Genomic DNA, 144,179 nt, shown 5'->3' on the forward strand with positions numbered 1-144,179 from the left:
AAAGGACTTTCTTTTTTAAAACTACCTCTTAGGTAAGTCATTTTTAGCCCTACTGTCTATACAAACATTTCTTTACATGAGGGACCATTATTCCAAACAAACTGTGGGGAAAATTGACTTAAAAATTATGCTGCCAAGTTATCTCAGTTCCCAAAAGATCAGTTACTAGACATTTGGATTTCTAGAAGATGAAATAACATGTGCTTTTCTTGGTTCCCTGATCTCCTCAGTCTGGTTTAAGTACCTCTTTGTAGCAGAGGCTGTGGATGCCTGGTCCATATCCCCAGCCCTTACCACATCAGGGCATTCAAGCCTACTTTCCAACTGCTGGTATCTGCATTTCTTTGCCCAAGGACACATGTCGCTTGCCTGTGGAGCAAGCCCAAATTGGACCAAAGGAATACTCTTGGGAGCAACTTCAACTAATGGAAGTTGAGGTATAAATATTCCAACTCCCTACCCGTTGGATAGAAAACAAGTCTGGGGCTTGTGCTTTATACTAACTCCCCCAAGCTCCCCAGTGGAGTTTGATTCTAGTCGTCCATAGTAGCTGGCTTGATAATGTCTTGCATTGTCCACTCTCCCTTTCCCATCTTTCTTAACTACCCTCCTACTGGCATTTCCTTTACTTACGGAAAGCACTACTTACATTTGAATCTTAGGGTCTGCTTCAGTAGAACCTCAACTAGGACATCCTTTCTGCTATCTTGCCAGTGCCCTGTGTATGTAATTTTACTACGTCAGTCATTTAAACCTGTAATTATCTTCCAATGCCAATATATGTCTTAAGATCAGGAATTGTATATAATTCTTCTTTGTTTCCCCACATCTAAAAAAAAATGCTTGACAATATTAGGCACTCTACAAATGCCTATGGAATAAATGAGTGAATGTTTAAAGAATGAATTCAAAAAAGGGAAGGAGGAGAGAATAATAAAGTTAGATTATGGTAAGTCACCAAATACAAAAGTAATTTGTGAGAAATATTTTTATTAAGTATAATTTATAAAAGCAAAATCCTACTTATGTTTCACTTAATCCATTGGCACATTAAATATCCCTCATTCAGAAATGTTTTGTCATTCTGAGATTAATACAACCTCCTGTAGTGTTTGAGAATTCTGGTTTCAAAATCTCATAGCTGTGTGATTTAGGGTAGTGTGTCTCTAACTTTAATGTCTATATGAATATCTAAGAATCTTGTTATATGCATATTCTGATGTTGTGGGTGTGGGGTGTGGGGTGCGGCTAGGGAGTCTGCGTTTCTAACAAGTTCCCAAGTGATGCAGGTGGGGTGTGGGGTGAGGCTTGGGAGTCTGCGTTTCTAACAAGTTCCCAAGTGATGCAGATGCTGCTGGTTCATGAATAGCTAGTCTCTAGGGCAAAAGACATCTATCTCTGTGCCTCTGTTTTCCTCAACTTAAAAACAAAAGAATAATAACTCTATTTTGCTGGGTTGAGAAGATAAATGAAGTAATACATGAAAAGCACTTTAAACAATATCTACCATCTAGAAAACTCTCTATACATGCTATCCATTATTATTATAAAACTCATGATATATACCGATGCTTTTTATGAATATTAAAGTGCAGGGTTAAAAAATAACTGCAAGTATTTTTATTGTTTATTGAATAATTTGCATATTATTAGTATCAGACCTCTGAGCCCAAGCTAAGCCATCATATCCCCAGTGCCCTGCATGTATACATCCAGATGGCCTGAAGCAACTGAAGATCCACAGAAGTGAAAATAGCCTTAACTGATGACTTTCCACCATTGTGATTTGTTTCTGCCCCACCCTAACTGATCAATGTACTCTGTAATCTCCCTCACCCTTAAGAAGTTTTTTAGTAGTTCTCCCCATCCTTGAGAATGTACTTTGTGAGATCCATCCCCTGCCCCCAAAACATTGCTCTTAACTCCACCACCTATCCCAAAACCTATAAGAACTCATGATAATCCCATCACCTTTGCTGGCTCCTTTTTCGGACTCAGCCCGCCTGCACCCACGTGAAATAAACAGCCATGTTGCTCACCCAAAGCCTGTTTGGTGATCTCTTCACACAGACACATGAAACAACTAGTATAATACTTATGAGAAAAATACAAAAGTCACTGTTGATTAGAAAAAGGCAAACTGCAAACTATTTGAAGAGGTTTATTCTGAGCCATCTGTGAGGACCACAATCTGTGACACAGTCTGAGGAGGTCCTAGGAACATGTACCCAAGGTGGTCGGGTTACATGTTGATTTTATACATTTTAGGGAGACAGAAGTTACAGGTAAAGACATAAATTCATACCCCTAAGGTGGTATGTATCTGTTTGGCCCAGAAAGGTGGGACGGAAGAGAGAGAGGATTCCAGGTCATAAGTAGATTCAAAGATTTTCTGATAGGCAATGGATTAAGAGAGTTAAACTTTTCCTAAATGGTTGAAGTCAGCAGAAAGAAATGCTTGAGGTTAGGATATGGGGGGTTGTGGAAGCCAAGGTTCTTGTTATGTAAATGAAGCTTCCAGGTAGCAGGCTTCAAAGAGAACAGATGGTAAATATAACTTATCAGACCTTAAAACATGTCAGACTCTTAGTTAAATCTCTCCTAGATCAGGGAAAGTCCTAGTAAGGAAAGAGGATTCTCTACAGAATGTAAATTTTTCTCCTAAAAGACAGCTCTGCAAGGCCACTCCAAAATATGCCAAAGACATATATTTTGTGCTAAAATACTTTGATTTACTTTAGGGCCTGTTATGTCATGTGATATTATACTAGAGTTAGGTTGGATTTGCTATCTTATTGCTGTAAAGAGTCTGTTCTGCCAGTCTTGGGATCTCTATTTTAATGTTAACGCTAGTCAGTTGTGTCTAAATTACAACAGGGAGAGGGTATAATGAGGCAAGACCTATCTCCTCCCTTTCACTCTCATGACATGAACTAGTTTTTCAGGTGTTTGTTTTGTTTTGTTTTGTTTTGTTTTGTTTTGTTTTGTTTTGTTTGAGATGGAGTCTCACTCTGTAGCCAGGCTGGAGTGCAGTGGTGTGACCTCAGCTCACTGCAACCTCTGCCTCCTGGGTCCTTTTTCAGGTATTTTTTGGAATCCCTTTGGTCAAGAGAGGAGTCCATTCAGTTGGTTGGGGGCTTAGAATTTTATTTTTGGTTTATACCACCTATGTACAAATCAAACATATATGTACATATAAATTGAATGTAAACAATAAATGATTTTCAATAACATAGGTATAAGTGCCAGTTCATGATTAGCTGTCAGATGGGAAAAGACAGAAATGATGAGGTCCTGCCCAAGGCTATGGGTTTTGGCACACGACAGGCTTAGAATCAAGCCCTATCTCTCCTTAAGCAAGTCAATTAACCTTTATTTTTTATTTTTTAATTATTATTATTATTTATTGTACTTTAAGTTCTAGGGTACATGTGCACAACGTGCAGGTTTGTTACATATGTATACTTGTGCCATGTTGGTGTGCTGCTCCCATTAAACTTTATAAGCCTCGTTTTCTCACCTGCTAAGGAGGGAATACTTTCAGCACTCCGACCTGAAAAGAGACAATATGTGTAAGACCTTAACTCAGTGCCTGACACAGAATAAGCATTCAATAAATATCAATTTGAGGCACTATTATTCATTATATGTCTATCAGGCACCAATTCAAAACTAGGAATTAGTTGTAAAAGCATAGGGTTATAAATACCCCAAGACCTAAGCTGAACTAAATTCTGCATCTGGCTACCTGATGGCATGGAACTGGCAAGACATTAGAAGCAGGGACAATTTGGAAAAGGTTCAATTCAGGAAAATCAATCCATGGTAAGCAAGCAGAGTGAAGGAGCATGCCCAGGGATTGTTCCAAGCATGCACTGGGCATTGCTTCAGTATCAGCAGACTTTTAACTTGATTTTCATCATAACAGCACACGTGATACTGAAGGTCACACTTTAGAACTTATAGGAAACATTGAGTAGTTGATAATCTAGATTTATTGTGATCAGCAAGAACTATCTCATTGGGGATATGAAAATCATGAAAATCCTAGGAGAGAAAAATAATACCACTTTAACCTTCATAAGAGCAAAAGATGGTCAACGTGGACACAGTAAATGATGCTCTCCAGATGACATGAAAGTATATTTCAAAATTCCAGAGCAAAGATATACAATTCCCTAAAAGGAGCACTAAGGGAGGAAGATGAGGCTGAGAAAGAAAATAAGTTGAGTCTTAATTCACATTAGCAAATATTTATTGAGAATCCTCAAGATGGAGGTGGAGAATCCTGTAAGACACTGTAGAAAAAGCCCAAGATTTGAAATCAGACAGACAAGGATCTTCTTGCTACTTTTTAAGATAACTTAAGCTCAAACAAATATACAAGAGCTTAAGTTATCTTAAAAAGTAGCAAGAAGATCCTTGTCTGTCTGATTTCAAATCTTGGGCTTTTTCTACAGTTTGGACTCGGAAAGGGGAACATCACACACTGGGGCCTATCATGGGGAGGGGGGAGGAGGGAGGGATTGCATTGGGGAGTTATACATGATATAAATGATGAATTGATGGGTGCTGACGAGTTGATGGGTGCAGCACACCAACATGGCATAAGTATACATATGTAACAAACCTGCACGTTATGCACATGTACCCTAGAACTTAAAGTATAATAAAAAAATTAAAAAAAAAGATAACTTAAGCTTAGCACATGATTTGACCTCTCTGCCTTGCCTACACCTCAATCTTATAAAAATGGGAATAAAAATAAAGCACAATTCTGAGTACTGTGAGAATATGAGAGTATGTAAGACATGCAACTGCCCCTCATGTTGGGCAAATGAATAGGAGTATAATTGCCTGGAATATAGGATAGAATATGAAAATAAAATATTGAGGTTATAGATCAACTTCTGTAGGAGTATTATGAAGGAAGATATTAATTCTGACTAATGAAATCAAGTCTTTAAGAAAGAGATGGCATTTGAGTTTGGCCTTGAATTAGAGGTAGGAGTTCTACCAGTGGAAATGAGCGAGAGAGAAAAAGAGCTAGTAAGTTTAGGGTAAATATTCCAGGCAGTTTTAGCAAACACACAGAAGCATGAATATATGAAAATATTTAGGGACTAGTTAGAAATGATAAGCATTTAAATGTTCAGAAAAGGATACAATGGCAAAAAGCAGAAAACAAGATTGGAAAGTAGATCAGGAAGAGAACATAAAAGACTTTCAACAGCATGAGAGGGGCTTGACATTCTCTGTATTATCAGAAACTTGCAGTTTTATAAGCCTTCACTTCCAACGTGCATTATCTTTTCTAACATGTACAAAACTTTGAAGTAGGTAGATGGATTATTTTTGTTTTCATTTTAATACAGTTAAGGAAATTGAGTCTGAGTGACTTTCTAAGTTAGCAAACAACAAGTATCAGAGTCAGACTAGAAACTACACCTGCTGCCTATTTGACAGATGCTCCTTCCACATTGCCATGCTTTCTCCATAAGCACTTTGAAGCCACTAAAGTGCCTTATTACACAGGATTTTGAATGTCAAGCCAAAATATTCATCTTACCTTGTTTTTTGGGCAGAGGACTTACATAAACAGAATGGAAATATCAAGTCTGGCGGCAGTCCATAAGGATGCACTGGAGAGAAGAGATGCTAAGACTAAATGTAGAAGACTTAAGAACAATCCTGGCAACATGAAATCCAAAAAAATGTATTTGTAAAACTATGCAATTGAGTTTCAAAATATGCACTTTACCAGCTTAAGTTGCACAAGAACCAAATTAATAGTTAATAAGAAATAGATCTGTGATTTAATTAAGATTAATGTAAGCATTAGTGTTAGGTAGCTGCTAAAAACCAATGTCCTGCTGGGTGTGTTACTGGAAAATTCATGTTCAGAATAAGAAAGGCATGAGATCAACATGTTGCTTGTATCACCCCCAGAAGTGTGTTCAGTTCCAGGAGTCAGACTTTAAGAAGGACACTCCTGATAAGCTGAAGGAGTATAAAACAAATCTATTAGAAGGATGGTTGACAGCCAAAAAAAAACTATGTGAGTTTTTTTTTGAGGGGGAAACTAGAAATTTTAGCAGAACAAAAGAGAGTGGAGAGGGAGGTTGATTCGAAGGGCAAGACAGATTTTACAGGGCAGAATGAAGACCAATTGTGGGATTGCATAGAATGTAGGACATTTACTGCCAAATTAAGAATCGTTTATAAAACACTAAGCTTGATGCTCCAAATGTATGTGCAATAGCTAAGGGGCTATGTTAAGCCGTGTTGCTGTGAATTGCTACAGTGGGAAACAGATTTGCCAAGAGGGTTTTAAGGAGGTCTCTAAACAAATTTTGAGTCTATAATTTTATACACACTCACACAATGGTTATTATAAACTTTCAGCAAATTCAGAAGAAAAGGGTAATATAAATCATAGCCACTAAGAAATAAAGTTGTAAATAAAGTTGTTGCCTTCTAAATAACTTATCGGTGTTACATTATTAAATGTAGAGTAATGCAATATCAAAGACTCATTATTCAAAGCTTCTTGTTCCTCATAATTTACATTTGCTTTAAAAAAGAAATAGCCAAGATATCAGACTTTTTAAAAAAGTTTTTCTGGAAATAAAACATTTTCTCTCACTCTCTGTTTAGTGCTATATTGCCTTTTTAAAAAAGTATAAAAGGGAAAAGTTTCTAGAAGTTGTTAACTTTTAAGTCACCCTGGTATTTTTATCAAAATACTCTCACAGAACATTTTATTAATATACATTTTTTCGGCCAGGTGCGGTGGCTCACGCATGTAATCCTAGCACTTTGGGAGGCTGAGGCGGGCGGATCACGAGGTCAGGAGATCGAGAGCATCTTGGCCAACACAGTGAAACCCTGTCTCTACTAAAAATACAAAAAAATTAGCAGGGCGTGGTGGCGTGTGCCTGTAGTCCCAGCTTCTCAGGAGGTTGAGGCAGGAGAATGGACTGAACCCGGGAGGCGGCGGAGCTTGCAGTGAGCAATCATGCCACTGCACTCCAGTCTGGGTGACAGAGCGAGACTCCGTCTAAAAAAAAAACAAACTTTTTTTCTAACTTGTTTCCTACTCATTTGCCTAATTTAATTCTCCTGTGATTTACTTCTTGTACTGTGATAAATTTGCCTATATAATAAAAGCTTATATATTAGTCATCAGTTTATGTACATGATAAAACCAATCTAATTTACTGTGCTGTTAATTTGAGCCTTTTATTAGCTAGTATGTGTGCATTTATGAAATAAAGTAACATCATTCTGTAGCGCCTAGATTAGGCTCTGAGGTATCTATTGAAATATGCTAAAAATAGACTTAGAGTATATTTTACTGTGTTCTTATTTTCTGTAAATTGCTAATCCAAGTAGTACATAAATCATATTTTTAGCCCCACATCTCCTTTCTTAATAAAAATGCAAAACACATTTATTAAGCACAGAACACATAAAAATTTCTTTTCTATGCATAAGATAAACGCAAAAAAGTAAAATTTTTGAAAAGCTTTCAATGAATTTATAAGCTAGTTGAGGAAATATTTGTGAAGACATAACTAAAATTACTACAAAATATTTTACCATGACAACTAAATTAATAATTATAATTAACATCAAAATTATTTTTTATAAAATCAGCTCATATTTTTCCATCTCCTTATGTCACCAATTCCTCTTTTTGATCAAATAAATTCAAAGAAAACAATATGTAAATTGTAAATCTATATGTTGGCCAGCTAATACTATTGTATCATTTATAGGAAGTGTCTTGAGTAACAGTAAGAATTTCCATATGATTTCATTGCTTCTGTTGTTAAACACTTTATACAATAGAGTAGGAATCCTGCTGAAATATGAAAAGGAATTTTTCGGTTGGCTGTGAATGACTGTGGTCAGTTCAGTTCTGTGGTTGTTGATATTTTATTCATTTATTTTTTGAGACAGGGTCTCACTCTGTCACCAAAGCTGGAGTGCAGTGATGCAATCACAACTTACTGTATCCTCAACTTCCGGGCTAAAGCAATCCTCCTGCCTCGGCCTCCTGGGTAACTGGGACTACAGGTGTGCACCACCATGCCTGGCTAATTTTTCATTTGTTGTAGAGACAGAGTCTCACTCTATTGCCCAGACTGGTCTCAAACTCCTGGGGTCATGTAGTTTTCCTGCCTCAGCCTCCCAAAGTGCTAGAATTGCAGGCATCTGGCTGTTCTTGTTGTTGTTGTTTCAATGAGCACATTCTGTTCTAGTGTTATTTATATTAGGAGGATTTTGTTTTACTGTAGCTCCTCAAAGATTTATTTTATTTATTTTGCTTCATTTGCCAATAATGCATAGTTTAGAGGAGGATCAGACTCAACTGTTTAAAACAGAATGACTTCTATTGTAACACAATGCCCCGTTGAAACAACAGCAATTAATGAATTTCTATATCAAATCTTGACATCTGAAAGATTTTCAAACAAATTTTCCTCTGGAACTAAAGAGCAAAGTAAGGGTTTCTTTTGATGTGATAAAAGTGTAGTTAGAGAAAAAAAATCATAAATTATTGAATACCAAAAAAAGTGGTCAACTTTTAACACTGACAAAGTTTAACACTGACAAGAGTTTCTCCCATCCCCCAACTTCTCTCCAACTATTTTTATTTATTGTTAGAGTTGCATATTTTAACTTGTCCCCTTATTATCAGTCACTATTAGAAATTATAAATCCTGGCTCATTTTTTAATAATAAATGTCACAATTCACATGCTCTAATAGCTGTTAAGAAGCAAGGATACAAACCAATTAGCTTTTAAAAGTCTTAAGTTTACTTTTTGTTAAAAAGGAAATATTATCAACAAATATGCACAAACCACTTTTAGAATATGGCATGTATATACCAGAAATTAGAGAAGGGTAAGGATAACACAAGCCTTCAGCCTGTAGAGTAGATTATCTGCATCATGAAGTCCGGTCCAGAAGGAACCGCTCTACAATGTGGTTAGTGATGAGCAAACCATCTGAAAAGTAATCCCTCAAAAGTGGCATGGTCTGGGATGGATGTGAGGCATACAAAAATAAACAAGACACAGTTCTGTCCTTAGGAAGGTCACAGTCACTTTGGGAAGATAAGATACATGAATAAAAACTTCACTAGCAAAGCAGTGCATGATGTCAAAGTAAAGGGATAAATCCGTGTAGACTAGGATGAGGGAACAAGGTATAATTTGAGCAGACATTAAAGGAAAGAAGTGGGAAAATAGGTTAGAAAAAAATATGAACTGGGTAAGAATCAAGGATGCACAAATTGGGGAAAATAAGTAGACACTTAGTCTTAAGTGGGGAGTTTATTTCAGATTCAATGGAGATAAAGTTAGAAAAGTAGGTTAGGTTAAGATTTTGAAAGGCATTGAGTGTAAAGATGTCAAATTCCGCCCTTATCCAACCTTGTCAAACTGTATTTGAGGACAGGAGCTGTATCTCTTTTATTCTTGTAGTTTCCTGCTAGTTTAGCCTACTGCCTTTTCCTATAAGAAAATATTGAGTAGGCACCCAGTGTGTGTGTATGTGTGTGTGTGTGTGTGTGTAAAACTGAGTTAGCATCTATTGGAAATGTTAAACAAGTAAAGGCTTTTAATAGTGACATAGCATGAGTAAACAATGTCTTAAGAAGATTTATCTACCTATACCAGATGATCAAGATAGGGGAAAAGGCTGATGGTAAAGAGCCTCTTATGAATAGGAAAGTTAATCCTACTCTATATTTGTTTTATTAGAAGTTAAGTACCACCTCTGTGGGTTTGTTTATTTATTTATTTATTTATTTATTTATTTATTTAGAGATGGAGTCTCGCTCTGTTGCCCAGGCTGGAGTGCAGTGGCACAATCTTGGCTCACTGCAGCCTCTGTCTCCCAGGTTCAAATGATTCTCCTCCTCAGCCTCCTAAGTAGCTGGATTACAGGTGCACACCACCACACCCGGCTAATTTTTGTATTTTTAGTAGAGATGGGGTTTCACTAGGTAGGCCAGGCTGGTCTTGAACTCCTGACCTCAGGTGATCCTCCCACCTTGGCCTCCCAAAGTGCTGGGATTACAGGCATGAGCCACTGCATCTGGCCAATTTTTAAAGGCAACCTGGTAGTGAAGTTTGCACTCACAAAGATGCTCACATACTAATTAGGTCACCACATGACCATGTGGACACAAGTTGCATAAATAAATGTTGTAATTATGATGTTTGTAATTATTATCAGCAGTAGTATCTAAGTTGCTACCAAATATTTCTACCACATTTAGAAAGTGTTAGGGCATGTATTCACTGGCTCTCAATTATAAGATTTTCCTGGAAGAGAAGCAAAAACACTTTCAAGTTTTCTGTGGAAGGTATGTTTTAAATTTTAGATTATTATTATCGATACATCATGAAATACTGAAACTTTTAAATAACGTTTTGGTGGGAGTTTAGGCTTAATCTAGTATGCAATATACATGAAAAACTGAGGGCAAACATGGCACTTCATGTCCAGACAGTTGGTTCATAAAAAGGACAAGTAAAGAAAAAGGAAGAAAGAAAAAGGAAGAAGTTGGTTTTATCGTTGTTGATCGTCATCACAATTGTACAAATCACTTTCACATATAGGCCTGGCTTTGGAATGAAAGTCACTAGGGAGGTTTTATATTTCATAGTGTTGTTCTGTTCCTAGGAGGATGCTGTGACCCCTCAATAGATATCCTAATCATCACATCAGAAGCACAACTAGCTTCAAATGGAAACCAGATTGCACTTGGTCACTGACCAAGCAGGAGATTCAACAAGCTACACTGTGTCTCTGGGAGAACAAAAAGCCAAAAGGCACATTTATCACCTCTGAATCACAGTAAGGCGTGTCTTTAAACAAGATTTTCTTCCCCATGCCCATTTTAAATAGTCAATTAGGAGGTGATGGGGAGGAGCCAAGAAAGGAGGGCCTGGGAGTATTTAAAGCCTTGTAATGAGGCATCCCATAATAATATAAATAAATTGCAATGTGTAGAATGATTTAAAGTTGAAACAAAATCTACCATAAATAAAGTTGGATTCTGGAAGTAGGTAGAGCTAGTTATATGCATAGAAGAAAGGGACAGTCACCTACCTAGGGGAATTTGACAGACATCAAAAAATTCAACACTTTTCTATCTATAATACAAATCACTCTACCAAAGGGAGCATTTGTCATTTCCACTAGGTTACTGTTAATAAGCAAAAGTTTAACCTAAGTAAAAAAACTTAGAAGTCAGTAGAATATCAAAATATTTACTAGTCCATTTACTGATTTAGCAAATATTTTTAATGCCTACTATTCTAAGGTCAAGGAGTAAAGAGGTGAATAGAATACAGTCCCTATTCTCGTGGAATTTACTAGTGACCATAAACAAATATATCATGTGTCAGTGGTTGATCAGTAAAATGAAGAAAAATAAACAGGTTAAAGATGATAATGATGGTGATGCGGGGAGTACAATTTCATACTGGGTGGTTAAAGAAGACCTCTCAGAAAGGAGACACTGGAGACTTGAAGAAGGTGAGGAATGAGCCATGTAAATGTATCTGGGGAAAAACAGATCCAGGCAGGGAACAACAATGCCAAACCCCTGGAGCAGGGCTACCCTTAGACTGCTCTATATATAGCAAGTTGGCTGTTGTGATTGGAGTTGAGTAAGGGAAAGGGGTAGGGGAATAGGTTCATAAAGGTACTGGGGCCAGGGAAGGGCAGAAAAATTCTATAGAACATTCAGGCCATCGTAAGTTATTTAGCTTTTACTCTCAATGGAAAGTGATTTGATGGTTTTGAGGAGAGGAATGAGGTGCCATTTGAAAAGGATTATTCTGCTAGCTGTATGGAAGATAGGAGGGGGAAGTTGGGAGACTAAAGTTACAGCTACTGCAGTAATCACATTCAGAAGTGATCCTGGCTCAGAGTAAGGAGAGCGCCCTTGAGGTGAAAAGAAGTAGTTGGATTCATGATATATTTTTGCAGATAGACCTGCAAGATTTGTTTATGGCCTAAGGCACATAGAAGAATCAAAGATGAGCATAAGGTTTTTGGTTCAAGCAACTGAAAAAGGATGGAGTCATCATACCAAGATGGGAAAACTGGGGAGTGGGTAAAATTGGGGGAGCGAGAGGAAGCTGGGATCAAGCCTACAGATTTGAACATGTTACATCTGAGATGCCTAATAGATACCCGAATGAAATAACCAAGTAGCCAATTGTATGTATGGAGTTCTAGAGAGGATGAACGTGAAAGTATAAACTTGCAAATCATCAGCTTTTGGGGGATATTTAAAGCTATGGCATTGGTTGAAGTTATGTAGAGACTAAAACAAAGAAGGTGAGAGTCCAATTTAGAAATTGGAAACGTGAGGAGGAACCAGCAAAGGCGAATCTAAGAAAAAGTAGGCAGAAGTTAAGCAGAAGAATAATCAGGAATGAATGGTGTCCTGAAAATCAAGTAAAAACATTACCAAAAAAAAAAAAAAAAAAAAAAAAGAGGAAGTAATTGTCAATGCTGCTGATCTGTCAGGTACATTAAGAACCCAGAATTTAACATTTGATTTGACAATTGTGTAAAGCTGTTAACCACCCTGACAAAGGAAGTTTCTGTGGAGAGATGGGAAGCTAGTATGATTGGAATGGCTTAAGGGAGAATTGGAGAGGAAGAACCAGAGACAGAGATGATAGACAACTCCTTTAAATAGTTTTATTGTAATAAAAAGAAGAGAAATGGGATGGCAATTGGAGACAGGATTAAGGTAAGGACTACTAAAATAAAATAAAAATTGTTTCAGCCAATTTATTTATTGGTGAGGATCCAGGAAAGAGATAGGAAAGAAAATGAAAAAAAGGCAGACGATTGCAAGAGCTTATGTCCTTTATTATGTGACAGGTTGGGGCCTGGTGGACAATTTAAAATGATGATTGCTTCAAACAAAAGCCCTGAGAATAGTTCTTAAGCATATTAATTGATTGGATCAGCAGCCTTTCTGAGTACCAATGATAATACGGCTTTATTGAGCACTCCCAGTGTACCAGGCACTGTCTTAATCACTTTATATATGTTTTGACTTGTCCTCAAAACAACTGTATGAATTAAATTGAGCCTACAACTTATTCATTTATTTAATCATTGAACAAATATTTAATAAGAGCCCACTGGGTTCCAAGCATTGGATTGACTGTTGGGGAATAAAAAGTGAACAGCAAAATTATTAGTTAAGAGTTGTGGAATGTTCATTATGTACCAAATCTTATACAAATAACTCTGCATTTATAGTCTCATTTACTTCTCACACCAACTCTAGGAGGTTTGTATTACTGTCCACATTTTAAAGATTAGAAAACTGAGGTTTAGAAAAGTTAAACAGCCAGGCGCAGTGGCTCACACCTGTAATCCCAGCACTTTGGGAGGCTGAGGCGGGTGGATCGCCTGAGGTCAGGAGTTCAAGACCCGTCTGGCCAACATGGTGAAACCCCATCTCTACTAAAACTACAAAAAATTAGCTGGGCATGGTGGTGCATGCCTGTAGTCTCAGCTACCCGAGAGGCTGAGGCAGGAGAACGGCTTGAACCCGTGAGGCAGAGGTTGCAGTGAGCCAAGATCGTGCCATTGCACTCCAGCCTGGGCAACAAGAGTGAAACTTCATCTAAGAAAGAAAGAGAAAGAAAGAAAGAAGAAAGTAAAAAAGAAAGAAAAGAAAAGAAAGAGGGAGGGAGGGAGGGAGGGAGGGAGAGAGGGAGGAAAGATAAACAACACCAAGGAGAACACATCAATAATTCAAACTCAGGCTGTGTGATTCCATTGTGTTACTGGCACATTCCCTGCCTTCTACACAAGGTCATCCTTTCTATTTGCATTGTATAGAGAGGCAAAAATCATGTTAACAAAAAAAGGAAAGAGAGAGAGAGAGAAGGGAAAGAATTACAAAATGTGTCAAATACAGAAAAACTCTTAACTAGATGCAAATGCTGATGAGAATTTAGAAAAATAAAACTGAGCATCTATTGGATTTGGCACACAGAACTCACTAACAAACACGGAAAAGTTCTTTAGGAAGTAATAGTAGAATACGGATTGGAGAAAATTCATCTAAATATGGTTTTCCTCCCTGCAGATAATTTCAAAAACAGTATTTTGGTTATTTTAGCTTATGCCTAATATTCACTATCAGGATCCTGGCTTATCCTTGGCCATTATCACTCATCTCTCATTTTGCTCTGTCAATTCCACCCACTCCTCATCATTCTCCTCAGCAATTCTGTCAAAAGTAATAGAATATGGATTGGAGGGGGTGGAAGAGTACATTAGAGGCGGGGAGAGGAAGGATGTGATTACAAAAGGGAGTTGTGAAACGAGGAGAGACGTGTTTGCAAGTGAGGTCTTTTTCAACATAGGAGATATGAAAGCCTGTCCTCATGCTGATAGAGAAGATCCTGTAGAGAGGAGCTGTGTCCATCATAGATAATATTGAAAGAACACTGTGCATTCCTAGGGAAAGCAAGAGAAAATAGGGTCTGTAACTCAATGCAGAGAATAGCCATTAACACAAGAGGAACACTGCCTCCGTATTGTAAGGAAAAGAAGTAGAAAACAGGTGCACATGTGCGTTGGTTTGTAAATTTGATAATGGGAAGGAAGATAAAGAAATTCGCTGATAAAAACAAAGCCAGAGTCTGAAGCCAGGTCTGTCTACAACAAAGCAGCATGGCCATTGAATTGACAAAACAGCCTTCTTAAAAACAGTTTTCTTAGCCTGGCCAACATGGCGAAACCCCGTCTCCACTAAAAATGCCAAAATTAGCCGGGCGTGGTGGTGATGCCTGTAATCTCAGCTGCTCAGGAGGCTGAGGCAGGAGAATCGCTTGAACCCGTGAGGATGTGGTTGCAGTGAGCCAAAATCGCGCCACTTCACTCCAGCCTGGGCGACAGAGTGAGACTCTGTCTCAAACAAAACAAAAAACAACTGTTCTCAGCTGCTGAGCAGGGTGTTTGCAGAAACTCATTATTTTCTGAGAGCAAAAATGGCCATAACTGCCTCAGCCTAGCTAGAGACATTTCTGCTTGTTCCTCCCTCCAAACAGGGTCACTGCTCAAATATTTCAGGAAAGAACAGAAAGAAGATAGCTTGCTTTATTCTGAGAAAAAGGGCAAGCAGGCAAATTCCTTCCCCACCATTTGTGGGAGAAGAACCTGTCCCACTTGGTTGTCTTTTTCTTGCCTATTTTATGTGATCACTTAAAATTTGAAATATTTACCCTTACTGGACTTTAAGCTGTCAGTGAACGTTGCTCCTGTCAAATTTAGAAACGGTTTCAGAGAACCGTTTCTCTGAAATGTCAGTTGTTACAATGTTTGTCTCCTTTCCAGCCTCCCTCCACCTAACTTCCCTTCTTATTTCTCTACCTTTATTCCTGACTGTTCCTCCCAGTCTTTACTGAAGCAAGATCAAAGCCTTTCTCTTCCACCTACTCTCCTTCCTTCTCTTTGCCACCTATATTTTCTAATCTTTCTCTATCAAGAAATAGCATTCTTCCCATCAAAATCTTCAGGTTAAAGTCCCATATCCTACATGGTAGTATTTGACATATGCCACATTTTGTTTTACACAATGGTTTCTATGACGATCACAGAAAAGTCTTAAATTTAATTGTTTGAAAATCCATCTACACATGGTTTTCCTCCCTCTAGACAATTTCAAAAACAGTTTTTTTGTTATTTTAGCTTATGCCCAACATTCACTATCAGGATCCTGGCTTATCCTTGACCGTTATCATTCATCTCTCATTTTGCTCAGTCAATTCCACCCACTCCTCATCATTCTCCTCAGTAATCCTGTCAAAAAATCAATTTGCTGCTTCCTCTGCTATTAAAGTGGATTATCCAGCAATTCTTTCCTTTTAAGGAAGAGAAACGAGGGTGGAAATAAGCTTGCCCCTGTTGATCCCTAACATAGGCATGACTGAATTTCTAATGCAGGTACTGTACCATTTTAGATAATTTGCAGAGACTGCTGCACTTTAGTGGAGCCTTATTAAAATGGAAATGCTTGTTATAATTCAAGAGCACTTGCTGAGTGGTACATTAATGTGTTCACTGAAAGCATTTACTTTCACGTAATATGTAATTACTAACATGACTCTAATAAATGCTATTGAAGGTGATGCCCAAGACTAGGCCAGGGACAAAGAAATCCAGTAATAAGTAAAGATTATAAGCCTGTAGGGAACACAAAATGTTAAATAATAAAGCAGTTTAGTTAGGGCTGCGGCTTCCATGGATTTAGTCCACCTAGGAGAAGAGAGGGTAAAGATATTATCCATATTTGGAAGTTATACTCTAAAACTTGAAAATCAGGACCGCCGCCTGAACAAAATTAAACTGAAATTAACACTGAGAGGTGGAAGTTGTTCCTAAAAATATCAGGCACTGCCCTAGGCAATGACTTGTAAATAGGAAGCTGAAATTGTCCTTGAATCAGAGTGCAGCTCTAGTAGGGATCCCTTGGTATTTAAAACTGTGGCATTGATAACCATATTAAGATATCTAAGGAAAAGAACAAAAAGAAAAGGAAAAATACAGCTGCCAGATCCTCATGCATTCTTCACACTAACTCCGGAGATTCACCCAAAGGACTTCAAGAGTTGCGTTTCTGGGTATAAGTTCTTTGTAGAGAGCATTGATTCACACTAGTGACTGTTTTCACATTTACATTTTGATATAACTTCCAACTGACAGAAAAGCTGCAAGAATAGTATAAAGAATTCTTGTTTACTCTTAACACAAATGTTAATGTTAGTATTTTACATTTGCTTTATCATCTTTCTCAGTATATGTGTGTAATTTTTTTTTTAACTATTTGATCGTAAGTTGCAGACATAATACCCTTTTACTTCTAAATACTTCAGAGTACATTTCTTATCTAGCCATGGCACAATTATCAAAATCAAAAAATTAACATTGGTTCAATACTGTCACCTTTTCCACAGACCTTATTCAGATTTCACTAATGTCCCATTAATGTCCTTTGTAACAGAAACACAAATCCCAGCTCAAGCATTGATTCCATTGTCATGTCTCTTTAGCTTCCTTTTATCTGAAACTGTTCCTCAGTTTTTCATGGCAGTGACATTTAAATCGTACACATCACTTGTTTCATGAATGGCCCACAATTTGGGTTTGTCTGGTGTTTGTGATTAAGTTACCTTTATGCATGTTTTGAGGAATATCACAGAGTGATGTTCCTATCTTTCTAGTGCATGATGTCAGGAGGTACTCATGTTGATTTGCCCTATTATTGGTGATGTCAACTTCAATCATTGTGTTAAAGTATTTTCTGCCAGGTTTCTCCACTGTAAAATGATTATTTTCTCCTTTGTAATTAATAAAAATTTGATGGGGAGCTAATTTCATAATATGGAACTATCCTATTATTTCTCAAACTTTTACCCATTAATGGTAGCATTTATCAGTGATTTCTGCCTGAATTAATCATTATTATCATGGCTGCCAAATGGTCATTTCCCCCATTCCACTGTCATTTGTGGTCAGGTTTCTACTATAAGGAAAACCTTTCCCTCCTCTCCTTTGATTTTATTTACTTACATATCAGTATCAACTCATTCAATTGATCATAATTCATACATATAAATACAATGGATAATAATTTTGCTATCATTACTTATTTCGATGGTCAAATTTGAAACAGATTTAACCATGCAATGATTTTTTCGAAATTCAGAGTTCCGACGTTTATTGAAAAGTCAGTGCTCTGGCAAAACTGGAGCAATAATGCTTTGGATCAGAGTGACCGAGAGAACCTTAAAGAAGCCTGACTTCTCCAGTTTCCAAATTCCCCTTCAGGTTGAATTTACCCATTTACATTACCTAACCTAGATTGATAATTCTTATTCTATATGACAGAGAGACCCTTCAGAAATTGATGGAAACTATTTTTATTTTGGCTTTAATCTCACCAGAAGAAATTTCTAATTATGATTCCTGTGTAGATTGACTACACGAAGAACATGAGCTGACTATGAGTTGTCAACTTCTCCCTTCTGCTGTTTCTTACAGTAAATTATTAAATAGGTATTTTGGAATCTACTTAAGTTTGTTTGGATTTTAGCTATTGTTACTTAGTCTCCCAAGACCCTTTTAGACCTGGACATCAACTAGAGTATGTCGTGGGCCTTCAAAGGACAGGCTAAGTTCCATAGCAGCTAGTCAAGATACTACCTGGCCTTCTCTGCTTTAGTCAGAATCTTGTTAGACCACTGGCACACTTTTATCCTCAAATGTTTACAGAGACTGAAGAGTAAATTACAAAGCAAGAGTAGTTGTTTGAGGAGGTGGGATGTTTATGGTGTGCTAACATAGATAGAAAAGATGGTACAAATGGAAGCTGGTGACCTTAAGCAAACAACTTGCTTAGGAAAGAGAAGAGAAAACAAGGACATTAGAGAAGAGAATCACAGAAGACTGACTAGAAGCAGTGAAATGATCAGAAAGCTCTGATCAAAAAAGTGGAAGAGGGGAAAAAAAGCATCTAAGGAGAGGTTAAGTTCCAAGCAAACTACCTAGGATGGTTTATGGTTCAATGTTGTTCTTTTTTTTTTTTTGAGACAGAGTCTCGCTCTGTTACCCAGGCTGGAGTAGCGTGGCGCGATCTCTGCTGCTCACCTCAAGCTCCGCCTCCCGGGTTCACCCCATTCTCCTGCCTCAGCCTCCCGAGTAGCTGGGACTACAGGCGCCTGCCACCTCGCCCGGCTAATTTTTTTTTTTTTTTTTTTTTTTTGTATTTTTAGTAGAGACAGGGTTTCACCGTGTTTGCCAGGATGGTCTGGATCTACTGACCTCGTGATCCACCCGCCTCAGCCTCCCAAAGTGCTGGAATTACAGGCGTGAGCCACCGCGCCCGGCCTAAACTCTCACTTTTAAGAGTTTAAGAATATGAGGAAATTTCAGGTTGAGCAACTGGTCACCACGTTTGTTTAATTTATAAAATGAAGTTGCTGGACAAGATTAGTAAAGGAACTCAAAGAAAAATGTCCAAGCACTAAGCATTTTCTGGTTTTAACTTGTGGTCTTTCTCTTGAACTATTTTCCGTTATCATACTTTAGGGCTTAGAAAAATGTATCATTAGTTATTATTTTCTAACATAGTAATTATTTTTCTGAATATTTTGTCAGTAAAGACAGTGAGACAGAATCCAATCATTTATCAATGACCCAAGTGATCTTTAAACATTCATAAGCCAAACATGTTCAATATTGCCTTGTATACTAAGTGATAAAATAACAAAGGTATCTGTAAACATTGGACTATGTCATTTTGTATCATAATTCCCTAGAGCCTGATACTGAATGTATTTTAAGCCTTTAAGCAATGTGACCTGAGACTGACAAGCAGTAGGTACTTAATACATTTTTAATAAATGAATAAATAAAATAACAAATGCTCTTAAAATTCAAAATTTTAAATGAATTTATGACCAAAGTATAGTATTACATTACAAATGCTCCAAGTTGGCCAGGCGCGGTGGCTCAGGCCTGGAATCCCAGCACTTTGAGATGCCGAAGCAGGCGGATCACTTGAGCTCAGAAGTTTGATACCAGCATGGGCAATGTGGCAAAACCCTGTCTCTACCAAAAATACAAAAAAAAAGAAAGAAAGAAAGAAAAAGAAAGAAAGAAAGAAGGAAAGGAAGGAAGGAAGGAAGGAAGGAAGGAAGGAAGGAAGGAAGGAAGGAAGGAAGGAAGGAAAGAAGGAAAGAAAGAAGGAAAAGAAAAGAAAGAGAAAGAAAGAAAAAATCACCTGGGCATGGTGGAATGTGCCTGTGGTCTCAGTTACTTGGGAGGCTGAGATGGGAGGATTGCTTGAGCCTGAGAGGTGGAAATTGCAGTGAGCCAAGATTGTGCCACTGCACTCCAGCCTACATAACAGAGTAAGACCCCATCTTGAAAAAAAAATTAAAAAAGAGTTCCAAGTGGCTAGTATAATACCAAATAAATAATCCTGAAAACAATATACAGTTTCTCTATTTAAAACGTATAGAATAAAGATACAGTTAGAATAGGATTATCCCTTTACCTGATTTTTATCAATGATTAGTTATATAATTTACATTTTATTTTATTACATTCTTTCAGTACTTAAAAATAAAACACCTTCTGGTATTCTAACAGACTTTAAAACAAAGTACTATCTGTTGAGTTATTGTTGAGGCAGAAAAATTAGGAATCAAAAACTGATTAATAGGTGATGTAAATCAGTGTGTCAAGAAGTTGGGCTGCTTGCTAGAAATAAGAAACTGACATCTGTTTTTCAAGATATAAAGCAGAGAAGTAGAATTGTACATGTAATAGAATGTGATTGATTCTTTAGAAATTGAGTTTATAATCAACAAGGTAAAACAATTCATCAACACCTGCCAAAAGTAATAACTATGCCAACAACATGCTAACTGGAATTCTTTATCTTTACTTTTACTCATTACTTACATATATTTGGAACTCTGTTAGATAAGAAGCTGTACTTCAGCAAGCAGAACTATGATCCATTAACAGGAAGTGGTGTTGCAAGGAGTGCTGGACATTTAGGATCAAATATGAGAAATTAGACAGAAATGATGTGAAAGAAATCTCACCATATAGACTAGCTAAACTCTTTCAAATATATAACTTAGCTTAGTATTAAATACATTGAAAAATTAGTAATGATCCTAGCTAGGGGCTTTGAAACTTTTCATCCAGTCATTTCCCCAAGATTTCCCTCAATCTTCCCAAATCTCCAATTTGCCACATAATAACAAGTTTGGTGTTTGAATTCTCAGTGCCATAACTAACCCACTTCATAGAGAGGGTTCAAAAGTCAAATCTCCCCTTTCATAAAGCTCACAATGCTAGCCTGCTACTACCAAGCTCTTTAAAAAAAAAAAAAAAGAAAGAAAAAAAAACTTTCCTGTAATAAATAATATTTATTATTATAAATATTTTTTAAAGTAGGCCAAGGACCCAGGTTTTCCCCTTTCTCTGAACTCCCTGCATCCATCACTTCTTGCCCTTGTAGCCCATAGGGTAAGAGAGATGATGGCTTCACCAGTTGCTCCTTAAAAAAACCTGATGCTTGTTACCCAAGAGGCCCTATGAAGTAGGAGACAGAATGGCTGGCTTTGGAACATGGAGATTAGCCTTTGACTCTGACCTCTGCCGCTTGCTATCTTGCAACTCATCCTCTTCATGTTTCTCTTCCTCCCAGGCAAAAAAAGTAGTATCATCCTTTCTACCAGGGTGCCATAGAGATTAAATAAGATAATATAAGCAGAGCACTTTAAACAAGATGCTCAATAAGTGGTAGTGATGATGAGTTATTTTAACTATTTAAACCTATGTTAATCTGTGTAAACATATCGCGGGAGATAGGAAAGTGAAAGATGAGACCATCCAAAACCCCAAAGATAGGCCTGCTCAAAGAGCTCCAATTTCAGTTTATCTCCACCCAGTTAGGGTGGAGGCTATGTCTGCTTTTTCCCTACAGTCTGAAACATGTCCAGCATATAACTGTTGAATTCATTAATTTGAAAACCAATGACCTAATGAAAAAGTAAAAAGTATCTTAAAGAGAAATTATAAAATTAAAGTCCCAGCTGGGCATGGTGGCTCACCCCTGTAATCCCAACACTTTGGGAGGCCAACGCGGACAGATCACCTGAGGTCAGGAGTTCGAGACCAGCTTGGCCAACATGGTAAAACCCCAACTCTACTAAAAATACAAAAATTAGCCGGGCATGGTGGCAGGCACCTATAATCTCAGCTACTCGGGAGGCTGAGGCAGGAGAACGCTTGAACCCGGGAGGTGGAGGGTGCAGTGAACCGAGATGGCGCCACTACACTCCAGCCTGAGGGACAAGAGTGAGACTTCATTTCAAAAAAAAAAAAAAAAAAAACTTCTTCCAGAAGTTGAATCCCTGAATAGACCAATAGCAGGCTCTGAAATTGAGGCAATAATTAATAGCCTACCAACCAAAAAAAGTCCAGAGGTACAAGGAGGAGCTGGTACCATTCCTTCTGAAATTATTCCAATCAATAGAAAAAGAGGGAATCCTCCCTAACTCATTTTATGAGGCCAACATCATCCTGATACCAAAGCCTGGCAGAGACACAACAAAAAAAGAGAATTTTAGACCAATATCCCTGATGAACATTGATGCAAAAATCCTCAATAAAATACTGGCAAACCAAATTCAGCAGCACATCAAAAAGCTTATCCACCATGATCAAGTGGGCTTCATCCCTGGGATGCAAGACTGGTTCAGCATACACAAATCAATAAATGTAATCCAGCATATAAACAGAACCACAGACAAAAACCACATGATTATCTCAATAGATGCAGAAAAGGCCTTTGATAAAATTCAACAGCCCTTCATGTTAAAACTCTCAATAAATTCGATATTGATGGAACGTATCTCAAAATAATAAGAGCTATTTATGACAAACCCACAGCCAATATCATACTGAATGGGCAAAAACTGGAAGCATTCCCTTTGAAAACTGGCACAAGACAGGGATGCCCTCTCTCACCACTCCTATTCAACATAGGGTTGGAAGTTCTGGCCAGGGCAATCAGGCAAGAGAAAGAAATAAAGGGTATTCAATTAGGAAAAGAAGAAGTCAAATTGTCCCTGTTTGCAGATGACATGATTGTCTATTTAGAAAACCCCATTGTCTCAGCCCAAAATCTCCTCAAGCTGATAAGCAACTTCAGCAGTCTCAGGATACAAAATTAATGTGCAAAAATCACAAGCATTCTTACACTCCAATAACAGACAAACAGACAGCCAAATCATGAATGAACTCCCATTCATAATTGCTACAAAGAGAATAAAATATCTAGGAATCCAACTTACAAGGGATGTGAAGGACCTCTTCAAGGAGACCTACAAACCACTGCTCAATGAAAGAAAAGAGGACACAAACAAATGGAAGAACATTCCATGGTCATGGATAGGAACAAACAATATCATGAAAATGGTCATACTGCCCAAGGTAATTTATAGATTCAATGCCATCCCCATTAAGCTACCAATGGCTTTCTTCACAGAATTGGAAAAAAATACTTTAAAGTTCACATGGAACCAAAAAAGAGCCCACATTGCCAAGACAATCCTAAGTCAAAAGGACAAAGCTGGAGCCATCACACTACCTGACTTCAAACTATACTACAAGGCTACAGTAACCACAACAGCATGGTACTGGTACCAAAACAGAGATACAAATCAATGGAACAGAACAGAGCCCTCAGGAATAATACCACACATCTACAACCATCTGATCTTGGACAAACCTGACAAAAACAAGAAATGGGGAAAGGATTCCCTATTTAATAAGTGGTGCTGGGAAAACTGGCTAGCCATAAGTAGAAAGCTGAAACTGGATCCCTTCCTTACTCCTTATACAAAAATTAATTCAAGATGGATTAGAGACTTAAATGTTAGACCTACGACCATAAAAACCCTAGAAGAAAACATAGGCAATACCATTCAGGACATAGGCATGGGAAAGGACTTCATATCTAAAACATCAAAAGCAACGGCAACAAAAGCCAAAATTGACAAATGGGATCTAATTAAACTAAAGAGCTTCTGCACAGCAAAGGAAACTACCATCAGAGTGAACAGGCAACCTACAGAATGGGAGAAAATTTTTGCAATCTACTCATCTGACAAAGGGCTAACATCCAGAACCTACAAAGAACTCAAACAAATTTACAAGAAAAAAATCCCATCAAAAAGTGGGCAAAGGATATGAACAGACACTTCTCAAAAGAAGACATTTATGCAGCCAACAGACACATGAAAAAATGCTCATCATCACTCACCATCAAAGAAATGCAAATCAAAACCACAATGAGATACCACCTCACACCAGTTAGAATGGCAATCATTAAAAAGTCAGGAAACAACAGGTGCCGGAGAGGCTGTGGAGAAATAGGAATCTTTTACACTGTTGGTGGGAATGTAAACTAGTTCAACCATTGTGGAAGACAGTGTGGTGATTCCTCAAGGATCTAGAACTAGAAATATCATTTGACCCAGCCATCCCATTACTGATTATATACCCAAAGGATTATAAATCATGCTGCTATAAAGACACGTGCACATGTATGTTTATTGCAGCACTATTCACAATAGCAAAGTCTTGGAACCAACCCAAATGTCCATCAATGACAGACTGGATTAAGAAAATGTGGCACATATACACCATGGAATACTATGCAGCCATAAAAAAGGATGAGTTCGTGTCCTTTGTAGGGACATGGATGCAGCTGGAAAGCATTATGCTCAGCAAACTATCACAAGAACAGAAAACCAAACACCGCATGTTCTCACTCATAGGTGGGAATTGAACAATGAGAGCACTTGGACACAGTAAGGGGAACATCACACACTGGGGCCTATTGTGGGGTGGGGGGAGGGGGAAGGATAGCATTAGGAGATATACCTAATGTAAGTGACGAGTTAATGGGTGCATCACACCAACATGGCACATGTATACATACATATGTAACAAACCTGCACTTTGTGCACATGTACCCTAGAACATAAAGCATAATAAAAACAAAAAATAAAAATAAAAAAATTTTAAAAAAGAATATTACACCCCTAATAGTTATTGTCAGATAATTCTGTACTTTTAGATATGAAAACAGTTATGAAAAGTCTAATTTATTGACTACTAGACTTTGGGATTTAAGAGACCACTTAAATATAACAAGCAAGATATAGTGGATGGCAACAACAAAATTATCAACTTAGAATTTTCTCATATAAAGATATTTACTTACTCATATCTTATTTATAGAAGATAAAAATTAAACTGTAAATTTAAAAAAAAAGTCCCAGTCAGAAGTCTGATTGATATTTAAGCAATTTATTTAGCTTCATTTGTCTTACTTTATCTGCTAGCTGGAATTAATAATGTTTACATCTGCTTATCTGAGAGAACAGTCAGGAGAAGAAATGCAAGCAAACCTGCCATAATACAAATGGAAACTGACAAATTATAACATATCTTACTTTCTTTTGATGAGGATATTATAACGTAAAATAGGTATAATAATACCCAGCTTTTATAGAGTTGCTTTGAGAATTAGAAGTAATGCATGTAAAACCTTTGCACAATGACTGACATAAAATAGGAGACCAAGAAATTATAGGTATTATTTTTATCATTATTATTGCTGAGAGACTTTGGAGTAATTTCTGTCTCCTGTAAAAGCGATATGACAGAACAGCTGTGCAAATAATGTACAAGTTCCTTGAAACTGATAGAAAACGTTCACGTCTCAAGCTTCAGGAGTCCATTGTGTTCTTGTTTGCTAAGTGAGAACACCACGTACAATGGAAATGACTCAGTTCTGTCCAACCTTCCTTAGGATGTTATAAAATTTGGCATAATGTTAATTAGCAGTAGTCATTGCTCTTTAAGCTCACAACGATGTATTTCATCAGAGCTGCATCACAAAATAAATAGGATGTTTATTTTTATCACCACACCTGTAGAGTCATCAATGATATAGAAGTCAGCCTAAGAAACTAAGAAACTCCCAAAGCAAACAATATAAATATGTCTCTATAGGCTTATCATTTGGCCAGTCTAAACATGTTACAAGTTTAAATGATCTTTCTAAAAGTTCTCTAGCTTTGTTATAGACATAAAGTATATTATACCTATCTAACATGTTTTCATCATCATTAGTCTATTTTATCTTTATACTGACCATATGAGAGATTTAAGTAGATATCATGATCTCTATTCTACAAGCTGAAAAACTGAGATGTTATAACATTAAGCAACTTCTGCAGGGTCAGTGATTAAGACAGAACTATAATCCAAGTTTCTGGGTCTGGCTTCTTTCTACTGCATTTGGCTATTTTCAGATATCTCCAAAGCTCCAGGAAAATAAAATGCCTCTAAACAATCCACCATTTTTCAAAAGTGACTACAAATAATATATCCAGACAAATATAATACAAATTATTCTAGAGAATTGATCTAATCTTACTATTAACAATATATAAAATGAAGCTGGGCGTGATGGCTCACGCCTGTAATCCCAGAACTTTGGGAGTCCGAGGTGAGTGAATCACCTGAGCTCAGGAGTTCAAGACCAGCCTGGGCAATATGACAAACCCCTGTCTCTACAAAAAGTACAAAAAATTATCCAGGTGTAGTGGTGTGTGCCTGTAGTCCCAGCTACTTGGGAGGCTGAGGCAGGAGAATCACTTGAGGCCAGAAGGCAGAGGTTGCAGTGAGCCAAGATCATGCCATTGCACTCCAGCCTGGGTGACACAGTGAGACCCTGTCTCAAAAAAAAAAAAAAAAAAAAAAAATATATATATATATATAGAGAGAGAGAGAGAGAGAGAAAAAAAATATATATTATATATATATAATAACTTGACATCTCAGAAGAGAAACTTCAAAAATGCTAAAGATAAGAACTAATCCATGGGAAAACTGACCCCATGTAAGTGTGAAGGCAACAGGAAGAGCTTCAGGCCAGAAATCTGGAAATCTGGATTCCAGGCTAATTCTGGCTCTAATTGTGTATATGACTTTAGATGAATTCCTTATTTCTGTAGTGTTCCAGTTTTATCATCTATAAAATAAAAGAGTTGGTCTAAGTGTAAAATTTAATTGGCAGAACGTTGAAATTCTCAAATCTGCAAATCAATAGTTGACTCCATTGATGGTGGTGTTCACTCCTTTAGTAATGATTTACTAGCATCAACACTGATATACATTAATATTAGCTAAAGCTAATCAAGTTTACAGTAGTGTTCTGTATAGAAAAACATGTAAACTATTCTTGTGAATAAGCTGCTATAAAACATAGGGTTGCACCAGCAAGCATTTTAGAGCCTTCTTAAGGTTAGAATTAAAGACATTTATTGGGCTAACCAAAATGTCCTTGTCGCTGCAACTTTTAAGAATAAATAGATTTTCATTTCCTTTTTTTTTTTTTTTTTTTTTTCCTGAGACAGAGTCTCGCTCTGTCGCCCAGGCTTCAGTGCAGTGGCCCAATCTCGGCTCACTGCAAGCTCCGCCTCCCGGGTTCACGCCATTCTCCTGCCCCAGCCTCCCGAGTAGCTGGGACTACAGGCGCCCGCCACCACGCCCAGCTAATTTTTTGTATTTTTAGTAGAGATCGGTTTTCACCATGTTAGCCAGGATGATCTCGATCTTCTGACCTCGTGATCCGCCCGCCTCGGCCTCCCAAAGTGATGGGATTACAGGCGTGTGCCACTGCGCCTGGCCAATTTTCATTTTCGTGCTCAGTTCATCCTGTGGTTTCGGACACTGAGGAGAAGAAAACAAACCAAGATCATCCTGTGCCTGGAAGAGATCTCAGTTGTATGGAAATAATCAGCCAGTATGACCATCTACTTCTGGAAAAGCATCTGTAAGACAGAGGGGGGACTGTATCTCTTCACTTTGCATGCATAGTTCTCAATATGTATTTTTTAAATTGATTACCTTTTCCCCTTGAAGGATTTCATAAAATCTATTTAAACTTACTTTTACCTGACCTATGTCCCAGAAATTGTCTTTTTTCCTATTGTAATTGCCATTTAAAGTAATAAAAAATACTTGGGAAAAAAGTTCATCTTTCTATAGCTTTGTAAATATGGAGCAAATACATCTTCATTTGATGAATGTCCATTTAAACCAGCATTGAGAGAAATGAATTATCATCTTCCACAAAAGATCATTGAAAAAAGACCAGTAAATGAATAATAGTGGATCCTTAATGCTGCCCTCGAGGAAGAAGAACAATTTCAGATGGCGGGAAAATAACTTTTATCTTTTGCTAAAAATTCAAACAATTATTTTACCAACACATACCATTGCAGATAACCTCAAAAAGAGTAAAATAAATTTTCAGAGTTCTATACTTCTAAAGAGTGCTCCAGAGGCAACTGTGGTGTTAATTTAATTAAAAATTGTTAATTCAAAATTCAAAATTGTTCCACGTACAGGTTAGCCTCTCATGTAGTAAATATATAACCTAGGTTTTCTATGACCAGCCTAATATAAACAATTCTGTCCCACTCTATAAATAAGTGAACTTCGGCTTGTCAGACCATGATTTGGATATAATGTCATGATATCCACTGACCATATGGAAAATGCCTTCCCTTGGAAATACTCTAACCTCCTAGTACAGCAGCATAAAGAACTTATACCAAAATATTATACTAATAATTCTTAATGATATTTCAACTTTTTTAGGACTATGAAAATCAGACACGGTATTTTTAATTTGCACAGTTGTCTTCCTGTTGATGTTGGTTTGCTAGTCTCAAATGGCTTACAAATACGAAGTGAAGATATCTCTATGCTATAGAATTTTACCAGGTGACTTTTTACACTCCCCTGGCCTAAGCTACATCTCTGTGCAGATGACGCTTTATACTTTGTAGTCTACTTTTTCTTTGACCTGTCTTATGAACTCCAGAACTATATTTTTAGTTGACTTATCCAACTTACATCCTAAATTCAACAAAATCATACTCTAATCATCAGATATAGATCCTTCAGAGTTATTTTCTTCCATACACTGAGTAGTCCATTGGTCACCAAATTAAGAAAAACGTTCATAACCTTCACAGCCCTTCAAACCAAACTGTTATGCAGTCACCACAGGAAAGTGGTTCAACACATGGATTTTGATGTCAGATAGAGCTGGGTTTTAACCACCATTTTGCCACTGCTGGTGTGAGAGTAGACTCGTTATTCAGTTTCTCTGAATCTCAGTTTTGGAAAGACAATGGGGATAAGAAAACTATCCTTTAGGGCTGTGTGAGAATTTATTTATTTATTTATTTATTTATTTATTTATTTATTTATTTTGAGACGGAGTCTTGCTCTGTCACCTAGACTGGAGTGCAGTGGCACAATCTTGGCTCACTGCAGCCTCTGCTTCCCAAGTTCAAGTGATTCTCCAGTCTCAGTCTCCCAAGTAGCTGGGATTACAGGCATGCACCACCATACCTAACTACTTTTTGTATTTTTAGTAGAGATAGAGTTTCACCATTGTGGCCAGGCCAGTCTCGAACTCCTGATCTCAAGTGCCTCAGCCTCCCAAAGTGCTGGAATTACAGGCATGAACCACGGCACCCGGCCCTGTTTGAGAATTTTTTTTTGAGATGAAGTCTTGCTCTTGTCCCGCAGACTGGAGTGCGATGGTGCGATCTCCGCTCACTTCAACCTCCGCCTCCCGGTTCAAGTGATTCTCCTGCCTCGGCCCCCGAGTAGCTGAGATTACAGGTGCCTGCCACCATGCCCGGCAATTTTTTTTATTTTTAGTAGAGACGGGGTTTTACCATGTTGGCCAAGCTGGTCTAGAACTCCTGATCTCAGGTGATCTACCCGCCTCGGCCTCCCAAAGTGCTGGGATTACAGGCGTGAGCCACTGCACCCGGCCCCGTATGAGAATTTTAAAAGGTAACACATGCTAAGAAATTAGCATAGTACCCAGGGTGCTCAGAGTAAGATCATCATCATCTCTCTCTTTTGTAGACAACTATAGTAAATAACTTTGATAGTCTCACTGCTTTCTCTTTTCTTCTCTTAGTCCCTCCTACAATCTACACTACCACAGTGAAGATCTAACTACAGTACTCTCTTAATTAAAAGCGTCCTGGTTACCAAGGGAAAATTATAAGTCTGTACTGGGGGAATGAAGCTGCTCTCACTGCAATCCAATGATCAAACTTGGCACCACTAATCATGGTGAAATCTTGCATGTATTATCTCTTGAAGTGAAAAACAGGAAGTACCCAATATTGCATGTGTTATATTAAAGAAAAAAATGTTTTCCTAGAATCTACTCAGGCTTATAGGTCTAATTCACACTTGATATGAAATACAAAGAATAAAGTAAGAAGCTAAACAATACAAACAAACCAGAGAATCCAGAAGGTAAAAGATGGATATCTGCATTGGTCTATAAAGTCAGTGACTGCTGAAAAATAAGGGGGAGGGAAGGAGCTAATCTAAGTTAAAACAGGTTCAAGGACCATAACAACAAATATAATAGTGGTCCTGGATTGGATCCTGATTTTGACAAAGCAACTATAAAGACATTTTGGGGACCACTGAGACATTTTTAATATAGACTGAACAACAGACAATGTTAAAGAGTTATCCGTATTTAACAATTTGATAGTGTTATTTGTTTATATAGAAAAAGTTTTTTTAAAAGATACAAATGATAGATAAAATTATGATATTGACAACTTTGAAGTACTACAGAATTAAAATCAAAAAGTAAATTTTAAAAGTCTACAATTTGAGTACATTACCATTGTCCATAAAATAATGCCACTAAAATGGAAATATAATGTGAGCCATATATGTGATTTAAATTTTCTAGCAACCACATTTTTAAAAAATAAAAAATCTGAAAATAATTTAATAATGTATTTTCTTTAGCGTATCTAAAATATGATCATTTTAACATATAATCAGTATAAAACATTATTGGTGAGATGGTCGACATTCCTTTCTACTAAATCTTTAAAATTCAATGTGTATTTTATACATACAGCACTTCTCAATTTAAAGTAGCCATATGTAGTTACTGTCTTTGGTACTGGGCTGTAACCTGACCTCAGAGCATGTTTCCAACCCTGTCTCCGGCTCTACACACTGTGCTTCAGCCATTCCCTGACTTGACCAGTTTATCCACACTCACATGCTTTAACATAGACCACAGCCCTCAGATTTAGCCCTCTGCTTTTCTCAGTCGGAAGAACTTCTACTCATCTCGCCCTAAAGATGCTCCTTTTATTGCATCTCATCATGGCACCTGCCATTTTTCAAGTATTTGTTGCCTTCTGACTCTGGCTAAATAGTGAGTTCTGTAATAGAGAGCCTGTCATAATTATCTCTGTACTCCTAGCATTTTTGAGGAATAAATTAGTGAATGAATCAATAAACAAATGAAGCATGCTACTAGAACATGGATGTAAAATGTAGCATTTTAGATTTTCCTTTTTTCTCCCTATATGAGGTTCTTTGTTCCTTCTAGTTCTTCATAGTTTTATTCCTATCTTATATAACCACAGAAACATAGAATACAAATATGTTTTGAATTAGTCATACCAAAATTAAGACATCAAATTAAAAGCATTGGCTATAACAATGATCACTTACAGATTCTGATGTGATTAAAGTGGCCACAAGAATAAATAATTTCTTGGGAAAAATTTTTTTTATCTTTTAATTTTGTTTTTCTGTTTTAGAATAGAAGAATAACTAGCAGTTGGAGTTTTGTGGACCTGAGCAAGACAATTAACTTAGGCCTTGGTATACTGAGGAGGCCCTAGTGAAATGAAGAGGTTGAATTAAGGAATCATTACAATTTAGTTTAGCTTTAAATGTTTATGATTTCAGGATTTGTCTGTTTGTAGCATATTCCCAAAGTAAACTGATTTATAACCATTTATGAGGATAGATACTTGCCTTAGGATGTGGTAAAATGTTAGTTTTTTTTCAAAGGCAGAGAATATAGAATTGGTTCATTTAAAAAAATAATTTACAAATTTAACTTCATGGTTTTACTAATTCTGCAAGCTTATAATGTTTTTGACATTCTGGAGTGAACTCAGCAAAGTAGCTTTTCTTATGACTCTTCAAAGAACATCTGGTGGCAATTTATACAATTATTTGTGTTTAAATTTTAGATAACTAAATGTTGGCATTTCATTTATTTATTTATTTTTTTGAAAGGAGTCTTGCTCTGTTGCCCAGGTTGGAGTGCAGTGGTACAATCTCAGATCACTGCAACCTCCACCTCCTGGGTTCAAGTGATTCTCATGCCTCAGCCTCACAAGTAGCTAGGATTACAGGCGCCTGCCACGACACCTGGCTAATTTTTGTATTTTTAGTAGAGATGGGTTTTCGTCATGTTGGCCAGGCTGGTCTTGAACTCCCGACCTCAGGTGATCTGCCTGCCTCAGCCTCCCAAAGTGCTGGGATTACAGGCGTGAGCCACTGCACCCTGCCAGATGTTGGCATTTCTGTACATATATGTAAAATATTTATGATTGCACTAAAAATTAATCATCATAATTCTTTGAGGGCAGAGAGTGCGGGGACTGAGTGAAAACAATGTTGCCTTCAGGGCCAAAAGAAAGGATTTCAATGAAGTCAGGTGGGCTTGGGCTTGGCTGTAGGACCCTCCCACATCAAACAACATTCTAGAATTATCTCTGCCTTTAAAAACACGCAACATTCTAGGTTGGCATCATCCCTTTTTCTGTCTAAGTCCACTCCCAATTTTTGGTTAAGACTTGCCACCCGCTATGTCATGAAACACTTCTGTGGAGTAAGCATGGCACCATTTGTTTCCAAGACACGTAGTTAAAGTCCAATACTGGGCTTCTAAGACAAGACAGCAAAAACTCCTCACATTTTTCCATTGGGCCTTTAAGAAACCAGGTATCCAGTGAACAATGAATTAATATATTATTATGAAAGATAGGCAATTAAAGTAAATTGCAAAATAAGTCTTTGTTTGTTTTTAAAGATTTTGTTACAGCTTCTTCGTTTTGATCATGCTTCTCAAAGCAGTTGTTAGTTCCACAGCTTGGGGTGAGAAGGGTCCAGATAAAATCTTATTAACACTGGTATGATAGGTCTGCAGCACATTACACTGTGTTCCAATAATATATGATATCTGCATTCATTAAGAATCTCTTGCTAAAAAATCATATATATTTATTTTTTTTAATGAGGAAAAGGCAGCTAGAGGCTGGAACAGTGTTTCTCAATGTGTGGTTTGAGGTTCACTTGCATAAGATTATTTGAGGAACTTGGTAAAAAGGCAGATTCCTAAACTCTTTCCCAGACCCATTGTATCCAAATCCTTAGGGTGGAGCCTGAGAATCCTGGTTTTTATCAATTTTTAAAAAAAAAAATAAATTGCATGCTCAAGGCTGAAAAAAACAAATCAAAATAATTTCTCATTTGTCCTTTGATTCAAAAACTCATGCTGGGCCGTTGGCCCTGACCTTGACTTATTGCTTGTAGTACAGTCACACTGTCATCAGTAAACAGAAAAACAAAAGAGCTAACAAGGTACCAGCTACTAAATAAAAAGATCTCATTTCCATGCTTTTCATATACCAGCATTTAACTTTTTTTTTCATCCTTGGGAGGTGTTGTTGCTAATAATCTTATAACAAGCAGTTATGATCATGATAATGAAACATCTGAATTATTTTATTATGATGAATCCAGTTCCTGTAATGAATAAGCATGCTGTAAAAGAAATGCTTGTATTGTATCCAGTTTCTATCAATAGACCACCAAATATCCGTATATAACAACATAAATGTATTCATATATTTCTAGATATTTAGATATGTCTAATATTACACAAATAGCTGAAATGTGTGGATTCTTACAAAAAAGGTCCACTTTTATTATTTATTTATTTGAATTTTTTTCTTTGTAGTGACAGTCTTGCTTTGTTGCGCAGGCTGGTCTCAAACTCCTGGGCTCAAGGGATCCTTCTGCCTTGGCCTCCCAAAGTGCTGGGATTACAAGTGTGAGCCACTGCACCCAGCTACTTTTCTTAATCATGTTTTTAAGTCCTCTTACTATCAAAAATTATATCCAGAAAATTTTTTGTTGTATACAATCTATTGTAGAACTGAGCTGTACAGATAATAAAATTAAATAGTTGTTTGCCTAAATTTGCTCTTATAAAAAAACTAAAATATTATTAAACAATTGGGAAATTATTATCTAAAAGGTTATTGTATTTATGTTGATTTTCTTTCCAAACAATTCTACCTTGGAACAACCTACAGAAGGGATCTTTGTTGATATAATGTATCCTAATGCTTCTTTGAATAGAAACTTTGTGAGAGCATAATTTTCTTTTAACTTAAGGACATTAAGCTTAAAATGATTCATGATACCCTTTGAAATAACTATATCAATCACACATTTAAGAATTTGCAATAAATGAGTCTGAGAAGATCAGAATTGGTGTTCTTTTCTTTTATTAAATTATGTAATTTTTTCCCACAAGCAGTTGTTGAGCACTTTCTCCATGATATATATGGCATGATGGAGGGGAGGAGATAGACAAAATTCCTGCACTTAGGTGGTTCACATTCTCAGTGGAGATGAAAGACAATACAGATGATGGTAGCTATTAGAAACTAGAGTAACATACAGAAACTGTGCCCATCATTTCTCAGCCTCTTGGCTAAGATCGAGTGTAAAAACTGTGCCCAGCTTTAATCATTAATTGTAATTAATTTCATAACATCTTTTGGAAATTAAGGTGTTACACCTTCCCAATAATATTTACATTTTAATCAACTTTGCAATGTCATTATTAACTTTTTTGTTATTAGAGAATGTGTTGAGCGGATGTGGTAGCTTACTCTTGTAATCCCACAGCACTTTGGGAGGCAAAGGCAGGAGGATTGCTTGAGCCCAGTTTTAGACTAGCCTGGGCAATGTACAAAAAATTTAAAAAGAAAAAGAAAAAACTAGCCAGGTGTGGTGGTGCATATCTGTAGTCCTAGCTACTCAGAAGGCTAAGGTGGGAAGATCACTTCAGTCTGGGAGCTTGAGGATGAAGTGAGCTTTGATTATGCCACTGCACTCCAGCCTGGGCAACAGAGTGAGACTTCGTCCCAAAAGACAAGGAAAAAAAAAAAAAAAAAGAGAGAGAGAGTGTCTTAATTTGTGTTATCTTAGAAACTTACCCTGAGACAAGATTAAAGTACACATTGTAATTTTGGAGATGATACGGTTTGGCTCTGTTTCCCCACCAAATCTCATGTTGAATTGCAATCCCCATTGTTGGAAGTGGGGCCCGGTGGGAGGTGATTGAATCATGGGGGTGGTTTCTAATGGTTTAGCTATATCCCTCTAGTGCTGTCTCAGGATAGAGTTCTCATGAGATCTGGTTATTTGAAAGTGTGTAGCATCTCCCTCTTCGCTTTCTCTCTGTCTCTCCTGCTGGCCATGTGAAGATGTGCCTACTTCTCCTTCACCTTCTGCCATGATTGTAAGTTGCCCAAGGTCTCCCCAGAAGCAGAAATCTATACAGCCCACAGAACCATAAGCCAATTAAATTGCTTTTCTTTATAAACTACCTAGTCTCAGGTATGTCTTCATAGCAGTGGAGAACAAGCTAATACAGGAGGTAATACCAGAAATTGTAGAACAGTGGAAGAGTGAGGGGTAGAAAAGTGATAGCAAATAAAGCATGAATTATCAGACAATTCCCCACTGCGTGTAAATAGTGCATAATCCCTCTGAGGAACACTGGGCACCGGTAGATGACACACCTCAAAATAAAGCAGGAGCTGGGGTATTTATACACCAACTACCACCTACAAGCTGCTCCTGAAGAAACATTCATTCTCTGACACTTTCAGCCTACCACACATTTCACGAAGTTGACTCAGATGACCAGACAATGCCTCAGACAAAGAAATACAGGAGCTGACAGTTGCAAGTTGGGCCATTGTGCCCTGAAGTGAAGGACGAAAAATAAGCAGCAGCATTTGCTACAGAGAGTGAGCACAATTTGAAAGCAGTTCAAAAGAGATAATTGTTTCAGTCATTCATCATCTTCTTTCAGACTACCCTTATGTAACTTTTTGCATATAACCATCCTCATGTATTTTTTACAAACTTGAAGTCAAAATGTGTATACTATTTTATATTTTATGTGTCACATAATAATCTATCACCTATTTGTGTATTTTCACTTTGAAGATCACATAGTATTCTTTACAGATCTACTTAGTATTCATTTCTTTTGATGTTCATTGAATGCCCAGGCTCTTATTGAGAGCTGTGCATAGGTGCTGAGAATGGGTATAGAAATGAATTTGAAAATTTTGAAGAATTGATTGACCTATATACACATGTGCACCAAGTTCAATGCTAGAGATGTGCTCAGTTGAAAGAGATGAAAACTCAGAAGATGGTGGTTAACTGAAGGCCATGAGAGAAGGTCCCATATAGGGGGACAGATGGACAAATATGAAGCAGTGAGGACATGCCAAGCCAGAAGAACACCCTGTGTGAAGGACGGAGGTGTGATGGTTCATTATTGTTAGAGTATTACAAATAAGGAGCATAAATCATTCATTCATTTCACCATTCTCCTCATACGGGCTATTTTTTATTATTTTCCTCTCTCTGTTATTAGAGGTAATATCTCAGTGAGCACCACTGTGCTTCTAGCTTTTTATTATTTCTCTTAGATTATTTTTAAAATGTGAACTTCAGAAACTGGAATTACCTGGTCAAAGGAAAGGCTCCTTTGTCAGGATCTTATTTTATGTCTTAACTTTGCAGAACGAATAATGTGGGAATTTCAAGCACAGTGATCCAGCGGGCTAAAGGTAGCAACTCCAGTACAAGACAGAGCCTGCAGAGAATTTTCTTTCTTGCTTGCTCTTCTGCTTCAGCTCTTGGCCTTTCTGACAACTTTCTACAGTGAAGTTCAGCTGTAGGCTCACGTGCTTCCTGAGTCTATTTGGGCGAAAGGTAGTAAATGGAAGAGAACAGCAGAGTTAAGATGACAAATAAACTTAAATTATAATAGGGCTGCATTTTAAATTGCTTCTTTTTCAAAGAAGAAAGAATTTTGTATCATCTGAATTGAAATAGCAACCAAAAAGCAAGTTGTTGCCTTATATAAAAGAAAAAAAATAATAACTTTAAGACTACTTCAATGATTTATATTTTCGATTTCTGAAGAATTTTAATAAATATTTTTATAAAATGAATTTCATGGTTTCTCTCTACTCATCAAATCTTCAAATTAAAAGAAAAGTAACAAGAGAAAGAAAAAAGCCTTCTAAACACTTTTTCTATAGTTTTTACATAAATAATAGAAAACAGCATACAGCAAATTACTTTTAAAATTATATAAAAAGTCAGATAAAAATTTTGGTCAATATGTAGAGATGTATAATAATTTGAAACAATATTCACCAAAATCACAGTGTAAATCTGTTATTAAATTTCAACCAAGTCAAATGCTTAAAAAAATGCACTGTATTTATATATATATATACTTGTTTTGCTTCATTTTTTTTTTTTCAGAATTCAAGATGCAATGCTTGATTTGGTTTATTAGTCACATCAAAAAATGAAATTAAGTAAGTGATCCTGATTCACACAATTCCTAGCTCTTATACTCAGTAGTTTTGCTTATTTTCCTGTTTTCAACTTTTCTTGGTGAGTTACATACTGGAAGTAATTATTGCTTCAGATGAAATTGCTTCAGAGCATTTCCAAAATGACTTAGGTAATATTCCTCACTTCTTTGATTTAAAAAAAAATCATTGTTTTCAAGTGCGTATAAGAAAAATGTAACAGAAAATCTCTCCACATCAGTTTACCGAGTCTAGCATCCACCCAGGGTTGAAATTCAAATTGTCTTTTGGGTCATTCAGTCTCCACTCCAGCAAAATTATTTTTAAGAAGCCGTTGGAGATTTTACTCATCTCTTCCTTCCTTGCTTTGTTTAAACAAAAGTTTTGAGACAGAGAATCTCCGTACCCACGCCTGGCTCCTCAGAGCCACCCTGGCTGCAGCTTGTATCTTATGCATCTCAAATCCATCAAAATGACTCAGTATGTGGTCCTCATAATTGGTGTCACTATTGGATAATTAGTCTTTGCTCAGATATTAAACATTGGTAATGGCTCAGTGTAATCAAGCACCATATTAGAAAGAGTTGTGTATCTGGAATCAGAAAATAGTCTCATAATCTTACACCACCACTAGCCAAGTTATCCTGGCAAGTTATTTCAAGTCTTTCGGAACCTCCATTTTAACAGTGTAGCTCAACATTATTGAGCACCTATTACGAGACACTGATCTAGGTACTTGGGATACAAAAGTAATTGAAAATGCCCTGGTCAATGCACTTGAGTAGTTTATCAATATTAGATGAAACAGGAAAGTACTACAATATGATATGTAAAGATATTTTCTGCAGGGAGGGAATGAAAATACAATTGTCTTCCAGAGCTTTTGTTTCCAGAATATTAAGCTTTGGTAGCACCTCTCAGAAAAGTTCTCCTCTTACTGAAACTTGAAAGTCTTTTGACTTTTTCTCATTAAATCTTCTTTGCCCTAGTTTAAAGATATTGTATGAAGTAGTTAGAAAAAAAATGCACATTAAGCACCCTTTAGGGATTTTGCTGCTGGTTTAGGAAAGATTTGCAAGCCCTATATTAAGTCCCTGCTTCACTGGGTGTAGGTCAAAAGTAAGTGGATGAGAATATCTAACCTAAGTATTGAAAGCAAATGAGGAATCATCTGACCCCTCGCTTATTTACAGGTAAGGAAACGGAGGTTGGAGAGATCAAATGGCTCTCCCAAGCCACACAGCTAGTGAGTGGCTGAGTAGATGCAAAGCTGGATACTGACTTTTCCTCATTCTCTCATTCATTCCTTTAACGAACACTCACAGAGTATTCAATGCATACAAATTGTGCAAAACACTTCAGGGAATTTCTTCATGTATGAGACAGGCTCTCTGCTCTTCTCCTTCAATCTAATGCTGAATGTTAGCAGCACTTTATGTCAGAGATGAAGAGATAGTTGGAAGATTGTCTATCTGAAGAGATGAGTTGAACAAAATTAAAAAGTCTGGATTAACGTGAAGTACACAAGGTGACATGAGTCCTCAGGGTAATACAATTAATGAGCCATCACATATTGGTAGAATCTAATGAATATTCACACTCTAATCAAAATAGTAGCTCGGTTGAGTGAGGATAAGTGACCTGAACTGTGCCTTTGATCTTAATCTTAGGGAAAAAGAAGACAGAAAAGCAGCAGCAGAGAAACAGTTTTCTAAACAAAGGATTAAGGAGAAGGCTAAGATAGAAAATTTGCTGCTGTCAATTGACAAAAAATGGGGAGAGGCTTATTTTGTGGGTCCTATATTTCCTTGAGAGCTTCTTTGGAGGTTCTAGCAGGGGAGTGCAGTTACTTGTATACCCTTGACCAAAGACCAGTCCTCTATTGGAAATGGTCCTACCCTTTGACCAAGCATGCGGCTTCAGAAAGGATGCACATGGAGCAATGAGGGAGGAAGGGGAGACTCACCTAGGTAGCCAGAGCAGCCAAATCAACCCTGACAATCAATGACATGAAAGACTGCTGCAGCCAGATCGCCCTCACATGCAAAGTTGTCTATTTCCATGTGTCACCTTTACAGACCTTGACTGTAATGGAATTGTATTAGAATTCCAATTAAAATCAGCTCTCCTTTAGGGGAAAAAAAAGGTAGATGAGAAGAAAAAAAATAAGAATCTCTGTGAATACTTTATTATGTTGCAGATTGAACCATTCCTGGATGTGTTCCAGTAGATTCCACTGTCAAGTACAGCTAGTGGGAGGGTCAGTAATAACTCTCTTTTCAACACTAAGCAACTGGATTCCAACCAGAAATCCTAACTGCAAGATGTGTCTGTTGCTCCATGGATCTTTGACTATTTGAATCTCTTTAAGAACTTTCCCTCTGGTTGCAGGAGACAAAGAAGACATAATCACAGCTATCCATTTCAATACAAGACTGCCTGAGATGTTGTCATTTTCTTCAAATCCCAGAGATTGTCAATTTGTGAGTTGCTATTTCCTATCTTTTTCTACCTAAATCTTACTTTGAAACTAGGATTGGTCACTTCACGCTACATACTGCCCAATTTCTTTATTTTTAAAAAATTTTATCTTCGATTCTTTTGTTTTTATTTTCTTATTGTGTGCCTTCAAGCAGATATAGCCAGGACACACTGCATGATTTCATTATGATAAATGGTCACAACAAAAAGAACAAAGCACCCTGGGAAGAGTCTTGGTGAATACCAACCACTGTGTTGGTTTTCCATATACCATGTCAAGTGGCTGCAGAATTCCCACAGTGTGTTCAGAAGGCTTGAAGGCAAGTACTCTGGGTACTGAGACTCTCCAAGGCCCAGGACAATTTTGCTGCTGAAAACCCATAGTGGACCATGAGTTGCAGAGAATTCACGTGGCATTTTCCCAGCCCTTGAAATAGGTTGGTTGTTCTCCAGCTGTGATGTCCCCAAACAGCTCACGGTATTAAACCAGAGTTAAAGTCTGTTGCATACCATCTGTGACATGATAAAATAACCTAACGTAGAAGTAAGGGCCCTACGTGTGTTTTATCTTATGTGAATTCCTGCTTTTCCAGTCACTGCCAGGCAGGATATTAATATACCTGTCTTTTTTTCTAAGGAAACTTGTACCTGAAGGGAAGAAATACGCACAATTCAATTTCATATAAATATTCAGAGTTAATCCTTCCACAACGCAAATGGAAAGAGTGTGACAATATTAATCCCATTTCTAAAAAATTACCTTTGATGAATGCCTTTGAACAACTAGGGTTGTTTTGAGTCTCTTTGGGGAGAAGAAAACAAAAGTGTGCCTAGAATAAAGCACATCAGGCTTCTTAGCTGCAACAAAATCATCCACAGTTGTGGAATCTTTTGAGGTAGTTCAAGTCCAGGAACAGTTTTTCAGAAATGAGATGCAGGGTTTATAGTGTAGCCTATAAATTTCCAGTGCAGTTCTTGAAGATACACCAAATTCAGTGACTATCTTTGGGCACTAAATCATATACAAACAGGCAGTGGCATGATTTCCACCTTATCTTCATCCAGATCTCCAATGAAAACAAGAATTGCATGAGTGCATACTATTTATTTGTTTTTTGGGGGGGTTGGAAGATTTTTGCTATTTCGTTTTTTTATTTAAACTGGAGTTTGGGGAACCTCTTAGGAGTTCAGCTACCGGTCACGCTTTGGGCTGAAGCAAGCTGAACTGAGCCCTCTTTCCTAATATGTTTAGTTCCTCAGACTAGACACATTCTGTGCACAAACAAACCATGAGAAAAGGGCACTAGTGGTTGACCACAAAGCAGATTGGGCCAATTACCATAATGCAAGTTTACTAGGCAAAGACCACAGAGGTGACTGACTCCTGCTTCTGTATGTGGCCCTTTTCACTACTTTATGACAAGATAACTATAAGGAATTTAAGCTATTTTGGGGGCAGTCAGGCTAGTCTCACTGCCTTCTTCACTGTTCTAAACAATTCCAATGTGTGGGTGAGACAGGAGCTTTCCTAGTCACCCAGTCTACTATGGAGGTATTCCTGATAGTAAGTTTATTGTTTAATTCAACCTGGATCATGGAGGTAACATAATGCGGTGGAGTCAGGCAGTCTGAATTCAAATTCTGAACTCAACTCCTTACTCGCTGTGCAACTTTGATCAATATACTTGAAATTCTGAGAGATTTCTCTTTTTCATCTGCAGTTCAATTCTGTTAAATCCAGTGCATTTTGGATCAGTAAGTACTTATGAGATACAAAAACTATGCTGGACATAGGAAAATAAAAGCTACAGAATCTGTATGGTCCAGGCTTGATCAGCTGGGGAAGAGTCACAAAAGTCACATCAGGTGGCTGCAGAATTCCCATAGCATATTCAGAGGGCTCAAAAGCAAGCACTCTGGGTACTGGGACTCTCCAGGACCCAGGACGGTTTTGCTGCTGAAAATCCACAGCGGACCATGAGTTGCAGAGAATTCACATGGCATTTTCCCAGCCCTTGAGAGAGACCAGTTGCTCTCCAGCTGTGATGTCCCAGAACAGCCCACGGAACTAAACCAGACAGCCCAAGAGGAAACTTGCCAGGAGCTTCTGCCAAGTTTGGATAAACTCAGACCTGGACTCTCCTCTAGAAACCACAATGCATTTCTCTTTTGAGAAGAAGAAATTAGTAAGGGGGCCTAAGGACGAGCAAACTTGGCAAGGAAGCAAAGGGCATCCATAGGAGGATCTCCCCTTTGGATGTACAGAAAATCCTCCTCCCAGAGAGGAAAAAAGAAGCACATAATATTGACAGCAAAGAGTCCTGGGACTGATTTCTCTGCCACTGGCCACTATGGGAACCTAAGTCACTGTTTTTTTATTGGTCCAAAAGTAGGGTTAAACCAGATTGCTGTTCAGGTTCCCAAAAACCTCGACATACCCCAAACTATGCTATGCCCAGCTTCCATCAGCTCCCAGCAAATAATCATTCTAACACACGTTCCTTCCAAATGAACATTGAGCAGGTCCCATATGTAGACTTGCTGAAGAGAAGATCACTGACAGCAGAATCATCACCAAACCTGCCAGAAATGAACCCAGCTACGCTCTGACACAAGAAAAATCCAAAATTTTCTCCTCTGCTATGTTGTCTTGTTAAAACAGAACAAGAAATTCCATGGTCCAAATCTCTGGCAAGGGAAAAATGTCTTCCTTGAAATTAGGAGAGGAAATTCCTCTCCTCTTCCCAAGGCCTATCACAGGGACCTGTAGCTTGCTTGACTCGAGGAAGGGACCTGAAGACCTCTTGGGAAGTCTGTGAACCAAGTGCAGCACTATGGGGCAAGGTTGAATCCCAGAGGCAAGGAGAAAGATAAACAGGTAAGAGCCAGACAGTTACCTGGGTCCTAGCTTGGCCTCTGTGGGCTTTTGGACAAATTACTTTGATTCCCTAAGAGTTGGTTGATTCTCCCTCCCCACCTCACAGGATTATTGGGAGGGCAACTATGATAGTCATTAGGGCTCTTTATAAGTATTCTGGTAACTATTTTCCTTGCAGCCCTTTGGTTAAATTGTACTTTCCATCCCACCTTTCCCCAGCAAAAAATAAAGTATGGGCATGTGATTTGGTTTGCTCATGAAACGTGAAAAACAGCTTGTGTCACTGCTGAGCAGAAGTTTCAGAGGCTGTGAACAGTTCTTTGTGACTCGCCATGCTCTCTTTCTCTCTGTTTGGAGATTAGCAATGTTACAGATAGTGACTGTCACCCCTGGGTCCCAGAGCATACAGCTGACCTCTGGTGGTTATGTAGCATACCATTGTTGCTCTTGACCCCCAACATTGGGAATAATTGCAACAGCAGCATCATATAACCTATGCATTCTCAACAGGGGCAATATTGCCCCCCAAAAGAACAAAAATCTGTTCTTGAGTTGTGAAAAAATATATAATGGTCTATGGCTCTCCAAAAGACCATAGTACATAAACCAATGTAAGGTATATTTGTGGTATTAAAATGTCATGGAGGGGAAGGGGGAGTTGGCATGGATTTAGAGAGAGAAAAAAAAAAAAGCCTGGAAAGACTCCTTAAGGATGCAATAATGAAAAAAAAGAAAGATTGAGAAGCATTTAAGCCTGTCCTTGCTTATAGAGTAGCATATAGATAAAGGACCTAGCATAGAGTAAGTTATTTCAGTTTGCCTAAAAGAGATTCAGAGAGAGTCACTATATTATATACAGTACATTTTATTTCTTTCTCCTGTTTATTATCTTTCTCCCCAGCTCATGAAGGTAGGGAGTTTTTCTATCTTGTTAGTTGCTGAATCCCTCGTGTTTAGGACAGCACTAGCACATAGCAGGTGCTCATTAAAACATTTGTTGAAGGAATAAATAAATCATTAAGACAGAAATGACCCCAGTTCTCACTAAACTTCCAAGCATAATGAGGTGTCAGTCACATGCTGATGCAGACAGAGCAGGCCACTGCTGGAGCGCATGGGAGAAGGAACTAACCCAGATCTGGGAAGGCTCCTGGGAGGAAACGATATTTAAAGTATGACCTAAGAAATGGAGAAGTTAGACAAACAAAAAGCAAAAATCAAGGGTTGGTGTAAAGTGAATTAAGTAAGAAGAAAAAAAAAATATTTCAGACCAAAGGAATAGTACAAAGATTGCAAACCGGCAGCTATTGAGTTGGAGTTGGATTTCACCAACAGAGATGTTTTATTTGGCCAGAGTTGACTCATGTTTAAAAATCAAAATTTACATTAAGAACATGTAATTCCAGCTTGTCTTTAAATACTTGAAAGATTTGGGGAAAAAAATGGCTACATGTGAATAACACTCCAGCTTTCAGTTACATACGGCCTCTAAGGGAGGAGACCACCTCTCATATTGTCTTATGCCCAATTTCTGCCTTCAAAGAAAGAAGAAGTAAAAACGAAAAGGCAGAAATGAAATCTACAAGCAGACAGCCCGGCGTCACACCCTGGGCCTGGTAGTTAAAGATCTACCCCTGACCTAACTGGTTATGTTATCTATAGATTCCAGACATTGTATGGAGAAGCACTGTAAAAATTCCTGTCCTTTTCTGTTCCGTTCTATGCGTTCCGGTGCACGCAATCCCCAGTCACGTACCCACCGCTTCCTCAATTGTTTAGGACCCTCTCACGCGGACTCCCTTAAAGTTGTGAGCCCTTAAATGGACAGGAATTGCTCACTCGGGGAGCTCGGCTCTTGAAACGGGAGTCTTGCCCATGCTTCCAAATAAACTCCTTCCTTTAACTCAGTGTCTGAGGGGTTTTGTCTGTGGCTCTTCCTGCTATACCTCCATTATGGACCTTGAGACTGAAAGACATTGCTTTTTATAACTGTATATATTCCGTTATTTACTTCAAAAAGAATTAGGACACCAACTGATTATATACCACAGCCATGTGTCTATCAACAGTAGCAAAATGAAAGACTGATAGGGCTACAAATTTCAAGCAAAATATACATATGTATTGATGTTTGGAAGAGAAGAACATGACCATGCAAAATTCTAACCTGCTTTATTCAATATTTTGAAGGCATTTCAGGCTGTCTTCCTTGGAACAGTCTAAATAAAGGCTGAAAGATGAAAGAGCTAGGGTACATTTAAGGAATTGAAAATGTACTCTGGCTCACATATGTTTATTGCAGCACTATTTACAATAGCAAAGACTTGGAACCAACCCAAATGCCCATCCATGATAGACTGGATAAATAAAATGTGGCACATATACACCATGGGATACTATGCAGCCATAAAAAAGAATGAGTTCGTGTCCTTTGCAGGAACATGGATGAAGCTGGAAGCCATCATTCTCAGCACACAGGAACTAACACAGGAACAGAAAACCAAACACCACATGTTCTCACTCATAAGTGGGAGTCGAACAATGAGAACACATGGGCACAGGAGGGGAACATCACACACCAGGACCTGTCAGGGGATGGGGGACAAGGGGAGGGAGAGCATTAAGACAAACATGTAATGCATGCAGGGCCTAAAACTGAGATGACAAGTTGATAGTTGCAGCAAACCACCTGTGTATACAGGTGTACATGTATACCTGTGTAACAAACCTACACATTCTGCAGGTTTGTTATACAAATATAAATATAAAAGACTTTCTAGGAAAAACTCACCCTCCCTCCCTCATCCTTATTTGGAAGCCAATGGGTACTGTATGGTGTTAGGAGGGGACTTGAGGACCTATTGCAATTTTAGAGTTTATAAAATGTATCTCTGAAAATCAGAAGAAAAAAAAAGAGTGATACAATGGACTTCGGGGACTTGAGGGTAAGAGTAGGAAGGGGGTGAGGGATAAAAGACAACAAATACAGTGCAGTGTATGCTGCCTGGGTGATGGGTGCACCAGGATCTCACAAATCACCACTAAAGAACTTACTCATGTAACCAAATACCACCTGTACCCTATTAACTTATGGAAAAATAAAATCAAAAATATAAAAATAAGTAAAGAAAGAAAGAAAATGTGATCTGGCTAAAACATAATTTGTGACATGGAGATGGAAGATTTAATAAACTCCAAATTTTGAAGGCTTTTGAATACCATTTTAAAAAGTCTGAACTTAGTCCTAACAGCAATGAGAAGTCACTGAAGTGCTTAAAGCAAATGAGTGATGTGTTCCTGTTAGTGTCAAAGAAGACAGATCAGTCTGCCAGAATATAAAGAGTAGACTGAGAGCTGAACACAGTGGCTCATGCCTGTAATCTCAGCACTTTGGGAGGCCAAGGCGGGCCGATCACAGATCACAAGGTCAAGAGTATGAGACCAGCCTGGCCAACATGGTGAAACCCCATCTCTACTAAAAATACAAAAATTAGCCCAGCGTGGTGGCACATGCCTGTAATCCCAGCTACTTGGGAGGATGAGGCAGGAGAATCCCTTGAACCCAGGAGGTGGAGGTTGCAGTGAGCCGAGATTGCACCACTGCACTCCAGCCTGGGTGACAGAGCAAGACTCCATCTCGAAACCGAAACAAAACAAAAACAAAAACAAAACAAAACAAAAAAAAGAGTGGACTGGTGTTAAATAAGACGAGAGGCTGAGTGGCAAATTATAAGACAATTGCAGAAATTCAGGCAAAAGAGGATATTGATCCTAATGAATAAGGGGTGATAATGCTAATGGAGAAATTCTAGAGGCATTCATTTTGTCCTTTATCATTAATATTACCCTTACTTATTTACAGTGTTATGCCCAATAAGACTTACCCCCTCAGATGCCTTTGCAGAGCCTTGGTAACTTCCTAGAACAGTTGTACCAGTCCTGGACTATTTTCCTGGATATTGTCTGTTAGGTTAAAATAAATAAATCTTTTTATTATCAATATGCATGCAGTGCAATGCAATTATTGAGACATAGAACTGACAGAATTTAGTAGATGTAGGAATGGAGACTTACTTTGCAGAATTTTTGTAAGGATTTAGCATAGGGGACCCCAACCTCCGGGCCACTGACCTGTACTGGTCCATGGCTTGTTAGGAACCCAGTCACATAGCAGGAGGTGAGTGGTAGGCAAGCAAGTTTTACTGCCTGAGCTTCGCCTCCTGTCAGATCAGTGGCGGCATTAGATTCTCATAGGAGCACGAACCCTATTGTGAACTGTGCATGCGAGGGATCTAGGTTGCACACTCCTTAAGCAAATCTAACTAATGCCCAATGATCTGAGGTGGAACAGTTTCATCCCAGAACCATCCCCTGCCACCACCACATCCATGGAAAAATTGTATTCCACAAAACCAGTCCCTGGTACCAAAAAGGTTGGGGACTGTTGATTTAGTGTATCGACTACCTAACAATGTCCAAAATAGAAGTAAGCAACAGGTATTAATTCCCTCCTTCTCTCTTCCTGTTCCTGATCCTAAGATCAGAAACCACAAATTCTAGTTTTCTTTGAAAGGTATCTAAACTTAAACAGTATACACACAAAGAATTTGGTACTTGGTTGTGGCTGACAGACTAGCAATTTTAATTAATGTTTAAACATGATTTAGACATAGGGAAAGCAATGTTGTAGCAAATGTTTTCAGACACACACATAAATTACAGATGGATTATTCAGGCTAATGCAGCTACAGAAGATAATTGTACCAGGTAAGTTTTATTCTGTGAGATATTTAGCTCTTCCAGCAATTTGATCAGTTTTGACTGAGTCATGCTCAAAGCTGAAACAAACTTTATTTTTGAAGATTTTATTCTGATTAGATAATACTTTGGGTAATATCTGATCATTGAAGAGAAAGTACAAAGTAGAAAGCAAACACAGAGCACAGAGAAATAGCAAAATAAACGATAAACTATATTACCTTCTCTCTTAATGCAGTTATATATGCAGTTTTATGTAAAGAAGAATAAAGATTGCTTTTGTAAATTTGTCCTAATCTTCTTTCTGTCTGCTAAGGACAAAGTGTAATAAAGCAAAAATCAATTAAAAGGTAATTATAAATATGATCTCAACTCTGTCGCAAAAGCAACTGCTTATCTATGTGCATATTGAAGAAATCCACGCAAAGAGAGGACTGGAAGGAAATGCACAGGAAGTGATCAGATATTCTCATGGAATGATATACTTTCGTGTAGTTTGCTATATTTCTATATTTCCTGTGATGGCATGTATTGCTTTCATAATCAGGAAAAAAATTAACTTACTACAAAATTTTTATGCAGCATTCCTTTGACTTAGTAAACAGAGTTGTTTATGGATTTTTAGTCTTGGCAAGTAATTAGAGTAGATTCCATCACTGTTGATATTTATCCCCTCTTCATAAGAATACACAGAAGGGGAGAAAATAGTATATTTCCTATACAAAATGTGGACAAAAGAATACAGTTAAGAGAACTAGAACAAAACCATAGACTAGGAAAGCAGCCAACAATATTAGCTTTGCAAATTTATCTTAATAAACCAATGAATGCTTTGAGTTTGAACCTGTAAAATTATTTATTATTTGCAAACCTATTGCTTACAATAAAACAGAATTATAATGTAAAAAAATTTGTGATGAACAGGGTTTATGCACTGTGTTGCTACACTAAGTAGCATATGAATGCTCTTCAGTAACTGGAGCAACCTAGTCAACTATAAATAAAGCATACTATGATGCCCTCAAACCAAAATTCATTCATCTTACTTGAATGAGCAATTCTGTTCAGTGAAACTTGACCCCCTACTGTTAACTAATTATATTTTCCAGAGAAAAACACATTCGCTGAAAAAAATAAGTTGTTCTCTGCAAAGAAATAAGATCTTCCAAGCACATCTGGTAAGATGTATTTTACTTTTAATATTTAATCTTTGGGTACAAAGATTTGACACATTATTTCAAAAGAATACAACTACTCATGCAGTGGGAATAAATTCAACAAACAATTGAGGAGCAAAGTACTGGCTTTAAAAAAATAAACTAAGTAAAAATTTTTCCCTTGGATAATAAAATAAGAATAAAAGAAGAGACATTGGGTTAAGAACCCTTAGGGCAAAATAAAAACACAATTGGTTTCTCAAAAACTTGCTTTTGACATGTCAAAAAGAGTCATGCTAGGGAAATGAGCTAAGAAAGCACATTGTTATTTGTACGTGATAGTGTGACATCCTTGCCGTGTTGAAGGTAAGACCATCTAAAGGTCAGGACAGTACACAGGGACTATAAAAACAAAATGGAAATAAAAAGCAGGATAATAAAATGAAAGGAAAATTAGAAACTGCTAGAAAGAAGCAGAAGCAGCACAACTGTCAAGGAGACAGTGTAAATTCAGATGCCATCAAGTTTTACCACAAGGAGACAAAGGAAAAGGCCAATTTTGATGACAAATAACAAAGTGTAACATCCAAAGAGTAGTGGGGAAGAGAGAGGTCGTATGCCCTCCTGTGAACATTTGAATAGTTCTCAGATACACTTACTTTGAGCAGAATTATATGATTGCTGAGTTCTTCCCTCTCTGCTTGGCAAAAATGATGGAAGTCTTGTCTCCAATTTTAACCCTATTTGCCTTTCTGCAACGGTATGGCAGGTTGTTTACATGCTGGGTGGGGAAAGGGAAACTAAGAGTAAAAACCAACCAGTTGTTAGGAAATGTAACTCTGAGGACTAAGCAATCTTGACTGCTAACAAACTTAATTCCTGAACACTATGAAAAAGGACAAAATGCATAGAGATTGATACTTTAAACATTAAATATTCAGCAGGTTCTCTTATTTGGCAAAACCATTTTGAAGCAAAGCTGATCTCATTTTGGTTTAGATCACACCAAAGGATTTCCACCAAAAACGACTGAATTACTGCTATTTGCTAAAATGGTTTTCATTCTGTGACATTTTTCTCTTTCAACCAAAATTGGTGTACTAAAAGTCATTTTTGGCACTGACCATCTAGAGTTAGTGCAGTCTCCATAAGTTAAGGGCTTAATCCTTCACAAATCTTCCCTTACTTCAGATTCCAGCTGTACTTTGGGGGTCTCCAGGTCACCCACATGTCTGAACAACTAGCTATAAATTTGGTGATTCCCATGACCCTCTTAGGTTGAACAACTCAGACTCAGGAAAGTGTAGTACTTAGGATTAGAGTTTTATTATATAGGATACATTCTGGATCAGCCAAATGAAAAGACACATGGGGAAGGTCTGGGAGGGTCCCTAGTGTATAACTTCCATATCATCTTCCCATCAAATCAAGTAACGGCACCATCCCAGCACATCGATGTGTTTACCAACCAGGAAGCACCACTAAGCTTTGGTGTTCAGTTTTTATTGAAGTTCCATTAGGTAGGCATATTTGATTAAATCAATGGCAACATGACTGAACTCAGCCTCCATACCTTGTCCTCCCTGGAAGTCAGACTGGCTCAAAGTTTCAAGTTTCAACCCTCTAATCACATGATTAGTCTTTCTGGTGACCAGCCCCTGTCCCAAAGCTATGGAATAGCCCACCATAAGTCACCTCATTAGCATAAACTCAGGAGGCTCAGGAATAACAAAACAACTTCTATCTCTCGGGAAAATTCCAAAGGTTTTAGAAGCTTCATGTCAGAAACCTGGGGCAAAGACCAGACATAGCCTCTATTATGTAGCAGACATATTAAACCAAGAATGGCAAAATGACATAAAACAAACAAATATTTAAAAGACTAATAAGAATTATGTGTTTGTTATTTGTAGTATACATCTGAAGTATGAAAGTCGTAAGTCTGGTGTAGATCACACAAAGATTTTGTGACTTGAATGTGTACCTCCAGGGTAAAAAAGCATTGATTCTACCCTAAGGAGGATTTACTTGGGCAAAAGACAAAGAGAAAACTGTTTTCTCTTGAATACGCTTACTTTCTATTTCAATGCCCTCCCATTTACCTAAATTTCAGTCTTGCTTATAGGTCCCAGTCAACTCTTTCTCCAAAAGTGTTAAGTTCAATAAACATTTATTGAGCAACTTCGATGTACAAAGCACAATGTACAAAGGTCCCAGTCCTTACAAACCTGTCAGTCTAAACAAGATGACAATCATGTTGAAAATTAAGTGACACGACAAAGGTAGAAACAAAACACTTTGCAGTGTTTGAAACATAAGCATTTAATGAGACAAATCATGGGGTGGCTAGAGGGAGGAAGCACTTCAAAAGAGTCTTGAAGAATGAGTAGGATTTCAGAACAGGATGGAAAGTCAAGAACTCTACCAAGCAGAAATGCGAAGACCCAGGAACCTGAAAACATGTTTGGTGAACCCACATGGTTGCAGTAAAAGGCATATGGCTGGGTATGTTAGGAGCTGAGGCTGAAGAGGTGATTGAGGCCTTATCATGGGGTGCTGTAAATTCTTTGCTGAGGAGTTTGAATGTTATTCTTCAAGCAATGGAAAGCCACTGGAGATTTTTGAAGAAAGATACTTCGTTGTGTCTCAAATTCCTCTTCTTTAAGTCTCCAGGAACTCACAGACAAAAAGTGAACCAATGAGGATATTATATAAATAATCCAGACAATAAATGGCAAGGTGCTGTGGTACTGAACACAAAGCAAGAATACCAAAAAAGAGAACTAACAGAATTTAGTAATGGATTGTGGGAGCAGAAACGGAAGTTGAGGATGATTTCCAAACATCCAGCCTGCCTGACTGGGAATATGGTGCCACTGAAAGAAATGCAGAACCATCTTAGTCTACTCAGGCTGTTATAACAAAATACCATAAACTGGGTGCCTTAAACAAGAAACATTTATTTTTCACAGTTTTGGAGGCTGGGAAATCCAAGATCAAGATGCTGCCAATTTAATTCCTGGTAAGAGCCTAATTTTGGGCCCATAGATAGCCATCTTCTTGCTATGTCTTTACATGGAAGCTAGAAAGAGAGAGCGAGCGAGCCTTGGTCTCTTTTTATAAGAGCACTAATCCCATCCCGAGGACTCCATCCACATGACCTCATTTAAATCTTATTACCTGCCAAAGACCTTGTCTTCAAATACCATCAAATGGTGGGTTGGCGCTTCAATATATGAATTTTAGAGGGACAAAATTCAGTCAACAGCAGGAACCCAGGAGAAGGATTGGAATGGAGGATGAAGGGCTTAGTTTGGACACATTGAGTTTGTGGTTTCTTCTCATTACTCAAGTGGCAATATCTAGCTGGCAGCTTGGAGATAAGGAGTAAACAATTTTAAAAGGAGATCAGAGTTCAAGTGTTGCGCCTTCCTGGATATATAAATTTTGGTAGACATTTCTTTGAATGGAAAACCTCATTACCCAAAGGATTAAATATCTAATGGGAGTAGCTACCTACACTGTCTATATGGTATTATTTGAAAAAGATAAATTCATCCTTACTCATTATAAAGAAAAGTGTGAGGGCTCGGGAGTCAAATTGTTTGGATTGAAATCCTTGCTGTTCTTATTACCATCTGCATGACCTTACATAAGCTACTGAAACTCTTAGTGCCTTAATTTCTTCATGTGTAAAATGAGCATAGTAATACCCTTCTTACACAGTTGTTGGAAAAATTAGAAGAATTAATATGTGTAAAGGATTGAGCCAGTACGTACTAGCTCCTCAATAAATATTAACTACTGTTGTTTCACAAAATTATGTTTCCAGTACTCTCCTAAAATCTGAAATTCCACCATTAAAATTTTTCCTTTGGTTCTAAGAAGATTTTCATTACGTATTTTCTACCTAAATCCGTAAATTTATCTCTGGTATTATGAACTGAATCTGCTTTGATGTATTTATATATCTTTAAATATAGGCCAGTTTTCCCAGAATAAATGAATCTTTGTGAGCATATTATGCTAAATAATTTAGAATTGAGAGGAAAGAATTCTAATTCATTGAAAAGAAATTTACTACTTTTACCCTGAGAGTCATGTAGCAGTTATCCTCCCTAAACAGAAGAGAAACATATTATAACGCCTAATAGCGGCATTACTATAGTATGCCGCTATAGACATATAGTATAGACATATGTCTATACTCCTAAGTATAGACATCTTGATGGAGGTCATCTTACAGAGTGAGCAGAAATTCATTACCAAGTTCAAATGGCTTATGCTGAATCTAGTTAGGCCCAACCTTGACAATTGTTTGTCATTTGGTTAGTATACAATAACAACTACTATTTCTTGAATAATTATTTTGGTCCAGAAATTTATACATGTGGTCTATTGTAATCCTTCCATCTGCCCAATGAAACTATTATTATCATTCTCATTTTCCCAGATAAGGAAACCAAAGCTCCGAGAGCTCATTACTTGTCCCAAGTTACACTGTTGATTAGTAGCAGAACCAGGGTTTAAGCTCCCTGTGCCTGGCCTGACACCAAAATCCTTGCTTTTTTAACCACCAAACCTTCTTGCCTTTCCTTTTGAACAAGCACCAGCAGACACTGTATTTATGAATTAAAAATAACTTTTAGTTATCCATGACAATGAGTTCAGGAGAATATTACAGAATTTTGGAGCTGAGATGGATTTTAGGGATCAGCCAGGTCAGAGCCCTCATTTTCACAATTATAGGAATCAGAAATCTTCACCGAAGAGTAATTTAGAAAATATCCAATACAATCCCTTCATTTTACAGATGAGGGAACCAGAATCTGTGATTTGTCCACAGTCACATTCTAGTCGATGGCACAGTTGTATAACCACGGCCGATATTCTTTCCATTCTCTATCTAGTAATAATATTTCCATAATGTACAAGTACTCCATCCCCTCTGGGCACAGTACTCCAGAGGCAGATTCCATTTGCCCTTGTGCTAGGTGGTCTAAAACCACATGGGGAAAGCAAAACTAAATTAAAACCTAGGTAGTCAACCAGGGCCCACGGTGGCTTTGAAGCAATACAGATAATAACTAAATAAATAATCATAATGTGACAGGATCTTTGGGTGTTGCTTTTCTCCCTGGAAACCTCTGTGGCCAGTGACACCTTTGCCCAAGTTCATGTCCTGGGTCCAGGAAGAATGAGGTATGCAGACAAGTGGAGGGTGAGCAAGACAAAGAGGAGCTTTATTGAGTGTTAGAACAGCTCAGAGGAGACCCACAGTGGGTAACTCTTCTTTGCAGGCAGGTAATTCTGTCCAGTGTTCAGCTCTCAGCAGAGAGGAGGCCCTGGAGTGGGTGGCTCCTCTCTGCAGCTGGTAGTCTCAGTGCCTCTGCAGGTCTCTGAAGCTCTCAGCAGAGAGGGTAGTTCCTCTCTGCAGCTGGTTATCCTGTGGTCTCTCCATCCTCTGCCTTGCTCTGGCTGGAGACCAGGGCTTTTATGGGCCTCAGAGGGAAGGAAGTGCACGCCGATTGGTCCATGGGCAGTCTTGGGCTGCCAGAAAAGGCACCCCAAGTCCCAACTCTGGTCAGTGGAACAGCAGCCCAACCCTCAGCCTTCAAGACCTCCCTGGCCTGAAAGTGGGGTCTTACTGGGACCGCCCCCTCTGCCCAGGAATCTGTCTGCCTCCCACGGCTGTTCATGACATCCAGGCCATCCCTGACTTTGCTCTGAGACCCCAGCAGGTGCTCACCGGAGGGAGAAGTTAGGCAGTGGGAGGAGGCACTTCTGAGCATCCAAAGGCACTGGGGCCTTCCCAGGCTCCCAAGAGAGCAGAGATACCTGTGCCTGCAGCCATGTGGGCAGCTGCAGCTGCGTCCAGGGTGTCAGGCTGCTTCCTGCTCCCTGGAACGGGAAGCCCAGGTCTACAGCTTTAGTTTGGGTGGCTGCAGCCACACCCAGGAGGACAGGAATCCTGTCTGTTCCCAGTGCCAAGAGCACAGGGAGGCTTGGACATGCAGCCACAACTTGGGTGGCCACAGCCTCGCCCAGGAGGGCAGGGTCTTCTGCCTGCTCTCTGGAGCAGGAGACCCAGGTCTGCAGCCATGGTTTGGGCAACTGCAGTGGCAGCCAGGGAGCTCCCTCCCCAAGTCAGAAAAGGTGGGTCTCCCGCTTGTTCCCAGCTCCCGTAGGCTCCACGGAGCATGCAGTCCCAGTAGTGTCTCCCTGCTGCAGCCAGCCAGCAGCAGGCCGTCTGGAGTAGTTGCTGCCATCATTAATTTAAGAACTAGTAAAATTGTAATTAAAACATCAAGGGATCCAGAAGAGGTTTAAAACAGGAGAGATGGTAGGGCACAGTGGCTCATGCCTGTAATCCCAGGACTTTGGGAGGCTGAGGCAGATGGATAACCTGAGGTCAGGAGGTCAAGAGCAGCCTGGCCAATATGGTGATACCCAGTCTCTACAAAAAATTGGCCAGGCATGGTGGTGGGTGCCTGTAATCCCAGCTACTCGGGAGGATGAGGCAGGAGAATCGCTTGAACCCGGGAGGCGGAGGTTGCTGTGAGCCGAGATTGGGCCATCGCACTCCAGCCTGGGTGACAAAAGCGAAACTCTGTCTTGTAAAAAAAATAAACCAGGAGAGATGTTGTCAGAACATCTCTCCTTCTAGAACAGTACACTTCAATTTCATTTGGCTTTTATTGCAGTATATAACACTCTGGATATAAATTATTCAGAATTCATATTTTTGAAATACCAAAACCAAAATATTACCTCCCCCCAAAATATTGATGGTTCAATAACAAATAGCACTATTTACCATAATTCTAAAGCCCAGCATTGCCATCACCCCAAGCACCCTCAGCATGATTCCTAAGGTGTCCCTGACTTGGCCTCCATCTCTCTCTTCAGCTTCAATTTTTATCACTCTTTTTTACTCTCATCACTCAGGGATATTGAGATACATACGATTCCTGGATATGTCACACTACTCTTACTCATGCTATTCCCTATCTAGAATGCTCATTTCACATCTACCTCTTTATTCTCCTAATGCTACTCATCTTTCAAGGTCCACTTTGGGCATCATCTCTTTGTAAAATCTTGCAGGGACATGTCTTCCAGGCTGGATTGGGATGCCATCATAGGATATATTATACCATAAAGTGGTCACTGGTTCATTTTTCTGCCTTTCCCATTAGACCATTCGTTAGGCCTTGAGATCAACAACTCTGTTTCATTCTGCTTTCTCCCTGCAACACCTAATAGTATATGGCAAGTGACTGCATGTAAAAAAATAAGTGTCCAACTGGTTAATTAACTGACTTCTCAATACTCAAATAAACATTCATGAGTGATTAATATGTAAAACAACAACCCCGAATGTTCTGCTCCTTTCAAGTGTGCTGGCCCTTGTTATTTAAAGATCTATTTAAAGGGCCGTGTCTAGACTGGCCAAAGAAGGTAAGAACAAAAAAGACTAAATGTAATTCCTCCCAAGAAATGTGATCTGTTTTAAAAACAGTGCTATGGACCAGTCCCAGGACAGCAAATTAGAATAGAGCATCTTCTCATGAATCACCTCACTAAGATGATTATCTCTGAAGGACATGGAAGGAAGTTTATTTGAAATGAAAACACTGGAAAATGAGAAGCAGAAGAATTATGTAGACATGGCTAAACAAGCAAAGAATGCTGAATACTAAGGAGATAATTTGAGTTTGGCATTAAAACATAGATAGTCCATGCTTCTGAAAGAATAAATGTGATCAAAGGGATTAAAAGAAAGATGATTTGGGCAGAAAAATCTTGAAGGCATTAAATTAGAAATTTCATTTGTTCAGACTGTACCATATTTTCTTTGAGAATGTAAGTTCCTAACCCCATAACTGTTTTTATTGAACACCCACAGCAAATGAGGCTTTGTTCAGCTGTGTCTAACAAAGCACCAGTGTAAATCATTCAGCAAGCATGGCCAAAGGATCACCGTACTAGCAATTAATTGGGTTTTCCTTTTGTTCTCATTTCTAAGGGTTAAAATGTTGGAAACATTATATCTAATAAATTTAAACCTGACATACATATGCTAGGTCCAGAAGAATCTATTATAAAACATAAAACATGCCCCAAATAAAACCGTTTGGCCCCTTGCAGTATTTTCTGAAGCATTTGCAAACACATCCAATCTAATAATAGGGTATAAAAATGTTATCAATTTTAAAAGAACACAAAGTCAACTGCTCTATAAGCTTGAACAGAAAAAAACAGGTCAATTTATTGTACAAAATGTAATTTAGCAAAACCTCATTGCAGCCTCTTGCTCAATATTCAGTAAACTAAAAAATATGCATTACTTTTAATAAGAAGATGAATAGTTTCCAAAAGGGCTATGTCAACAATCACATAAAGACCTATATAAATGTAGCGTTTGTTGGAGCTAACAAAAATATTGATAAAGGAATCTCTAATAAGAACTATAAAATTGAGAGCTAAGAGTTAGAATGCTTAAAAAAGCATAAGCATAAAAAATGCTTATGATTTCTGATTTTGGGGGGATAATATAACAAGTCAAGAAATTCTGATTCACTTTAATATTTCTGAGAATTTTTTTGTGTCTGACAGTTCACCATCATTCAGGGTTTATTTCTTCACTCCAAACCTAACATTTTGGAGCACCTACTATATGCCAGGAATTGGATGAACACAACAAAAGACGTGCTCTGGAGGAGTTCACACCCTAATAGTGAAACAGATATGTAATTAACTACCAAACTGAGGGACTCTTTTAATGGAAAGGTGTTGGCCAACAAAGAGATCATATCTCCCCAGTGGCATTCTGGAGGAACTGATAACTCAAGAATGACTTTAGATAGGAAAGAAGGGGATGGGCCCTCCTAAAAGTGGAAACAAATACAGTATATCACAACTAGATTATCAACTCATTGAGGGCAGAACCCATCTTTTACTTCTTTATTTATATTGCATAGTATTTTTTTAATAATGATATCATAGATAGTTCTGCCTTGCCAAGCTTAGGTGACTTGGAATTTGGAAAACTGGAGACATCAGATGAAAGAAAAATAAACGAGAAAATAAGAAATTAAATTTTTAAAAGTTAAAAATAGTCATTAATATGCCTTAATAAGAAAAAAAGAAAACAGTCAGAAGTAACCACAGGGTGGACAGAAATAATTCTGAAGCCAAATAGATACTCTTTTTCCAATTGCACCGATTCATGTGCCTCATAACTCATAGTCATTAACTACTGGTGTGTCCGGAATTGGTTCCTTCCGGGGGATTCTTGGTCTTGCTGACTTCAAGAAGGAAGCCATGGACCCTCGTGGTGAGTGTTACAGTTCTTGTGTGTGTGTGTTACAGTTCTTAAAGATGGTATGTCTGGAGTTTGCTCCTTCGGATGTTGAGATGTCTCCAGAGTTTCTTCCTTCCAGTGGGTTCATGGTCTCACTTGACTTCAGGAGTGAAGCCACGGGCCTTTGCAGTGAGTGTTATAGCTCTTAAAGGTAGTGGGTCCTGAGTTGTTTGTTCCTCCTGGTGGGTTTGTGGTCTCGCTGACTTCAGCAGCGAAGTCGCAGACCCCGGCAGTGAGTGCCACAGCTCACAAAAGCAGTGCAGACCCAAGGTGTGAGCAGCAGCAAGATTTATTGTGAAGAGTGAAAGAATAAAACTTCCACAGAGTGGAAAGGGACCTAGAGGGGTTGCTGCTGCTGTCTTGGGTAGTCAGCTTTTATTCTCCTATTTGGCCCTACCCACGTCTTGCTGATTGGTCCATTTTACAGAGCGCTGAGTGGTCCATTTTACAGAGTGCTGATTGGTCCATTTTTACAGAGTGCTGATTGATGCATTTACAAACCTTCAGTTAGACACAGAGCACTGATTGGTGCGTTTTTACAGAGTGCTGATTGGTCCGTTTACAAACCTTTAGCTAAACACAGATCACTGATTGGTGCGTTTTTACAGAATGCTGATTGGTGCGTTTACAAAGCTTTAGCTAGACACAGAGGGCTGACTGGTGTGTTTACAATCTTTTAGCTACACAGAAAAGTTCTCCAAGTACCCACCCGACCCAGAAGCCCAGCTGGCTTCACCTCTCACTAGTAACAATCAAGCTCTGGGTTTTACAAACCCACAATATGAAAGGGAGCTCTTATGGTGAATACCAGAAGGTTTTGGCCTATACTTGGCTATAAGGCAAAAAATATAGGGCTTAAAATAATTTTAACCTTAGGCCAATGGAGAGATTTAAGACTTTACAATTAAAGAAAGAAAAAGAAAAAAAAAAGGGAAAGAAAAAAATGAAGTAAAAATAGAAGAAAAGGGGATAAGAAAAGGAAATAGAGAAGAGGAAGAAAAGAGTATTGTGGGAAATACTAAAAAGCCACAGATAGTCTATCACTAGAATCCGGACTACCACAAAAATTCCAGATCAGAAAAATCTCTGCACAATATCACCACTAATCACTAAAGATTTAGGCAGTAATTATATGTCAAAATGTATGGAAATTCATACAAGGTGCACCTTAGTCTTTAAGAAATGTTCTGTTCTTTAACAAACATGGGAATGCAGATGTACCTCTTCTACACACTGATTTCATTTTCATTGACTATATATCCAGAAGTTGGATTGTTGGGTCATATGGTAGTTCTATTTTTAATTTTTTGAGGAACTTCCATACTTTCATCACACTGGTTATAGGAATTTACATTCTCACCAACAATGTGTGAGTTCCTCTTTCTCCATGTCCTCACCAGCATTTCTTACTTTTTGTCTTTTTAATAATAGCCATTTTAACTAGGGTGAGTTAATGTTTTATGTGGTACTGATTTGCATTTCCCTGATGATGAGTGATGTTTATTCCTGTGCTAATCACAACAGCCAAGATGTAGAATAAACCTAAGTGTCCATCAACAAATGAATGGATATTTTAAAATGTTTTATATATATATATATATATATATATATATATATATATATATACACACACACACACACACAAATATATATATATATACACACACACACACAATGGAATAATATTGAACCACGAAAAAGAATGAAATTCTGCTTTTGCAACAACATGATTGAACCTTGAGAACATTTTGTTAAATGAAATAAGCCAAGTACAGAAGCACAATACCATGTGATCTCACTCCTATGTGGAATCTTAAAAAGTTGATCTTATAGAAATAATAGAGGGTAGACTAGTGGTTACCAGAGGCTTAGAAGCATGAAGGGAAGATGGGAAGAGATTGGTTAACAGGTACAAAGTTATGGTTAGACAAGAGGAATAAGTTCTGGCATTCTAATACACCATAGAGTGACAATAGTTAACAATAATGTATTATATACTTCAAAAGAGCTGGAAGACAGGATTTTGAATGCACCCACCACAAAGAAATAACAAGTGTTTGAGGTGATGGATATGCTATTTGCCATGATTTGATCATTACACAATGTATATATGTATGAAAACATCACACTGTACCCCATAGATACAATTGTCATGTGACAATTAAGAACAAAATTTTAAAGTAATTGTTTTCTCTTGTTATTGATGATTTGAGGTGTATATTTGTTTTGACTTTCCAGTTTAAAATGTGCCTGCTTCCTCAAAACTCTCATCAGCTGCTTCTTCCAGTAAACAGTTATAAACCTCTAGCACTCATTATTATCTCTAGGTTAGCAGATGCTCTTGTCCAGATGGCAGAAAGGAGCCAAGAGAGGTGCAGTCTCTGAGTCCCCTTGAAAGTTGAGAAAATGCTTAGGCTCTCCAATAATGGTGGAATAGCCCTTACTTTGGGAATTTTGGTGTAACTGACTGCAATATAATACCTGTTAGATGAGATGCAATTTTTAGCAATGAGTAATGTATAAGGATAATCAGTTTTTAGGACAGTTTAATGAGGGACAAATCCTCAGTCCATGAAAGTGTGATATGATGGATATAAAAATTGGAGGGCAGTGCCATTCAACAGCCAATCCATTTCTAATCTCTAAACAGGCTGTTTTCATTGGGTCCTCATTGCTATACAAAACAATCTAGCTCATCTTTTAAGTTGAGATTACCTATTTTTCTTTGTTTGTTTCTTAATAGTATTGAGAGTAAATAAACCTTTTCACCATTTAAGTAACTATTCTGAAATATAACTCTTCTCTAGATCTGAATAGATCCAACCATCAGAAGAGCATCCTAATAACAGCAATAGTTTATGTAAAATGACAAATATTGATATTGCTGACTCTCTTCTGTTTTCTCAATGAAGAAAATTATGTTTTCCTAAAGATATAGTTGGCCTAAAATGTTTGTGTAGAAAAAATACTTTTAATTAAGTCATCCAGGTGATGAGAGTCAAAAGTAAAAAGAAAAGTCTACTTGTGGTCCCTGAAATATTCTCCACAGATCACCTTACCCAAAATAAATATTTTGTAAATGTGATCATCTTGCCCTAGAGATTTTATGCATGCAGTGCTTGAAAGTACACACATGTGAATGTAACACTCACCAGAGAGCCATCAGTAAAGTATTAAAATAATGTTTAGTGGTTGACAAATTAAAGATACAATTATTTAAAATAACATCTAGGCAGTTTTCATATGTCTGTTGCATTGCAGTGTATATCTTAAATTTCCCAATTGTCACTTAATTCAATAAACAGTCTATCAAAAACTATTAAAAGTATGTATTGATTTCTAGATACCATTCTAAAATGATTTGCCAAGTCTCCATTATCTCAAAAGCATGTGAGAAGCTTATATTTCTATGCTCCCCAAACGATGTTCTCCTCATCAGTACACTTGATAGCAACACAATGATCATTAAGTATATTTCGTAGCTTAGTGACTATGTCATTGGACTTTCTTTAAGTTTCAAGGATAGATAAGTCTGCACAATAGATATGTTTTGTTGTTGTTGTTGTTGTTGTGAGACGGAGTCTGGCTCTGTCGCCCAGGCTGGAGTGCAGTGGCCGGATCTCAGCTCACTGCAAGCTCCGCCTCCCGGGTTCACGCCATTCTCCTGCCTCAGCCTCCCGAGTAGCTGGGACTACAGGCACACACCACCACGCCCGGCTAATTTTTTGTATTTTCCGTAGAGACAGGGTTTCACCATGTTAGCCAGGATGATCTCGAACTCCAGACCTCGTGATCCGCCCGCCTCGGCTTCCCAAAGTGATGGGAATAGATATGTTTACATCTAACATCTCTACATCTTCTTTAGACAGCTGTGTTTACTTTTAGAGACAGTAACATTCGTTTTAAGGCTTATTTATTTATTTGAGACGGAGTCTCGCTCTGTCGCCCAGGCTGGAGTGCAGTGGCCGGATCTCGGCTCACTGCAAGCTCCGCCTCCCGGGTTCACGCCATTCTCCTGCCTAAGCTTCCCGAGTAGCTGGGACTACAGGCGCCTGCCACCTAGCCAGGCTAGTTTTTTTTTTTTTTTTTTTTTTTTTTTTTTTTTGTATTTTTTTAGTAGAGACGGGGTTTCACCGTGTTAGCCAGGATGGTCTCGATCTCCTGACCTCGTGATCCACCCCTCTCGGCCTCCCAAAGTGCTGGGATTACAGGCTTGAGACTATACCATTTTTAAGGTCCCACTGACGTTTGAAATTAAGTTGGTGGCACCTTCGAAAAAAATATAGTCCTATCTTCTCATCTAAAAGATGTAAAAACTGACTCAGACTGCTAAAGTGGGTTGCTTATGAGCACAAGGACAGTTAGAGAAAGACAAACCTCAAACGTCTTATCAAATCCCTGGGCAAACCCTTTGATATTAAACTCAGAGACTATCCCTAAATATCATTTCAATTTCTAAGGTAGCATCCAAACTAGTTCATCAGCAGGACACCTCTGAATTTCTTACACCACCTAGGGCATGCTATTATAAGCATCCACTTATTTTAAGCAGGTTTCCAGTAATAGACATCTCATTATTCTGCAACAAAAGCATTCATTAAATATTGGGCATAACCTAATAAGATCCTTTGCTGCTGCTCTCACTGAAGTTTTAAAGCAGAAGTTGAAAACGGACAATCATGGGCTGGAGTCAATCCTAGATGTATTTGTTTGGCAAACTAATTTAAATATTTTTTATTGAAAAATTTTAATTTGAGAAATTATAACCAATAATCAAAACTTCTTTCCATAAAAAAAATTGTATCTGTCAACACTGGTAACTGTCGTTCCACTTGGCAACAATCACAAAAGCTGACTTGCTGCTTTGCCTTTAGACACGTGTTCCCTGGTTTACCAGGGTCTCCATCTCTTCTTATTGTCTTTTGTTCCAGCTGGCTTGTCTCATTTCTGTACTGCCTGGTTCCTATGACAGCTGAATTTACAATATAAGTTTAGAGACTTAGTTGACAATTCTTTCCTCATGCTTTAAAAGATACAACAGATTTGCTGGGTGTGGTGGCTCACACCTGTAATCCCAGCACTTTGGGAGACCAAGGCAGGTGGATCGTCTGAGGTCAGGAGTTCAAAACCAGTCTGGTCAATATGGTGAAACCCTGCCTTTACTAATAATACAAAAATTAGCCAGGCATGGTGGCACGCACCTGTAATTCCAGCTACTCAGGAGGCTGACGCAGAAGAATCGCTTGAACCCACAAGGCGGAGGTTGCAGTGACCCGATACCACACCACCACACTCCAGCCTGGTGACAGAGCTAGGCTATGTCTCAAAAAAAAAAAAAAAAAAAAAAAAAAGAAGATATAAAAGATGCAAAGGTATTTACAGGATGAAAATGATTGAGGGAAAGTAAAGCGTTAATGATACACCAGAAATGGTAACTCATTCTGGATTATTATAAGCATAGTTCATTTTCTTTCTTTCTTTCTTTTTAGACAGAGTACAACTCTGTCACCAGGCTGGAGTGCAGTGATGTGATCTCGGCTCACTGCAACCTCCACCTCCCGGGTTCAAGCAATTCTTCTGCCTCAGCCTCCTGAGTAGCTGGGATTACAGGTGTTTGCTACCATGCCCAGCTAATTTTTCTATTTTTAGTAGAGACGGGGTTTCACCATGTTGACCAAGATGGTCTCGATTTCCTGACCTCATGATCCACCCACCTCGGCCTCCCAAAGCATATTTCATTTTCTAAGTAAACCATTCACAAGCCCAGGACTACTGTCAGTAATGTAGTCAACTCTAGATTACCTGGGATAATGGGTGGATGTGATCATTTTTTAAAAATAGTCAAACATGATATAGAATGATTTCATGTTAACTTATTTCATTAAATTTTACAATTCTACATTCTCCATCCAAAAATCTTTAAAAGAATGCCAAAAAAATAAAAGCCAAACCTATGTTCAGGAGCAATGACTATCACATAATATGCTAACTGAAAAAGTGGCACAAAGTTTCTGCTTTGTCGTATCCTCTATTACAATAGTACCCAACTTAGACACAGACACAGCTCAAGGCAAATGCTCTTCTTTCCCCTCCTTTGTCTTAGAGTCAACGAAGACCTAAATAAATGAAGATATATATTGTGTTCATAAATTGGAAAACTCTATACTTCTAAGATTAAAAATCAGATCTTTTCAAACTAATCTATACATCTAATGCAATCTGTCAAAATCCTAACAAGACTTAAAAAAAAAAAAAAAAAGAAAGCAACAAGCTGGAAAGGCAAAATATTTAGAATAGCCAAAAAATTCTTTTTAAAAAGAAGAGAAAGCTGGAGGTACCACACTACTCGATTTACAGACTTACTATAAAGCTACAATAATCAAGAAACTATGGCACTGGCAAAAAGATGTGGATGTGGATTCTTGGAACCGAAATAGATCCACACATACATGGTCAATAAATTTTCAAAAAGGTGCAAATGCAAGTCAATGGAATAAAGATAGTCTTTATTTTGAGAATAAAGTCTTGTAACAAATGAGATACTCATGTGCAAAAACATAAAAAAACTTTAAGCCATACCTTCTGCTTTATACAAAAATTAACTCATAATGAATCATAGACCTAAATGCAAAACCAATAACTAAAATTCCAGAAGAAAATGTAGGAGAAAATATTTGGGTTAGACAGTTCTTAGATATGACACCAAAAGTTAAATCCATAAAAGTAAATTAATGAAGATTAGACTTCAAAACCAAAGATTAGACTTCAAAAGTTCTACTCTTTGAAAGATACTAGTAAGAGAATGAAAACACAAGCCACATATTGGGAGAAAATATTTGCAAAACATATACAGTGTCTGATAAAGACTTGTATCTAGAATACATATATAAAGAAGTCTTAAAACAAAATAGCAAATAACCCAATTTTTTTAAATGAGCAAAAGATTTGGAAAGACATTTTCACTATGGAAGAAACATTGGAGTAGAGTGGGCCCTTAACCAATATGACTAGTGTCCTTATAAGAAGAAGAGAAGAGACAGACATACAAGGAGAATGCCAGTTGGCAATGGAGACAGAGATTGGAGTCATGCAGCTACAAGTCAAGGAATGCCACGGATTGCCAGTGATAATAGAAGCTAAGAGAAGGGCATGGGACAAATTCTCCACAACTTTCAAAGAGAGCATGACCCTGCCAACACCTTGATTTTGGACTTCCAGCTTCCAGAACTACAAGAAAATACATTTCTGTTGTTTTAAGCCACCCAGTTTGTTTTACTTTGTCACAGCAGTCCTAGGAAATGTGTGTGTGTGTGTGTGTGTGTGGTGTATAAATGTGTTACGTATTTTCTAAAATTCTACAAACCTCATGCAGATTCCCTACCTTTCCTCATATGACCAGTTCCATGTCTTCTTTCAGACATTTCCCAAAGAACTGATATCACTTTATTACTTTCTGTGGTAAGAAACTCATGTGAAATACTAATACTTTTTTATATTTTATATTTAGTAATTTTTATATTTTACTTCCTTTTAAAAGCTTTTATATAACCTATTGGAAGTGCATAATAACAGGCTTCATAGCTACCATTTATTAAGAAGTTTTTTTGTTCTGCATCATGTCTAATACTGTAAAGAATTTGGAGGTTATTATGTTAATTGTCCAGAGTAGAAAAGAGGTTTAAAAAGATGAAGTCTCCTACCAGGCTGTGAACTCTTTTAAAGACTGTATCTAATGCATCTGTGGAATCCCTGGACTATAGTACCAGGTCTGGCTACCACTGTCTTGAGTATTGGGAAAATTAATTAAATTTACCCCTAGTCATATAGTAAATGAACTATGGAGCTGGAATTCAAATGACGTCTGTCATATTACGGCTCCATTTAAATACATCTAATACCATTTAGAATAAACCCAAACTCCTTATTTTGGCTAATAAAGCTCTTGGAATCAGGCCCCTAGGGCTCGTTTTACACCACCCCTCGCTTCTCCTGACCCTGCAGCCACACTTCTGTTCAGTTCCTCAACCTCAGCACTAACTGTGCTCCTGCCGATAGCATCTTCCCTTGTTCTCACTCCTTCATCTTTGCATGGCTCTATCCTTCAAGTTATTTGGATCTCACCTGAAATGCCATCTCCTTAGAAAGGTCTTTCCTGATCACCCGGTGTAAAATAGCCACCCAGTCACTCTCTATTACTTATAGTCTTATTTTAATTTTGTTGTATTTAACTTATCATTTTCCAAGTTTTGTTTCTTCACTAGTATATTTAGTCTTTTTCTTCTACTAAACATGCTAAGGTTCATATTTTTCATCTTCTAGATTTAATACAAAAACAAACATTGAGAGCTGATTATTTTTATTATATACTTTAAGATAACAAACATATCATTTATCATGTTCATTACTACAGCTCCAGAAAATGGAAAGTCTCTGTCATATAGTGGGAATTCAGTTGATAGACTTTGAATAAATAATGAATGCTTCATTTCATGCTGTTTCCCTATGTCCATGCTTATTGCCCCAAATTCAAGAATTAAATTGTGACACAACGTGGTCCATCTGGCCTATCATACTAGATCTCTGAAATGTTCTGGCAACTCCAAGGGCTCTCTTATGTCTTTTATCCACATGACCCTCTATCTTCCTAATCTGGCAACAGCACCCTAGTAACTGAAGCAAACTGTAGAAATTAACAACTGCACCACTGAATTTAGGACCACATCAGGGAATTCCCCAGCATATGCCAAGTTTAAATATAGGCTACAGGGAATGTTCTATTGCCAGTGTGCAGTGGGATGCCAGACAGCTGTAGTACATTGGGATTTCACTGGGCCATGTGTCTCGTTAGTGTTTATATCACCAAGTCATAATGAAAAGGGATTCTCTTAAGACCACTTCTGCTTCTTTTATAATATTGGAAAATAAAGAAGTTTCTTGGCATTCTATACACAAATTTGTATGAAACTACTTTATTCCTCTGTCCTTATTGATTTACAAATTACCCAAATGTCTTATTTCAATGGAAAAACCTTATAACTTAAATTTGGCCTGTTTACTAATTTGCTAATTTCCTAGACTTACTAATGGCTCACAAACGTAATTTCACTTGTTTGCAAAGCTTCACTCTTGGAGGAGCTGTTGACAAAAACCCATGCTTCCCATATTACTTGGTGAAATGCTTCGGAAATTGAAAGTAGAATTCGAAGATGCTTCTCTACTTAAATTGTGAATGTGTTTTTGCTGTGTTGGTTCAGGTCTACCATTACTTGACAGTTAGAACTTCTTGCACTTTTCAATTTGATATTAACTTGAAAATAAAAAGTCCATCTCAATTCAATGAACTAAATGGTCAATTTGGGCACTGAGGAATCACACTGTCATGAAAATTGCCAAGCAATAGATACTTCAAGTTCCCTTGATAATGCATTAGTCTTTTTAAAACTCAAAACTGAAGATTGAACAGCAATGGTACATAGACCTTGTATTTATGTAGCATTTTACAGTTTAAAAATAAAGCTTTATTATTTAGTGACTTTGGATGAATAACTTTCTATAAGATGAAGTGAAAAAAGCAGGATACAAAATTGTATATTTATCTTTTGGTTTTAAGAAAAAGAAAAAAATTGTTAGTGGTAATCTCTAGGTAGTGGAATAATACATTGCTTTTATTTTGTTCTTTATGCTTTTTGGTATCTTAAAATTTTTTATGGTGAATATGTACTATTTTACAAATTAAAAAATGATTTTAAAATGCCTTCACATATTTCAGGAAGTGCTCAGTTATTCTGTAAGTGTAAATATCCTCATTGTACAAATGCAAAACTGTTTGAGAAGTAGAGATAGTGACTTACTCCAAAGTTTGAATACTCTATTACATTTGCCAACTTTTCACTGAATCCTGCCACCAGCCCCACACTGACATGTCAAGGAAATGAAGTGTAGTTATAAAAAAGTCTGAAGAAACAGAAGTGGGGGCGTGTATATGTTTTGTTCATGATTTTGACAAATTGTAACTGACTCAGCGACGCATGGCCATCGCAACCTTTTTGAGAAGATCAGTCATGTGAGGCATAAACTGTCATACAGATCAGAACGCTCCCAATAGTTTGGTTTTGGTGATAACAACTGCAACCATTTGCTCAAACGTTAAAGGAAAGCAAAAGGAACACACGTCACTGGCTGCTAGCTTACCGACAGCAGCCTACTGTGATTCATTATTCTGGCAAACATATTAGAGATAGGAATGTTTTATTTAAAAGTTTTGTACAGTTTAGCAATGTTCAGCGGTTGTGTTTCACAGGACTTCACCAGGGGTACATCACGTAGGTTTTACAAACATAAAATCAATCATGAATGATTCTCTTAAGCATATAATATAAAATAATAAACTTCCTTATTTTGTTGTTATATTAAATCTGGGAGCTACAAGTGGAAAATATGAACAATAGCATGTTTAATTGATTCGACTATTAAAATATCATATTCCACTAATTGCAAAGCATTTCTAAGTACAAACGCAATTCTCAAAGCAAATTATAAAATTCACACATACTCCACATGGATTGAATAAAAATATTATGCAATAGCTACTGGCTTTGAGAAAAGACGGTCTTTTTTTTATTATTATTATTCTCTTCTCTGTCTCTTTCTGAGAAAAACGTAAGAGTACATAATGACCTCAAAGCTTTGATCACTATGAAGTTTGGTAACTATGTTAACCTGTTCGGAGTAAAATTTCCTGTATCAAATTTTTATAAAAGAATGTGTGTGTATGAGTGTACTTGAGGGCCTATTATGTTAATTTCATGTGATTCTTGCTTTTTTTTACATTGCTGGCCATAAAGAAAATATTAATCCCAAAAACCTATCAAACATTTTAATTAAAATTGCCAAATTTACTAATCTTGTTCAGTCAGGCATTACTCACATAAGGTACTGTAATACTAATTCAAGGTACTTGATGCTACTTTGTGACTATTTTATTAGTATAATTAATTATATATACAGTGATTGCTTGTTCTTACTATAAAAATAATCCATGCTTGTAAGAAATTCAAACAAGGCAGGACATAAAGTAGAAATTTAAAGTCCCATCCTACCCAATTGCACTTGCCATTGGTAAGAGTTTTATGTTCATTTTATATAGCAAACTTTCTGAGAGCACAAAGACAAATTTAGTCAAAGCTGGAGTTCTTTTTTTTTTTTTTTTTTTTTGAGACAGAGTTTTGCTCTTGTTGCCCAGGCTGGAGTGCAATGGTGAGACCTCGGCTCACAGCAACCTCCACCTCCCAGGTTCAAGCAATTCTCCTGCCTCAGCCTCACAAGTAGCTGAGATTACAGGCATGTGCCACCACACCCAGCTAATTCTGTATTTTTAGTAGAGACAGGGTTTCTCCATGTTCAGCCTGATGAGGTCAGGCTGGTCTCGAACTCCTGACCTCAGGTGATCTACCCACCTCAGCCTCCCAAAGTGCTAGGATTACAGGAGCAAGCCACCGTGCCCAGCCAAAGCCGGAGTTCTTACTGCTGCCTCTACTTCTGACTCAGCAAGTGACCCTGAGCATGTAAAGAACAGAACATTTGTTCATCATAGTAATTCACTCATTCATTGTTTATTCATTCATTCAACAACTATCTATCTCCAAACTACAGTTGCTGCAGTTTTATCCTTGGAGATTCATTTGGGAGCATATAAATAACTTTGCTCTAGAAAATAATTTTTTAAATAACAGCAGCAAAAACATTTATTTGATAATTACCACTTACCCAGCACTAGGTTAAGCACTTTTCATTGGGTATTTTATTTAATATTCACACCAACCCTATGGGATAAGGACTATTATTATGCCCATATTCTAACTGAGGAAATGGGTACCTACAGAGGTGGACTGGCTTGCTCAAACCAAGGTCACTCTGCCAGTAAATCCAGGATAACAACCCAGAGCGACCTCACTCCAAAGCCTGTCCTCCCAGCCATAGAGCTATATTGCCCCTCAATGTAAGTTTCCAGTGGATAGAGAATGAAGTCTTACCAATTATTAATACGTGGTCACACTAGCCACATTTCAAGTGCTCAGTAGCTATCTGTGACTGGTGAGTACCTTATTACACAGCCCGATATAGAACATTTCCATCATCTTAGAAATTTCCACTGGGCAACACTAGTCTAGATATAAACCCATGGAGTAACACAACATTGGGTTTAAGTAGGTAACTAACCTGATGAAAGGAGAGAAATAATGAAAGTAGACGATTTAAGAATAAAAAAAGGGATTTAACAATCTGTATTTATTGGAGAAGAATTCAAGAAATACTAAATGGGTAAGAGACCGTAACTACATAATATTATTGAATTGTTACTGAGAGAAAATTATTTGTGGCTGTGAATGTGTTACTAGTTGTTGTATATATTGAAGTTGGAAGTTAGATGAAGTCAGTAATATAAGTGAAAAAAACAATTTTCCAACTCCAGAAACCATCCTAGCGCATTAAGGAAACAAGGAAGACTAAGTTGATAGTTAGATGATGAGATCCAAAGGCTGAGAATCAGGGAAGGAAAGTTCTCAGAAGAGGTGATATTAAAAAAAAAAAAAAAAAAGATTAATTAAAGCAAGCCCAATGATGTGATAATGGGACAGAGAAATGAAAGAAGGAAATCGGCTGTAAGGAAGCTATGGAAATGAATGAGATTGTATTTGGTAAGTGAGCTTCCACTACAGCGAGCTGCTGGTTACTTGGTTTGTTTGATATGTTAGGAATACTGCAAAGTTGTTATAAAAAGAATTGCGGAGTGTAAAATTTATCTTATTCATTTTTGCACGGTTGCTATAAGGAAATATCTCAGATTAGTAAACACTGTTTCTGCCATCTAGGAATATAAAATCTAGAGTGAGACAGGCAACTACAAAGACCCTCTTTGACTCAGCTCCTCTTCTGTCAGACATGAGGCTGTGTTCTTCACACAAATATGTGCCATACTCACACTATCTCTGCCCAGTAGGCACAGAAACTCCCTGACTCACCAGTACGACATGTTCCTAGAGGTTGTTCTAAGTCCATTTATGCAAAAGTACAAAATGACTTTATTCAAGCTATCACTAACATCTTGCCGCAAGTTACTTCTGTATTATTACTTAGATTTATGAACTTTCATAGGTGCTCATAAACAAATCTAGTGTTAGAAACAGCACGAAGTGGAAGAAGTTGAAAGTGTAGTAGAGGAACTTCTCTATTTGTTGACCTATTTTACCAATGAGAATGTTGAGACTCAGAGTCTCAGTTGCCTAAGGTCAGGTGATTAGCAAGTGCAGAAGCTAGGGTGAAGCCCTGGGTTTGTGTGCCTACAGAGTTCCTGATGTGAACTGTGTCATGCAGCCTCTTACCAATTGCGTCACAAGACAGAATGGATGAAGGAGGCAGAATTGTTCAGCGGAAAGAGCAGAAGTTTTATCCTTTATTTTAGGATGGGTTTCCCCTAGAAGCCGACCCTGAGGAAAGGATATGTTCGTGGATTATTTGGAAAGTGATCCCAGGAAGCACTGCCAGATGAGCTCAAGAAGTAAGACAGAAAGGATACCCATACAAGGTGTGCTAATGCAAATGTTAATTCTGTAACTGGGAATAAATCCTACTGGGACTTCTGGGAAATTGTGGAGACCAGTCATCAGAACTGTCCACACAAAAGAGGAAGCTGAGACACTTACACTCCAACTCCAATGCCTTCCTCTATTGGCTGAGGTCTACTCTCAAGGCCATAGCTCCAATCTTTCCTGGACTGCCCCAGGCACGGGCCAAAAGAAAGGCCCAGGCAGAGAGCCTCAGGTGCTCGAAGTCAGAACCTTTTGAAAGACAAAGGCTAGTATGAGAACAGTGAATGCCAAAAGGATATGTGCAGGGCATGGACAGCGTCTCTACAACCTCAGGCAGACCTCGATAAGCTTGAATTACAGTTCTGCTGATACATGCTTTATGACTTTGGGCAAACAAGGATCCCAAAAACCTCTAAACACTGTAGTTAGTGGTCATAACTGCTATGTCTCTTAATCTAGAATGGTTCTCCATCTCTTTTTTTCCCATAAAATTGACTTTTGGCAGAAATTAGAGCAATTTTCTGATAGGAGGTCCCATTTCATAGTTCGGTCTGATTGTCTCTTCTTCAGGTTGTATTTTAACATGATCTTCTATTCTCCATATTTTCTGCAAACTTGTTGTTGGATCTAAAGACTTGACTAGATCCAGGCTATTTTGCCAAGAATCCTTCATAGGAGGTGCTCTGTGCTTCACATTACATCACATGAAGAGGTTCACCATGTCAGGCCATTCCAGTATTAGCTATGCTCAGATTCATCAGTGGGGTAAGGTGGTTACAGCCAGCTCTCTCTGAGACTCAGATTCTGTATTTGCAATAATGTATAAAAATAACCATATTGCTGGATTCCTATGACAATTAAATAGTATAATCAAGGCACCTAATTCAATTCCTAAATTCAATAAGGGCTACATTAATGACAAGTATACTACATCTGGAATAAGTCCAATGGAAGAAGAGAAGAAGTAACTACATTTGAATGTACCTTTGACTTAAGAACATGATTTTAAACTGAGTTTAAGAACAGATGAGGAAGAATTGCTTTCTGGTATGAGTCATAAGGAGAATAAAAATACAAAGTATTAAGCCCAAATAATGGCATGGATTGGGAAAGTTGTGATAAGGAGAGATTGTTGGAGGATCAGATAGCATATTAAGCAGATGGGATTTTATTCTATAGATGATGGTGAGGTAGGAGGTAGGGCCCGAACTCTGGACCACATTGAAGACTGAAACAGGAAAGAGGTGAAAGTACCTCTCCACAAGATTCGCCCACCACTGCCATGTCAGTTTACCATTGCCATGGCAACACCTGAAATTACCACCCCTTTCTATGTTAATGACCTGGATGTTTTCACCCTTTTTCAAAAAATGTCTGCATAATCTACCACTAAGCATGTAATCAAAAGTAGGTATAAATATGACTGCAGAACTGCTTCTGAGCTGTACACTACTTATGTGGCAGCCCTGTTCTGCACAGAGCAGTACCTCTGCTGCTGCTATACATGCCACTTCAATAAAAGTTGCTGTCCAACATCACCAGTTCGCCCTTGAATACTTTCCTGAATGAAGCTAAGAACCCTCGCAGATTAAGTCCCAATCTGGGGGCTCACATGCCCTGCATCCATGGAAAGCCATCAAACATGGAATTCTGTTTTGTCTTAGGAATCATTTGACTGTATTTTGTTGTTGTTGTTGTTTTTAGAAATGCTAGGTGCCAGAGATCTTTGTTTTCCCTTCAAGATCCTCTCTCACCTTTCTCTAAGTGGTTTCCTGCCCCAAGAACCTGCTCTGTATGCACCCCATCAACAGGCTTTTTTGTTCTCTGGATTCTGTGTGGTTCTGACAACCAGGGAGCCCCAGCAGTGTCAGAGAAGGGAGAGTGAAATAAGGGCACTTCCCCCACATCCTGCCTTGCGGGGTCACTTCAAGATAGTTCTTTCTCCCTACCCAAGAAAACAGTTCCTGAAGGTGTGTTCTTCATGGGACCCTCTCATTTCAGATTATAGTAATGAGTCTTTTTCTTTCAGGCCAAGGAGTTTCCCTGTTAGTAGCCTGGGGAACTCCAAAACTATAGCTTAGGACTTTCTTATACCCTGTACAATACCTTTGTGCATAGTCCTTTTATTAACCTCTCCCTGAATTATCATGTAAGTTGCCATATGTTTCCTGCTATATTTATTAATAGTACCAAAAATAACCTCAAGAAACAGACACTCAAAAGAAGAATCTGGAATTGATTTGCTTATTTACTTCATGATCTGAGAGAAATGAAAGTTCAGATTATCCTACCAGGAAAGAATCCCTGTCCAACCATAATGCTGCCAAAGGGAAAGGAGAACATAAGAGATAGGATGTATGGTAGAAAAAGGAATTCTGCTTACCAAATTATGTTCTGTGTCCAGCTACAGATGTGGGGATAGTATCAGCTAGTGTTTGTGCTATTTGTTTTCCCTTTTTCCCTCTGCTACCTTACATGGAGAACTCAGTGATCATTAATGTTTTCACTTCAGGCACAGCTGTGACTCAACTGATGTTACCCTATTATGATTTGGTAGCTGATGGAACTTCCTGTGTCCCCTGTGATGGAGAGACAAACTTTTCCTGCAAACAAAAGTAGATGCTGAGGGGCCAGGAGTGATGGTACCAGATGTCTTGTGTACCTCTCTGGATCCCAGGATGCTATTCAGTATGGAATACGTCAGTTGGCTCCTTTGCCTCCTAGTCTGCAGTTGAGTTCCTCTAGAGGCCCAGCAGGAGGTCTGAGGGAGGGATGAGAATGAAGTGAGGCCAATTACTTCCCTGCTCCCACCTGGAAGTTCCCTCTGGCTGGCTGCATCCCACATTCAAGGGATACAGTTCCTGTAACAGTCTCTCCACAAGACCATCTCTTTTCAGGTTCTTTTGACAACTCACTTTCTACTTCATGCCTAAGGATGGGTAAGTCTCACTATATCCCTTTTCCTTTAGCTCACCTGCCACACTGTATAAATGGCCCCTTTACGAAACCCTCTTTGATGTATCCTATTTTTAACATTCCATCTTTTCCCTACTGGGCCTTGCTTGAAGTAGTAATTATAGAATTCATGTGAACGGTGTGCTGGAGAATATGGGAGTTTACAAGAAGGAGGACAGGTTTGGGGTCCTTTTTCTTTCAGCAAGTATTAACAGAGTCCCTGCCTTGTGTCTTGTGCCAAGCAGCATTCTACAGCAGTGAAGAAGAGAGGCAGAGTCCTTGCGCTCAAGGAGTTATTTCATTATGAGAGACAAATAATACACAAGTGAACAAATAAATGAGGTAACTTTAGGTCGCAACCTGAGCTTTTAAGGAGGCACAAAGCATGATGAGATGGGCAGTAAATGAGTTGAATCTATTTCAGATAGTTTGGTCCACAAAGGCCCCACTGAGCAGATGACAGAAAAGATACTGAGAAGGTGGAATCCACAGTATTGATTGTTGATTAAATGTGGAAAATAAAGGAGAAAAGAGGATAGAAGTTTATCCCAAGATTTCTGTCTGTGTAACTGCAAGAAAATGGCACCACCTATATTTAAAACAGACATGGAATAAGTTTATGTTTTCTGGCAGGGGTTGCAAATAAAATGCCCCCTCTTTTTGTAAATAAAATGTTATTGAAATGCAGCCACACTCATTTGTTTACATATTGTCTGTGGTTACTTTCACCCTGCAATGGCAGAGTTGTGTAGTTTCAACATTATATGGCCAGAGAAGTTGAAAATACGATCTGGGCCTTTATAGAAAAGTTGACTGAATTCTCCTCTATGGCATGTTGACATAGCATCATAATTTATAGGAAATTGAGGAGGAGTCAATTTCTCTAGGAATTTTCTAGCAGATTGAGTAATGATCTGTTTAACTAACCTTTTGTGCCCTTGAGTGATAGGAAAATTCACACTCAAGTTTAATCAGTGAATGGGGAATGGGATAATTTCACTTTCTCATTTCTCAAATAAACTAACCCAGAACTCTATTAGAGATAACCACAGTTAATAACATTGTATATTTCAAAATTATTGAAAGAATCAATTTTTAACGTTCTCACCACACACACACACAAAATGATGTTGGTGAGGTGATGTATACGTTAATTAGCTGGATCAAATCTTTCTATGATGCATATATAGATCAAAACATTCAGTTGCACCCCATAAATATAGACAATTACTGTTTTTCAACTAAAAATAAATTTTTAAAAATTTAAATATACATTCCAAAAAAGAAAAATAAGAAAGAAAAAAAATTCCCATATTCACAATAAACAGGCAGAAAAGAAAGCTCCACCCACCGGTGCTGGGCCGAACTCCTCCTTGTGAATTCTGCATGACCAAGCAACTTGCAGTTCTCAGCTTGCGGCATATTTCTCAAGTCCCCACCCCCTTGTACTGTTGATTCTAGCTGCTAATAACACCTAGTCTACCAACAACATCTACATCAGAGATGACTGAAATCAGAGAATCCTCCCCCTGCCACCCACTTTGCTGCCTCTGAAGAAGCCTCTGCCACTGTCTGCAAGTTAAGACTTGCCTTCCACTCCCAGAGAAGGAGCCAAAATTATCCTAACATGGCTCTCATATAGGCAAATCTGTTGATCCACTACGTCATCTACAAAGTAACTTCTTGCAAAGTTGAATTAACCTTAGTCTCAAGGACAGCTGATGCTTGAAATAATGTATTTTATTTCAAAATAAGACGGTGTTCACAGATTATCCCTGCTCCTATTTTAAGACTGGAATCTAATAAACAGCACAGGCTGCTCTACCATCATTTGCTGTGTTGCATTTGCTGTGTTACCCCTTGTTTGTATCTATTTTTCTGTTACTATTTTTGGCTATGCTTTTAGCCACAGGATTGAGTCTGAAAGCAGTCAGATATGGACTCAAGAAAGATAAATCATGGCTTTAATTTGTTCTCAAAGGATGAAGACCAAAACAATGTTCTCCTATTTAAAGAGCACTCAGATCTGGCTAGTTAATTGCCAATGTTGAGCAACCTAAAAAACATGACAAATGTATAGGTGTCTAGTCGTTAATATTCCTAGTATAAATAAACCCTCATTTGAATCATCTTAAATTCATAAATTTCAGAGCAAAATAGCTGTAGAGTTTGGTGGTCAGGAGAAAGAACGCTGGACTTGATATTAAATGATCTGGGCATGAATTTAAGCTTTGCCCTTTCCTCTGTTCAACTCCAGCCAAGTCACTTAATCTCTACAGCATGAAGTTTCCTATTTGGAAAAGGAAGGGATTGGATTGGTTCAACAAAGTATCTTCCAGTACTAAACATCTATGAGTCGCCGTCTTTTCTAGTTTAATTCCTCATTTTATAAATGCAGAAACTGACACACAAAGGTGAAATCTAAGGCAGCTAGTTAGTGATTTAGCTGTGTTTGCGATCAGTCTTTTGATATTTTGTTTCAAATTAACTGTGAGTGTGTGTGTTTTCTGAAGAGCTCAACATCATAGATATCCAGTACCCCTGGCCCTGGACCTGTCTCCATGTGAATTTCTGCATCCTTCTGTAATTAGGATTTCTGTTCTTGGGACAGAAGGAACCACAGAGATCATACAGTGGCGCCCTACTCTATTTACAGGCAAGAACTTGCAAGACATACCAACTGGAACATCAGAGCTGGGGTCACATCTCAGTTTCTAGAACATCTAAGGGCCTGAACAATGGTGTGGCTTGTATTGACTTTCAGATCAAGTGATATTTCCCCAGTTTTCTTAGTAACGAATGATTTACGAATAAAGCTAGTGATTAAACGTCATTTGTGTGTTTTCGCTAATTAAAAATCATTTTCTTGGAGTCACTCAGTACTTAGTATAATGACTTTATTGTGGCATTATTTTAATTTTACTGTGGAAATAAGGATTATACCAATTTCCTTAGCCTCAAAAGCCATGGAATGGAAAATTCTGCTTGTGGAAACACATGTCTGTTGGATAATTCTAAAATAAAATTGTACTTTTAAATAGCACTGGTCTCCGTCACAGGAGGCATTTCATCAAGAACACAACCACTTACTAAATTTTGTTCTGAAATGTAAGCGTACTTTTGCAAATTTTATTCAATGGTAATGACAATCCTGTAACCAAACAATATGAATCCAGTCTATCTATTCAGAGTACTTTGTTTAGTACTGCACATAATTAAAACGAAAATGTCACTGCCCTGCAAATAAATGCTCAATAGATGATGAATTAAATACATTATGACACATTCATAAAATGGAAGACTATCCATTTAAAGACATGTTTTAAGAAAAAAATGTTTATAATAGATGAAAACATTCATTAGTATTTTTAAAAAGGTTACAGAACTATTCGCACCTTGTGATCCCATTTTGTATGTCTGTGTATATACAATTCTACAGATTGATTACTTTGGAAATATCAAGTCAATTTCGAGCAAAGTGTTTCCATTTTTTAAAACAGGTACTAGTTTTTCCTTTGATCTGGAACAATTCATTCCTGTCATTCTCCCTACCCCACTTCACTGCCACCTACTCAAAGACACCATTTCCTTTGAACTCATAAGAATTCATATGAATTTAAAACTGTATCATTCTCTTTCTTTTTACAGTTCATATTAAAAGCTTCGTGGTTCAATTACAGTAAGAAAATCTAGAGTCTAAAATAGATTTGTCTCTGTTTTTTTCCTTTCCAGTTAATGAGGAAGTGTGCTGGTCTGATGCTGTAAAATGAATCAATTTTCAAAATACTATAAATCATAGATATTGCAACTTCAAGGCCCATGTTACTTCCTTGTATAACTGGAAAAAAGGAAACCTACACACACATTGTCCCAATTCCTGGCCCTTGGGGCTGTTTGTACTGAAGAACTGTTAATTGCCTTGTTTTGATTTATACAAAATGATGTGGGGACACCCTTCCCTGCCTAGAAGAGCCATTGGCCTAGAGCAAGGAAAAGAAATGTTAAAGTTTTGACTTTTTTTTTTTTTTTTTGAGACTATGTCTCTCTCTGTCACCCAGGCTGGAGTGTGAGCTCAGGTAACTGCAGCCTCCACCTCTGGGGATCCTCCTACCTCAGCCTCCTAAGTTGCTGAGACCATAAGCACAAGTCATCATGCCCTACTAATTTTTGTATTTTTTGTAGAGATGGGGTTTCTCCGTGTTGCCCAGGCTGGTCTTGAACTCCTGAGCTCACATGACCCACTCTCCTCGGTCTCCCAAAGCGCTGAGATTACAGGTATAAGCCAGCTTTGGCCTCTTTGAGTAGGTACCAATAGAAGGCTTTGTGATGAGCCCTTGTTTTTTGGGAAGGTGGTCCAGGGAAGTGGAGTAGGATGGAGAGTGACCTTGAACTTGTTAAAAGAAAAATGTCAGCTGAATTAAATTTGAAAGAGTTTAATTGAGCAATGAACAATTTATGAATCGGGCAGCCCCCAGAATCACAGCAGATTCAGAGAGACTATGGTGCAGCCACGTGCTGGAAGAAAATTTATGGACAGCAAAAGGAAAGTGATGTACAGAAAATGGAAATGAGGTACAGAGACAACTGAATTGGTTATAGCTCATTTGCCTTATTTGAACACGGTCTGAACAGTTGGCTACATTCATTGGCCAAAACTCAGTGATAGGCACACGTGTGGGCTATGGTCAGTTTACACCTCCACATCTTATAGTTCATGATGTATGGAAAAACCTTCAGGTTGAACTTAAATATGTAAGGAGGCAGCTTCAGGCTAAGCTTAGTTTAACAAGCTGCTTAATAATGTAAGTCCGTGTACTGATAATGAAGTAGTTACATGGAGTGCCAGCCTAACTCTACTCAGATCTTCTTCACTGAGCTTAGAAACCTATTGCCCAGCTGCTAGGAGTATTGGCTGCCAGCAGCTCACACCTACTCCCCTACTCCAAGCCTCTGCCCACTAGGGTTGTGTGCGGGACCTTAAGTCTTCACTGCCCATAACTGTCACTGGCTACAAAAATGAAGCCACCATACCTCAAGGAGGACACCCTCTGGAGTGTGATTTTATGCTCTGGAGCCCAGCCTGCTCACCCCACCCCATCTCCTGGATCAGGCCTAAGACAGATTTCATCTGAGCTCACACCCTTGCCTGGCTCCATGCCTTCCCTGCCCTACCTCTCTCAGTCTCTGAGAGGTTTCTCCTGAAGAGTTTATCCTCAGTCATCACAGGTACCCCAGCACCTGGCACGGGCCCTGCTTCTAGGGAGCCCAACCTAAGTCATCACAGGTACCCCAGCCCCTGGCACTGGCCCTGCTTCTAGGGAGCCCAAGCTAAGACAGATAAGTTGGGCTCGAGGAAATGATTTCATTTCCTGAGCAAGTATCTGTATTGTCCTGTTTCTGAGAACTAATGTTCTCAGGACAGAGATCTGTTCTAATGTCTATCTTTGAACATATGTGTGTCTGTGGGTGGCTCATTAGTTCACTTCTGATGGTGATGACAAATTGTCCTTCTGCCCTGGCCTTGGAATGCCAAAGGCCAGCCCAGAGGGCCCGGCGGAGCCCCACTACCATGGTAGCCATCTAGAATGAATAACTCTGATCCCTGCGTCCTGCTGATCATCTACAGCAGGATAGCTCTGGGGGCAAGACTAGCCCTGTGTAAAGGCACTGAGAGCTCTTAAAGGTGAAGGTGGGCAAAGATTCTGTGTATTGTGGAGTATTTCTCAAACACAATGGACAATCTGAACTCCACTCTTATTTAATAATTTCCCTTCCCTAAAAAGCACTTCTTCCTTCTTACAGCTTCTCTAATGGTACTCACCCTTCAAGACACTACTGTGCTCATGTTCTCCATCCTCTATGTCATCAGAAAGACTCCCTGCCACAGAAATCTCTCCTCTCTCCAACTTTATACAACTCTTGCTTGCCTATGCTATTCTTTTAGCACCTCACATATATTATCATGCATTGTTCCTGTCATCTTCATGTGCATGTCCCTTCTCTTTAACTCCTTTAAATGTACTCAAGGATAAGGATTATGCCTTACCCAGAATCTCCCTAAATATTATGCACATGACACATACTCAGTAAATATTTATTAATCATGTTGACATGTATATTTGCTGCATTCAACTTGTTAAATGATACAGGATTTTGTGAGGAACTGCTTATTAAGATCTTTTCCTAGCCTAGGAGATTACCAAATGATTGCAGGGATTGACGAGGAGTTGGTGTTTTGTTGAAAGCAGAGATACACAATTCAAGTTCAAAGAGGGCTCCATTTTTGCAGGCAGAGCCTTGCTCTGCCCTCAGGTACAAGAGAGGATGACCTGCTTTGACATCCTTTAGCCATAAGAGATGTAAGAGGGAACTCTATGCCCCCCAAACAGGGATACTGGGGAGGAGGAAGAAGGCAGTGTTTATAAGGAGAGGCTGTCTTCTTTTATTAAGTTTTTTTACGAATGGTTTGTCTTGAAAAATGTGAGCTAAATTCAAGAAAACTTGCTTCTGAAGTTCTTGGGTAACTGAGAGACAGTGATAATGGTACTTTGTTGCCCAGTTGGATATCCTCTGAGCCACCAGAATGGCCAGTCTGCCCCAGTGCTACTAGTGTATAGGAGAAAATTAGCATGGCAGAAGGGAACTGAATTCTCCCGTGGAGGTACACAAGATAGTACTTGTCTGTGTCATCAGGCTGCAGAGTTGGGGCCACAGAGGATGGAATGGAGCCCTGGTCAAGCAAATTGTTCCTGCCTGCTTCAGATGAATCCTGCCTGAAACTACCAACTAGAGGCCTGCGGACAAGGAGCTAGAGCAATCATGATGAACAACAGAAACCAAACAACATCCTCACTGTCACGGACATGGGGCTATCCCACTGATGTGGGACAGTCCAACTCAGAATTGGGTCTTAGCTCAGGAAAGTTCCTGGCTTCACACAGGAAAGAATTCAAGAGCTAGCCAGTGGTAGAAGAAACCAGTTGTATTGAGGCAACAGCGTTACAGCTTTGTGACTGCTCCAGCAGAGCAGGGCTACCCTCTAGGCAGAGTAGCGGGTCTGTGATGTCATGCAGTCATTTTTATATGCACTTTTGATTCCATGCAAATTAAGGGGTAAGTGGGTTGTTTAGAAACTTTTAGAAAAAAGGTAACTTCCAGGTCATTGCCATGGAAAGGGTTGGTAACTTCCAGGTGTTTTCATGCCAGTGGTAAACTGACATGGTACTGGGGCTTGTGTGTTACAGAGATAAGTCCCTGTTTCAGCCAGTCTTCAATCTGGTCAGGAGTAAAGTCCCACCTCCTACCTCACCACCATGTCCACTAAAGCGATGTTGCCTTTCTCCACCCCTGACACTGGAGGAGCTTACAGAAGAGGGACGAGACCACGGTGAGTTGAATATGAGATTGGAATTTGTAAGTGGAGAAGATGTTTAAAGCTTAATAACCAGGACCAGCTACATAGCTTGCAGAGGCCAGTGCAAAATGAAAATGTAAACCCCATTGTTTAAAAAGGAAGAAAAACATACCCTTAAAAGTACTGAAATATACAATTTTTTCCTTTCATCCACATGATCTCTCTCAACCTGTGATGGTGGTTTCTTACTCACTGTTTAATGTCATGATTCCTCAAGCACAGGGATAATGAAGGGGCAGTGCTGACCCTCATAGGTTCCTGAACTAAAACGCAGGGTGCATGCTATCCTTGGGCCTGACAGCTCCTGGGTTTCTCCTGCCAGGAGCTGCAGATTCCCAAGGGTATTGCAACTTCAACACCAGGACACACACACCCCCACCGAATTGCCTGCCAAACACACCTTGGCGCTGCTGGTGCTACTAGTCCGGGCAAGGCACCTTTGCAGAGACACTGTGGGGCCCATGCCCAACTCAACCTTTTTTCCTGCCACTGCACCCTTACTAAATTTTTTACCTCAGGCAAATTACCTAGCCCTTTTGCACCCCATGGTACTCATCGTACAAAATTGTTTGAGGATTAAGGAAAGCAAAGCATATACATTGGACTTTACCCTCCTTCTCAAAAATCTAGGCAGACTCCTTGGCCACAATGTAAGGAATGCGGCATTCTATAATTGAGTGTAATTCAGTAATTTTCCTAAAGTACAGATTGCCTGACCCTAATAGATAGTTTTTCTGGGAGTGCTGCCTGCTAAGATTTAGTCTCATCTCTCTTATATGGGAATATACTGTTTACCCATCAAGGAGGTTTTGGGTTGGGGCCCAGAAGTGCTGTGACTGGCCAGAGAAGGACCTTAAAAGGGCAGGAACAGAGAAGCCCAGGATATAGACAAAATCAGAATTCTACCAATGAAACACTTTGATAATGCCCAGGAACACATAAGGCAAACCACTATTATTTTGTAGATATATGTATGATGCACTTCAGAATATTAAAAAATCTGAGTGCAGTACAAAGTTGTTCTTATAAAAGGGTTTTCTCTTTTGCTTCACAGAGTATTCAATAGAAAATTTTATCTAAAGATCATAATGTATTCAAGCATTTACACCATAGACACTCAGTAAATCAGAACACTTTAATACACGTGCCTGAGTCACAAATAGTTATAAACAAAAAAGCAAAGTCAGTAAATCAATGCTTTTTTAAGAGTTTGAAGGAATCTTGTAAAGTAAGTAGTTCGAGACTGTTATTCTACACATGTGGCTATTTAGGTTTAGTGAAGATAAGCAATTTGTCCAAACTAAGTCATGATAGTAGCAACTATATACTACTGGAGTAATCTGGAGTAGTATATAGTAAGTTACTGCAGATTATTATTTGACATATAATTGCTGAATTTACACATAAATTTTATATATATACACATAAATTTTATATACATACACATATATCTTAGATTTGTGAATATTTTATATTTTATATGTACATAGAATTCTTCACCTTTCCTTTTATATTTGTTTTATATAATATGTATAGCAAAGAAACACTTTTCTACCTGTATATGTGTAAGAATATATATACAGTTAGCTCTCTGTATTCTTGGGTTCCACATACATGGATTCAACCAATTGCAAATGGAAAATATTCAAAAAAGAAATTGCATCTGCACACATGCAGATTTTTTCTTGACATTATTCCCTAAACAATAGTTTTACATAGCACTTACATTGTATTGGGTATTATAAGTCATCTAGAGATGGTTTAAAGTATACAGGAGGATGTTCATAGGTTATATGCAAATGCTATACTATTTAATATGGGGAATTTGAGCATCTATGAATTATGGTATCCAAGAGTTACCAAGGGACAACTGTATACTACCTATATAATATATATATAATAATATATAGATGCACCAGTTCATTAAGTACATATTAATTTAACTCTTCATTCCCTACAGCACTTAATAGAGCAACTTGCACATATGACATACTTGATCAACTTCAAGAAATTAGAAAATTCAAGTTCATCCTCTTTCATAGTCCATACCATGCCAGATTTACTGCTTCAAGGAGCACCAAAGAAGTAGCAGAAGGTTCCCCAGTCTCCACACAGACTCTATCCCACCTCTATGTGCTCTGATAAAGAAATGGAAATCTAGAGACACTGAATGGCATGGTCATTGTCACACAACATGGTAGATATAGGACTGGAACTAAAAAAGCACAGATCTTCCACATTAGAAGCACATTCTATCATCTGGAACTTTTTACTTCAAAGGTAGTAGTAGTTATATTTTCTTAGGAAACTACTGTCTTCCCCAACTAGAATGTAATCTTGAGAACAGAAATAAAGTCTTTTTCCTTTTTGTACAGCTGCTCTCCCCACCCCAAAGTGCTTACAATAACTTGCCCATGATATTAATTCATAAAGAGGTTATTGTGAGGCTTGAAGAACGCAATGATTTTAAAACCTTCCATAAAAAGCTAGAATCAAATTCTCTCCTTGAACACAAGTGGCCTTAGTGGCTTGCTTCTAATAAAATAAGGCAGCTGAAGCAATACTATGTGCCTTCTGAGGATAAATTAGAAAAGGGGACATAGCTTTGGCCTGGTACTCTCTGTCTTTCTCTCAAGACACATGCCTTAGAAACTCTTCGCTGATATTTAGGAGTTACAACTACCCTGAAGCTATAGTACCATCTAGAAAGACCACTTGCCATGCAGAGATAGACAGGCTCAAGGATCCCCACAGCCCAGGCCTCAGCTGTTTGAGTCTTCCCTGTGTCACCTACTAGACATGAATGAAATAATGATTCCAGTCCCCAGCCTTTGAAACATTACCAGCTGAAGCTGGTTGGAGTAGAGATGAGCCTTTTCCTTTGTGCCCTAAAATCCTAACCCAGAAACCAGAAGCACAATGTAAGGGTTGTTTTAATGCCACTGACTTTTCAGGATATTGTTGCACAGCATTAGATAACAATAGATGGTAAAATGACTTTCTAAGAATAGTAAATAACAGTAAATAGTAACTAGTAACATTAGTAAATTAACAATATTGACAATCAAATTTAGGTTTCTGTTCTCATTCCTGCATATAACATTTTTCTGAATACTACACAAAATTAAATTTTTTATTAAAACTAATTTGTTACTTTTACTAAAACTGTGTATGTCTTACAAGGCATTGTGTTATCCAGGGCCTAAATACTCAGGTTCTGTTCTAATTCTCTCATTAATTATATATATATTTTTAAATTGCTTGCTCTAAGCTAGCCTTTGTGCTCAGCACTTCACACATATTATCTTAGAAAACATGCCTTAGTAACTCCTTGCCCATATATAAGAAACACAAAAATTTAATTGAAAGGTTGACAACACCTCTAGAGAGTTAACACTACTACTATTACCCCCACTTACAAAAGAGGAAACTGAGGTATAGGGATGTTATGTTCTCTAAGGTCACACATGAGAACCAGGAATTGACTCCAGTTATGCCTGACTCTTCATCAGCTACACCCTTCCTCTACTTTTGATATCAGCCTACCCAATTAAGTTCTCTGCAGCTCAGTTTGGTCATTTGTAAAGTGGGAATTATTAGAAAGACACTTGAACAAAATCAGTGTAAAAAAAGTCAGCAAAATTCCTATACACCAAAAACATTCAAGAGAACCAAATCAAGAAGTCACTTGCATTTATAATAGCCACAAAAATCTAAAATACCTAGGAATACATTTAACCAAGGAGGTAAAAGATTTCTACCAGGAGAACTACAAAACACTGATGAAGGAAATTGTAGATGACATGAAGAAATGAAAAAACATCCTATGCTCTTGGATTAGAAGAATCAATATCATTAAAATGACCATACTGCCCAAAGCAATCTACAGAGTCAGTGCAATCTCTATCAAATTACCAGTCATTTTTCATAGAATTAGAAAAAAAATCCTAAAGTTCATATGGAACCAAAAAAGAGCCTGGCTAGTCAAAGCAATCCTAAGCAAAAAGAACAAATCTAGAGGCATCACATTACCTGACTTCAAATTATACTACAAGACTCTAGTAACTAAAACAACATGGTACTGGTACAAAAACAGTCACAAAGATCAATGGAACATAATAGAGGACCCAGAAATAAAGCCACATACCTACAAGCAACTTATCTTCAACAAAGTCAACAAAAATAAACAGGAAAATGACACCCTATTCAATAAATAGTGCTGGGAAAATGGGTTAGCCATATGCAGGAGAATGAAACTGAACCCCTAGCACCATATATAAAAATTAACTGAAAATGGAGTAAAGATTTAAACATAAGACCTGAAACTATTAAAATCTCAGAAGAAAACCTAAGGAAAATTATTCAGGACATTGGCCTAGGCAAAGAATTTATGATGAAGAAACCCAAAACAAATGCAACAAAAACAAAAATAGACAAATGGGACAATTAGACTAAAAACTTCTGCACAGCAAAAGAAATAATCAGCAGAGTAAACAAACAATCTACAGAACGGGAGAAAATATTCACAAAATATGCATCTGACAAAGGACTAATATCCAGAATTCACACGGAACTCAAACAATTTAGCAAGAATAAAACAAGCCCATTAAAAATGAGACAAACAATATGAACAGACATTTCTCAAGAGAAGAAATACAAGCTGTCAGTAAACACATGAAAAAATGTGCAACATCATTAATCATCAGAGAAATGAAAATTGAAACCACAATGAGATACTGTCCCACTCCAGTCCGAATGGTTATTACTATTAAAAAGTCATAAAACAACAGATGCTAGAGATGCAGAGAAAGAAACACTTATACACTGTGGGTGGAAATGTAAATTAGTTCAACCTCTATGAAAACAGTATAGAGGTTTTTCAATGAACTAAAAATAGAATTACTATTCCACCTGGCAGTCCCACCACTGGGTGTCCACCCAAAGGAAAATAAATCATTAAATAAAAAGTACACCTGCATCCATATGTTCATCACCTATTCACAATAGCAAAGTCATGGAACCAACCTGTCAACAGTTGACTGGATAGAGAAGATACGCTAGATTTTTAAAAAAATAAAAATGGGGGAGAGCAAGTTTTCTTTATTTTAAATATGCTATATATACCACAGAATATGATGCAGCCATAGAAAATAATGAAATCAGCCGGGTGTGGTGGCCCACGCCTGTAATCCCAGCACTTTGGGAGGCTGAGGCAGGCGGATCACAAGGTCGAGAGTTCGAGACCAGCCTGGTCAACATGGTGAAACCCCATTTCTACTAAAAATACAGAAATTATCCAGGCATGGTGGTGCACACCTGTAGTCCCAGCTATTCAGGAGGCTCAAGGAGAAGAATCACTTGAACCCGGGAGGTGGAGGTTGCAGTGAACCAAGATCAAGCCACTGCACTCCAGCCTGGGCAACAGAGCTAGACTTTGTCTCAAAATAATAATAATAATAATAATAATAATAATAATAATGAAATTATGTCCTTTGCAGCAACATGGATGGAGCTAGAGCCCATTATCCAAAGTGAACTAACTCAGAAACAGAAAACCAAATGCCACTCTTCTCACTTATAAGTAGAAGTTAAACTGTGGGTACACATGGACACAAAGATGGAAATAATAGACACTGGGACTCCAAAATGGCAAACATTGGAAGAGGGGAAGGATTGACAAATAACCTTTCAGGTACAACGTTCACTGTGTGGGTAATGAGTGCACGAGAATCCCAGTTCCCACCAGTGCACAATATACCTATGTAACAATCATGCACATGTGTCCCCTAAATCTAAAATAAAATAAATTTAAAAATAAAATAAATGTAGATGATCCTTGAATAACCCAGGGGTTAGAGATGCTGACCTCCTGCACAGTCAAAAATCTGCATATAACTTTCGGCTTCCCAAAAACTTAATAGCCTACTGTTGACCAGAAGCCTTACCGATAACATAAATAGTTGATTAACACATATTTAGTATGTTACATGTATTATATACTACATTACTACAATAAAGTAAGCTAGAGAAAGGAAAATATCATTAAGAAAATCAAAAAAATATATATTTACTATTCATTAAGTAGAAGTAGATCTTTATAAAGGTCTTCATTCATCTTCATGTTGAGTAGGCTGAGGAGGAGAAAGAAGAGAAGGTGTTGGTCTTGCTGTCTCAGGGGTGGCAGAGGTGGAAGAAAATCTGCATAGAAGTGTATTTACTAAGTTCGAACCCATGTTGTTCAAGCATCAGCTGTGCTCTGCCTACAGCATAGAGCTCTCAGCAGGACCAATTAACAAGACAGGTGAAGTAATGCATTATAAATTAATCTATAAATAGCTAGCATTTAAATTCAGCTAAATTTAGAATGCTTTCCAGAAGCCTTCCACATTAATAAATATTTAATCTTATTATTTCTGATCTATTTGTTCCAAAGCTCATTAAAACAAATTAATTTCAAAGATCTATATGCTATGTTTAATGAATTTGGAGGAAAATGCTATTTCTTGAAGCAGATTAAAAAGCATTTTTAGTTTCTTATGAAGCCTTATTCAAACTCTCTGCAAGCAAGCAATAATCCAGAGCAGTAGTTTTCAAAACTGGATCTTTGGTGACCTAGGGGTTCTTCCCCAGAGCTGTTTTCTTTGTGTATGTGTGTTTACATCTTTTATAGGAAGAAATGGCAACATATGTGCATTTGTCCCTAGGAAGGAAGGTATAGCATTTATTAAGATTTTCAAAAGAATCCAAGACTCAGGAAACATCAAGAACTACTATTCTAGAGTACAAATAGAAACAGAAGAGAGGTGAAATACCATCTCTAATAAGCCAGCTGAAAATTAAACCTCCACAGGCTATGCTGGAGCACCTCCAGTCTGTGCTCTGTCCGGAAGCCTCTCATTCTATCTCTGGAGGAAATCCTTTCTCCTGCAACTTTGTACAACTCTTGATCTAAATTGCTCCACCTTCCTACAACAATTGGTCCAAATTTCACCACTTGGCATTTATCTCAAGTCTAAGCTCTTGTCCTCATTTTCATCCTTAAAATCTTTAAGGCAAGTGTCAGCTCTCACCTCTTCACCATTTTTCTAACCTTCTCAAAAAATAGCCTCTTAAGAGTACAGTATACTCAGTGTATTGCCAAGTCTGCATCGAGAGGGCAATTATTGTCCTTATCATCCTCTTGAAGGTTTAAAAAAAAAAAAACTATAGTTTAATTTACTTTAACAATTCTATTGACAGGGACCTGGCAAATCTGGCATTTCCCCACACTCCTCACTACCTGTATACCAAATAAATGACATAAGTTTAAAGAGCTTGAGAATTTAGAATCAGCAAAGACAGCTTTAATAAATAAGGAAATTACCATTTTATTCTCACATCCTCAAAAAATGAAATAGATAGAAGGGTAATTTGTAGAGTCAGATTCAGGTTGGAAATAGGAAAGCCAGGATTCTCATAGGACCAGATAAGACAGAAGTTTAAATGACTCATTTAGATATTTAGTTATTGTTTAAAAGGAATCTCCACCAGTACCCCTACACAGATGCACAGGCAGTCTTCATAGATACACATTTACCTTAAAACCACCGCCTTAAACCATCACTACCATAATAGAACACAATACTGAAGAACTTAAATTTATCAGCTTCTGTGAGTTGAGAGGATTGTTTCAGCTGGGAAATAAGGAACACGAGATTTACATACTTTATGAGCAACAAATAATAACAATATTGTGCCTGAAATAAACTTTGTCAATAATAATGTCTGCTAGAAAAAGTATTTTAATTGAAATTAATATACACTCAAGATTCCTTTTAATTATATCTTTAATCAAACTCTTCTAGGTTATTTTTCCTTCTTTGGTGAATTTTCTTTTTTCTTTTTTCGCTTCTCTTTTCATTGCTGTGGTATTACTAATACAAGAATTTGAGGAACATCTGAAGTACTTGACCGCTTTTTGCTTCATGTAACGCTGCCTTGTGTGTGTTTCTTTTTTCCAAGGCAGAAAAGATACAGCCCTGCTTCCCACTGACATTGTTTTACAAGTGGATTCAATTGCTTAGTTGGTCTTGTTGACAAAATTATCTTTCACCCCAGAAATCTGTATGCCATTGTTCAGGGAGCAGAGAGCACTGAGGATACGCAGTGCTCTGTGTCCTTAACTACTCGGTGACTCCAGCAAGAAGGCTGCTGGCACCAGACGCTCACGGCAGCTGCAAGTTTGCTACCATTTCTGACATAACCGGCCAATTCAGATGATATAGATTTATATGTTTTTAATTTATTATTGAATAATTCACATGCCAAAAAATTCAAAAGATACAAAAGGACATAAATGCTGTCCCAGCTACCCAGATTCCCTGTCTTAGAAACAATGCTCTTGTTTCCTTGCAAATACATTTTTCGCCTATAAAAGCAAATACATACTTTTATACCAATAGTATACAGTTATATACACATTTTCTTATACCTTACTTTTGTGTGCTTAACTATTGGATATCATACTATATTATGAAATAACAAAAGCAATAGAGGGTGGTATCCTCCTGGATATCCTGGGAAACCATGTGAAGAAAATGTTTCAAAGAGAAGTATGTGCTATGTGAAATGCTATTGTAAGATGAGAATTGAGAATGGACTACTGCATTTGGCAAAAAGGAAGTCACTTATGACTTTGACAAGAATGATTGCTAGAGAATGTGGGGTGGGGGAAGCAATAGCCTGATTGAAATGGATTCAGGACAGAATGGAGGAAAAGAAGGCATCATTCACCACAAATAATTTCCAAAGAATTTTGTTATAAAGGAGAATAGAATAATGGGATTGCAAGTGGAGTCAAGAGAGGGGTATTTTTTAATATCGGACATATTATAAGATGTTAGTATGAAATTAAGGATGATGCATTTACAGTAAGAATATTGGGTGATGGAATATGAGAACAAGACAATTACAGGAGCAATGTCCTTCAGCAGGTGATGGGATGGGATTCAGGGCAACAGAAGGGAGGTTGGCCTGAGACAGGCATGTAGACCCCTCATTCAGGGCAACAGGAAGGAGAGCAGAGTGTGTGGGCACAGATGCAGATGCAGGGAAAATGGCAGATGTGGTAGTGAGGGCATGTAGAGTCATCTGCCATTTGCGTCTAAATTTTCACTCTAGAAAGCTGTAAGTGGGGGTAGGAGAGCATGACACGGGAGTGTTCACCTAGAGGAGGAATAGAACAAACATACTGGGTTGCTGGAAACTTCGAAGGCCCAGTTGAAGTTAAGCGTTGTTTGTGCTTGAGAATTTAAAGTGAGAGCAATTGGTATGTTTGTGTATTTTTGTCAATCATGTGAAAACATATATTTGGGTGAAATGATAAATATAATTGAGGAGTCTGGGGTTTCAGGGGATGCATGCAATAGGCAGTGCGGTAGAGAGAATAAGATGGCCCCCAGAACTCCACATTCCTTGGTAAACACATCTTCCCCTTAGTGTAGGCAGTGTCTGTGAATATGACGGCACATCACTCCCATGATTACATTGTTATGGGGTAAAGAGATTTTACAGGTCTCTAATCAAAAGGAACTTATTTTGGGTGGGCCTGACCTAATCAAGCAAGCCGTCACAGAAAGCTTAGGCCTTCTCTGAGCTCAGAGACGCTCTCCTGCTGGCCTTAAAGAAGCAAACCAGTGTGAGTTCTACAGATGTAAGCAAAGAATTCTGCCAACGATTTTGTGAGTTTGGGGGAAGACTGCATCTTGACTAGTGCCGCATTGCAAGATCAGAGCAGAAGACTTGGTAAACGTGTACCTGGGCTTCTGACCCTTGGAAATGATGCAATCACAAATAGCTGTTGTTTTAATCTATTAAGTCTGTAATTATTTATTACTGCAGCATAGAAAATGAATAGAGGGAGATAGAGACAAAGGAGTGAAGGGTAGACAAAGACTGATTATAATGAAGGATTGCAGGAACTAAGCTGAGTAAGGAGGGAAACGGGAATGTGAGGAAAGTATGGTACAGTGAAAGAAAGGCAGGAGGGATACATTTACTCTTCAAATATTTACTGAGTGCCTAAAATGTGTCGGATTCCATGGTAAGAAAGGGCTCTGAGGGAATCAGTAGTCTCTGCTTGCTAGATGAAGAAGTGGCTTCATATGATATTGTGGCAATTCTTATGGGCTTGAACAACAGGTTCCTCATGACTATGAAGATGTCCTGCCATCTAATGTGGTTTGGAACCACAAAAGATGGGAGTGGTGGGGAGTGGTTTCCCCAGAGAAGCAGATCCAATGTCCTGGCACTGGCCAGAATGTTAGCAGGTTTGTTGGGTCTCCCTGAAGGGCCCTAGGGTCAGATCCTAAAGCCCAGCTATTTAAATGGATGTTCCTATTCTGAGGACTAGTTTGTGTAGGCTCCCACAGAGGAAACATTTCTTGCCAAGGCCCTGAAGCAGGAGATAGGAGGGCACTTCCAAAAAAAATGCTGGAATACAGACGCCCAGGGGGAAAAAAGCATCAGATGGAGCCTAGAAAATCAGCAGCCTACCATCGACTCTGTAAACAAAAGGGAGAAGCTCTATCTATTATAATGTCCAGGGATGGTAAGGCCAACTTACAGCCACCATAGACCAGGACAAGGAATGAATGGTGTTCCAAAACTCTTGACTAAAAAACTAGACTTCAAAGTGATTTTAAATGACAGCAAATCCTAAGAAATGCTCTCAAGTTGAAATGAATTATTAGCTCCATTGTGCACTCGTTTTTCCTTTTAGCCTAGCTATTCCCATGTGTAGTTTTATAACACTGCAACTATCTCCAGTGACCTTAAGGAACATCCGAATTTTTGTAACACAATTTAATTAAAATAGTTAAACTATTTCATTACAACTCTTGTAAGAGCTGAGAGTGACTGAAAACCAAAAAATCAACTAAACAGGCTGTCAACATAGAAAGGTTAGCAATCATTTACTCAAATCTTTAGTTAATAAATGCATAATGAAGTTTCCAGTCTTTCCACTGCAATTGTTGATGCACTCTCATGTGGGATTTTATTGTCATTTAATTATATTGGAAATGGGGCAAAGCAGGCAGGGTACTTTAGTAAACAGTATTTTCCCTAGCTGCATCAAATTATCATCATTTGCTATTGTCTTTCAAGAGCTATTCCTTACACAAGAGAAGAGCCAAGTTAATGCTTGTTTTCTGTCTTTTGACCAGTCTTTACTGTCTATAGAACCCATGATTATAAGGGAACCACCAAGAACGAAACAGAGAAGATGCTAAAAGAAGGAAAAAAATTAACTGGGCTGCTTCAAGGTTGGTCTGCTCTAAAATGTTGTTTCTGAGCAATCAAGAGAGATCCGAATTCATTTATCAATAATAGTGCATTAAGTACAACAATCATTTGGAGGGTTTTCTAGGAGCTCTGACCATTTTTGTTTGTATGTTATCTCTAGATAATGAAACAAGGCTGAGAGAGACATTTTTTTGACAGAGGTGATTCCATCCTCATTCACGAAGCACATTCTTCACTTTGCTTCTGGAACACTTGCCCTCTGAGGTTTTATCCACCTCCTTGGCCTCTCCTCCTCAGCTCCTCTTTCCCTGCCTGACCCCTACTGCTCCAGGGTCCAAACTTTCCACCTACACTCCGTGGCAGGGCAAAGTTCGCCAGTCCTGTGGCTGAAATACCAACTTTATACTGAAAAATGCCTCCAGCTCTGACTTCTCCTCTAAGCTCCAATTCAAAGTGCCAAAATGATATTTTTCCAGCTTTATTGGAGTATAATTGACAAATAAACATGGCATGTATTTAATGCACACAATTTGATGTTTTGATAAACATTTTCATTGTAAAATGATTACCACAATCAAGCTAGTTAACATATCCATAGCTATGTAATTATTATTATTTTTTTTTTGGCAGATCTCTCTTACTCTCTTAGCAAATCTCCTGTGCACAATAGAGCACTGTTAACTATAGTCACCATCCTGTACTTTAGAGCTCCAGAACTTACTCATCTCACGTACCTGAAACTTTGTACTCTAACCAGTATCTTCCCATTTCCCTCCCTTCCCAATCCCTGGTACCATCACTATACTCTGTGCTTCTAGGAGTTTGACTGGTATTTAGATTCCCCATATAAGTGAGATCATGTAGTATTTCTCTTTCTGTATCTGACTTACTTCACTTAACATAACGCCTTCCAAGCCCATCCATTTTGTTACACATGGCAGGATTTCCTTCTTTTTTTAAGGCTGAATGTGTTTCATTATTCCACAGTATACCACATTTTCTTTATCCAAACTTAGTATGTGTGTAGTCTTCTATTGTTGCTGCAACAAATTACCACAAACATAGTGACTTAAAACAGCATTTGACAGCAGAATTACATTCCTTCTGGAGGCTTCAGGGGCGAATTCATTCAATGCCTTGCCTTTTCAGCTTCTGCAGCCACCTTCATCCTTTGGCTTGTGGCTCCTTCCTCCATCTTCTATGTACATCATTTCAAACTTGGGTTCCAGTGTCTCATGTCCTCTATCAGATTCTGATTCCTCCTGTATCCCTCTTATAAGGACCCTTTGATGACACTGAACCCACCTGGATAATCCAGGACATTTTTCCATATCAAAGTCCTCAACTTAATCACATTTGTAATGTAAAGTCGCTTTTGCCACATAAAGCAACATACACATTCCAGGGATTAGGATAAGGACATCATAGTGGGAGAAGCATTATTCTTTTTTAAACTTGAGCATTTTTAACTCCATAGTGCAAATTCTATGGTTGGTGCTGTCCTTTGAGCCTCAACATACCACCACTCATCTAGTCCTGGCAGAGCTGAGCAGGAGAATTCTGGGCCTGAAGTAGTTCCAAGACTCCGAGGAAGAAATCCCAGTGTTGTAGCAATGATGACATCCTTGATATTCTCTTATCAGATTCTCTTCTCCAACAAGGTATTTTTACAGTATGTTACAAGCAATCCCTGTACCTCCAGAAAAGAATGAATAGATACAGTCTGCTCTAAATGTGGAAATCATAACACATTCAAAAAGAGGGCACGAAGTTTGCTGAAGGGTATTACTCTTAGGACTTTGCACTATGTGAAAAAATAATAATACTGAGAGTCCCTAACATCTTGTGAGCACCGTTGTTTCCTAGATGTGTTCACATGTTCATTATGTTATTAATTCTTAATATAATTACAAAGTATAGGTATTATCATTTTTGTTGATAAAGAAACTGATGTTTCTAGGCGTTGAGTGAATTACTATACAGCTTCAAATGAAGAGAAGGGAGTCTAAGACTGTGCCAGCTGCCTCCAAAGCCCATATTCTTTTCTATAAGGCCAAATACCTTCCAGAGCAAAGGAGAAATTTCCTGCTGAGCTCTTCCTTCATCCCCAGTAAATATAAAGACAAAATTAAAAAGTAGGGCACTGGTGAATTGCTTTCTGGAATTTTTTTCTTGGGAGCCTCAAAGGAGTGACAGTGACTTGTGTAGATTTTGCAAATTGCAATATCCTTTAGCTCTCATGTAGGTTATCATCGTGCTAAGAGCATGATAAATACTCAGTAAATACTTGGTGGAGGTTGTTGAATAAATTTAGGTGCAAATAAGCAAACTTTTTCAGGTAATTGGTTATTTTTCATTTTTTCCACGAGGTCGTAAGGGATTTGGTTGGGGAAAGAAATGATAAGCCCAGAAAGTATACTAATAGGATTCCTAAACAGAGCAGGGAAGGGATGCTTCACATTGCAGAGCTCCACGCCCCATGGAAATGACAGCTTCTGAAGTAGTTGTAGGGTGGTAACCACCACTGCATAGATCTACCACGTAAGGGTATGAAATCCTTTTGCCCTTACCAATTTAGTCGCTAAACCTCCACCCTCACCACTCTTCATTTACTTACGCATAGGACTAACATATACTAAATCCCTACAATAAGCCAGTCTCAGTGCTGAATTTTAAGGATATAAAGATAATTAGGAATCAGTCCCTGCCCAAAAGAGGGTAAAAACACAATAATAAAAGAAAGACATATAAAATAAATTCACTAAAGTATTATAGGGGTTACAGCAAATTTTACCATTTATAGTGGGAAGCTCAAAACTAGAATGGTAAATTCTACCCGATTAGAGGTAAAAGTGAGGTCACAAAAGGTGTCAGAGAAAAGGGGACTTTAAGGAATGTTGAGGTGCTCTCAGGTTTGGGGGAAAGGGTAAGAGATAGGTGGAGAAGCAGGGATGTTTCCAGATAGAGGAAATAACACGAGCAAAGGTGCAGAGATATTGAACTGTTGTGTTTTAGAGAAACTGAAAACAGGTTAGTTTCACGGTTACTTTTCATTTTGAGAAAATGATCATTAGTCAAAAAACATAGTTGGATTTAACACAACAGGTGCCTTCCACTTCTACAGTTTGCAATTGCTTTGGCCTTAGCTGCAGGTAACTCTGCTAAATTCCCCAGGCTGTATCTCCTTCTAGACAAGCATAGGGCAGGATTTCTACCTAAGAAGCTTCAGCTCTGCAGCTAGGTAAAGTCACCATTTTCTATGCCCAGCCAAGGAATGCATGAAGCTCCCTGCTCTCCCCTCCCTTGTCTTCCTGTATCAGCCTTCATTTTCTTCCTCCTATTGTCTCCTCCACTCCATCTCTTCAGTGGAACCTTGCAAGAAGCTAATGTGTACCTAGCTGCCTGTTCTTATGTGAGCCAATAGAACCAATCAAGGTAGCGGTGGGAAAACAAGCAGAGATTTGATCCATATTAAGCTAAACCAAAACACAGGGTCTCTAGGGATTTTGTGTGTGTGTGTCTTTCCTAGGCTCATAAACTTTAGAAATGAGAATGAGAGCAAAATAATCAAGGGATAAGTCTGAGTTCTTGAACCTTGAATACTTTCCCCCATCTTGTGTTTATTTTTGTAGCCACCACTTAATCTACATGAAGAGAAGTCCATATTAGGGAAATCCCTTATGAAAAAAATCACATCAACAGGTGATTAACATTTTCTCTTGATATACTTTTTACATAAGCCCTGCAAGCTTACCGAGGAATAAGCATCTTGGAAATACAGTATTTCCAAGTCTAAATGTCAAACATAATTCAAAAATAGCCCACTGGAGTGTTTCCCCGAAACAAAGCAAATCCTCCTCCAAGCCCAACATGTCTTGGGTGTGTGAAGTTTAAAACAAGGGCAGAGAACTCTACAATAAATCCCAAAATATTGGCAAGCCTGAAAAAGATTTATGATTGGCCACATATTATGAGACTCTGTTTCTAGCACATTCTTCCCAAACAACAGGACTTGCTGCATTTTGAAAGACCTATCCTGGATAATCACCAAAAAGTAAATAACATGAGTAAAGATGTTCCAAAATAGAAGTATAGTCTTAAAAACACTGATATTTTTAAAAAATACAAGATATTTGTATTTCACCACCACCCATGCTTAGAGTTTTCCTTTTGTTGTGTTTAACTCTCAAACTTCTATGTATCTGTGAGAAGTATGGTTTCACTTCAGTGCAGACATCATCACTGTACCTTAGAGACAGAAAAGATTGTCAGTATCATTTAATTCAACCTTTTCATTTCACACATGACCAACTGGGTAAATTGTGAGGAGCACCTGCTAAGAGGTACCGTACCAGGGCTGTAGGAGAGATCTTGATGGGAAAAAATGATGCATGGTTCCTTAACTCATTTGGAAAAAAATTATTTCATTTCTACCTTAAAGAAGGTTTATATCTATTTGAAGAGATTCAATAATGTATACATATGGATTAAAGCAAAGAAGGATAACTGCAGAAAGGCTAATCCAAACCAAGTGCAATACATAGAGTAAAGGAAGTCATTTTAACTGGTGGAATGTTGGAAGGCTATCTCAGGTCATAGGATTTAGACAAGATTAAAAGGATCAATATATTTTCATTAAATAGCAGTGCAATAAAACGTTACTTTGCACAGATAGAATAGTGTTAGTAAAGATTCCTATATGGTAAAGAATATGTGTGTCCCAGGAGTTCTAAAACCAGATTTGGTAGAAGCAACAGAAGGAATCATTAGGACTTCTTAATATTGAGAATTAAGCAGTAAGTTTGCTTCTGGCTACAAGAAGCAGAATCTCAATTTAACCAAATAAAGCCACTTAGTTCAGAGTTAGGTATTTCCAGACATATTTATTCAGTGGCTTCTCAAATTCATTAGGGAAATGCTTTTCCACTTTAGCTCTACTCTGCCATCCTCACCATGTTTCGTTGAATCTCTCCTCATGTCACTAGGTGGCCTCTGCAGTCTGGCATCACTCCAGGTACCACAGCATCCTATGTAAGAAAAAAGACTGTTTCATCCCTGCATCTCCTTTTAATAATGAAGAGATTTTTTCCAGAAGCTCTCCAGCTGAGTTCTCATCAGCTAGACCTAGATCATATACTCACCCCTACACCAGTCTCTGACAAGAGAAGAGTATTACCAAAACTGAGCAGTGTTTTACCTTCAAGTCACAGGAAGAGAAGTCAGGGCTTTGCTAACGAAGAAAAAGGGAGACTGGCTCTTGACTAGGCAACTCACAGTGTTAAGGAACCATAGCTATTCCCTGAAGCCTGTTGGGGGAGAAGGTAAAGAATTTCTCTCCCTATTTAGAACGATGGCTCCTTTACAAAGGCTCAGAAGATGGTGGTTGGGAGTTCCTCTAGGCAACAACAGGCCTGATTCAATGGACAATGGTTCGGGGTTTGGGCCATGGCACCTTCACATTCTACTCAAATCACTAGGTGGTCAGGTGCATAAGCAGGACAGGAGCAGAGAGATGACATAGTTCAAGGTCAAGATTTTTAGAGAAGTTTGTAAGTTCTTCTCTTCCTTGAAGAGAAGTGTTAGGCAGGTGAGCCTCATAACATAATATCATTAGGCACCAATATACATGAATAATGAATAAAAATATTTGGATAGATATATACACAGTCTGTCCTCACGCACACACACAGAAAAGGAAACTATGCTTACGCGTATATATTTTCCTTTATTGTGAACATCTTTCCATGCCAATAAATGTACTTTACTTCATTATTTTTCTACTAGCTGCCTGGATGACTATATTTTATTTAATTTTTAATTCTTTGGAACAGTGTTCTAGAATAAATATTTGTCAAATATCATAACATTAGGCACCAATCTTAGGCACTCTGAGGGTAGGTCCTTCCCAATTGCATGTCTCTTGCCAGTCATATAATAAAATCCATCTATTTAAAGACTTTCTCAAATCAATTCAAATCTCAAATCAATTTATTGTTTTGTGAATTACTTTATTTCATAACATGATGTCAGAATTCTTAATACCTCAGTAAAGGTAATGTTTTGGGTAAAGTAACTGTTGCATCCTGCGTCAAGGGCATATAATCTGGGTACCCAAATCAATTTTCATAATCATATGTTGCTACATTGTCATTTTAGTAAGGAAATGATGATGATGTTTTGTGAAACCACATCTTTTTTTCAGCTACTGTTTTTTACTTTGTGATAGGAGAGGGAAAACACAAAAACAGAATGAGTCACTGCATTGCCACCACTTCCTGATCGTTTTCCTTCCTGTTTTCCTATTGGAGGTTGCAGTTAAGGTCACTTCTGGACTCATTAGAGTCTCAAATCAGGCTTAGATAAAAGCATTGAGATGTTTTCTCCTTCATTTGACAAATATTTATTCTAGAACACTATTCCAAAGAATTAAAAATCTAAATAAAATATAGTCATCCAGGCAGCTAGTAGAAAAATAATGAAATAAAAGTACATTTATTGGCATGGAAAGATGTTCACAATAAAGGAAAATATATATCCATAACATAGTTTACTTTTCTGTGTGTATGTGAGGAGAGACTGTGTGCACGTATCTATCCAGATATTTTTATTCATTATTCATGCATATACATAGATATATTGAGGGTGTAGTGTGCTATCTTAAACAAAACACTTGCCTGTAGTTACTCTGTCTTCTAGGAGCTGGTGTAGGGGTGGTAGACAGTGATGTAGAAGGTGGTCAGAATCACAGCATTCATGCCAGTGGGAGAATAAATCTCTATACTGCTTTCTTTTGCCCACACAAGCCAGTACAAAAGGAGTCTTGCCTAAGATTTTAATCATGTTAAAAGAAAGATTAAAATTTCGAAATTTAGAGTAAGTTTTGCCTAATACATTTTAACTTTAGAGCAATGCACATTATTTGCATAACAAAAATCTGAAAGAACATAGTTTCTGTCTTTAAGGAGATCTTCTAGAAAAGCACAGAGGAAGAAGTCACTGCCTCTACCTAGAGGTACCCAGGTAGGCTCCCTCAAGGAGGTGGTCTTTAAATTGGGTTTTAAATGAAAAGTCCTCAGAAAATAAACAGCACATGTTAAAGCACAAAGGAGACTGGCAATTCAGTAGGACCAGACCTCAGACAGGGGTGTATGGAGACCCACATATGGAAGAGAATGTAAGTGGTAGCAAGAGGCTGTAATAGTAAATGGGGCCCAGATAATGAAAATGTACGCCAGCCGGGCATGGTGGCTCACTCTTGTTAATCCCAGCACTTTGGGAAGCCAAGGCAAGAGGATTGCCTGAGTCAATGAGTTCAAGACTAACCTGGGCAACACAGTGACACCTCTGTCTCGACAAATTTTTTTTTTTTTTAAATTAGCTGAGTGTGGTGGCACACACCTGTAGTCCTAGCTACTCAGGAGGCTGAGGCAGAAGGATCACTTGAGCCTGGGAGGTCAAGGCTGCAGTGAGCCGTGATCACACCACTGCACTCCAGCCTAGGCAACAGAGCAAGACCCCATCTTAAAAAAAAAAAAAAAAAAGAAAAAGAAAAAAGAAAAAAGGTAATCATTTCCAAATGAGATTTCATCTTCAACATCATGAAGTCATTGAAGATTATATTTCCTTTAGCAAAAAAGAAAACAATTTAAAAAGTGTTTTCATGTACATTTTTGTAATCATAAAACAAAGGAGATAGAGAACTCTTTGTTCTTAACCTGAAGCTTTAGATCCTTTAGACTAATTCTCTTGGAGTAGAACAGCACATCCAAAGTGGGGCTCCAGACTGGGGTCAGTCAATAACACATTTCTCATCAGACCAGGGGGAAATAACAGGCATAAGAACAATGTAGGGAATTTTCTATAAAACTAAATATATTCTGTATTGTATTTTAATGTGCATATATTTAATGAGCACAAGTGCAGCTTTGTTACATGGATAGACTGTGTAGTGGGCTTTTAGTATAACCATCACCTGAATAGTATACATGGTTCCCTCCTCTCACCCTACCACTCTTCTGAGTCTTTATACAGTACTTTGAAATTTATTTTTGATGTCTCTCATTAGCAAAACAAAAAGGAAATGGGTAATCCCATGTTGGTGCCCCCTAATATATTTTTACTTTCTTGTTCATTAAAGCTGAAGTTCAGGGAACTACTAGACTACAGTTGTGTAGTTTCACTAGACACTGAAACTAGCCAGAAAAAGGAAAACAAGCAGAGCAAAACACATAAAAAGAAGCGAGAAATCAAAGAGTTAAAGGAAATTCCAATGGTCTAGGAGAAAATGTGGAGGTGAAAAAGGAACTGAATTTAATAACAAATAAAGCATTAGTTTCCTGCAAGGTTGAAATAAATATTTTATTTTAAAAAGAGAGACACTGTACATTCTTCTTTTAAATTTTTCATGCCAAATACCTAATTTATACTTTGTATTTTTAGGAGAATCATTTGAGGCTTAAAATACAAGGTGTGTGTATATATAAATGTCTTTCCTTTATGAGATACATGTTTTCTGCACAGCTGGCTATAAAAAAAATTATCTAAAATTTTTTTAATAAGAAAATTTTTGCCAAATAAATCTTTATTCTCATATATTTTAAATGCTAAAGAACCTCTCTCAGTAGATTGTGTTGTCAATTCTAGCATGGAAGAATTAGGATCATGTTCTGGCTTGTGCAGTGCAGAGGAATTACAGGATATTTGCTGGGAGTTTCACCTCATAATTCACTTTTCCTTCGTGTGATCTTCTCTTTCCAATGTTGTTCTTTTCTTTCTCCTATAGTCAATTCACTTGCAAGCACCTACTCCTAGTTTGTTTCCTAAGTGGTTGTAGTCTATCTGCCACCGGCTGATAAACTCCTCAAGGTCAGTTACCTCTTAGTCTTAGTCTTCTCTTAGTATCCCTGCAGAGAACCCAGGCCCATAGACTCATTTAAGCTTATTTACTTTTCCTTCCCTCAAAGAGAGATAAAGAAAATGACCTTAGCTCCATAATCCTCAACCCTGCTTTATAGAACAAGGCATCCCATTAGTGGCTTTCATTTCCATCCTATCAGTCAATTGTGTTTTGGCAGGATACCTCAAAGTTAAACATCATAAAGCTAGATTTAATGTTAACTTGTTGCTATATAAATGGAAATATCCTTTTTCATATTTCACTTTCTATTTGTGTTAGATCACAAAAAATTAAATGCATCTAGCTCTAGCATATCATAATGCATGTTGAGAGACAAGAATAGGAATCAGAAGGGTAGATTTGAAAACAACTTTGAAAATGACAAAAAGATATTTAAATCAGACTTCATCTTTTAATGAGCAAACATTTGTGCTTGGTAAAATTTACTAAATTTATTTGTTTCCTTATAAATAATAAGAGGATAAAATTTGAAGCTTCATATGCAAGTTCTACAAATACTTTTTAAATGTTAATTCTTTGTTAGCTAAGAAAATATTTTGGGTAGATATCTTCCACAATTTTATCTTCTTTTAAATAATTAACATAAATTTAACTTATAATTCATCATCAAAGCTTTAAGAAATCCATAAGTATTTTTAGCAACATGGTAAATCTTCTTTTTGTTTGTTTGTTGAGACGGAGTCTTTCTCTGTCTCCCAGGCTGGAGTGCAGTGGCCTGATCTCGGCTCACTGCGAGCTCTGCCTCTCCGGGTTCACGCCCTTCTCCTGCCTCAGCCTCCTGAGTAGCTGGGACTGCAGGTGACCGCCACCTCGCCCGGCTAATTTTTGTATTTTTAGTACAGACGGGGTTTCACCATGTTAGAATAGCCTCAATCTCCTGACCTCGTGATCCGCCCGCCTCGGCTACCCAAAGTGCTGGGATTACAGGCATGAGCCACCACACCCGGCCAAATCTCTCTTATTTCTATTCTGCTTTTTTCCATTCCATTTTTTTATTACAGTTAAAAATAACTATAATACTAGCCCAGTATGCATTCTTCCTCTTTGGGGTATATTTTAAGCAACTAACAATGAATCCAATTTGTCAATAGCTCAGAGCACATATTAGAAAGATGAATACATTAGGCATGGAAATTTGCATTGAAATAAATACACCATCACAATCCTTCTTAAATTAGGATTCACAGTAACTGCTGTTTAGTGAGTTTTTATCATGTGGCACACATAGTGCTAAAAATTCAATATATATAAACATACATACACACATACTTATATAATCTTGTTTATTCTTTATAGTAACAGTATGAGGTAGGTGCGTTTAATGTTCCCATATTACAGGTAAGGTCACTGATGCTTATTAAATGAAGATATTTGGTAAGAGGCAAAGCCAGAAATACAATTCAGGTTCTGTCTAAAATCTAGACAATTACCTGCATAATTGCAAGGTGGGCAGACTGATAGCCTTATAAAATCAGGATCACCCAAATTCAAAATGACACCCAACATTCTGACCCTTACTACATAATTTCTCTGGTGAGCAAACACTGTCACCCTTTGCAAAGACAATTTCATACTTTCTCAATGTCTGTCTCATAGCAGCTGCTCAATAAAAATACATTAAATAATAGTAACAAACAGATAATGCTATATACAAAGCACTTTTCTTTTTTTCCTATTTTTTTTAAGTTTTAGATTCAGGAGGGACATTTACAGGTTTGTTACATGGATATACTGTGTGATGCTGAGGTTTGGGTTTCTATTGAACCTGTTGCCCAAATAGTGAACACAGTACCCAATAGGTAGTTTTCAATCCTTGACCCTCTCCTTCCCCTGTTTTAGTGTCCCCAGTGTCTGTTGTTCCCATCTTTATGTCCATGTGTACTCAATGTTTAGCTCCCACTTTTAAGTGGGAACATGCAGTATTTGACTTTTCTTACCTTTATACATTTTAACTCATTTAATTTTCGTAACAAACCTATGAAGGTAGTTACTATTGCTATTCTAATTTTGCAGATGAGGAAATGGAGGCACAAAGAAATTAGGTAACTTCTTCTGGGTCACGTAAGTGGAAGAATTAGACTTCAAGCCCAAGCAGTCTTGTGCCCTAGTTCCACAGTCCATAGCCCAACAAACGAATGAAGTAACCGGAATGATTTTTGCCAACATACATCAAATTATCACTGCCTTGAATCAAACCATTCAGGGACTCCCCATTAGTATGTAGGATAAAAACGTGGAGTTCATAGTCCAGCGTGTAAGGCCCTATATGATCTACTACTTCATCTTTCGCCTCACATTTTGTGCCCTTCACTCTCCTCAGTCTCATACAGCAGATTTCATTCAGTACTTTCCTTCCAGTCTGGATCCTGCACACATGCTGCTGATTCTCCCTAGAAGCTCATTCTGAAGACCTTCAACTGATTAACTTGAATTCATCATTCAAGACTCCACCTAAATATAACTTCTTGTGAGACAGTGTCTCTGATATGCCTGTATAACTGAGGTATCTACTCTGGTTATATAATCTTATAGTACTTAGTACAGTTTCAAAGGGTACGTGCCTACCTGTCTCTTTCTCCTTCATTACCCTGTAAATTTGATGAGGGCAGAGACCATGACTTGTTCTAGTACATGTCCTGTACTAGGTACTTGACAGAAGCTTGTTGAAAGTGAGAATGAATAAACAGCTCAATGAAAAGCATTATTCACAATGTATTGTCATAATATTGTGCGTGAATGTGTATGAATGCCAATTGTCAAATATATCTCCCAAACACTAATTTAAAAACCAAGAATATCCACCGGGTCTCTGAGGAGCTAAGATTGAATATGGTTATCAAGCCAAAGATATAATGAAAAGAGGATCGGCTTCCTCTTTTCTCTCACCATGTTAAATGCAGTAACTATAGTTTTATCTGCCACATGTGTGATAACAGCACATTCCCTCTTCATTGAGAAAGGCCTTCCCCTAACCTCAGTGTCCTGTCACAGGTACGAGCCAGGGACCATGTCAGGCCAATTAGAGTTGTCCATGCTTCAAGGCAACAGTGATTCCTCAGAACATGGGCACAAGGCCCCACACGGGCCAATCAGAATCCTCCATGTGACTATTAGATTAGTTCAAATTAGGAGCACTTCCTTCTTCGCCTTTGGAGTCACACTTCTAGGGAGACTTAAATTTAAGCTGCTTAACAGCCATCTTCCCAGGTCATATGGAGGGAGCCTTTCCGTATCACCAGAAAAAGAGGCCCAATGTGCTAACATAAACAGAAATAAGCAGAGATGAAAAGGGTAGAGAAATCTCTAATTCTCATTTAAGCTGTTGTACTCCACTATATCTGAAGTCAGCTGTATCCCAGACTTTCCAAGTAGGTTGGCAAACAAATATTTCTTTTTGATAAAGGTGTTTTGAGGAGGTCTTTTTATCACTTGCAGCCATGTACCCTGATTCATACATCTTCCCAATCAAATCACACTTCTAATACTTGGAAACACAAAGCCTTGGAGGGGCCTGCTTCAAGGTTTACAGCAAACTGAAAGATTATAGGCTTGGTTCAGACTTATAGGAAACTTACACACAGTGCATAAGAACAGAAAATCCTGTCATAATCACAAAAATCATACCAGGTCATACAAAAGCCTGGGAAAGTGGAATGTCCCTGAGGAAAGAAGCAAAAAGGAAGAAAAGTTACCCCTTCCAGAGAAGTGTCCTTTTTTTCCCACTGGGGGTTACTACTATTACAGGTAGAGGCCCAGAAGAAATACTCATGCTTCCTGCACGTCCAAATCAGACTTCCCATCAAAGCAGGCCTCATTTCCTCTACAGAAGCTACAGGGGTTGCTGTTTGTTTCAACCTAAGTCTGGGTTATCACTATTTTAAACCTCAAGAACATATAATCCTGCATCATCTGACTCTTTTGTAGATCTTGTAACATTTGAAATCTTACATCTGTTCCTGTGATGCAATTAACTTTAGAGTTAGACACCAAGTTTGTTATCCTTGTAATTCCACAGTGTTCTCCAGTGCCTTAGTAGAAAAGAGGCACAACACTACAGACAGAACGAAAAACTTAAAGGAGCAGCGAAATGGATGTTTTAACTCATAGCAGAAGCAACGGTCTGAAAGTTAAGTAAAGGCTTATCTACAAGTGTGGATTTTTGAACATAGAATCCCTATGTGTGTTTTGATTTTTTTTTTTATTCCAAAAATAAAAAAAACATTCCAAGAGCTTGGTTATCCAAAGAAAAAGGGATTCAGGTCATATTAATTGCCAACACTTAGAGAGCATTTACTATGAGGCAGGTGCCGCTTCTTATTTGAGCTAATTTAGCATTTTGAATGATTGTCTGATCGTCTTGAATTTACTGTTGAGAAATCTCAAGGAGGTTACACCGCTTGTTGAAATTCACACAGCTTAACCACAGCTGTCTCTACTGTTGCCTTTATCACTACCTTTTCCAGAACCACATACTGCCTAACAATCTTGGGTATCTCCATCAGCTCTTTCTCCTCTTTTGTGTATCAACAACTTCAAATTTTTATATAAAATATATTTAAAATCTTTAGGGATTTCCATGAAATGTCTGCCCTCCATTTAGCTATTTTGTGATACTTTCTGGGAGATTCTTCTCAACATTATCTTTCATTTACTTTATAGAATTTTTAAATTTTTTAATGAATATTTTCTATTTCCAGGATCTATTTTTTGGTCTCTGAATTTCCTTTCTCATGGCATCCTTAATTCCTGTAAGAATACTAATTAGAATTTATTTGGTGTTTCTTTTTTCTTCCATTTTCAGAACTCTTTATTTTTCACAACTTAACTCTATACCAATTAAACAATCATTCTCCATTCCTCTCTCCCTTCAGCCCTTGGCAATCAGCATTCTAGTTCTTTTTCTATGAGTTTCACTATTCCAAGGACTACACATAAGTAAAATCATACAGCATTTGTCCTTTTGTGACTGGCTTATTTCATTTAACATGATATCTTCAAGGTATCTCCATGTTGTAACTTGTGTCAGAATCACCCTCCTTTTTTAAGGCTGAATAATATTCTATTATGGTATCTGTGTGTCTCTGTGTACACGCACACTTTTAAAAAAATTTACTCATCCTTTGATGGACACGCAGATTACTTCCACCTTTTGGCTGATTTGAATAATGCTGCTATGATTGGGTGCACAAATACCTCTTCAAGACCATGCTTTCAATTATTTTGAGTATACACCCAGAAGTAGAATTGCTGAACCATAATATTAATTCTATTTTTAATTTTTGAAGAGCAACTTTACTATTTTCTACAGTGATATCACCATTTTACATTCCCTACAACAGCGCACAGCACTTTCAGTTTTACCACATCTCACCAATGCTTGTTGTTTTGTTTTTTTTTTTTTTAAATAATGGCCATCATAGTTGGTATTAGGTAGTATCTCATTGCAGTGTTTATTTGCATTTTTCTAATGATCAGTGATGTTGAGCATCTTCAATTTGTCATTTGGAAATCTGAGCTTGTCATTTGTATATCTCTTCAGTGGAACTGCTATACAAGTCCTTTGTCAATTTTTTTTTAATAGTTTTTTGGGTACTGGTGATTTTTAGTTATGTAAGTTCTTTAGATTTCTAGGATTTCAGTCCACTCATCACCCAAGCAGTGTACACTATACCCAATATGTAGTATTTTATCCCTCACCTCCCTCCCAACCTTCCCCTTCGAGTCCCCAAAGTCCATTACATCATTCTTATGACTTTACATCTTCATTGCTTACCTCCCACTTACAAGTGAGAACGTATCACATTTAGTTTTCCATTCCTGAGTTACTTCATTTAGAATAATGGCCTCCAGCTACATCCAAGTTGCTACATGTTGTTTCTCTCTTGTTCTTTGCACTAAATGTATTTCCTTGAGGACCTTTGCAGATTTCGTTCTGTTTTCCACTTGTGTTCGTGTTATCTCAAATCTCTAGTGATGCCTTATTCTTTGCTCATATTTAAGGTTCTGCTAACATAAATGAAGTGTTTCAACTGGCTCATTTGCTTTAGGGAGATGACTCAGTAAACAAGTTATTATACCAGGGTTCTTAAATGACACCATTTAGAAGTCATTTCCTGGGCGGGGGGGGGGGGGGGGGGGGGGGCAGGGGGGGGATGTCCAATTTGCTTAGAGAAGAAACTTCTGATCTTCTAACTGGGAATTAGAGGAAATTATGCTAACATTATGTACATTGCAGTAATTGGCAATTCCACGTATAGACTTCCATCTCCATGTTTTGAACTTTTCTCTGCTGAACCTAACATCCAAAAGTATCTTCTGACCCTTACTGGGTTCTGCAAGAAAACCATTTTTCTTCTTACTCCTATCTTTTCTGATACCCTCTTAACTGCAGCCTCCCTGCTACATCTGTGAAAATGCCATTCACTTTCCATCTTCTAGAATTTTGTTGAACTCCCTCTTTTTCCTATGACACGTCTTTCATTCTCGTCTGTGAAACTGTATGAATTGTTTGTTGTAATCGCTTTATCATAAGACCAAGAGAAAAGTGACAAATGCTGACTTTAACAGGAAATCATCTCTCTCTCCACCAGTGGTCAGGATCCCACCCCACCTATTGCTGTGGTACTTCACTCTTGTCAGAACACTCCCACTCTCCTGTATCTTTGACCATTCTTTCTCTGATTGGCTTTTTTCCATATTCATCACATGCTCAGATCTTATCAGCTAAAAAGTAAAAAGAAATCTTAAAAAAATAAAAACAGCGGTAAGACTGTAGTAAACCCATCCATGGTGGTTTCTTTCATCTCTCTATAGTCAAGAATCTTAAATGAATGGTCTGCATTTGTTTCTCCTTATTGTTCTGTGATTCTTTGCAATCTGGCCTTCATTACCACTCCACAGAAACTATCCTGATCATGTGATGCCTTTATTACTAAAGCTGGTTGATACTTTTCCATATCTGCTTGAGCTCTCTGTAGCATCTGACATCAGTGGCCAAGCCCTCATTCTTCCTCTGCCTTCTACGGATCATGACACTTAAGTTTCCTTCCTGGTTCTCTATTAGTTTCTTCTCAGTATTTTCCATGAATTCCACTTCCTCTGTCTATCCCTTAAATGTTACTATTTTTTAAGATTCTGTACTAAGTTTTTTCTAGTCTCATTCTGAAAATTATTTACAAATTATCTCTTCTAATTCTATACCTATATTTATCATCTCAGCCTCAATGACTCAAAAATGATATCTTTAGGCCAGGCGCGGTGGCTCAAGCCTGTAATCCCAGCACTTTGGGAGGCCGAGACGGGCGGATCACGAGGTCAGGAGATCGAGACCATCCTGGCTAACACGGTGAAACTCCGTCTCCACTAAAAAATACAAAAAAACTAGCCGGGCGAGGTGGCGGGCGCCTGTGGTCCCAGCTACTCAGGAGGCTGAAGTGGGAGAATGGCGAGAACCCGGGAGGCGGAGGTTGTATTCTCCTAAGAAAGTGAGAAAAGACTCATGCCTGTAATCCCAGCACTTTGGGAGGCCGAGACGGGCGGATCACGAGGTCAGGAGATCGAGACCATCCTGGCTAACACGGTGAAACCCCGTCTCTACTAAAAAATACAAAAAACTAGCCGGGTGAGGTGGCGGGCACCTGTAGTCTCAGCTACTCGGGAGGCTGAGGCAGGAGAATGGCGTAAACCCGGGAGGCAGAGCTTGCAGTGAGCTGAGATCCGGCCACTGCACTCCAGTCCGGGCGACAGAGCGAGACTCCGCCTCAAAAAAAAAAAAAAAAAAAAAAAAAAAAAGATATCTTTAGTCCAAGGTTTTTCTTTTATTCCAAATTTCTATACCCAGATACTTTCTGGAGTGTGAACTAACGTGGCCTATGAACACCCCAAAATCAACATCTTCCCTCACCTCCCAACCATCATCCATTCAGTTGTCTAAGCCATATCTTCCTGGAATTCTAGCTTCCCCACTTACACACAATCATCAACTCTTTGGGAGATCTATTTTATTCTGTGTGATATATCCCCAACTGATTCAATTTCATCCAATTTCAGTTAGGCAACAGACATAATTTGTCTCTGTGCCTCAAGTCTTATTCTCTAGAAGCCTTCCCTCAACCTCCACAAAACTAGTTTTCTCCTTACACATTTTTTTTTTCCCTGACAGAGTGAGACTCTGTAATTCAGTAACTGATCTCGGCTCACTGCAATCTTTGCCTCTCAAGTTCAAGCTATTCTCTTGCCTCAGCCTCCCGAGTAGCTGAGATTGAGATTACAGACGCCTTCCACCATACCTGGCTAATTTTTGTGTTTTTAGTAGAGATGGGGTTTCGTCATGTTGGCCAGACTGGTCTTCAACTCTTGGCCTCAAGTGATCAGCTTGCCTAGGCCTCCCAAAATGTTGAAATTACAGGCATGAGACACTGCGCCTGGCCTCCTCATTATACATTCTTATTCAATGCTGTACTCCTCATTCATAGCACTCCTCCCAAGTATAAATAAATTACTTACTATATAAATGGTTGTCATTTGTCTTCCTCAAAAAATTAAGCTCCCTGAGGGAAAAGAACATTCATAATATTTAATATTGTTAGATGAACAAATGGGTAAATGCTTCTTAAATTTATTTTCCACACTGTCACTAACCTAATCTTTCTAAAACAAAGAGTTGTATCACTGCATTGTAAAAAATCCTTCAATGGAAAAAAGAAAAAAAAAAAGTTCTACAGTGGATTCCCACTGCCTTAAGCAACTGATTTTATGTCTAAACTTTTAAGCATGAAAGACAAGGTTTTCTAAGACCTGGTCTACTTACCTCTACAGCTTTGTTTCTTTAGCTGACTGCTCAATATCACTGCTCTCCCTCAACTTAACTGCAAATAAATTCAACACTTCAGAAATAACAAAGGAGGAAAAACACTTTTAATATCTCATTATGCTCAAATTTTAAAAGTATATAAATAAAATGATTGAATAAAGCCCTAAACTTTTTTTCAAATAAGCATCCTAAATTATCTAAATCACCTAGGATGCTTGTTTTCATAAGAACCAGGGAATACTTCAGGTGATTTAGTAGAAAGTATAGCACGCCCAGACAAGATCCCATAACAGGAGATATTTACCTGGGCCTACTTATTTTGGATATCAGAATTTTAAATGAAATGAGGTCCATTTGGTTTAGGCATCTATATATATCAATATGTAAAAGACTAAATGAGGGTTTAAAAGAATTTGTTGAATATAACTGAACCAACTCTAAAATGAAAAATATATAAGATGGAATGATGATTAAATGGAAATGCTTAACTCAGTAAATGATCAGTTTCTTATTTCTAAAGGACCCAAGTCTGCACAATTCAAAATTGGGACGAGGCAGACAGTTTTACATGAAATATTCTGTGTATTATATCAATTACACCTCAAGAGAAGAATTTGATTTTGCAAATTACAGAGTTAGTAAGAAAACATTTTTTTTTCTTTCATACGGGTTTAGTCTGTCCTTAAAAGGGAGGTTTGGAGGTAGACATTGGATTCAACCATTGTTTGTCAAACAAGTGAAAGAATAAAGAGAAGTGTGTGACACACTGGTGGAGAAGCCTTTCCTGGGACCAATCTGAAGTGCCTATTGTGTTCTGCAGTGTCGTAAGTCGCCAGGGTCTCTCTGTCTGGTATAGCTATTCTCATTCCCAAAGGGCCTCAGGGATTTGGATCAAATCCTAAGACTATTCTGCTTGTTCATTCTGAAGAGATTAATTCAGATTTGGCTAAAGATACTGCTGAGAAAAGAAGGGCGAATCCTGAGGGAACGTCAACTTTCATGACTAAAGATAGAATTACCTAAAAAGTACATGGGGAGCTATGGGCAGAGTTAGAAAGTTATATGCTTACAAGAGATCCAGACTTAAAGGAACAAGGACTGGTGAGAACTATAACTGCCTATGACAGTGAGTTTCTTTTCTTTTCTTTTCTTTTTTTTTTTTTTTTTGAGAAGGAGTCTTGCTCTGTCGCCCAGGCTGGAGTGCAGTGGCGGGATCTCGGCTCACTGCAAGCTCCGCCTCCCGGGTTCACGCCATTCTCCTGCCTCAGCCTCCTGAATAGCTGGGACTACAGGTGCCTGCCACCACGCCCGGCTAACGTTTTGTATTTTTAGTACAGACAGGGTTTCACCGTGTTAGCCAGCATGGTCTCGATCTCCTGACCTCATGATCCGCCCGCCTTGGTCTCCCAAAGTGCTAGGATTACAGGCGTGAGCCACCGCGCCCAGCCAACAGTTGGTTTCTTACATGTTTTTATTTTAAACTATGCAGGAAAATTACACAGAAATAGCTCTTTCAGCCAGGCATGGTGGCTCTCACACCTGTAATCTTGGCACTTTGGGAGGCCGAGGTGGGTGTATCACTTGAGCTCAGGAGTTCGAGACCAGCTTGGGCAACATGGTGAAACCTTGTCTCTACAAAAAATACAAACATTAGCCAGGTGTGGTATACCTACAGTTCCAGCTATTTGGGAGGCTAAGGTGGGAGGATCACTTGAGCCCGGGAGTTTGAGGCTGCTGTGAGCCGAGATACTGCCACTGCACTCCAGCCTGGGCAACAGAGATCCTGTCTCAAAAGAAAAAGAAAGAAATAGCTTTTCTTCTCACACTACATTATAATTTTCATCAGCCACCTCCAACCAATCAGTAAAATCTAATATATCTGTGCAGTCTTCTGTGTAATATGATAAACAAAGGGGCAGAGCAATAAAAAGAAATGAGAATTGTCCCATATTTTCCAATTTTTTGGTACTCATGAGAACAGAGATGCTACCTCTCAGGGGTTTCAGACTAGCAAGGAGGAAAAATTTTGCCCGTTAGCGGAGCTAGAGATGATGAAAAGAACTTGATTTAGAGAACAATTGCTCGATGGACAACTTGAGACTGGATATATAACACCCTCCTATTTTACCCTAAAATGCCAGCATAAAGACTTTTAGGGAGAAGCAAAAATTGGCACCTTTGTTTTAACAGATGTATTGAATAAACTATAATGTAATATCCATTCCAGCTCTTACTCACCAAGGTACTGGTGATCACAATTAAGTAGTTTCGATGAGGGCACTGACTTTGGGCTAAGAGAATCATCTTTTTTTGCCTCAGCTGTTCTGTTTCTGTTAGGATACTGTCTGGGCTGAGATATTTAAATCTGGTTTCAAGACTGAGTGTGGTGGATCATGCCTGTGATGCCAACACTTTGGGAGGCTGAGGTGGGTGGCTTGCTTCAGTCTTAGCCTGGGCAATGGAGACAAAACCCAAAATACAAAAAAAAAAAAAAATTATCTACAAAAAGCTAGCCAGGCATGGTGGCATGCATCTATAGTCCCAGCTACTTGGGAGGCTTAGTGGGGAGGATCAGCTGAGTCCAAGAAATGGAGGCTGCAGTGAGCCATGATCCCACCACTGCACTCTGGCCTGAGCAACAAAGCAAGACCCTGTCTCAAAAAAAAAAAAAAAAAAAAAAAAAAACTTGCTTTAAGATTCTATGCAGATTGATCTTTGCTTATAAACCCTAGGAGCAATGATGTAATGCTTTGTGCTCCTCTCACTGGAATTATCTTATTCCTTATATCTGTTCACTTGAGTAACTGCCTCCTCTAACCAGGATTAGCATTCTATCATCTGATTGTCTGTTGTGACAATGGGAAACATTTAAATGTTCTCTGGCCAAAAGAGACTGTTCCTGTCTGGAGACCAAAACGAAACTAGTCCTGACAGTTGCGTAGTGTCATGATATGTCTTTCACGCGGCAGTCTCTGTAATGGATGCTGTGGTGTGCTACTTATATACTTGTGCAGCTCTGAGGCACTCACTCCCCCAGCTCCCAGCAGTGTTGTCTGCTTAAAGCTCACAGCTGAGTCCCCATCTAGGAATTGCCCTCGGCTGAGGGAGTTTCCTGGACCACGTTTACGTACCTCTCTCCACCCTGGGTCAGCCTGCATTAAGTAACTGGTCAATGTAGAAGCACAAAGGCCTGGTCCCCTTACCTCAATTTAGGAACTTAAAAGGGCCACACCAGCTGCAGAGCTACTATGCATGGGCTGAGATTTCAGTTGCAATTGTATGGCAGATCAGCTTTTCCCTCCGCTTACTCCTGCCTTCCTCCCTTTCTTGTAAGTCTGCATGTCTTTCATCTGAGTCTGTTCCATGGAACCCACTCTAATTACTAATTCCATTAAGGTTAATGAGCACATCATCTCCAGCATCTCTCCTGGGTTACATTAGATTTATTCAAGTGTGGAAACAAATTAATAATTGAGGATGGATTCTGCCATTAGAAAGGCATTGTCTAATTCACAATTATTTAAATTGTCTTCTAAATTATCAGTCATTTTACATTTAGCAAGTTTTTACCAACTTTTAATAACAAGTTTATAGCAAAAATATGAATTAGGTGAAAAGAGCACACTACCTACTTTAAGTTTTATTCTGTTCTAATTATTTTATTTATTCTAATTTTAGGGCAAAGTATCTGGGGATAATTTGTAAAAGCTTGTCCATGACTCACTTTTCATTTTAGTTCCTTAGCTTTAGGTTTAGTGTTAAATATGAAAACTTTATAAGAGATTTCAAGAGAACCTTCAAGTAGACCTACAATTTTGTCTGTCCAAAATCCCTTACTTTGGGTAAACTCCCTACCCCTACAACATAAGTTCCCAATGAAATGTCTGTCATAATGCTACCCTAACCCAGGCATCAGCAGTGACCCATGCTGGCCAATAAGAGTATCCCATCTCCTTGGCACAGTGATTGAGCCAGGGTACATTTATGAACTAAACAGGGCTAATCAGATGGTTTCCTAGAATTTACACATACTTTCCTGGGGAGGAAAAGGATATTGCCTTGAGCTTCTCTGTAGCCACCTTTTCCAGTGTGTGTCAAGAGCTTACCCACAGAAGGAAGCCAATATCCAGCAAGAAGTAGAGCTGAAAAATGAAGTCATTTGAGTGCCTGGTTACAGTCAGGAGTTCAGCCTGCTCTTTGGACATCCCATTTATATGAGCCAATAGATTCTATTTTAATTGACTAGTGTAAGTTGGGTCACTTAGAAAAAGACCTAACACACAGTTTTATATCACCACCTTTGCACTTCATTCATTCCTCTGAGGACTCAATTTCCAGCATCTGTTTTTCTAAGAATAAAGGCAAAAACCGCTATATTTCACACTCAACTGTACTTTCTCCAATCTTTTTCCCATACCCCTTTAGTTATTTTCCCTATGTAGCCATAAATTCTAATATTTCTAGTCAGCCAGTGCTTAAAACTCTTCATAAAGCATTATTTTATACTTTACAATTTCTCTGGTAGTATCATTTCGTGCTTTCTAACATATCCAGTTTCTAGTTCACAGATTTAAGTCCCGCTGTGCTACATTGACTTAATAATTTGTATGTGTGAAGACAAGCTTTTGGACTGCGAAACTGCAGCCAAAGCACATGGTTTCCCTAAAGGCAATTTTCTGAAACTACTGACAAATTGCTCAGGAGAAAATAGTTTCTCTAGTGCTAAATTTGCAAACTTAAGCCTGTTGAGGTAACATACCACATGATTTGTTAAAACAGTGAAGAGTAATCAGTCATAGGACAATTAATTGCGGAAACTTGCCATTCAATTGTATAATAAATAAGCACCTTGAAGACTCTGTAAGACTGCCTTTTGATGCCCGTTTAAATGTGTTCTAAGAATCACAATGACAAAATTAGCTCAACGAATAATTTTTGCAGCTCCAGAGTAAAATTATTCAGCAAATGAGAAGCCCGTGACTTGGGTTATAAAGCTAGTTTAAGTTGATGTTCAACCCATCTGTTAACTGCTGACATTTTCACAGGTGTTCACGAGGCATGAATGTGGAAGCTAAAATAGAACCCCAGCAGAACATGCACAGTGGGTTGCTCTGGTAGTCACCAGAGAAGCCTCATAGTTTATATAATGCATGATTTGTACCTTATTTGCATAAGCATTCTCAGTTGCAGAGCCATAGTGCGTCCGGAATTGCTGGGTTGTTGGTCTCACTGACTTCAAGAATGAAGCCACAGACCCTCACTGTAAGTGCTACAGTTACTTAAATATGGTGTGTCCGCCGTTTGTTCCTTCAGAGGTTCAGCTGTGTCTGGAACTTCTTCCTTCTGGTGGGTTCGTGGTCTCACTGTCAGGAGTGAACCTGCAGACCTTTGTAGTATTACAGTTCTTAAAGACACCGCGTCTTAAGTTGTTCGTTTTTCCCAGTGGCTTCGTGGTCTTGCTTGCTTCAGCAGTGAAGCTGCAGACCTTCGTGGGAAGTGTGACAGCTCATAAAGGCAGCACGGCCCCAAAACAGTGAGCAGTAGCAAAGAGCTTTAAAAAAAAAAAAAAAAAAAAAAAAAAAAGTTTAACCACCACACAGAAAGAGATCCGAACGTGTTGCCGCTGACTAGCTCGGCCAGCCTGCTTTTATTCTCTTATCGGCCCCACCCACATCCTGCTGATTGGTCCATTTTACAGAGAGCTGATTGGTCTATTTTACAGAGCGCTGATTGGTCCGTTTTGACAGAGTGCTGATTGGTGCATTTACAATCCTTGAGCCAGACACAGATTAACAGAGTGCTAGTTAGCTAGATACAGAGTACCAATTGGTGTATTCACAAACCCTGAGCTAGACAGAGAGTGCTGATTGGTGTATTCACAAACCCTGAGCTAGACAGAGAGTGCTGATTGGTGCACAATCCTCCAGCTAGATATAAAAGTTCTCCAAGTCCCCATCCGGTTCAGGAGTCCAGCTGGCTTCACCCAGTAAATACTGCAGGGGGGCTGCAGGCGGAGCTGCCCCCGAGTCCCGAGTGGCGCCTGCACTCCTCAGCCCTTGGGCTGTTGATGGGACCGGCGGCAGGGAGCACGGGGCGGCGCCGGGTGGGGAGGCTCAGGCAGCGCAGGAGACCACCGCAGCGGAGGAGCTCAGACATGGCTGGCTGCATGTCCCGAGCCCTGCCCCTCAGCGAAGCAGCTAAGGCCAGGTGAGAATTTGAGTGCAGCGCCAGCCGGCAGGCACTTCTGGGGGACCCGGTGCAACCTCCGCAACTGCTTGCCCGGGTGCTAAGCCCCTCACTGCCCCGGGCCAGCGGCGTCAGCCAGCCATTCCATGTGCTGGGCGTCCGCGCCCCGCGCCGCCGGAACTCGCACTGGCGCGCGAGCCCGGTGCTCAACCCTGGTTCCCACTCGCGCCTTTCCCTCCACACCTCCCTGCAAGCAGAGGGAGGCGGCTCTGGCCTCAGCCAGCCCAGAGAGGGGCTTCCACAGTGCCGTGGCGGGCTGAAGGGCTCCTCAAGCGCCGCCAGAGTGGACGCCGAGGCGGAGGAGGCGCCGAGAGCGAGGGCTGCTAGCATCTTGTCACCTCTCAATAGGATGATAGAATCGGGAAGCACATAATAGATTGTTTAGTGTAGTTCCTTGAAATTGTGGCTCAGAGAAGTAAAAATGACTCAGCTAAGTTTTCACAGTCAGTGAATGACACAACCCAGAGCAGATCCCAGTTTCCTTGCAAGTGGTCTGGAGCTACCTTCCTACTTCTCTTTTGAAAACATTTCCTTCATGGTAACTCATAGGTTTGCTCCAACCTCTAGCTGTGATTTGATGGAAAGAGCACTAGATCAGAGGACTTAGACTTAAGTCCTCACTATGACACTTTCTAGATTCATGGTCTTGGTCAAATATTGTAATCTTTCTGTGCTCCATTTTTCACATCTTCATCTTTTCCTCTATCTCACAGTACTGTTAATAGAGTTAAATGACACACAGCAATTCGCAAACTTTAAACTGTTTTGCAGTCAGAAGTTATAATAATTATAATCAAATTGAAGTGGTGATTAACTAGTAACTTTCTCAGTGTAGCACTGGACTAATTTTTCTGCAGGGATTTTTTTTCCCAAAAAAAGAAATTCTGGGAAGTGTTTTAAGCCAAAGGGTAACAAAGTAACAAAGGGATTTCTCGAGGTTAAGTAAATCAGGGTATTTTGCCTCCTACACAATGCTATGGTGAATTTTGGAGACTGTCATTTGGAGATGCCTTTGACAGTAAGTACCGGAAAGCCCTGACTCAAAGTGCCTGAAACAACGGGGGTAGGACGACTCCAGCGTGGTTTGTCAGAATTCCAACTCAGCTTCTTCGCAATTCTCTTGATTCTGTCCTTCTCCACGTTTTGGCTTCTTCCTCAGCTGGTAGCATTTCCAGCTATCACATCCAGACAGACTGAAGTGGAGAAGTTGAAAAGGTCTGACTTTTCAGTGTTACCTACTTAAAAGTGGAGAAATTTTTCCAGAAGCCTTCATCCAACCCCTACTTATATTTCTTTGGCCTGAAAAGGATATCATGAAACTAAGGTAAGTGGTTTAAAATAATCAGAATACATTTGCCTGAGTTGGGGATGGAGCTACCATTTCCTTAAACATAGGTGGTATAGTAAAGGGATGGGTACTTGAGCTAAATTAGTAAGGACAGATTCATAGAGTTCTGATGCGGTGCTTTTCTCACTGTTCCGTCTTTGTCACTAGTCTTCTCTCTACGACAGTGAAATTACTATACAAGTCAATTAATAATTAATAATCAATAAAATTAATACTCAATAAAAGTGATGATCCTGGTAGTGATAGTAGGAAAACTATTTATTAATACCAGTTTGGTGTCCAGCCAGCTTATCAGTTCTAGAGCAACTTGGAGTACTTAGAAATTAAACCAATTTGAGGCCGGGAGCAGTGGCTCACACCTGTAATACTAGCACTTTGGGAGGCGTAGGCGGGTGGATCACAAGGTCAGGAGTTCAAGACCAGCCTGGCCAAGATGGTGAAGCCCCGTCTCTACTAAAATTACAAGAAAAAAAAATTAGCCGGGCGTGGTGGCGGGCACCTGTAATCCTCCGAGGAGGCGACGTGGGAGGCTGAGACAGATAAGTATTTGAACATGGGAGGCCGAGGTTGCAGTGAGCGGAGATCATGCCACTGCACTCCAGCCTGGCCGACAGAGTGAAACTCCGTCTCAAAAAAATAAATAAATAAATAAATAAAACTGAAAACTGAAAAAATTTGAGTTTTGTCAGCATTCTGTTTCTTTGTACTATATTTTCTTGCTGTTGTGACATTAGATAGGCATGCTGGAAAACAGAAAAGCAAGTTATAAATCATTACGACAAATCTAATGGAGAAAGCAGATTTTCAGGAATCTAGAAAGAAGAGTAGCTGCAGTTTGAAAGATTGAAGAAAACAGTTATCTGAGATAGAAAAAAATGGCATCAGATGGACCCTAGTGTGACATGGAAAATGCGACTGAACATATTAGAAGGTCAAGCAAAAAAAAAAAAGAACAGGAAAATAAAAATCAACGTTAGTAGAAAACACTAGTTAAAGAAAGAAAGACATTCACATTGAAAACAATTTTAAAGAAACTGTAAATGTCAAAAGAAACACATTTGAGAGCCAGATGTGACCCTTTGTCTGTCAATCTATGGCTGTTAGTAGAAGAATGGAGGAGAATCATTTGAAGATATCTAATTTCTAATATACAAATGTAGAGACAGCTGCAGAAATCTGACGTTTAATCACTGTTCTAAAACATTTCTGTCCTTTATTTTAAAAAAGAAAAAATTAATTTTCACCGTATTCAAAACCAATTCTGTTTGGCTGTATTTCATTTGTATGGATTTTTTTCATGTATAATATCAAACAGAAGAAGTTTCCCTAAATTTTTATGCCCAATAGTTTTATGTTTTCCGGACTAATTCTCAACAGAAGTAAAATAGGTCCTGCTCCTTAATGGTAAGTTTTTAAAAATGCCCAGCATATTCAATTATCGTTCTCATTTCTACTCAAGTGGTATTGTATCTAATAGGAATTCAATATTTGTATTTTCTTGGCTAGTGTGTCAAAGATGGCTACTTTCCATCTCTTTTAAGCACTCTAAACTGCATATACCCTCTATGTGCCAACAAAGAGGCATGAGTGCCTTCCTATGCCATTTTACAGTGGATTTTGTTTTATAGTCATAGTGCTAATGGTCATTCTACAGTTTAGCTTTGCAATCTTTCTTCTCAACCTATTCTCACCCCCCGCTTGAATTATCATAAAAAACAACTGAAGCCACTTTTTCAACGATGTCAGGGGACCAGAGAGATGATTGCATAACTGTCAACATTATTAAGCACTCACAAATGCATTGAGACAGGACAAATGTACCTGAATCTATTTTGGGCTGGTGAAAATTCTTACCATTTTTGGCAGTGTGAACAGTTCATGCGCCTGCAATCTTAGCTCAATGCAAACATGGGCCGTAGCTTTGATTTGTTTCTATGGTTTCAAATCACCACAAATGACACCCGTGATGCAGCTTACTGTAATGTAATGCCTCCTGCTAAAACTCTGGTTGCAACATCCTCCTTGTCCATCTTCCTTTAAGAAATGCTATCACGAAACTAGCAATTCTGATTTTCTGAGTTTTTTAAATCACAATTTTGAAAAGATAGCCCCTTTAAGTGCTTGATATGTTTTTGATTATGGTGGAGAGAAAAAGAATTTGCATTGGGTTGATAGAATCTTTAAATGTTATAGAGAAGAAATGTACGTTTTGAGTTTTAAGAATAAAGTACTGGGCCTCTTATATTATCTGGCTGATTCTTTTGAGTCAATATGTTATCACCACTGACATATAATGAGTTATCAACAAGCTTACTCCAATCTTCTGGTAAGATGGTATTCTGCCATGTAACCATTTACTTTGGTCAGCTGAAAAAATTTAAATAGGTTACCACATATGTTAAATAAATTAGGCTACACCTACAAAATTTAAAGAGCCACAACCAAGGTTAGATATATTTGTTACAATGAGTGTAGCCAGAAAAAAAGGCATTTCTAAATTCTGGATCTACCACTTGTCCCACAGTAAATTTGTGAGATGTTTGTAGTGTGAAGAGTCTGCAAAAATATACACTTCATTGTACAGGGCTTTGACTAGAAACTCCTTAGGAGACTCACGCTTATGTGGATTGAATAGTCTCCCCCAAAATTCATGTCCACCCGGGGCTTCATTCATGACCTTATTTGGAAATAAGGTCTTTGCAGATATAATTAATTACGATGAGGTCATACTGGGATAGGGAATGAGTAGGATACTAGGGCTAAGTTCAGTCACTTAATGTTTTTATAAGAAGAAGACAGAGACGCACAAGGAAGAAGACCATGTGACAACAAAGGCAGATATTGCAGAGATGAAGTTACAAACTATTAACACAATAATTGCCAGCAACCTGCAGAAGCAAGGAGAGAGGCAGAGAACATATTCTCCCTCAGAGACTCTAGAAGGAACCCACCTTGCCGACATCTTGAGTTCAGACTTATGGCCTCCAAATCAGTGAAAGAATAAGCTCCTGTTGTTTTAAACCACCCAGCCTGTGGTATGTTTTCACAGTAGTCCTAGTAAACTAATACACTTGGTGAGGCCTGAGCAGTGTATATGCTTTAAGGACTCCCCTGCCCATATATCTAAGGCCTATACTAGAAATTGGCCCCCTTCCTCCTAGCCTATGTTCCTTTCTCCTAGCCTACATCCTGCCTTTAGCCATCAAGGTCTTCCACTCCAACAAAGGAATGATCAACCTGAAGAAGAGTGTTTTCTTAGAAACTAGAACACAGTCAGTCTAATAGCTCATCCCACATCCTTCCCCTTGGATTCCACCTTGTCCCTAGTAGAAAAATAGAGAATCCCTGCCAAGTCAGATGCTCTACCTCTCCCAAAGCCTTCTGGTGATATCAGCTACTTGGGGATTCAGAGAAAAGAGCAATTCAAAAAACAGTCCACATAAAAGAAAGAGTTTTAGACCGGGCGCAGTGGCTCACACTTGTAATCCCAGCACTTTGGGAGGCCGAGGAGGGGAGATCATGAGGTCAGGAGTTCAAGACCATCCTGGCCAACATGGTGAAACCCCGTCTCTACTAAAAATATAAAAATTAGCCAGGTGTGGCAGTGTGTGCCTGTAGTTCTAGCTACTTGGGAGTATGAGGCAGGAGAATTGCTTGAACCGTGGGGGAGAGGCTGCAGTGAGCCAATATGCCACTGCACTCCAGCCTGGGCAACAGAACGAGACTTCATCTCAAAAAAAAAAAAAAAAAAGAATTTTAAATTTGTTTTCCCCTCACTCCAAAATCTCTGAATCCTAACAATTGTACATGAGCCTCTTCTTCTCAAATAGTATAAGAAGAGTTGAGCTCTCTCGAGGGATTGGAGTAAGCCAAGAGAGGGTCTTCTCTGAGTTAATGATACACATGCTCAATTGTAATGTAATTCAAAAAATACTGATAGTTACTTTCATCGTGCCAGGTTCTGTGCTAAGTAATGAGGAGTCGACAATGAATAAGATGTGAACTCTGACCTCACTAGGGGTGAGACAAACAGACCAATAAAATGCACTACAATAATTTGTATGTTGAGGTAAGAGAAGAGCACTTAAGCCTAACAGAAGACTTACCAAAAAACGTGATATTCTGAAACAGGATTTCTTAACCTCAGCTTTACTGACATTTTGGACTGGATAATTCTTGGTCATTGGGGGCTATTCTGTGCACTGTAGGATATTTAGCAGCATCCCTGGCAAAATGAGATTTGCATTTTAGAATAACTTTCACTGCAGTATTGAGAATGTCCTAAAGTAGAGCAAGACTAAATACGTGGAGATCAGTTTTAAATGTTTGCTACAGGCTGGGCGCAGTGGCTCACACCTGTAATCTCAGCACTTTGGGAGGCCAAGGCAGGCAGATCACCTGAGGCTGGGAGTTCGAGGCCAGCCTGACCAACATGGAGAAACCCTGTCTCTACTAAAAATACAAAATTAGCTGGGCATGGTGGCGCATGCTTGTAATCCCAGCTACTCAGGAGGCTGAGGCAGGAGAATTGCTTGAACCCAGGAGGCAGAGGTTGCGGTGAGCTGAGATAGCTGCCATTGCACTCCAGCCTGGGCAAGAAGAGCGAAACTCCGCCTAAAAAAAAAAAAAAAAGTTTGCTACAATAATTTAGGCAAATCCCGTACTAACATATGGCAGCAGGATAAAGAGAAGTAGATGGACTGATGCAATGTTAAAGAGGTATTAGGAGGACAGGGTCATGAGGGAGATGGAAGAATTGAATTTCACTCTGTAATTCTGGTTTGAGATCCTGGACTAATGGTAGCACCACTCATGGCTATGAGAGAAGGTAAGAAGTAAGAAGAAAGGTGAGAGACATAGGATAACGAAAGTTAGAGATACGTTGAGTGTAGCTGTTAGGATTGCATTCAAGTGAATACAGGAAAATCTAATGTAGTGGTTAATTCTTATATACTCACACAGCAAAAACCTGGGAATGTGCTATCCAGGCTGGATTCTGTATCTAAATAATGCCATCAGGTACCCAGTTCCTTTAGTTGTCCTGCTCTTCATCTCTATAGTATATTCAGTCTTCATGGTCTCAAAACAACTACTGTACCTCCAGAGTGTTAGGAAGGAAAAAGAATAAGAAGAGGTTACTCCCAAATATGTTACACTGGCAAAACTTTTAGCAAGGCCACCTTTAACTATAAATGTGTAATGGTTAATTTTATGTGTCAAGTTGACTAGGCTAAGGAATGCCTAGATAGCTGGTAAAACATTATTTCTGGGTGTGTCTGTGAGGGGGTTTCAGGAAAAAATTAGAATTTGAATTGGTGAGTAAAGAAAATCTGCTGACATAGGTGAAACATGATCCAATCTGTTGAGAACCTGAATATAATAAAAAGGTGAAGGAAAGGCTGGATGATCTCTAGAGGTCTTTGTGATCAGCACGTCTGTGTTAGGCCTAAATCACATTCTTGTGCATTCTAAACCGGGCTTCATTTTTGTTACTCAAATTCCTAATTAGTAAAATATTTTAGAATAAATAAAAATTTTTAATTACAAAATAGGACAAAACAGAGAATAATTCTAAGGAAATATATATAATTAGATCGAAGGCACAGATTATCCTTAGACTGCTTGATACCCAAATCGTTACTTGAATAATTAAGTTTTAATGATAGCAGTTACTGAATCTTCGGAATACAACTGAATAACTCAGTAAAATAATGGTGAACCCTATTGTTACAGATTATACTACAAATTATCTTCTATGCATTTCTAAATTATATTATCATGAAACTGCACATCCCTAGGGGTAGCAAAGACAAAGCTAAACCAAATGTTGAAGACATTATTGTAAGGAGTCAGGAGAAACCTGAACCTAGCCTGTGATGTCATTTGTTCTGCTCAACTACAGTGACTTAAATAGTAAGGCTTATTTTATATTTATTATTATTAATCAAATAAATAGGAAAAATCAAGATAAATTATTTGGCTTTAGTCAATAAAAAGCTATCAAATTTACAAAAACGTAAAGCTCCTGTTTCTAAATATTATAATAAAGAAAATATCAACCTGAATTAGCACATTGCATTAAACTTCTCTAAATGCAAGTGCCATAGTTAATTGTCCATTTCAAAATGTTTCAAGCTACCTCCTGTTAGGAGAAGCAGCATTATTAAAAGAGTAAATTAAATGTGTGGCTTAAAATCTCTCCTGAGTTTTGAAACAGGATTTCAAATTACTTCTAATTACTTAGAATTAGTTGGTTCATTCCATTTAATTCAATTTAACAAAATTTATTGGTATATCCTATGCACAAAACACTAAAAAAATTTGAGAAGTCGCAAAGATGAATAAGATGTCAACTCTGCACTTATTTATCTGTTTATGTTTTACTGATACATAATAATTTTACATATTTATGGAGTACATGTGATACAATATGTAATCACCAAAAAAGGGTATTTAGGATACCCATCAACTCAAACATTTATCGTTCCCTTGTATTGAGAACATTCCAAATCTTTTCTAGATATTTTGAAATACATAATAAATTACTGATAAACATTGTCACGCTACTACACTATCGAACACTAGAACTTATTCCTTCTATCAAAATGTACTTTTTGTACCCATTACCTAACCTCTTCAGGAAATCAACATTATTTTAAATGAAATAACACTTGTTGAATGCCTTCTGTGTATCTTTCATGCACTACAATAAAACTTCACAACACTCTTTTTGACCTGTTTGACAGAGGAAGGAAATGAAACCCAGAGAGATGAAATGACTACCCAAGGGTATAGGGGTAATAGTGGTAGAACTGAGATTTTAAACTAACCTTGCTTTTCCTAAGTTCATTTTTTACTTTACTATACCACATTTAGCTGTAAGGAAAAATAAAAGAGACAAATAGCATCAGCACTGGAAACTGAAAAGAAGAGAAAAATAGATTAGGTTCCAGAAGGCAAAATGCTAGCCAGAACTTCCATTTGGCAAAGCCCCTGTGGAAAACAAGCAAAAGGAGCAGCACTTAAAAAAAAAAAAAAAAAAAAAAAAGCCACCGCAGGAATCCAGGTGGGAAAGGGAGGGAAGTGTGGAACAGAACATGTACCAACCTCAAGAATTCAGTGTGAGCCTTTAAAAGTGAGGCTTACAGGACTAGGGAGAAAGAATTCTGTGTGAAATTGTATTTACAGAGAATATGGTTTGTGAACTAGACTCCAAGGATTGGATAATTTTAGTAGGTGAAGAAGGGAGGAGAGGAAATTTGAGATGGGTCCCAGGAATCTACATTTTTAACAAACTCTTCCCAGTACTTCTAGATGATGCTAAAATTTGAGAACTGTTTAGTCAGATATTTGGCAAGTATATCACGGTAATAAATAACTACGTCTAATTTAATGGAAGAAAGATTATTAAAAGGGAAAGAGCTCATTAATTTTAGCTGTAAGATCAAATATTAACAATTTCAGAGGTGTACCTCCTTGATATGGTTTGACTGTGTCCCTGCCCAAATCTCATCTTGAATTGTAGTTCCCATAATCCCCACATGTCATGGGAGGGACCCAGAGGGAGGTAATTGAATCATGGAGACGGTTACCCGCATGCTGTTATTCTCATGGCAGTGAAGTTCTCACGAAATCTGATGGTATTATAAGGGGCTTTTCCCCTTTTTTCTGCCAAGACTGAATCATGAAGGAATAGAAAATGTAAACAGACTAATATTAAGTGAGGAGATTAAATAAGTAATCAAAAACCTCCCAGCAAAGAAAAGTCCAGGACCCAGTGGTTTCACTGGTGAATTCTACCGAACATTTAAAAATGAATTAACGCCAATATTTCTCAAACTGCTCCAAAAATTGGAGAAGGGGGAACATTTCTAAACTCATTTTATAAGGCCAGCATTATGTTGATACCAAGGGCAAACAAGAACACTATAAGAAAAATGAAATATTACAGGCCAATATTCCTGATAACAGAAATGCAAAAATCCTCAAGAAAATGCTAACAAACTGATTTCAATCACACATATACCATGATCAAGTGGGATTTATCCCTGGGATGCAAAAATAGTTCTCCATAAGCATTTATTACATTTGCCAATAAATGTGATAAAACCATATTAACGAAATGAAGGAGAAAAGTTATATGATCATCTCAACAGAGGCAGAAAAAGCAGGTTTTTAAAAATAAACTCTAACATCATTTCATGATAAGAAACACTTAAAAATTAGGTATAGAAGGAACGTACTTCAACATAATAAAGGCCATATATGACAAGCCCACAGATAACATCATGCATAATGGTGAAAACCTACAAGCTTTTTCTGTAAGATCAGAAACAAGATACGGATGCCCACTCTCACCACATCTGTCCAATGTAGCACTGGAAGTCCTTGACAGAGCAATAAGGCAGGAGACAGAAATAAAAGTCATTTAACTAAAAGAAAAAGTAGAACTGTCTCTGTTTGCAGATGACATGTGTTAAAGCAAAATAAGCCCGAAGCCATTAGCCTGGAATTGTTTCTGTACCTGGCACCTTTATACAAGCAATCCAAAATTTAACTTAGAGGCATTCCTTGTAACTGACTAATTTTGAATCAAGTTTCAGCCAATAAATAGCCAAGTAGCTGATTGGTTATATAATTTAGAGTCTCCAGTTAAACCATATCCAAATAAGGTATATACCTAGCTGTGGTCAATCAAATGGTTTCTTTGTTTTCATGTTCAACCAATAAAAGCTCACTGCTTACACTTCAAGAGCAAGGCCCATGACCTCCTTTCAGTTTTGGTGCTTCCCATTTCATGAACTGTTCTTTGCCAAATAAATATTGTTAAATTTTATTATGTCTCAAGTTTTTCTTTTTTTTTTTTCTTTTTTTTATTTTTTGAGATAGTCACTCTGTTGCCCAGGCTGGAGTGCAATGGTACAATCTTGGCTCACTGCAGCCTCCTGAGTAGCTGGGAATACACACATGCATCACCATGCCCAGCTAATTTTTGTACTTTTACTAGAGATGAGGGAGGTTTCATCAGGTTGCCCAGACTGGTCTCTAACTCCTGACCTCAAGTGATCCACCTGCCTCAACTTCCCAAAGTACTGGGATTACAGGCATGAGACAGCACACCTGGCCTCAAGTTTTTCTTTTAATGCATAATTTTACATATAGAAAACCCTAAAGACTGTATGAAAACTATTAGAACTAATAAATGAATTCAGTAAAGTTAAAGTTAGGCGAAATTTCTGTACACTGAAAACCATAAAACACCAATAAAAGAAATTGAAGAAGACATAAACAAATGGAAAGATATCTTGTGGTTATGAATGAAAAGAATTAATATTTTTAAAATGTCTATATGACCCAAAGTGATCTACAGATTCAATGCAATCCCTATCAAAATTTTAATGACATCTTTCACAGAAATGGAAAATGAGATTGGGCACTTATCTTTCATCACATGTAAAACTCAATTCAAATTGATTGAAGGCTGTAAGGTAACACCTGAAACTGTAGAATTACTAGACAGAAACATAGGGGAAAAGCTTCCTGACCTTGATCTAGGCCATGATTTTTTGGATATGACCCAAAATCACAGGCAACAAAAGCAAAAATAAACAAATGGGATTGCACCAAACTAAAAAGCTCTTCACAGCAAAAGAAACAGTCAAGAGACTGAAGAGACGCCTATGGAATAGGAGAAAGTATTTGCAAACTGTTCATATAATCAGAGGTTCATATCCAAAATGATATAAGGAACTCAAACAATAGCAAGAAAACAAATAACCTCATTTTTTAAATGAGTTAAAGGATCTAATAGACATTTCTCAAAAGAAGACATACAAATGGCTAACAGGCATATTTTTAAAAAATGCTCAATGTTACTAGTCAAGGAAGTGCAAATTAAAACCCCAATGAGATATCATCTCATACTTGTTAGAATGGCTATTGTAAAAAAGACAAGCGATAAGTATCGACAAAGATGTGGAGAAAAAGGGACTGTTGCACACTGTGGGTGGAAAGGTAAATTGGCACAGCCATTATATAAAACAAAATGAAAGTTTCCCCAAAATTAAAAAAGGGGCTGGGTGTGGTGGCTCAAAATTGTAATCCTAGCACTTTGGAAGGCTGAGGCAGGAAGATTATTTGAGGTCAAGAGTTTGATACCAGCCTGGGCAACATGGCAACACCCTATCTTAAAAAAAAAAAAAAAATTAGGCCTGAAGTGGTGACTCATGCCTATAATCCCAGCACTTTGGGAGGCCGAGGCGGGCAGATCACCTGAGGTCAGGAGTTCGAGACCAGCCTGGCCAACATGATGAAACCTCATCTCTACTAAAAATACAAAAATTAGCTGGGGATACTGGTGCACACCTGTAATCCCAACCACTCGGGAGGCTGAGACAGAATTACTTGAACCCAGGAGGCAGAGGTTGTAGTGAGCTGAGATTGTGCCACTGCATTCCAGCCTGGGGGATAGAGTGAGACTCCCTCTCAAAATAGTAATAATAATAATTTTTAAATAACATTAAAATAAAACGACCTAGCAGTTCTACCTCTGGGTACACATCCACAGGAAATAAAATCAGTATGTTGAAGAGATATCTATACTCCCATATTCATCATGGCATTATTCGCAATAGCCAAGATGTAGGATCAATATAAGGGTCTTTCAATTGATAAATGAAGAAATAAAATGTGTGTGTGTGTATTGTGTATATATAATGTGTATATACACCCTATACAGGTTTTATTATATATAAAATATTATTATAATGTAATATAATAATAAAATATTATTCATCCCTACAAAAGAAGGAAATTCTGTCATTCACAACAACATAGATGAGCCTGGAGGACACTATGCTAAGTGAAATACACCAGGCACAGGAAGGTAAATATGGCATAATCTCACTCATATGTGGAATCTAAAAATGTCGAACTCCTAGAAGCAGAGAGTGCAATGATGATTGGCAGGGACTAGGAAGATCTTGGTCAAAAGGCACAAAGTTTCAATATGCAAGATGGATAAGTCCTGGGGATTTAATGTGCAGTACTGTGACTGTATTTAATATTACTATATTGTACACTCGAAATTTAGTAGGGTCTTAAATGTTCTCACCTCAAAAAAAAAAAAAAAAGAAAAAGTAACTCTGAGGTGGCAGACACGTTAATTTAGCTTGACAGTGGTAATTATTCCACAACGTAAGTGTTTATTAAAACACCAAGTTGTGAACCTTAAATATATACAATTTTTTTCGTCATTTGTGCCTCAATAAAGATTTTTTTAAAGTACTCTCAAATGCTATTAACAAACATTTAATAATGTTTGTTATTCTACAAAGACTGTATTAAGAGACTGACAAAAATGAATTAGACATTTTGTCTGTTATTAACTACGTCTCCATCTAATAAAGGAAAAAGACAAGTATGTCACATTTGGTTTGCAGGGTAATAAGTGCTAAAGATGTTTATGCAAGGTATCTTGTGGAACAATGGAACTGGTGAACAGCTCTGCTTAGTTAGTAAAGGGGAAGGGACAGGATGTAGAAGACAGACACAGGTTATGCCTTTAATGAAGAGAAGGTATTTACCAAGCATGTAAAAGGCAAGAATAAACTTCAAACCAACAGAGGGACTAAAAAAATAGGATAATTTTTAGAAAACAAAAACCAACTGTCTTAGTCCTTTTGGACTGCTATAACAAAATACCATAAACTGGGTGGCTTCTAAACAAACAAACAAAAATATATTTCTCCCAGTTCTGGAGGCTGGAAAATCTGAGATCCAGGTTCTAGCAGATTCAGTGTCCAGTGAGTGTTCTCTTCCTCATAGATGGCACCTTCTTGCTGTGTCACATGGTCGAAGGCGCTAGCTAGCTCTCTTTGGTCTCTTCTATAAGAGCATAGTTCCAATCATGTGGGCTCCACTATCATGATCTAGTCACTTCTCAAGGGTCCTGCCTCTTAATTCTATCACCTTGGGGGTTAGGAATTCAACATATGAATTTTGGGCAGACACAAATATTCAAACCATAGCACCAACTTAAACCAACAGAAGGCAAGAAAAGAAAAACAAGTATCAAACAAATGAAATAAATAGAAAATGCAAAGTAAAACAGTAGATTTGAAACCAAACATATTAGCAATTACATTAAATATAAATGTACTAAATACTCAGGTAAGAGTCAAATATTGAGAGCCTTGATTTAAATTATACTATGTGTTGTTTATAAGAGACATCCAAAATATAAGAACAAAAGAGTGGGGAAAATATCTCATTCTAATAGTAACTGAAATAATGTAATAACTTTGTTAAAAGCAAGATAAATACATTATTGAGGATAAAGAGGATTCCCTTATAACAAAACATGTTTTAACGTGCTGAAGATTAACATTCTAAATATAAATGTGTTTACCAATAAACACATTACCAATGGCTTTAAAAGAATAAATACAGCATAATTCTATTTATGTAGAGTTTTAATACAGACAAGATTATATTTTTAGACATACACACTTAGGTTGTAAAACTATATTTTTAAAAGTAAAAGAGGTATTATTACTACCCACACTATAACAACGGTTACTTCTAGGAGCAAGGAATGGTGGTACAGTTAGTAAGGAATAGTCTGGAGTCTTCAACAGGGCCGATAACACTCTTATCTTTTGGATATGTTTCCATAGATGTTCCCTTTTTATTGTTAATTACATTGTGCACTTATGTTTTGTGCACTTTTCTGGCATTTTTATATTTCACGATTTTTAAGTTTTAAAAAATTAAAGACAGGGAATTCTTCAGTAGGTGTCTGCATACATGCATAACAGCTTAAGAAGGAAAGCTTGTGTTGGAGAAGTAGATCTGGGTGTTGTCTTCTGCAGCAGGTAGCAGCAGAAGCCATGGGAATAAGTAAGACTGTGCATGGAGAATATACTGAGAGGAAGTGAGCTCTCCTGACAGAAGGTTCAGGAACATAAGCAGAAGCAGAAGAGGTGCAATTGCTAAGAAGGAGCAACTCAGAGGGTGCAGAAGAGCAAACTGAATTGTAATGTTTCAGAAACCAAAGGAGTAGAATGTTTCCAGAGGAGAAAATAATCAATATTGACAAATTCACCAGGGAGGTGAAGATAAGAAATGACAAGTAATTATGGACATGGCAATTAAAATGTCAATTAACTTAGTACAAGTAGTTTTAGTTTCTATCAAAACCATAATATAGAAATCAATTTATTTTCAGATATTATTGACAGACTTTCACTATCATAAAGAGTCATGAGTTTTATCACATGAGTCATTTTACCTTGGATATAATTAACTGATTATAGTGATTCACATTTTGAAAAACCCAGCCCTTAACTACTTGAGATCCTGGTAAAGAAAGTGTTAGTATCCAGCTGTTTAACCACATAATGTGAAAGAGATTGCCAGTTTCCTCTCAATATTCACTGTCCCCAAAGTACTCCAATTGTTTAGTTACTTTGTCACCCAACCAAAAGAAAACATTTCCTAGCCTCCACAGAAGTCGGGAGAAGTTGAATGACTAAATTCTGGCCACTGATATGTGGAGCAAAGATTGCTAACAATATGACTACATATATTATTGCTAATTATAAGATTATATTGATAGATCAGCCTCCTAAAAATTTTGCTTTGTTCCTATTCCTTCCTTTCCTTTTTATTGACTGAAAGTGGCAACTGGCAACAGCAGCAGTAAGTAACCTTGTAACCATCATGTTGCTAGAACCACCTTACTAGCTTAGGTCTTTGGATTGCTTCATGGAGCAGAGTCCTACCTAGGTGGCACTGTATTTTGAGCTCTTTTTATTAAGCATATTAACCAGTTTCCTAAATATTACATCAAAGTAAACCATGTTGTGTGGCATTTCCAGCAAATTGCCTTAAAAGTGAGAGGACTCCTTCTTTTAATCTTCACTCCCTTTCCTCTTTCCTGGAATATGGTTTTTGTAAGCAGAGCCCCACCAATGCAGGTAGAATGCCCCAGGAAGTGACCCTGGAATTGAAGCCATATTTGGCAGAACAAGACAGAAGGAACTTCAGCCTTTGATTCCATGGAACCAGCATGCCTGCCCTGACCAACTTACCTCTGGAATCATTTTTCCTTTTTAAGCCACTACTCTCCATGTTTTGTTACTTTCGACCTAACCTAATCATTACTGTAACATATATGGTATATGAAAATGAATGGAAAGATGGACAAAATGACATAACATTGCTTCCCATGGCTGAGACACACAACAAAACTAATGTTATTAGATCCATTTAATAGGAAAATGAGACATAAGAACAAACATTTGTTAAGATTTCATATTTATCATTTAAACAGAGAGTATAATCTTCACAGTAACCCTACAGGGTAGGCAACACCATCGCTGTTTTAAAGAAATTGAGACCTAGCAAGGGAGAGCAAGTTGCTTGGCATCACTCAGCGTGTAAATAACAGAATTTGAACTCACAGTTCTCATGAACAAAATCCGTGCTCCATTCTGTGCCTTACCTTATTTCCACAATGAAAAAAGAGGAACAGAAAGCAAATTAACTGGAACAAAAATTGCTTTTGCACAGATACAAATAACTCCGATTCAATCAGAATAAAAGGTTTCCTGACTCACTGTAGACTCACAGGGCCTTGTTTTTCTTTTATAACCTCAAGTTACCACACTTTTAAGAAATAAATTATTTTGTAAGTTTATAAAATAGAACCGAATTGTGTAGTTCCCAGAAGAATTTCTTAGAGCAGTCTGTTCCCTGAATCAAGGTGAAAAACAGACCCTGTTATGTGTAACGTATGCTTCTTATTTTCATCCTGTAACAAGTGCTTTTTTCAAATGTTGAAGGTTGAAACTAAAACACAACCACCTGGGCCACTAAAATAGCCCTGCTGCCACTGTTTCTGTTATTTCTGATTCTACTTGGAATTTCTCATTTTTCAGTATTCTTGGAAGATCCTAAATGCTAACTGCTTTTATTACTTAGAAAGGAAAATACTTGGAAGTGTTCTGTATAAGTTTCACAACTTGTCTGAATATTAAAACAGGGCAATAAATGTATTAATGGTAATAAATCGCATCCTAATCTTTGCAGTGAAGTCATGTAAATTAGCACATGACTCTTTACTTGTGTAATAAAAAATCATGGCTTTAAATGAGGACTTGGACTTTAAAGACATCTAATAAACTATGCTTATTTTCATTGTCATTTAAATCTGTCCTCCATCATTGTTTTATTCATTCAACACACTTACAATGAGAAGCAGTACCGTGTAATGGTCAGGAGCACAGACGACATTTCAAATCCTGGCTCCTCTTTCAGTTGGCTCTTTGACCTTGGTCAAGTCACTTACTCTTTCTGACCCTCCATTTTCTCATTTGTAAATCAAGATAATAGTAGTATACTTCCAAGAGCTACTGTGAGCACAAAATGAGTTGATGTGAGGATTATATGTATGCACAGTAAATATATAATAAATGTTTGTGAAAAATACATACCTGCATACATATATGCATACAATATACCAAGCTTTAAAGAGTTGGGATATAGCAATGATCTAAAACACACATATTTTGTTCCCATGTAGCATATATTCCAGGCAGACAGAGGCAGACAATAAACAAATAATTAGATAATAGCTCATGTGTGATAAATGTTCTTAGGAAGAATAAAGGAGATAAAAGTAGACAGAGAATGATGGTAGGACACTATTTTTTACAGAATGGTTCAGAAAGGATGCTGTAGAATACAATATTTATGTAAAGATAAGAAAAACATGCGTAAGCCAGCCATGCTGATGAAGAATTGGGCTTCTAGGTAACGGAAAACAAATACAGAGGTCCCAAGGCAGGGGCATGCTTGAAGCATTTGAAGAAGGACAATAAAGCCAAAGGATCTGGAGAAAAGTAAGCGCAATGAAGAATGGGCGGAGAGAAAGAGACAGGAATAGTAGGGTCTTACGGTCATAAAAGGCTTTGTAGCCAATGGTAAAGGATTGGCTTTTACCCAAATTCGACTGAAAGGTCTAGCAGGGTTTACAGCCATACCACCCTGAACGTGCAGATCTTATCTGAAAGATCTTGCAGGACTTTGAGCAGAGGATGGATATTATTTAATACAGATTTGTAAAGGTTCCTCCAGCTGCTCTGTAGGAAATAAATCATAACAGAGGGACAAAGATTGCTAAAAGGAGACCAAAGTGGTATATGCTGCAATATCCAGGTAGATAGATCCTAGAGAAATACTTGCATATATGTACAAAAAGGTATGAACTTAGCTGTTCATTCTGGTATTGTAACAAGGAAAATTTAGAAACAACCCAGTTATCTGTCTATGAGGAAGTAGTTAAATAAATTGTGATATACAAAATGTCACATATTATCTATTAATAGCATATTAATAAATCAAATACCATGGCTTCAATAAGAGTAGGCAGTGGAGGTGATAAAAAAAAAAAATTGGTGTAATTCTGGATATATTTCCAGAATGTAGCCCACAGAATTTGCCATTGGAGTGGTTGTGGGAAGTAAGATAAATAAAAGAGTAAAGATGACTCCAGGGTTTTCTGTCCTGAACCAGCAAGGATGTAGTTGCTCTACTGAGTTTGTGAACACTAGGGGAGAAGCAGAGGATTCCTGGGGGAGTGGGAGGGGATGTGGTTCAAGAATTCAGCCTTGGACATGTTAAATTTGACATCAGAGAGTATGGATATAGGAGACGGAAGTTCAGAAGAGCAATCTGGGCAAGAGGTGAATGTTTGAGACCCATGATGTATTCATGGTATTGAAGGCCATGGGTTTGGATAAGATGAACCAGTGCAGTGGTTCTCAAACCCAGCTGTGCACTAGATTTTTGATCAACTAAGTCAGAATCACAGGAGTAGGACCTAGGCATTATATACTTCAAAATCCTTTGGGTTGAGAATCAATGACTTTAGGAAACAGCATAAAAAGAAAAGAAACGGAAAAAATTGAAGAGAAAATGCCCCAAATAGAAAATACTATGGGTTGGAGGGGCACAGTGGCTCACGCCTGTAATCTCAGCACTTTGGAAGTCCGATGGGGGTGGATTACTCGAGGTCAGGAGTTCAAGACCAGATTGGCCAACGTGATGAAACCCTGTTTCTACTAAAAATACAAAAAATAGCCTGGCATGGTGGCACATGCCTGTAATTCCAGCTACCAGGGAGGCTGAAGCAGAAGAATAGCCTAAAACCAGGAGGCAGAGATTGCAGTGAGCCAAGATCACACCACTGCAGTCCAGCCTGGGCAACAGAGTAAGTGAGACTTCGTCTCCAAAACAAAAAGAAAAAGGAAAATACAATAGGTCAACAAATTTGAACAGTAAATTGTCAATACTAAAGTTGAAGATGCACATACTTTTGGCTCAAGAATTTACTTTTAGGTTTATAACCTTAGAGAAATGCTTGCATATATGCACAAAAAGATACAAACTTGGCTCTTCGCTATGGTATTGTAATGGGAAAATTTAGGTACGGTCCAAATATCTGTCTATAAGGAAGTAGCTGAATAAATTGTGGTAACTTAAATACTATACATTATATATTAATAGCATGTAAATGCAATATAATACCATATAGCAATTAAAAATGAATGAATTTGATCTATATATGTCAATATAGATTGATATTGAAATTATAGAATGAAGAAATCTAGCTAAAAAGAAAACATAGATATATTTAATATATTATATAGCTTATATATAAATATGTAGATTTTTATATATTTAATGTATATTTAATTATATTTATATAATTTACATAATTGTATTTATTATATAAATATATTAAATATGTAATATTTAATACAGATTTTAAATCTATATATTTTATATATTTATAGACATTTTATATTTTACAAATAAAATACATCTTTACATAGGGATATGGCCACTCAGAATTTTTTTCATTTGCTTTACTTGGGTTTTTCAGTTTAGTTTTTTTAGTCAGATTTACTGAGATATAATTTACAAACAGTAATTTCCACATCTTTAATTGTACAGTACAATGAGGTTTAAGAAATGTGTACAGTCATGTAACCATCACCATAAACAAATGTAATAGTTTGATCACTCCAAAAGTTTTCCTCGGGCTTCTGTGTAGTGAATCCCCTTACCCAACTCCACCCCTGAAAACCACTGATCTGATTATTTCTCTATTTTTTTTTTCCAGCATGTTATATAAATGGAATTATATAGTAGGCAAGATTTTGTGTTTACTTCCTTTTTTAATTTTTATTTCAGTAGCTTTTGGGGTACACATGGTTTTTTTACATAGATGAATTATATAGTGGTGAATTATGAGGTTTTAGTGCACCTGTCACCTGAGTAGTGTATATTGCACCTAATGTGTAGCTTTTTTATTCCTACCCCCACCACTCTCACCCTTCTGAATCCACAAAGTCCATTATGTCACTCTATGCCTTTGCATACTCATAGCTTATTTCCCACTTATAAGTGAGAACATACAGTTTTTGGTTTTTCCACTCCTGTGTTACTTCACTTAGGATAATGGCCTCGTGCTTCATCGAAGTTGCTGCAAAAGACATTATCTCATTCCTTTTTATGGTTTGTGTTTACTTCTTTTACCTAGTAAATGTCTTTGAGATATATCTGTATTGTCTCAATAATTTATTTCTTTTTATTACTGAATAGTGTCCACTAAATGCTTGTAGCACAATTTGTTTATCTACTCACCAGTTAATGGACATTTGTGTTCTTTCAAATTTGGGGCCCTTATGAATAAAGCTGCTGTAAACATTCAAGTACCAGTTTCTCTGTGGACATGTGTTTTCATTTCTGTTGGGTAAATATTAACTTTATACCAAATAATTTTTTTTTTTTTTTTTTTTTCCCCAAAGGATCTGTCTTGTTCCACAGAATTCTTTGGGAATGAAGTAGTCTGACTTCTGACCTGGCAAGCATAGGGCCCAAAAGGAATCTCTGGATACATTATGAAAATAGATTTTAAATACCAAATGGGCATTGTCTTTGGGCTAAATATACAATATCCATGACATATACCTACTACTCTTTTCAAGCGTAACTTTTTTTTTTTTTTTTTTAGACCAAGTCTCGCTCTGTCGCCCAGGCTGGAGTGCAGTGGCGCGATCTCCTGTTCATGCCATTCTCCTGCCTCAGCCTCCCGAGTAGCTGGGACTACAGGCACCCACCCCCACGCCCGGCTAATTCTTTTTTTTGTATTTTTAGTAGAGGCGGGGTTTCACTGTGTTAGCCAGGATGGTCTCAATCTCCTGACCTCGTGATCCGCCCGCCTCGGCCTCCCAAAGTGCTGGGATTACAGGCATGAGCCACCATGCCCAGCCTCAAGTATAACTATTATACTGAACTAAAAGATACAAATTTATTTCAAAGCATTAATACATTCAGGGCAACTTTGCCATTATGTGTTTCCAAATCAATGGATATGAAAAGCATAACCACTATCATATTTAAGTCTATGAATCTTTTTTTACTTTATTAATATTAAAAAAGGGAATAATGCCTAGAGCAGAAATGGGTTGCTTCAGAATCACCCAAGGTACTGGTTCTCAGCCTCCACCCTGACCTACTGAATCAGAATCTAATATAAAGCAATTATAATAATAGCTACCTTCTACTGAGCACTTACTACTTCTAGCAAGGTGCTAATTGCTTTACATAATGCCCTTCATTCCATCCCCACAACAACCCAGTGAGTCAGGTGCTATTATTACTCCTGTGATTCAGGTGAGAACACTGATCCCCCTTGACTCAACGTTAAGTAATTTACCCATGGTTGCACAGTTTGTAAAAATCCTTATTTTTATTCATCTATCTCTGCCTTTAAAAAAAAATCAGTAGTAAAACCTTTACAATGATACAAGACTGTGAGTAGAGCTGAGGAAATTACTTTTTAATCCTTAGATAAGGAATCAATTACGAGTAAAAAAAAAAAGAGTGAAAAATATCAGCTAAATAATGGAAATGAAAACGAAGAGCAAAATCTTCTTCCAATCTTTGTTTCCAAAATAAACTGAAAAGTGAGATTAGGAGGATGCAGCTGACATTGGGTCCACAGGCAAAAAGAAGCTATGCAACTGTGTCCAGTGTAAGAGACCACCAATCAATGGGGAACGTGTTTCAACCTGACAACATCGCAGCGGTTATTTCTGTATTCTAACTTATGGAGGTTCCAGGAAAAGAGAGTTGAGAAAGATGGAAGAAGGAGAAGTTGGTCAGGGAAGGGGAAACAAGACAGATGAGCTCTCAGGCACCATCTGTTCAGATTCCAGTCCAAAAGATCCTTGGGCATTGATGGAAGAGTCTGCTGCAGCCCCAAGGACTAAGTAAACCAAATTTCCCACAGTACCAAGGCAATCACCTTCTATTCTTTGATAAGCTTACTTCCACCCCCAAACCTGATCTTGCTTAACCAAATCCACTTATTCCAATCACTCACAGTTGCATAAGGGAAGAAGACTCACATTAGACTTTGCTTAATGTAGTTCCTTTGTTATGAGTCATGGCACTAATTAAAACTTAACTAAGAATTTTTAAAATATGAATTCATGTAGTGTGAAGCAAGCCATTTCAAGTGTTATTCTCAGGGATAGTTAATCATTTGCATGTGAAGTCTAAGATGAAACAAATGACTTGAGTCATTTACAGGGAGTAATTCCAACAAAAGTGCCTCATCGTGATCAAAGTGATACCTGTTTTTAATCATTAGCATCCCTTGGTAAGGCACTTAAGCATTCTCAATCCTCAGTTTTCTCATCTTAAAAATTAGTCCAGTTAATCTCTAAATAATTCTTTAATTTTAAAATTTATGAAATAACCAAAATATGAACAGTGGTCTTTAGGAACTGGGACAATCGAAAAACATATTTTATATTTTCTACAATTTTAAACTTTTTCTAGTGGACAAATATTACTCTTATAACAGGAAAATCTACCTTTATTTGAATCCATGGTAGTAATTCCATGGCCAGAAAAATATCCCCCAGTCCGAGAATGCATCTTGATGTCATTGACTTTTCCTAAAGTTTTGAAAATTCTAAATGTATTTATACGAAAAAAAAAAAAAACTACAAAAACCAAATACTTGGTGCTGGCCTGATACTTCATTTTTTAGTTTATTTCATTGAGGCTTATTTGATCATTAGGATTCTTTGTCCATTTCCAAAGCCTCTTCCTTGGTACAAAAGCCCTCCGTGGACACAGCCTGTGTGACCTATCTGGTTACACTCACGGCCCTAATCGTCACACATGTAGGACTGTAGATTTTCAGAACGTCACATATTACATACAGACAATTCATTGATCTTAAACAAGAACTAAAAGCAGTAGGAGTTTTGAGGATAGATTAGCCTGGGTAAAATTCTGATTTTGCCACTTTCTTGCCGTGTGACTTGGATAATCCACTGATTATCTTCATTTAGCTTCCAATTAGCTTCGTTTCCACATGCGTAAAATGAGAATGATAATACTGACCTCATAAACTGTTATAAGGAATAAAATGAGATAAAACATATAAAATATTTATACAATGCCTGGGACATACACAATCAATATTCCCACTACACAATTCTTATGAAATCTTTCAACCTCCCATCAGAAAACAGAAGAGCTAGCTTGGGTTGCACCTATATGATGCCAAACACAGAGGAAAATGAATAAAGTGATATAATTGTCAAAGTTTCTGAACATTTGTGTTACACAGAAAGGATTATTCAATTCTGTTGAGTTGAGACAGGAGGTATTAAGTGTTTTATCTTCTGCAGTAGCAAATGGGATTTATTGACTCCTCTGAGATAATATAAAATCCAAAAATATTTAAGAAATGATAGAATAAACTTAGCTTAACATGTATCTACATAACTTGGGGAAACTGGTATACATGCACCTTTCTCCATGTTCTCCATTCACACAGTATACTTAAAAACTATTTTTCTCCTATCCTACAAGTCAAATAGAGATATTAAAAATATAAATTTTAAATGATAAACATGAGATAATTTTTGAATACTACTGAATTCCTCAGAGATAAGCACAATACGCCTAAAACTGCACATGCTATGAACAATATTGATAACTACTGGGAGACTTTGGCTAACACTTAGCAGCTGGTGCGCTGCAAAAATACTCTCACTCTTTAAAAAATCTGTTTTTTTCTCTCCAGCAAGAAGAGGAATGCTCATGCACCCAACAGAGGTGGGTTCCAAATTGTTTCACCTTTGACTTTCCCCTTCCCCAGTCTTTCACAAATTCTCACTCTCAGCCCTAAGGGAGTGTGTTTGGGCTTGAGAGTTGGGACAGGCTCTGGAGTTGTTGGCAGAGATAAAGAGCATTGAAACGAAGGTAAGTGAGGTAAGAAGGGAAAGAAAACGAAGAAAAAAAATATATCATAGGACAGGTGAAGAAATACTCTCCACTTATCATTTTAAGTTAATTTAAAAAAGGAAAAGGAGAACCCAAAAATAGGTTCTGAGCTGCTTAGTATGATGCAAATTAATCTCATTCACGCCCCCTAATTCGCTGGGCACTTCCAAGATTCTCCTGAAAAATTCAATATTTTTATAAGTGTTTATGAATAAGGGGCCCATTAGTTTTAAATTTGATAGCATGTAGGAAGAGAAGACTCTGGTTAGCAGAATTCAAAATAGAATCAAAAGCCTAGGTCAGAGTTGTATCCTTCAAGTTTAGACAAAGTTAGCATCCAGCTTTATTTACATTTCAAAGAATATTTGGGACACTTTTTATGATGAATTTACAGGGGTCCCCAACCCCCTGGGCCACAGACTGGTACCAGGGTCTGTGGACCATTAGCAACCATGCGGCACAGCAAGAGGTGAGTAAGCATTACCTGCTGAATTCCACCTCCTGTCAGGTCAGCAGCAGGCATTAGGTTCTCATAGGAGCACAAACCCTATTGTGAACTGTGTATGCGAGAGATCTAAGTTGCATGCTCTTTATGAGAATCTGATGCCTGACGATCTGAAGTGGAGCTGAAGTGCTGATGTTAGCACTGGGGAGCAGCTGCAAACACAGATCAACATTAGCAGCGAGGTTTGACTGCACAGAGACCATAATAAATCAACTGCTTTCAGGCTCATATCAAAACCCTATCAGTGAGTGGCAAGTGACAAATTAAGCTGCATCTGGTGGCAGGCTTTATAGTGACCAGTGAATTGATGTACTTCAATTGTACAGTTGCATCTAATGGCAGGCTTTAGGTCAGAATCAGACACATTTTAGTCTGCTCATGGCTCGCCCATTGTTTTATGTACCACTTCCATTCGTGCCTCTTTCTCACACTGCACACTTGTCTCAGTCACAGTTTTGGTAAGCCCACAAGCTAACCCTAGCCGCAGTGAGTAAAAAACAAACATCACTGGAGAGCTTCTTGGAAAAGGGGGTAAGACCCAATGATGAGACAGCAGAAGACTCTAAGACTGCCAACAAAAAGAAAGTTGCATTTAAAAGAAAATACCAAGACTTAAATTATGTGTTCATTCCAACAGTTGATTCACATTCTTCAACCTGGCTTTGTATATGTGATGACTGGCTACCCAATGAAGCCATGAAACCCTCGAAACTTCTTCACCACATGGATACCAAGCACCCTACATTAAAAGACAAAATCTTTGAGTTTTTCAAAAGAAAAATAATGTGAACATGAAGAACAGTAGCAATTATTGAAGGCCACCACTTCATCAAATGTGTCTGCGCTGAGAGCATCATTCTCAGTGGCTAACGGCATTGCTAAAGCTAAGAAACCCTTTAATTTTTTTTAATTTTTTTCTTTTTTCTTTTTTCTTTTATTATACTTTAAGTTCTAGGGTACATGTGCATAACGTGCAGGTTTGTTACATATGTATACTTGTGCCATGTTGGTGTGCTGCACCCATCAACTCGTCAATAAAAAATAAAAAATAAAAAATAAAAAACAACTACATATCTACGTTAGCAATTTTCTGAGTTCGAGGTTATAAAATGTACTAATTTGGTCATCATGATTTCTATTATGAAAAGTAGTATGTAATAGATTTATGTTAATTATAATGTCTGCAATTTCAAGGAACCAAATGGAAAACAGGAATGTCTCTTTTTCTCTGTAATAGTATTGATTTTCTTTCCCTGAGGTAAATAAGAGACTTTCTTGGAAAAAAATTGTATTTTAAAGAAAAAGAGAAAAAGGTTTTCAACACTGCACAGAAGACATAAATTGATCTAAGAGAGACATAAGCTCAATAAATATTTTTCTATCATAAAAACATTTCTTTCATAAGAAACATTCTGTATTCTTAACTAGAAGAGCTATTGTCTCTGCTTTTTATATCAAAAACTCAATCCATTATTTCCATCTCATAAGCTTTTTTTCATCTCATTTAGATGCAGACTGATTTAACAAGCCATCATTTAAGTGTGTGCGTTGTAATCTTTAAGACTCTGATTTTATATATTAAGAATATGAAAAACATATGGGAAAGATTTAAAGTGTATTTCTTCTTAAAAATCTCTTTGAATTGCAAACTCAGCAAGACCTTAATTAAAATCAATAGGTAAATTAAAAATATGTTTAATGCAAAAAAAAAAAAAAAGAAACCCTTTACTGTTGGTGAAGAGTTGATTCTGCCTGCTGCTAAGGACGTTTGTCATTAACTTTTAGGAGAGGCTGCAGTTAAAAAGGTGGCACGTGTTCCTCTTTGGGCCAGCACCATATCTAGATGAATTGATGAAATAGCAGAGGACACTGAGACACCACAGTTAGGATTATTGAGTCACTGTGGTATGCAATCCAAGTTGAGGAGTCTGTCAATGTTGACAACAAAGCAACAATGCTTCTTTTTGTGTGATATATTTTTTCAGGAGCATGTGCATGAAGATATTGTCATGCGCATCCGTGTAAAGAGACCACCAAGCAGGCTTTGTGTGAGCATTAAAGCTTTTTAATCACCCGGGTGCAGGCGGGCTGAGTCCGAAAGAGTCAGCAAAGGGAGACAGGGGTGGGGCCGTTTTATGGGATTTGGGTAGGTAGTGGAAAATTACAGTCAAAGGGGTTTGTTTTGCCGCTTGGCTGCCTCTTCTGTATTATTGTACACCTTGAAGACGAGGTTAATTAAGTCCTGTTGTGGGGTTTGAGGGTCGGAATCTAATTTTCAGAGTTTTGTTTAATGTCAGGAGCAGATTGGGTAATAAAATACATATTGAGAATAAGATGGCCTTCTGACCTTTTGCCGTCTATGGCTGTAAAGCGTCTCAGGGTTGCTGCCAAACAAGCCATGAACTGGGCTGGGTTTTTATATTTGATGAAAAAGAGCCTAAACACTAACTGATTTGGGAGAGGTCGGATAAAGAAAAAGGAGCATTAACCTTGACTATGCCTTTAGCTCCAGCCACCTCTTTAAGAAGAAATTGTTGGGCAGGTCGGGGAGGGCTAGTCGCGGAATGAAACTGTAAGCTGGTCTGGTGTAAGGAGGGGAGGTGGTGAAGGATTATAGGGTGGGGAAGCAGAGGCTGAGGAAGAATTGGAGCCTGATTCAGACTGGTGGGGAGTGACCTGAGGAGGAGCAGTCTGGGGAGGAGGGGAAGAGGTCAAATGGGTTGGTAGAAAAGGAAGATTGAAAAGACTCAGTGACGCTTTGTGATTGGGACTGAGGGGACAGGCGAGAGGGAAGGAAGGAGGATTACGGACAAGTCACATTGGGAACAGAGACTAGA

The 144,179-nt window shown here is 38.1% G+C and overlaps 1 long non-coding RNA gene across 1 annotated transcript; it reads right to left on the bottom strand.

Annotated features, from left to right (window-relative positions):
- Window positions 1-34,621: 34,621 nt before the first annotated feature.
- LOC115899208 lies at window positions 34,622-116,452 on the bottom strand. Its single transcript, XR_004058918.1, has 5 exons — window positions 116,025-116,452; window positions 49,186-49,307; window positions 46,496-46,574; window positions 36,391-36,623; window positions 34,622-34,758 (listed from the first exon to the last, which is right to left on the bottom strand). It is a non-coding gene; the product is annotated as an uncharacterized LOC115899208 (long non-coding RNA).
- Window positions 116,453-144,179: the final 27,727 nt, after the last annotated feature.

This window comes from Rhinopithecus roxellana, chromosome 8 (genome assembly GCF_007565055.1).
Source record: "Rhinopithecus roxellana isolate Shanxi Qingling chromosome 8, ASM756505v1, whole genome shotgun sequence".
Taxonomy (NCBI): domain Eukaryota; kingdom Metazoa; phylum Chordata; class Mammalia; order Primates; family Cercopithecidae; genus Rhinopithecus; species Rhinopithecus roxellana.